Genomic DNA, 144,179 nt, shown 5'->3' with positions numbered 1-144,179 from the left:
AACCTATAAAAAGACCTTTTACCATGTCATTTTTACCGTTTCACTGTTGAGGTTGAAAAAGGAGCTTTTGACAAGAAACTTCCCGTGGTTGCTGCGGAAAATCTGACCGTCGGAATCGAACGCCGTCTCATCCAGGTATTTTACACATCCTACTCTGCATTTCTATCCGTTTAGAATCAATTTTTAGGTCTTAGTTTCATTTTTTGGGGGGGTTTTGGTTTTGGAATGCGCCTCTCGGCGGACGCAGGTGCCCTTCGGGTGACCTGCGTCCCCCGACTTTTTCTCATACGGGAAAACGGTCGGAAGACGCAGCCCGCCTTCAGGCCAGCTGCGTCCGGGCGCCCTGTGCTACAAAGCCGGGGTGCGTCTTCCGAGAAACGCGCATTTCAAAACCCCAACTCTCTCAAAAAACCACCAAAAATTCCCAAATCAATTTCTAATTGCTATTTTTGATATGCAGGGCATTAATCATGTTAGACTGGAGAGAAAGAGAGCATGTAGAGGAAGATGAAGCTGCAATAAATCATCAACCTTCCCTGGATGCCCTAAGAGCATGCGGATTATACAAATATTGGACCATACCGGGCATGAGGGGCCAGGTAAGATTCTTGGAATGGCTGGTTGAGCGATGGAACGTTCAAGAACAATGCTTTTACATAGGAGGGCACCAGCTCGAGATAGAGCCCTCGGATGTATACTTTCTCACTGGCTTGCCAAACAGAGGTGAGCAACTCAGTCTTGCGGGGACTAGGCCGGGTGGCCAATCCCTTGATAGTCTCCGCGAGGATTGGTGCACACGTGGGGCTCACCATTCAAAAGGCATAGAGATAAAACACATCACTCTACCGGAACTCAAAGTCATAGCGTTCACGGTTACCAGAATTTGCGGCGCGGCCGCTTTACACATTGCTTCCGGATCCCAAATGCGGATGGCAATTGACTGTTACCAAGGCACCATTTTCAACTGGTGTGAAGCTGTGTCGGCTCATATGAAGAGCCAACTGACCAAGGCAAAGAACGGACGACTAAAGACTTTTGGATATGGGCCTATAGTCGTGAGCTTTGCCTTGGAGAGAGTTCCAATGTTGATCCCTCAGCAACTCACTGTTGATATCTTGGGTCCTCGGGAGCCAAAGCTGATACGATGGGTTGCGGTGATGGCCCGGCATCCTGACGAGGGCGCGGCAGTGGTTCGATTCTCAGATAGTTATTTTGACTGGTTAGAGGGCCAGCTTTTTGTGATACAGGACTTTCCGTATGCCGGAATGGATTTCAGAGGTGATCCGGACATGGTTCTTCCACAGGGAGAACAATGGGACGACAGAGGTACTTTTATTTTCACAAGTTTTCTAATTATGTATTTTTTGTATTTTTTATATATATCGTCTCAAAACTAATAGTAAAACTTTTTCAAAATGCAGATGTTGGTCCACAGCGTCCAGCCAACCTCCGGCCTTATGATAGACTACATCCAGCTGCACCGGTACCGGCCCCACAGGATGCGACAGCAGAAGTACTAGCTGAGTTGGAGCATGATCTAGAGCGTCTCACGGCAGATATACCTGAGACTACTATGGACGACATTCCTATCAGGCTTCAGCGCTTCGTAGTCGCGGTCCCTGGACCGTTTAGGAGATTTTTGCGTAAGGTAGCCCGCGCAGTGGTGTCGTACAGAGAGCACCACCAGTGATTGACTAGTCACTTTTGTAGTCACATGTGACATTTTTGACTTTTTGTACTATCATTTTGCCGATCATAAGGTGTTTTCAACCTATGATCGAAGACGATGTATATATTTTTTGACACACTTCTATCTATATATATCACTATTACCGGCTTATCTTGTTTAACATGTATGATGAAATGTTTTTAAATTTACTTGCATGATTATTATAAATGTCTGTCCAACACTCGAGAAGCAATTGCATCTGCTAATGTATTCAAAGACCTTGGAATATGTTGATATTCAATGTAATCAAATTCACGTTCCAAGAGACGCACTCTCAAAAACAACCTTAATAACACAGGATTTCTAATGGCATAAACTCTATTAAGCTGTAATACAACAAGTTCAGAATCTAACCTCACTATCAAACGTCGAATTCCAAATGAAATAGATTCGGATAATAATTCAACCACTGCACTGTATTCTGCAATGTTATTCGTTGTTTGACCGAGGCTTACCCCATGCATAGAAACTAACTCGTCAGAGGGCGAATAGATAACCCAAGCTGCGGAAGAGATATTCCGTGTATTACGACAAGCACCATCAGCAAATCCAATGTATGTTTGGAGAGGCGTCGACATCTACAATATCAAGAGTAAAACCAAGATAAGCCAGAATAATGACGAAAAACCACACTCGCTAAGCTAAGCACACTGACTAAACTAACACACTTGCTAGCTAGAAAGGAAATCTAACCTATCTAAAAATTTCTCCATACCCATCATTTTAAGCATAATACCTCTTTAGGTAAAGTCCATTTCTGGGTTTACCCAAAGAGTCCCCATCAAAATCAACTAACTCATAAGCCCCTTTTGCTAGCTTTCGCTTTACAATGTAGGGCCCATGCCACATGGGAACGAATTTTCCGGCACCTAGCTTATCGTTAGCTTGATCATATAATAGTACTAGGTCTCCTTCCGAAAAACTTCGAGGGGTTACATTTTTATCGTACTGAGCTTTCATTCGTTTCGCGTGAGTCTCGATAGCTAAAGTAGCGTCACGTCGAGTCTCATCTAATTTAGCCAAGTATAATAACCGTTTCTCCTCTTCGGAAGTAGCTGGAAGTAATTCGACAGCCATTTGAAGTGATGGGATTTCGCATTCAATAGGTAACACAGCTTCTAAGCCATAAACTAGCTGGAAAGGGGTGAAACCTGTTGAATTTTTCACTGAAGTTCGATATGCCCATAGCGCCGAAAATAACATGTTATGCCAATTCGTTCGATGGATACCAATGATCCGTCGAATCATGATGACTAGAACTTTGTTGATTGACTCAACCAAACCGTTGGCTTGCGGATAATAAGGAGTAGAGCTATCGTGGCGCAAACCAAGCTGGCTTGTAAGCTCAGTCATCATGACGTTTCGAAAATGGCTCCCATGGTCAGTAATGATTGCTTGTGGGACACCAAACCTAGTTATGATATGATTGAATACGAAAACTGCAGCTGTCTTGCCGCTTGCGTCGAATGTAGGCATCGCCTCGGCCCATTTTGTAAAATAATCAACCGCGAGGATGATATACGCATGCCCCCCGGCCGAGTGAGGGTTACAAGTAATAAAGTCAATGCCCCATTTGGCGAATGGACCAGCGGCAATTATAGGGTGGAGAGGAGCAGGTGGAGCGCGCATCTTTCGATCAAACACTTGACAGTTGTGGCATTTTCTGACGGCAAGGATACAATCTTTAAACATAGACGGCCAGAAATAGCCAGCGCGCAACACCTTCTGAGCTGTGGCATACCCAGACATATGACCGCCACATGCTCCAGAGTGACAATCATTCAAAACTCTCTCAGCCTCTTCGTGAGTTAAACAACGTCGAAAAACTAAGTCTGCCCCCGGCGATAAAGTGTATCTCCAATAATTCTGTATTGCTGGGATCGAAACCGAATTTTTCGACGGTCTTCCTTGGAAGCTTCAGGCCGAAAGGTTTGGGTTTGGAGATAGATGATTATATCCCCATACCACGGATCTAAAGTGCTAATAAGAAACAAAGATTCGTCCGCAATGGACTCCTCTGCCACAGTCTCTGTGTCAGCACTCGGGAAATCACACATCAATTCCGCAAAAACTAAAGATTTCTTAGACTTGGACTTCTCGAACTCCAAGTCGAACTCTTGCAGGATAACAATCCATTTAGAGTACTTGCCCCCTAGCAGTTGTTTTGTCAAAATATAAATCATAGGGTTGCAATCCGAAATAACTGTAGTTTTGCGGAGAAGAATGTAGTGACGAAAACGCTGGACAGCTTGAACGGCTGCCAGGGCCAATTTCTCCACATGCGAATATTTTAACTCAGTGGGATTTAAGGTTCTACTAAGATAATATATCACATGCTCTGCTTTGAATTCATCTTCTTGAACTAACACCATTCCAATGGTGGAATGCGAAGCTGCGAGGTATAAGAAGTAGTCCTGGTTGTAGTTGGGAGGATGCAATAACGGTGCATGGGTCAACGCGTGTTTTAAGTGCATCAAAAGATTGTTGGGCAATCTCGTCCCAAAAGAATTGTGCGTTCTGTTTCAACAACCGTGTAAAACCTTTAGTGACCTCGGCGTAGTTTGGGATGAATCGGCGTAAAAAGTTCGCTTTCCCTTGCAAACTTTGGAGTTGGCGCAAACTCGAAGGAGGAGGCAATTTGATGATAGCCTCGACTTTCGAGGGATCGACGCGAATGCCGGCTTTTGAAACAACAAATCCCAGCAATCGACCTGTTTCTATACAGAAAACACACTTGTGGGGATTCAACCGAATTCGATAATGCCTACACCTCATAAAGATTGCTCGTAGGTGGACAAGGTGATCAGCTCGATGTAAAGAATGAGCAGGCAAATCATCGAGATAGGGTTGCACAATGTGCTTGATGTCATGAAATGCATAAGACATCGCCCGTTGAAAAGTGGCCCCGGCATTCTTAAGCCCAAAAGGTAATTTGCAATAAGCAAATGTCCCCCATGGACAAATGAATGCCGTTTTTGGTTGGTCGGCAGGTAGAATATTGATTTGATTATAGCCGAGAAACCATCCATGAAGGAAAACATCTCACTTCCGGCACAATCATCAATAATTTGATCGATATAAGGCGTAGGATAGTTGTCTTTTGGACAAGCTCGATTGATATCCCTATAGTCGATACAGATTCTTATTGTTCCTTGTTTTTTATTGACGGGAACAATATTCGATACCCAATCCGTTAACGGGATCGGATAAATGAAACCTGCTTTCAACAGCTTTTCGACTTCTGCTTTAATCGCAGCCGCTTTTCGAGGGTGAATCTGACGCAACCGTTGCCGAATGGGTTTAGCATCCGGGTAGGTTTTGATTTCATGAACAACAATGGCAGGATCGATTCCTGGCATTTCCTCGTAAGACCAGGCAAACACGTCGCGGAATTCTTGGAATAGGGCCTTGTAAGTTTGGATTTCTTCTTCAGTACATGCGGCACCTATATGAATGTTCTCCTCGATTCCGGGCTTCACTGAAATATCAATGGGAATAGTACGAGAAATATTCCCTAAATTCAGCTCTGAATCAGAATGTTTCGTTGGATCCTGAGCGTCTTTGACATATTCAGCGGTAAAGATAGATGAAAAATCTTTTTCAAATGCATCATCCTTAGGTAAAAACGAAGATCTGTGATGGAGATCTTCCCATGGTAGATCATCTACACTTAGGATTTCGCGAAGTTGTTCGTCAGATGACACTTCTTCGGGAAACGTTATCCGTTCTAAGGGTGAGGTGAAAAGTGACTCTTCACTGACCACATTCATTTGGTCGGATTCGGTTGAATGGAAATCGGTAAAAGACATAAGAGCTTCATAAGCAATCTCATACGGACTCAACGGCATAACATCACCGAGTGAGTCTAGCTCAGAGTCAGATGGAACATACCAAGGATCATCATAAATAATGTTTTCTGACGTGATCATATGAATTGTTGCAAACGAAGGGTCTGCGCTGAGTGGAGGGAGAGGAAAAGTTCCCAGTAAACCGGAATCCTTAACTAAACCTACACCAATGTCCCTATAAGGGATTGTCGTTTTACCAACATGCTGGATACTTTCTGAAGAGGCTGGGTCGGATGAAAAGTATGTCAGCTGATCAATAGTCACGATCTTACCGTTATGTGGAAACTTAATGACTCTGAAGACCGATGAAACGACCGCTGTCATAGCATATGACCAACTTCGACCCAAAAGAAGGTTGTAGTCTAGAGGGGCATCAACCACTTCCACATCCAGACTAACGGTTTTACCTTCGACCCCTATAGGCAATTCTTGTAGAATACCAAACGGACGGAACCCACGGCCATCAAAGGCCTTAAGGATGGTGGGGGATTGGTTCAACGAAGGAGAACCAAGCGATCTCCAACATTGAATCGACATAATACACGTAGAAGCTCCCTCATCAATCACAGTCCGATGAATAGGCCTGTTTTTGACTATCACTGGAATTTGGAAAGCCATTTGATGGGGGAGACGCGGTGTACTATTTTCTAGATCAAAGATCATTAGGTTCGGGTCCTGAACATCGACAGCTCCGATAGCCGACAAAAGCAATTTTCGTTGCGCTGGACATGATTGCAGCACTTCGAGTGCCGACATTGCTGAAGGTGAAACAGCTAAGTCTTCAACAATGTTGTAATTCTGGGCTGCTCTCGCATGTGGATTGAAAGCAGACCTTCGAAGTACACCCTTGGCGGGCGGCTTAATCACTAAGTCTGGGTTAGGTTTTTCGATCTGTAGTGGATCGGAACCAGGAGCTGAGGTTGATGGGTTAGAGTGAGAAGATTCTGCTTCCTTACCATCAACAGGAGCCTTACTACCATAATCTTGCGATCGAGTCGCAATCCTGACATGAGACATCATCAAAATGGGTTCTTCACTGGCATTCGAAGAAGAACCTATCATCTTATTCTCCTGCTCTGGAAATGGATTTTTTAACACAGCAGGAGTGGGAGAACCTTTGACTATTTTCACTACCTCGGCCCGATGAGGGCAGTCTCTCGTAAAATGATCTTCTTCACAAATGAGACAAGGATATCGAGGTTTGCGCTTTTCGTCATTGGTTTCCGACTTTTCCGTTTTCTCCTTTGGAGCCTTGTCTGCTTTAGCCTTCTTCTTTCCTTTCTTCTTTCCACCGTTTTTTGGTTTGGCCGTAGATGACTCTACAGCGTGAATGTCGGCGGTAAGTTCAGGAGAAGACTCTCCTGTCGGAGAATCAGGCAAAGTGATAATTGGAGTATTGAAGCCTTGGAAGACTTCTTCTTACTCTTCGTAGTCACGATACCAATCATACCATCAGCGGCATGAGATCCCGAAGGAGCAGCAGCGATTTGGTTTGACTTTGGAAGATCCGGAATTTTCTCGTGTAACGTACCCGACTGAGTGTAAACTAAGTCAAGGTATTGTGCCTGAGCAATGACTTGCTCCTCAGTAACTACTCCGGCCTTAGCTACATCTTCAGTAATTCTTGGTAATAATGATTTGACAAACCATTCAGCTAAGATTTGGTCCGGGATAAAAACTTTCACTAATCTCCTTCGACGTCTCCACTCATGAATGTGATCAGAAATGTACGTGGATGTCGATTGTTTTAGCGAAGTTAATAATTCTGTACCATTATCGTATCTGACTGGTAACTGAAAATGAGTTAAGAACGAGGTAGCTAACTGGCTAAAGTTGTAAAAAGAGGCCCGTGGTAACTCAATGTACCACTTGGCTGCGAGACCAATGAGTGTACGCTGGAAAAGACGTAAGCGGATGGAATCATCTGAGATGGAATTTGATGCACACCAGAGGTGGTAAGTCATCACGTGATTAGACGGATCCTCTCCAGACTTACCTTCGAACTTGGGTATATCGCTGGGCAACTTATTTGGCATTGGCGGCCAGAACTGAAGATATTGAATTGGATCGTTCGTTAGGCGCGTCAAGTCGGGTAAATCTAAAGTCGCAATAAACGGTAACTGCCGGTTAGGATCTCTAAAACTCTGAGTCACAATACCAGCCCCAGGAGGAGGATATCCAGGATAACTAGGAACAGGAGTCGCATTTGGGATATTATATCCTCCTGGAAAACCAGGATTAACCGGACCGTACTGGGGTTGCTGAGGTTGTTGATAAGTGTACCCAGGATACGGTTGATACTGGTAAACCGGTTGTTGGGCAGCTTGCCCAGGTTGATACTGTCCCTGGTACGGAGGTTGAACAAATTGAGGTTGAGTAGTAACAACCGTACTTGTACCAGGTTGGCCTGCAGGCATCTGGACTGTGGTTTGAACCGTAGGTCCAGACAACGGTACAGATGTCTGAGGAGTGGTTACAGGGACAGTAGAAACCGGAGCTGCCGATACTCCAGAAGTAAGCATGGTAGATGAAGCGGTAGTTGCTGCAGCCGTGTGAGGTGGAGTACCAGGTGCAATTGGCGGCTGAGTAACTACGGAAGTTACAGGGGTCTGAACACTTGACTGGACAGGTTGCGGTTGCTGGGGTGGACCAGGAACTACAGGTTGTCCTGCTTGAGGTACCGACTGTATACTTGGTTGCGACATCTGTTGACCCTGTGACGGATCCCATGTTAACATTCCAGGGTATTGACTCGTAACAGGTTGAGGATACTGAGATCCATAGCCGTATTGAGGATAGGGTTGATAACTGTAAGGTGCAGTCCCATATGATTGCCCTTGAGGTGGTTGATAACCTTGACCAGGGTATTGACCCGTAGGTTGATAACCTTGAGGTAAATACGAATACTGGGGTTGACCTTGACCTTGAGGTTGGTATCCTTGAGGTTGATACCCTTGGGGTTGATACCCTTGGGGTTGCCATCCTTGAGGTTGCCATCCTTGAGGTTGATATTGATACTGAGGTTGACTTTGGGGTACATATTGAGGCTGGGGTTGATACCCTTGGGTTGATACCCTTGAGGTTGCCCCCCAGTCACGAATGAAGTACCTTGAGGTTGCCCCCCAGGCATTAACGAAGGTTGCCCCCCAGGCGGTAATTGGCCACCTTGAGGTTGGTTAATGGGAGTTGAACCTGACATCATATAAACGTCACCTATACTCAATGGTACATTACCACTGTTTCCAACTAATAACCCATGATCAATGGGTTGAGGAGATGCTCCCGCAAAGGTACCAGAAAGTGATTGATACCCAGTAGGAACAGAAGGACCGCCATGTAAAAATGATTCAGGACTTTGTGAAAACACAGATGACTGACCAGACATATTTACAGGAGAATGAATTCCTCTAGGTGGAAAAGGAGTACGAGGTGTAGAAAAACCTACTGAGTTGTCTAAAAAATTGGTTAATGCAAGGTACCAAGATTCACTTCTAGGAGGACTGTAAAAGATGGATTCACGCTCCCTTAGATCAAGGGTAATTAGATCTTCAGAATCAGAAACGCCTATTTCTTCCTCTGGAACAAGTTCTTCTATAGCAATTAATCCAACAGGAAGATTTTCGGTGATAATTCTTTCTATTCTTGGTGAATCAGGAACACTAGGAGTTGGAGTAACAGGTTCGGAAATTTCAGGTTCTTCGCCTGTTTCACTGGCAGATGAAAAACTACCAGCAAGCTCGGAAACTGTAACAGCTTCGGGATTGTAACCTGTTTCTAAACTTTGGTAATCTGGATGGACTACCAAGGAAGATTCTCCTTCTTCAGGTGAACCTACTCTACTGTCACTAGGAGGAGTTACAAGGACCTTTAACCCTTCTAAATTACCTGGGTCGTCTCGAGGAGGGGATCCCCTAAGTCTACGGGATCTTCTCAACAATTCGGCCACAGAAACAACTTCAGGAGACTGGCCCGCAATTCGACGGGACCGTCTCGGTAATTCCGCCACAATTAAAGATTTTTAACTACAACACACGAAAACAAAGTAAAAATTTCAAATCAAACCACCTAAAGTCTTCTAAAGAACCAAACAAATTTGAAGCACACGCCTAAATAATCTAGAGCGTCAAACCACACACAAACAGTAGTCTTCCGGACCAAAAGCGCTAGTTGGTGATTAGGTCCAACCTCGCAGGATTCAGTACAGAAATGGCGGGTGGAACAGTTACGCCGACAACCTGCTTAATGAATAGACTGGACCAAGTTCCTCCACTTTAACCGTCTCGAAGTGAAGCGAACCCCCCAGAAAATCCAAGTGAGTATAGCCGACGTCTGCTCCAGGTACAGTGGGACCTTCCCTCCACCGTCACCTTGGGTAGAATCCTAGATATTATGGCCACTAAGGTTACCAATCACAACAATTACACCTGGGGGAACAGTCTAAACTCCGACAGCACGCAAGGGCAGAGTAACAAGCTCAATCCCCTTACCGGCTCCTTGACAACAATCCAAGGTTTACCGATAAGTGACCCCTGGCTCCTCGACAATGGTTAATCCGAGGTTTACCGTTTGTAATACGTACTGTCTGGCGTCGTTCCCAACGAGGGAGGAATGATCCCCTCACTGGTTCGGACACGAGCTCGTGCTTCTCCTTTAAGAGGAGCTTTCCCAGAATGTAACTGAAACAATTGGATTTGTTCTACTCAAGATAGACTATCTGTTTGGTTTTGTAGTCTTGGAGAGTTAAGTACTCACCTACTCCAAGACCCTAGCCTAAGCTATGTTGGTGTTTCAGAGCCCTAGAAAAATAAAAATTACTAGATTGATTTTAATTTAAGCGTTACTTTTAAGGTTGTTTCTTAAGTCAAAAGGTGATGGAAGTGAAACCAGTGGTGTGTTGACTCGACTCGAAACCACTACAAAATGCACCTAGAATGATTTACCCACTACTTTACTTTTTCGATGAATTGCTTAACTAAAAAGTTGAGAGAATGCAATCTTTATAAAAGCAACTTCTTAATTGAAGACAATCAAAGAAACAATTCGTTTGTCTTTTCCAAGCATAAAAACATAACCTCTCTTTACATGCACGAAAAAACTCTTTTCTTCTTTCAAAAACAAAAAGCTACTTGAAACAAGACTTTTTAAAGAAGATGTTTTTGTATTTTTCTTTTAATAAAGCAAATAAATCTAATATAACCAAAAATCAATCTTAACAACTATTAAAATCTATGAAAATCCACTCATAAGCAAACTAAAGGCAAATTTATTCTAAGCAATTTAACGAGGCCAAAACTAACAATGATTATTCTAAGGTGTTTTACTTGATCACAATCAAATCAAGGACTAGCTTATTGCAGAACCAAAAACTAGCCAAAACAAAACTCTAATCTTTTTGTTCTTTTTGTAAAATGGAAATCAATACTTTATAAACAAGCAATTCGAAATTTGACCCAAAACAACTCAAATGGCAAGTTGCTCACACAAGGAGACTTTACGACAGGCCCGACTTCTAAGAAGGTTGACTAACCAGAGAGATCTAAGGCTGGACAACTTTCTACTATCAAAGTCACTACAAAACCTATCCAAAAATCAAACCCTAGGTCTAAACTTCGTTGAAAACCACTAAAACACTCAAAGCTCACAAAACAAGTTCAGGTGAAAATTCTTGACAGGGTACTAAAGGATCTGGGCAGAAAATACTAAGGAAAATCAAAATCTAAAAGCAATTTAAAGCAAAAATGGAATTTTCTTAAATTTACAGGAAGACGCAGGCCACCCGTTATCACAGGTGCGGGCCCGCTCTGTGCAAACGGCAACAGCGCGTCCAAAGACGCACTGTGCAGTACTCAGAGGGTGCGTCCTTCTGGAAAAATGAAGAAAAACCAAATCTAACTAAATCTAAAGCTAAGCCACCCAAATACTAATTCTCACAGTAAAAAACCAGAAAATAAAAATGATTTTCTCAAAGCAAAGTTCATATAAAGGAAAAGACTCTCTCATTAATGGATTCCCCAGTGGAGTCGCCAATTTGTCACACGGAATTGGTCAAGGGTGCGGACACAGCTGACCTTCCTAGAAGTCTAAGACATTCTAATGACAAACAAGACAAAATGGAGTGATCTTTCTCTAAATACACCTTTTACAACATGAAAACTACAAGTGTTTAGGCTTACCTTATTCCAAAACGCTGTTGTTGAAGTCCGTTCTTGACGATCTGGATGAGCTCCTCCTTCAAGTCAATTCCTGCAACCACAAACAATCAAACAATTACCAAGCACTTGCATTTCATATAATAAAACATATATTCAACATGCAGACCAAGGAACACATGAAATAACTCATTAACACAAGCTATTGAGAAAAATAAACCAGTTTGTATTAATAACGAAACAAAGAAACTCTTACAACCTGGCCTTGGTGTTGTGCAAGTTCCTCCCAGGGTCCATCAAGGGTTTTCCTCTACTTTGACAAAGCTCACCCACTTCCAAGTAGAATCAAGCAAAGACAATCTCTCCTCACAAAGGTTCTAATGGAAGACCTAAATCCTGCAGCATTTACCCAAAGAAAATGTATAGCTCCAACCTCCTCTCCCTCTGGCTCAATGTCTTTATTTATAGTGCTGTAAAGAGGTTATTCAGGTCCACTATCAATGGGATCATCCCCCTCTTTGGGTGGGATAGCTCCCTTATTGATGGGATAAGTTCCCCTTAATAGAGATACATGAACCAACTGGAGGCGCATCCATTTCATCAAACCGACCTCTAGAATGTTCTAGAAGTAACCACAAGTAACTTTTTCAAGATAAAACTCGCGCATTTTGCCTTTTACAGAGGGACGCACCTGTCCCTTAACATACAGAGCGTCCATGGACGCAGATTTTGTGAACATGGTCAGCGTCCCCGCAGGTAAGGCTAGAGAGAACCTGCGACCCCAGAGATAAACATAGTTTTTACAAGACTTTCTCTCTTCTTTGAGTTTGAGATGGATAACAGAGGCATGAGACTTGCCTAAGAGGGTAGCATGACTGTTGATTTGAGCCATACTAACTGTAAGTAGTCAAGGTGACATTTTTTAGTGTAACACCTTTGTAACCTCGACGTATTTAGGAATGAATCGTCGTAAAAAGTTTGCTTTCCCCTGCAAACTTTGGAGTTGGCGAAGACTCGAAGGAGGAGGCAATTTGATGATAGTTTCTACCTTCGAGGGATCGACGTGGATGTCGGCTTTCGAAACTACAAATCCCAGAAATCGACCCACTTCTATACAGAAGACACATTTGTGTGGGTTCAACCGAATATGATAATGCCTACACCTCATGAAGATTGCTCGTAAATGGACAAGGTGGTCAGCTCGATGTAATGAATGAGCGGGAAAATCATCGAGATACGGTTGCACAATGTGTTTGATGTCATGAAACGCATAAGACATCGCCCTTTGAAAAGTTGCTCCGGCATTCTTAAGCCCAAAAGGTAATTTGCAATAAGCAAATGTCCCCCATGGACAAATGAAAGCCGTTTTTGGTTGATCGGCAGGTAGAATATTGATTTGATTGTAACCGGAAATATGATCGGAAATATAAGTGGAAGTCGATTGTTTTAATGAAGTTAGTAACTCCGTACCATTATCATATCTGACCGACAACTGAAAATGAGTTAAAAATGAGGTAGCTAACTGGCTAAAATTATAAAAAGAGGCCCGTGGTAACTCAATGTACCACTTGGCCGCGAGACCAATGAGAGTACGCTGGAAAAGACGTAAGCGGATCGAATCATCCAAGATGGAGTTAGAGGCACACCAGAGGTGGTAAGTCATCACATGATTCGACGGGTCCTCTCCAGACTTACCTTCGAACTTGGGAATGTCACCGGGCAACTTATTTAGCATTGGCGGCCAAAACGGAAGATAATTTATTGGATCGTTCGTTAGGCGCGACAAGTCTGGTAAATCCAAAGTTGAGATAAACGGTAACTGCCAATTAGGATCCCTAAAACTCTGGGTCACGAGACCAGTCCCAGGAGGAGGATATCCAGAATAACTAGGAATAGGAATCGCGTTCAGGATATTGTATCCTGCTGGAAAACCAGGATTAGCCAGACCGTACTGGGGTTGTTGTGATTGTTGATAAGTGTACCCAGGATACGGTTGATACTGGTAAACTGGCTGCTGTACAGCAGGACCGAATTGGTACTGTCCCTGGTACGGTTGATAAGTGAATTGTGGTCGACTAGTGACAACCGTACTTAAACCAGGTTGTCCTACAGGCATCTGAATCGTAGTTTGAATCGTGGATCCAGACGATGGTAAAAATGTCTGAGGAGTAGATACAGAGACAATAGAAACCGGAGCTGTCGATACTCCAGAAGTAAGTGGGGTAGATTGAACAGATGTTGCGGTAGTTGCAGCAGTCGTTTGAGATGGAGTACTAGGTGCAATAGGCCCAGAATGAGAAACTACCAAAGGTACAGAATTTTGAATATTAGACTGGACTGGTTGCTGGGGTGAACCAGAAACTAGGGGTTGTCCAGCTTGAGATGACAACTGTACACTTGGCTGCAATACCTGTTGAATTTGCGATGGATCCCACACAATGTTCATTCCGGGGTATTGACCCATAACAGGTTGAGGATATTGAGATCCATAACCGGATTTAGGGTAGGATTGATAATTGAAAGGTACATTTCCCGTACCTTGAACATAAGATTGACCTTGGGGTGGCTGGAAACCTTGACTCGAGTACTGAACTTGGGGTAGATACCCTTGAGGTAGGTACTAATACTGGGGTTGACCTTGAGGTATAAATTGATACTGAGGTTGACCTTGGGGTACATATTGAGGCTGGGGTTGACCTTGAGGAATGTACTGTACCACGGGTACATACTTTCCTTGAGGTTGCCCCCCAGACACAATTTGTGTACCTTGAGGTTGCCCCCTAGGCGTTAATTGAGGCTGCCCCCCAGGCGGTAACTGGCCACCTTGAGGTTGAGAACTGGGAATTGAACCTTACATCATGTAAATTTCTCCTACACTCAATGGTTTATTACCATTGTTTCCAGTTAATAACCCATGTTCAATGGGTTGAGGAGATGCTCCCGCAAAAGTACCAGAAAGTGACTGATACCCAGAGGGAACAGAAGGACCGCCGTACAAAAAAGATTCAGGCGATTGAGTAAACATGGACGAATGACCAGACATATTTACAGGAGTATAAAGACCTCCAGGTGGATAAGGAGCACGAAGTGGAGAAAAACTTAACCCTGAGTTGTCCAAATAATTAGTTAAAGAAAGATACCAAGTAGTACTTCTAGGTGGACTGTAAAAAATGGATTCACGCTCCCTTAAATCAATAGTAGGTTGATTTTCAGGGATAGGGACGCCTATTTCTTCTTCTGGAGCAAGTTCTTCAATAGCTATCAAACCAGAAGGAAGATTTTCGGTGATGACTCAATCTACCCTAGGTGAATCAGGAGCACTAGAAGTTGGAGAGACTAACCCCGATGTTGGAGTAACAGGTTCAGATATCTCAGGTTCTTCGCCTATATCACTAGTAGATGAAAAACTACCAGCAAGTTCGGAAACTGAAATAGCTTCAGGATTATAACCTGTTTCTAGAGTTTGGTAATCAGGATGAACTACCAACGAAGACTCTCCTTCTTCAGGTGAACCTGCTTTATTGCCACTAGGAGTTACAAGGACTTTCAAACCTTCGTAATGACCCGGGACGTCTTCAGGAGGTTGGCCCCAAAGTCTACGGGACTTCCTCAACAAATTGGCCACGGTTACAACCTCAGGAGACTGGCCCCGAAGTCTACGGGACTGTCTCGGTAATTCAACCACAGTTAAAACTTTTAACTACTGCACACACAAACAAAGTAAAATCTCAAAGAAAACCGCCTAAAGTCTCTAAAGAACCAAACAAATTCGAATCACACGCTTAAAGAATCTAGGGCGTCAAACCATACACAAACAGTAACCTTCCGGACCGAAAACACTAGTTGGTGATGAAATCCAACATCGCAGAATTCAGTACAGAAGTGGCGGGTGGAACAGTTACCCTGGCAACCTACTTAATGAATAGACTGGCACAAGTTCCTCCACTTTAACCGTCTCGAGTGAAGTGAACCCCCCAGAAAATCCAAGTGAGTCTAGCCGACGTCTGCTCCAGGTACAATGGGATCTTCCCTCCACCGTCACCTTGGGTAGAATCCTAAAGATAATGGTCACTAAGGTCACCAACAACAACAAATATACCTGGGGGAACAGTCTACGATCCGATAGCACGCAAGGGCAGAGTAACAAGCTCAATCCCCTTGCCGGCTCCTTGACAATAATCCAAGGTTTACCGACAAGTGACCCTAGGCTCCTCGACAATGGTCAATCCGAGGTTTACCGTTTGTAGTACGTGCATATCTGGCGTCGTTCCCAATGAAGGAGGATTGATCCCCTCACTGGTTCGGACACGATCTCGTGCTTCTCCTTTAAGAGGAGCTTTCCCAGAGCATAAATGTAACAGTTGGATTTATCCTACCACAAGATAAGCTACTTGTTTGGTTTTGCTGTCTTGGAGAGTTAATTACTCTCCTACTCCAAGACACTAGCCTGATCTATGTTGGTGTTTCAGAGCCCTAGTAAATAAAAAGTTACTAAGTTAATTTTACTTTAAGCGTTAATTTTTATGGCTTTTCTTTAGGACAAAAGGTAGTGGAGATGAAACCGATGGTGTGTAGACTCGACTTAAATCCACTAAAAAGATGCACCTAGGATGATTTAAACTATCTTTCCTTTTCAATGAATTCCGTGGCTAAGAGAGTTGGAGAATACAAAATTTATAAAGATGACTTTCTTGGCAATGAAAATCAAAGAAACAATCTCTTTATCTTTTCCAGAGCACACAACACATGACCACTAATTATTTGCACGAAAACTTCCTTTCTCTTTTCAAAGACTTCAAACGCTACTAAAACAAACCTTCCTCAAAAGAGTTTTTTGTATTTTTCCTATTTTAACAAAGCATGTAAAACTAGTTAACAAAAATCAATTTTAAAATCTAATGAAAATCTAAGAGAAATTTACCTAAAAGAAAATCTAATAGAAATTTACCTAAAAGCAAACCTAATGAGGTAAAAGCCTACAAAATATAATTCCAGGATATTTTACTCAGTTATAATTCAACCAAGGACTAATTCATGCAGAATCATAAACTAGTCAAAAACAAAAAATAAAAATCTTTTGTTCTTTTTCTTAAGAATGAAATTCACAGCTTATCCAACAAGCCTTCTCAAAATTCCGCAAAGAGACAACACAAAGGTAGGTTTCTCACAAAGGTGGATTTTATGAAAGGTACGACTCCTAAGAAGACTGAAAATACCAGGGATATCCAATGTTTTTACAACTTCTAAAGCCAAAGTCACTACAAGACCAATACAAAAATCAAACCTAGGGCTAGAACTTCTATGAACTTCACTAAAACCCTTGATGCTAATGAAACAAGCTTAGATGAAGACTTCTGACAGGTAACCAGTGGATCTGGGCAGCAAAAACAAATTATAAACAAAATCTAATGGGTAAAAAGGAAAAAATGGAAAATTTCTAGACTTTTGACAAGGTACGCAGGCAGCCTGTTTGCACAAGTGCGACCACACTCTGTGTACAAAGCCGAAGTGCGTACAGGTACGCACTGTGCTTAACATAGAGGGTGCGTACTGCTCTCAAAACCAAGAAAAATAAAAACTAACTCAACCCTAAGCTATTCCACCCAAATTCACAGTCAATAAGTCAAAAACCAGAAAGAAATCGACTTTTCTCAAATCAAAGTATCAATCAAAAGAGAAATCAATCAAATCCATGGTCCCCAGTATGGTCGCCATTTTGTCATGCGGAAAGAGTCAATTTTGCGGACAAAACCGACCTCCCTAGAAGCTAAGGCTTTCTAGTGACAAACAAAACAATCAAGCACTATCTTTCCCTAAATATGCGTTTAAAATACGAGCAACCAGGTGTTTAAAGCATACCTTTAGTCCAACGCTGTTTGTAGCAGCCAAGCCTCTCCGATCCAGATGAGCTCCTCCTTCTCCTTGAAGCCTGCATTCACTAACAAGCAAACGATTACATAGCACCTGAATAACTCATATAATAAAACATATTCATCATAAAGACCAAGGAGTATATGAAACAAATTGTATATAACAACTTGTTGAGAAAAATGAACTTAATTGTATTAATTGGAAACAAAAGAAACCATTACAACCAGTGCCTTGGTGTTGTGCAGGTCCCTCCCAGGGTCCAACAAGAGTTCTCCTTTACTTTGATCAGCTCACCCACTTCCAAATGAAGCTAAGAAAGGATTGGAATCTCTCCTCTCAAGCTCTAAAAGGGAGTCCTAATTTTAGTAGCATCTACCCTTAGGAATGTTCAGCTTTCAACCTCCCCTCCCTCTGGCCCAATGCCTGTATTTATAATGCTTTGGAGGAAGTTAATCAGGTCCACCATCAATGGGATAAGCCCCTCTTTCAATGGGATAGCTCCCCTCTTGATGGGATAAGTTCCTCTTTCTTTGGGATGCATGAACCATCTGGAGGCGCTCAATACATGTCAAACCATCTTCTAGAATGCTCTAGAATAGACCACAAGTAACTTTTTTGAAGTAAAACTTGCGCCTTTTGACCTTTACAGGAGTACGCACCCACCCCTTTACAGACAGAGTGTACAAGTATGCAGGTATTATGAACTTGAGGTGCATACACGCAGGTAAGGGTAAGAGAAACTGCGTAACCAGAGTTATATTGACTTTTAAGGACTTTCTCTCTTTCTTGGAGTTTGACATGAGGAACAGAGGTATAAGACTTGCCAAGGAGGACAGTATGACAGTTGATGGAGCCATACTGACTGCAAATAGTCATGGTGACAAATTTTGGTGTAACAAGGTTTTCCCGCCTCTATGCCTATCACATCTGGTTGCTCATGCACTTCACCAGGGTGCGGATTATGGGCCTCCCATTTTTCATCTATGGGAACATAGAGAGGATGAAGAAGTTCATGCAGCACAAGACCCCTCGACAGCAGCTCAATAGCGTTTATCACTTTTCTCTTATCCAGATTTTGGTGGACCATCAGTTGGGATTGCAGGGTATTGCCTGGGAGGACTTCATCTCCCATGATTTCTTCAGCGCTCCACCAGTGGTATCAGAGGTAGAACATGAGGTGGGGGGCCCTTCACATTAGTTTGAGTGCCATGAGACTGCCATCGTGCCAGTATACATCACATACCAGAAGGGCAGTCGACCCTTATTTGCAGCAGAAAAGTGAGTGTTATCTCCACCCGAGGTGGAAGGGGCCTCGCTTCCGACATCAGCACCATAGGAGCAGGGTAAGGGCAAGGAGCCAGTGCAGGAGGAAGGGCCATCAGGTGAGCAAGAGACCGAGTTTGTTCTCCTCCAGGATGATGATACAGATGCAGAACCTATGAATGCTGAGCTGGGAGAGATCATTCAGGAGCAGCAATCAGTGATTGAGAACTTATCCTTGGACTTGGAGAGGGCCAAGTGGAATGTGCAGTATCTGGAACAGACAAACAAGCATCTTGAGGATCGACTAGCTGAGATAGAGTTGCAAATGATCAAGGAAAACCGGCAACACATCCTGGCAGCACAAGGCAGACCTATGGAGCAAAGAGACGAGGAACGGTAGTATGTGTTAGAGAAAGTGAACGTTCACTTGGAACAGTGGTTGGATAAAGCTAAAAGGGAGAAAGATATGCTGAGGTGCATGACTCACCACTAGCAGGCCCGAAACATGAGTTCCAAAGCAAGAATCAGGAGCCTAAAGGCAAGATTGAGCAAAGCGACAAAAGAGGCAAAGAAGGCAAAGGAGCAAGATTGGCTTCGAATATTGGCTGAGGCTTCCTTGGCATAGCATAGCACTTCATAGAGAACTTCCAGCCCAAATTTCAAAAAATTTGGGCAAATTTTGGTCACTTGGCAAAGTTTTGGACAAAAAAAAAGAAATTCCTCCCTGTGCGCCGCGCCACTGGCGCGACGCTAAAATTATAGGGCTCTAATCGAGGAAAGGCTTGCATATTTGGATTCAACATTGAAAATTACGACTACTGGTGTCCGGGCAAGAAATTTTGACAAGATCTGGGTCTCCTAAAGGTCACAAAACACCTAAAAATGGCCTCTCTGCCACTTTTTTGACACACAGAAAGTAGTCTTGGGAGAATGAAGATTTGGAGGGGCAAATGAGCACCAAATTTCGAAATTCCAATGGGGTTAGAAAGTAGACAGGACAGGCTTTCTAACAAGCCCACTTGGGGACATTTTGGACACCTAAAAGTGCCCAAAAAGAGGCTCCAAAGTGGCGCGATGCACAAAGAATTTGGCGCGGCGCACAGGGGAAAAAACTGCCAATTTGCTCCTGTTTCGCGAAATTTCGAGTCGCGACTTCTCCAAGTGGGCCTGATCATCTACAATTCAGTTTTTTGGCACCAAAGGTGGAGTTTAAAGAGTTTTCTCTCCAGATGGGCATCTATCCAATTTTCAAAGGAATGCAAAGGGTCACCTCGGCCAAATGTAATGCTTGTGAGCGTTGCACCTGTAGCTGATGGTTAGCTCTCCATCTCCATTTCGTAATGATTTGAGTAACTTCCCAACCCCTGGGTGTTCTATCTCTTCCTCACACATTCTATATATTGTATGCAAGTTATTTTCTAAGGGTTGGGTGGCTTGTAACTTCTGGGAGACTGTGGGAAAGAAAATCTGTTTCTCCACTGTGTAAATTTGACATAGAATTAATGAAAGGCAGTGGCTCTGTTTCATGAGATTCTTGTGGTTGTGAGTGTAGAAAATGTGTTCTTATGTTCCATATGTATCTTGTTATGTTTCATAATTCAATTCATGTTTCATTTCAGTGAAATTTTCTAAGTGAGATTAGGTAGAATTCAATTTATATTGCTCTGCCTGTGGGAAAATTTCATGTACAGTGTTATTCTTCTGTTGAAAAGGATTCATGCGACTATGCCCTTTTCACTCTCTTCAGCAATCTTTCCATTCCGTGTTACCTTAAACCGAAATTGCTGCATTTTCCGCCTACCTTGCCTCACGGAATAATCTGTGCCTTTGTATTAAATTCTCTGTTCTTTGCTGAGCGCCAGTCCCATAACATCCCAGAAGCTCGGTCATTCATAAAAATCGTTTCTTGTATCCACTTTCACTTACTAGCCTAAGGTAAATATTTCATTGTAAGTCATCTCAGACCATTTTCGATTATCTATTCACTGAGCGTGTCTTGGAGAGAGCCCTCTCCTGCTATGGTAGGGCTAGCTACCAGACTGAGCGTGGTTTGTGGTTACCCTAATTTTTGCCTTCCTCCAACCTATGGCAGATTTAGGTGCTAACATAGTGGCGACCATACTGGAAAAAGTTGAAAATCAAATCCCCTTGTTTCGTAATAATTCTAGGCTTCTGGATGATGAGCTTAGGATTGGAAAGGCTGAGTAAGTTGGTTGTGTCTCGTAATTCCTCTCAATAGCACACTGGCTTCGAGGCGATATACCAGAGCCAATCCAGACTCGGATCCTCCTCATATTTACAAAAACCCCAATTTGATCCCAAGACTCCTTCGTTAAGAAAGCACCACAACTCCCGTGTTCAAATCCCATTCATGTCTCGACATTTTTGAGTATCTTGAAGAGCTTGAGTTTGACGAACGATTTGAAATATCTTTGTTTGAGTCTAAATCCGAAAGGGCTGTTGACTATACTTTCCCCAATCCATAATTTCTTGTAGACCTTGAAACAGAAAGAGCCAATAGATTAATTGATAATTACATTGCAACACAGCCCCAAACTCCAATTGCAAGCCCCTTGCAAACTGTGCAAACTCCTCCAACACCCCCAAGGCCAAATCCATCGAGAATCATGGTTGCCTGTTTCGCACCCCTTGTTCTGCCCCAAGTCCTAGATGACATGCCAAATGATTATCAAAGTGAAATCCCGTTTTTTGATGGCACTCCTAACAGCATTACTGCTCAGCAGCATGTAGACAAAATGGCAGACTTTTATGAACTTCATGAGATCGATGTAGAGAACGTGGCAATGAGGCTCTTTGTATAGACATTTGCAGGTGATGTGAGGAAGTGGTTCAGAGGTTTGATGGCTGCAAGTATCACTACCTTAGCAGAGCTACAAAGACAATTTTTGAACTGGTGGAAAGTGAAAAAGAATCCCCTTCAAATTCTGGCCGAGTATGAACAAATCAAACGAAATGCCGGCGAATTGGTCCAAGATTATTGTGCTAGATTTAATGCAGTCTACAACGAAATTCCAGACCATCTAAAGCCACCTATGGGACTAGCGATGATGAAGTTTCCAGATGGTTTTGATGCTGACATGGCCTACCAATTAAGAGAGAGAGAACCGGCTACAATGGAAGACATGCAGAAAATTGCGGTCAGCGTTGAGGAAAATCTGCTGTCCAAAAGAGCTAGAGCGAAAGCAGAGAAGAAAACCACGGTGAAAGAAGAATCTTATTCAATGGATCAACTTCTCAAAAAGGTAGAGCATATGCTTGAAAGGGTAAAACTTGACAAGCCAGAGCCACAAGTTAGGAATCCTAACTTTCGTGGCCAACAACAACCACAATATAGAATAAGACAAAGAGATCAGCGGACTCAAGAGTAGACAGCACAACAGCCGGTACAAACACCTTTGCAGCAGAATTTTGTGCATGGACCAGAGTCAGATGAGGATGGGAATGTAATAGGTGAGGAAAACCATCTCTTTACTCCAGATGAGCTACCTACTTACATCATCGAAGAGGAAGAATGTGTAGTAAATTTAGCTACACACCAAGACACTGATTTTATTCTATCTAGTGACACCGTGTTGGAGGAAGAATTAGAAGAATATCAAAGGGGGTATATGAATGCTTTGTCCGCACAATAGTAGCGATATTCCCTTAGAAACAGAGATGTGCCGGCCAAACCAATTTAGAAAAAGAAGGAGGGGGAAACAACAAAAAATGATTCATCAGCTACGCAAAGAAAAGGAAAGGAAGCGGTTGGTCCGGAGAGCAGCAAATCAAAATCAGCAGAACAATCACAACAACCAGCCACATCAAAAGAAAAGGAAAGGAAAGAGATCCCAGTCGAAGAGGTAGCAAAAACTCCCGTTTTCAGCCTAGAGAATGAGATTTCCAAGTTAAAGGTATCCATCCCTTTGACTGAAATAATGAAGAACAACAGTTATGGAGGACAGATTTCTAAAATGTTGAATTTGGACCCAATGTCCGACATGGTAAATGTAGAAGATGATCAGCCTGAAATGATTTTTGGACCAGAAACGAATGGTGAGTCTCCTGATAGTGATGTGCCACCCTTATATATCAGTTTACGATTGCATGATTCTGTGTTACACAATGCCATGTTCGATTCTGGAGCTTCTCACAATCTCATGCCCAAGGCTATCATGGATAAGCTTGGTCTGGACATCACCCGGCAATATCATGATCTCTATTCATTCGATTCCAGTAGAGTAAGATGTATAGGACTCATCAAAGACTTGGTTGTGAGTTTGGATCAGCTTCCCATGAAAAATGTTTTGATGGATGTGGTGGTAGCAGATATTCCTCCAAGGTTTGGCATGCTTCTTTCCAGGTCTTGGGTAGCGAAATTGAAAGGGACACTACAGCTGGATTTCTCCTATGCAACAATCCTGGTGTTTGGACAAATGAGGAAGTTATACCGGGAACAAAAGATGAAATATATGATCACAAGCAAGGAGAAACCGATAAATCATCCTATTAACTATGTACATACAGATTTAGAGTCTTTTGTTTTGTTTTCAGATAGTTTAAATGAGATAGATAGTTAGATAGTAGAAGCAGACGACATTCTGGAAATAACAGAAAATTTCAGAGAAATCTTGAAGAAAGAAGGACAAGAAAAGCAGCAAAAGATTGGGCAATCAGCTGAAAACGATGGACAACAAGCAGACAAGGCACGATAAATAGATTTCCAGCACTTAAAAGAGGAGGAAGAAGGCTTGTGGACCATGGATTTTGATGGAGCAGTAGGGAGTGATGGTGTTGGTATTGGTATTTGGGTATGTAGTCCTTTCTCCGCCCCAAACAAAGTGCCTAGCAGCGTGAGAGTTTGCTCTTACAAGTTGGCCTTTGAATGTTCCAATAATGAAGTTGAATATGAAGCTCTGATTGCTGGCCTGAAGATTCTTAGAAAGATGAATGCAAAGAGGATTTCGGTATATGGTGACTCCGAGTTGGTGATAAAATAGGTCAGAGGTGAGTATCAAGCAAAACATCCTAGGATGCGGGCCTATCATAATGCAGTTTTAGACATCTTGAAGCTATTTTCAGAATACACCTTGACATGTGTGCCACGTATACAAAATAGTATTGCTGATGCTCTTGCCAAGGCAGCGAGCAGCTTGAAGATCACCATGAACTCTAGCAATAAATTTGAAATCCATGTCAATCATCGTCCAACCATTCCAGACAATTAGCGACATTGGAAAGTGTTCCAAGATGATGAGGAGATTAAGGATTTTCTGCTCAACAAAGGCAAGTTCAAGGAAACCTTAATTGATGTAGAAAACGATGAGGGAAAAGGGAATGGTACGGATGAAGTACAGATCAATCAGATGGATGTATTACAGCTGAAGAATAACATCATTCCTAAAGGCTTGATACCCCTAGAGGAACTATTCGATCAGGATGATGTAGCCCGCAAGCCAACATTGCAGCCAACAGAGAAAGGTGTAGAAGAAGTCAACATCGGTACAGCTGCCAATCCAAAGTTCATAAAATTGTCCAAAGCATTACCGCCAAAGATCAAGGACAAATAAATCAGTTTGATGGCTTCATTTGTAGATGTATTTGCTTGGGATTATTCTGATTTAAAGACCTATGATACAAATATTATTCAACACACAATACCTATCAAGCCCAATCAAAAGCCATTTAGACAAAAGCTGAGAAGGATAAATCCAAAGTTGCTGCTATCTATCGAAAAGGAGGTAAATAGGTTGTACAAGTCAGGTATCATTGTGCCCATCAGATTTTCAAATTAGATATCTAACTTAGTGCTTGTACGCAAGAAGACCAGTGAGATCTGCCTATGCATCGATTTCATAAATCTAAATAAGGTCTCATTAAAGGACAACTATCCGCTACCCAAGATGGACCATATACTTCAGCGAGTAGTGGGGGCATCTCGTATGTCACTGCTTGATGGTTATTCCGGATATAACCAAATTTCTATCCATGAAGATGATAGGGACAAAACAACATTCACCACTCCATGGGGAACCTTTCACTATGCCAAAATGCCATTCGGTTTAAAGAATGCAAGTGCCACATTTCAGCGGGCAATGGATTTGGTGTTTGCGAATGAGAAGGATGTGTTTTTGGTGGTGTACTTGGATGATTTGATGGTGTTTTCAAAGTCTGATGAAGAACACATGCATAACCTAAAAATTGTCTTTCAAAAATGCAGGAAATATGGTCTATCGCTGAATCCTAAGAAGAGCTTGTTGCCATGGAGGAAGGCAAATTACTTGGGCACATCATTTCAAAGGATGGCATTTGTATAGACCCGGTGCGTGTGCAAGCAATTCAGCAAATCGATCTGCCAAGAACAAAAAGGAAATACAATCATTCAATGGTAAGATGAATTTTCTGCGCCATTTTGTGCCTAATCTTGCAGAACACTTGAAAGAAATGACCAACATGCTTAAGAAGGACAGCCAGGTGAAATGGACGGATGAGGCGGTAAAATCTTTCAACTTGGTCAAATTGGCCCTTTCTTCAGCTGCAGTCCTAGTCAGCCCGGACTACACTCAAGATTTCATATTGTTTTCATTTGCTTCTGAGCACACTATGACAGTGGTATTATTGTAGAAGAGAGGCAATCATGAAAGACCCATTGCATTCTTCAGCAGGGCTATAAGGGATGCAGCTTTGAAGTACAACATCATTGAGAAGCAAGCCCTGGCATTGGTGAAGGCATTGAAGGATTTCCGGGTATATATCCTACACTCTCACATTCTGACCTATGTTCCTAATACTGCTGTAAAAGATGTTTTAGTGCAGACCGATCCGGAAGGGGGAAGAGGCAAATGGATTGCAGCCTTGTTGGAATATGATGTGGAGATAAAGCCTACAAAGCTGGTCAAAGGGTAGGGGTTGGCAAAGCTGATGGCCGAATCGAACTTGCATGCATTGGACATAAATATGATCACTGCCATGTCCGATGAGAATGAGGAAGGAATGTCAATTCAGGTATCTGAAATGTTTGCTTTGTCCCCATGGTATTCAGATATAATATATGTGTTGAAAAATCTATCACCACCGCCCGACATGACTAGAAACAAAGCGAGAACACTCAAATTGAAGGCTGCCAAGTTTTGTATTTTGAATTCCGCACTGTATTGGAAAGATCCCGGTGGCATTTTGTTAAATTGTTTGGTGGAAGAGGAGGCAAAGAAAGTCATGGAGGATTTCCACGGAGGAGAGTGTGGAGGTCATCTTTTTTGGAAATCAACAGCGAACAAAATTTTGAGAGCAGGGTACTACTGGCCTACTTTGTTTGCTGATGTGCATAAGATGGTCAAGCACTGTCATAAGTGTTAAATTTCTGAAGGAAAATAGAAATTACAGCCTTTACCACTTAAGCTTATCGAAGTGAGTGCTCCATTCCAGCAGTGGGGGTTGGATTTCATTGGGGAAATTCATCCCGCCTCTTCCAGACAGCATAGGTGGATCCTTACAACGACAGACTATTTCACAAAATGGATTGAGACAACCCCTACCAGACAAGCGATGGACACGGTAACCATTTCATTTCTCGAAAATAACATCTTGTCTCGCTTTGGTTGTCCAAACAAATTAATCACTGATAATGCAGCAACTTTCAAATCGAAAAGGATGGTAGAATTTTGTCATAAATATCACATAATTTTGGGTCATTCAACTGCCTATCATCCACAAGGCAATGGATTGGTAGAATCTTCGAATAAATCTTTGGTCAACATCATCAAGAAGCTGCTGGAAATAAATAAGAAGAGCTAGAACAAGAGGTTGGTCCATGCGCTTTGGGCAGATCGGATCAGTCAGAAAAAGTCTATTGGTATGTCACCATTTGAGCTTGTTTATGGAGTAGACACAGTATTCCCCGATTCTCTTACTGCCCCGGTGGTCAAACTTCTTCAGGAGGCCGGCAGTGAGGAAGATCCCATGCAGAGAAGGCTGAATCAAATGATCCACTTGCAGCAAACAAGAGAAGAAGTTTTCAAAAACACATCCAAGTTGCAGGAGAAGATAAAGAAAATCTATGACAGAAAAGCAAAAGCGGATAAATTTTAGTTGGATGATGTGGTGCTGAAGTGGGATGCAAGGAATGAAGAGAAAGGCAAGCACGGAAAGTTCGAAAATCTGTGGAAAGGTCCTTTCAAGATCGTAGCATATAGGGGTTAGAATGCCTTTCTTCTGAAGGAAATGAACGGGGAAGATTGTCCTGGAGGGCCGATCAATGGTCGGCTGCTCAAGCAGTATCATTGTTGATCTATTAACACTGCTTCCACTGCCATTGTAAATACCATTTTTATTTCAGTTTGGGTTCAGTCTGTAAAGTCAGTTTTTGAGTTATTTCAATGTCAAGTTTGAGTCAATTTCTTGGTTATTCCAGTTTTATAAATAAGTCAGAGTCCTGTGCTGTTTATCAAAATGATGACTCCATAGCCCAATGGACAAAAGGAAATGTCTAGCTCCTCCAGAGATCTGTTTTTCTTGGCACCTCCAAGGAGCTACCATCCCCCATTGGAGCCAATGTTAGAGTCGGTCTGGTTAGCACTCCATCAGAGATCAAAACTCTTTGTGCATTTCAATTTTAGGTGTCCCGCTCCATTCACTCAGCTACATTTCGCTAGGGACATGCCATGATCTGACGGAGAAAGTCATGCTAGTCATTTTCCCTCATTTCTGGCCCCTGCTGGTTCAGGTCTTGGTCCATAATCACCGAAGCTCATGACAGTCAAGGTCTGGTCCTTTACAGGAAAAAGTCATTTTTTATGCTTGGGTCTAGGAAATCATCAATTTGGTCTTTGAAAACATGTCCAGAACAAGCCATGCAAGCCAGAGGGAGACCTTATACAGCTATGGTTCAGAAAACTTCATCATCACCTGAAGAGACATCGACTCTTCTTCAAAACTCTGTTTTGAAGAAAAGTCAAACAAGGCCATTTATGAAAAAAGTTTCCAAAAATGCACAAGTTGATTTTTCAGATGCAGTCATGGTTTCTATGGCCAAATGCCCAGTCACATAGCCCCCGCAAAGAAATGCCGAAAATCCGATCATGAGAGCCAAAATTTCAAAGAAAAAATGAAAATCAGGGTGTTTTAAAGTCAATGAAAAAGGTGCAAAACACAAACATTAGAAAGTGGGTTTTCAAGGAAGAAAAAATCAAACCCATCTCTCCCAAGCCTATATATACTTGTTTTGGCCCAAAGCAAAGCCATTTGTGCTCTTGCAAGCTTGGGAGAGACATTGCTAAGGTAAGAGAGCGAAGTTTGAGGAATTTGAGTGAGTGAGAGCCGGTTTCAAGGAGCGCGACGCATACACCAGGGAGCGCGGCGCACACAGAGGGTGCGGCACACTGACAACTAGCCCACAGTGGAAAAATTGCAAAGGTGCGACGCACACCCAGCGCACGGCGCACTAGGCTTGGCACGCGACGCACACAGCTAGGGGAATAAAAATTTGCCAAAACTACTTCAAATCTCGGTGGAGGCTAGCAAACAAGAGGTAGGCCCAGTTGAAACCTCTTCTCCGTCAATTTTCTCTATGCTTTGGGGTTTGTAAGATGTTTAATGGTACCCAAAAGCACAATGGCCATCCATGGAAAAATCACCAAAGAAAGCGATAAATGGGGTTGCAAGTTTGCGATGATGCCACCAAGGTTCTGCTCCCCTCCCCTTGTCCCCTCACTCCTCATCGTTCCTACCTCCATTCCATCATGTTTCCTAAGGAAAACACTGAAAAACCACCACTAAAACCCTCCCCCTTGTTTTTCAAGCAAATTTGGGTGAATTGACAGTGCGCGGTGCACACACGAGGTGGCGCGGCGCACTCAGGGCACGCGACGCACTGGGAGCCCGGCCACAGTGTAAATATAAAACTAGCGCGACACATACCCGACGCGCGGCGCACTGGGCAGAGCGCGTGACGCACAAACATATAAGCCCAAAAATTTACTAAATTGCCCAAAATTTTTGTGAATAACCCTCAAAATTGGAGAGGTAGCCCAACTACCTTCACCATTGGCATTTAACTTGAAGAGGAATGTGATTTCGATGACCATGAATCAAATGCAATTTTAAAAAAAAAAGTAAAACAAAGATGAAACAAAGAAGGTCAAGAAGCTAGGGTTTTGCTACAGTGACATTATTGCTAAAGTATGCTCCTACCCTACCTCTATCAACTAATTCCCCTGTAGCAGTTTCCCCTAATAATCACCCTAGCTCCATTGTAATCATATCCATTTGTTCCCTTTATTCCTATGGCTCAAAATATCCAAACCCTACCCCATAAACACCATACCCAAAACTCTCCCAAATCCCTGATAAATTTCTCGTTTTAAACCCCTATTCCCCTTTTCATCATTCCCCTCCTAACACTCCCTGTTTTATTGTCCCCTTGGTGACAGATTTTCAGAGCATCTACCAGTTCCATTGGATTCAGAGGGCAACATAAAACTCAGGGTACAAGCAGCAGTAATGGCATCAGAAGTTTCATCAGATTATGAGGGGGAGACCCACAGTGACACATCTTTAGGAGAGAGGGCCCATATAAGACATCACCGGAGCAGCAGACATCTTAGAGATGAGCCAAACACCCTCACTGAGCTGCAGGCATGCCCACTTGCCATGTCTTGTTTCCAGCACTTGGCATGTTATGAATTTTTTCAAAGGGTGGCGAATGTCAGAGTCCATCATGAGTTGGCCCACCTTTTTGCACTTCATCTACAGGGAGGTTGATCTATCTTGGCTGGGGTCACTTTCACCTTGACACCCGAGACCATATCAGCGACAACCGGAATACCAAACATTGGGGAACAGTGGCATAAGAAAAAGAAGGTGGAGAGGCATCATTATGAGCCTTATATCAAGAACAGCTATTTGAGCCAGCTCACCAGAGTTTTTCCATTCAGATTTTTGAGGGATGAGTATGCCCCGCTCATGGAATTGATCATGAAGTATTTTAGTTGTGAGGGAAGGTTTTCCCGCCTCTATGCCTATCACATTCAGTTGCTCATGCACTTCACTAGGGTGCAGATGATGAGCCTCCCATTTTTCATCTGTGGGAACATAGAGAGGATGAAGAAGTTCATGCAGCACAAGACCCCTCGACAGCAGCTCAACAACATTTATCACTTTGCTCTTATCCGGATTTTGGTGGACCATCAGTTGGGATTGTAGGGTATTGCCTAGGAGGACTTCATCTCCCGTGATTTCTTCAATGCTCCACCAGTGGTATCAGAGGTAGAGCATGAGGTGGGGGGCCCTTCACATCAATTTGAGCACCATGAGACTGCCACCCTGCCAGTATACATCACATACTAGAAGGGCAGTCGACCCTTATTTGCAGCAGCAAAGCGAGTGTTATCTCCACCCGGGGTGGAAGGGGCCTCGCTTCCGACATCAGCACCACAGGAGCAGGGTAAGGGCAAGGAGCCAGTGCAGGAGGAAGGGCCATTAGGTGAGCAAGAGACCGAGTTTGTTCTCCTCCAGGATGATGAGACAGATGCAAAACCTACGAATGCTGAGCTGGGAGAGATCATTCAGGAGCAGCAATCAGTGATTGAGAACTTATCCCTGGACTTGGAGAGGTCCAAGTGGAACGTGAAGTATCTGGAATAGAGGAACAAGCAACTTGAGGATTGGCTAGCTGAGATAGAGTTGCAAATGATCAAGGAAAACCGACAACACATCCTGGCAGCACAAGGTAGACCTATGGAGCAAAGAGACGAGGACCGGGAGTATGTGTTAGAGAAAGTGAACATTCACTTGGAGCAGTGGTTGGATAAAGTTAATAGGGAGAAAGATATGCTGAGGTGCATGACTCACCACTACCAGGCCCGAAACATGAGTTCCAAAGCAAGAATCGGGAGCCTAAAGGCAAGATTGAGCAAAGCGACAAAAGAGGCAAAGAAGGCAAAGGAGCAAGATCGGATTCGAATCTTGGCTGAGGCTTACTTGGCACAACATAGCACTTCATAGAGAACTTCCAGCCCAAATTTCAAAAAATTTGGGCAAATTTTGGTCACTTGGCAAATTTTTGGACAAAAAACATGAAATTCCTCCCTATGCGCCGCGCCATTGGCGCGACGCTAAAATTATAGGGCTCCAATCAAGGAATGGCTTGCATATTTGGATTCAGCATTGAAAATTATGACTACTGGTGTCCGGGCAAGAAATTTTGACAAGATCTGGGTCTCCTAAAGGTCAAAAAACACCTAAAAATGGCCTCTCTACCACTTTTTTGACACACAGAAAGCAGTCTTGGGAGAACGAATATTTTGAGGGGAAAATGAGCACCAAATTTGGAAATTATAGTGGGGTTAGAAAGTAGACAGGACATGCTTTCCAACAAGCCCACTTGGGCACATTTTGGACACCTGCAAGTGCCCCAAAACAGGCTCCAAATTGGCGTGACGCACAGAGAATTTGGCGCAGCGCACAGGGGAAAAAACTGTCAATTTGCTCCCGTTTCGTGAAATTTCGGGTCGTGACTTCTCCAAGTGGGCCCGGTCATCTACACTTCAATTTTTTGGCACCAAAGGCGGCATTTAAAGAGTTTTCTCTCCAGATGGGCATCTATCCAAGTGGCAAAGGAATGCAAAGGGTCACCTCAGCCAAATGTCATGCTTGTGAGCGCTACACCTGTAGCTGATGGTTGGCTCTCCATCTCCATTTCGTAATGATTTGAGTAACCTCCCAACCCCTGGGCATTCTATCCCTTCCTCACACATTCTATATATTGTATGCAAGTTATTTGCTAAGGGTTGGCTGGCTTGTAACTTCTGGGAGACTGTGGGAAATAAACTTTGTTTCTGCATTGTGTAAATTTGACAGAGAATTAATGAAAGGCAGCGACTCTGTTTCATGAGATTCTTGTGGTTGTGAGTATAGAAAATGCATTCTTATGTTCCATATGTATCTTGTTATGTTTCATAATTCAATTCATGTTTCATTTCAGTGAAATTTTCTAAGTGAGACTAGGTAGAATTCAATTTATATTTCTCTGCTTGTGGGAAAATTTCATGTACAGTGTTATTCTTCTGTTGAAAAGGATTCATGCGAATATTCCCTTTTCACTCTCTTCAGCAATCTTTCCATTCCACGTTACCTTAAACCGAAATTGTTGCATTTTCCGCCTACCTTGCCTCACGGAATAATCTGTGCCTTTGTATTAAATTCTCTGTTCTTTGCTGAGCACCAGTCCCATAACATCCCATAAGCTCGGTCATTCATAAAAATCGTTTCTTGTATCCGCTTTCACTTACTAGCCTAAGGTAAATATTTCATTGTAAGTCATCTCAGACCATTTTCGATTATCTATTCACTGAGCGTGACTCGGAGAGAGCCCTCTCCTGCTCTGGTAGGGCTAGCTACCAGACTGAGCGTGGTTTGTAGTTACCCTAATTTTTGCCTTCCTCCAGCCTAAGGCAGATTTAGGTGCTAACAGCTCCATTCCATAAACCTTAGTCCACTTTGCCAAATGATCATGTGGATCATTTCTCACATCATACTTCTCAGTAAACCGTACCTTGGGGTGACCAAATTGCATCCTCATCATCTTCCTATAGTCATGCCATTCTTCAAAACTTCCTTTATGTGTACTCCACCTCTGTGTAGGCGTACAACGCAGTGCAAAAACCAGCGTTTGGAAGTGATGCTTCTCAGGAATTTCCCTTTCAAATGCATCCAGAAATTTATCTACATCAGTTAAACCATCATAATAAGGAAAACTTCTTACCTCGGATGATACACAACACTACGATTTAGTTACCATATTACATCGCAGCGTAGATACTTCGTGTAACCTATTCGGCCAGTGCTCCAATTCTTCATCTAAATCTGATGTATAGGAGCTTTCGCGGTCCCATGCAATTCATCCATTGGCTGTCCAATTAACCCAATCTTGGTCTCACACTGTTATCTTATAAATCTAGTCCAAATCATCATCACTTTCCTCATAGTTGCGAACCGGTTTAGTATAGCGCGGTCCTTCTGTGGGGTCGAACGGTACTACCACAAGGAGCGTTTTTCTTTCAAACGAAATTATCCACTTCTTCAAATCGGTGACCCCATTCATGTCGATAGCCTAATCAATTCCAAGGAATGCAGGATATGGATTGTTGTCATCAACAATATCTATTACTTCAAAGTCAACCAACACGCTTTCACCTTCTATATCTACGGTTACCCCATGCAATATCCCCATGGGGATAATCTTCTGTTGATTTTCCATTCTTAATTGAATCGGAGGCCACTGTAGTGCAGACCTCCCCATATTTTCCCAAGCCTTTTTAGGAAAAACATTCACATCCGACCCCAGATACAAAATAACTTGATCCATCTCATATTCTCCTATTTGCGTGGTGAGCCTCATCTCGCGTCCTGTTCTTGTATTATGTCTGCCAATCTTTCTGACCGCGCGGTTCCCATCAGAAGCATTATGCCTACCAACACATTTATTTATCAAATCTTGTAATCCTTTCACAGCCCTACTGTCGTGCAACAATTTCATGCAATTCTCCAAGAAAGTAGTAAGCATTGAAGGGTCAACTTCTTCGGATAGCTTATCCTGACTTCCTAAGGTAAAGGCTTCAACGAAGCTTTTCTTTGCTTCCATGAACATTTCCTTTGCATGCTCCATATCAAACCCAACTTCTTTTTCTGGGGCCTTATGGACCCATCCACCTTCTTCAGGTTGTTTCCCCTTATCATCACCAGTCATCATACCACTTCGTAGCACGATATTGACTTTGGGATCTTCTTCGTGAGGCTTTGCCCTCATCATTTGCAGGTTCAGGGTAGGCTGCTGAGGCTGCACCTTCTTCTCCTACATTTTAGCCATAAATATAGGGAATTATTCTATCGTGTGGTCAAACTGAGTACAATACTTGCATGACGGGCATGGCTAGCTCGTACACTCCTGCGTGTAGTGCCCTGGCACTCCACGATTATAGCAAATAACTTGTCCTCGACCTCTTCCAGGTCCTCCTCCTCCTCAGTCTCGTCTGCGTCCCGAATATCCTCCACACACTCCCTCAGCACCTTGATCCAAAGGTCGAGTTTCTGTTTGCATTGGATATGTGGGCGTTCTTTCCATCATCAATTCGTAGCTACAGTAGTTACATTCATCATGGCCCACAGATTTACATAAATTGCAGAATAGTTGTTACGGTGTCTGCATAATTTTTTGTAGCAAGTGGCAATTGTATTTTACATGTTTTCCTGCTACCTGACAGACAACGCACCACAACACAGGCCCTGTACTTGGTCCAACTTGATCTTCCTGCCTTAGTGGAATTGGCCCTCCTCCTGCCATATAATTTGCGAAAACATGGCAGTGATCCATATCATGCCCCTGGCTTTTACACTTGAGGCACCAAACTTCTTCATGCACTTCTCAGGGCTGAGTCGCTTTTTCCTTCTTCAAGCTCTGAAACTCCAAGCAGAGATTCTGCAAATTTGCATGAATCTGTTGAAATCCCAACATCACATCTTGGATAGGTGTCTCATGTAATCTCATTGCGATCTCCATGGCTTCCTCCTATGTTCCTATCTTCTGTTGTGACAGAGCAATCCTTAAGTGAGGCAAGAGTGCTACTATAAACCAGTCGCAATGTTGATTGTCTGTGAGATTCATATTGGCTTTGTGGATTCTACACTTCAACCTCTGATCCAGCTCCTAGGGTGTTTCACCGATCCTCATTGCGATTTCCTTGAACCCCACTACGAATTGTGTTTCAGACTTAGGCCTTCCAAATTCCTTGTTCAGCACAGTTTGGGTGTCTGCTAATGATGCCAACAGATTATCAGTGCAGTACTTAATGTACCACGTCAACGCGTGATCTTGTAGAGTAGTAACCAACTACACTTTCTTCATATGATAATCTGTAATATTCTATGTTGTCCGCACGACCTTCACAACAAACCAAAACTGGTCTAGGTCCTCATTCCCCAAGCCATTGAAAACGGAAAATTCATCATATTCGACATGACGAATGATGGTGGAGGTGGTGGCAGTGTGGGTGAAGGTGTATGCTCTAGAGGTGAAGATGGACGTGGTGTGGGTGGATGCAGCATTCATGGAAAACCTTGTCTTATCAATTGTACAATGCTTCATGGTGAGGCCTGTACTGCTCCCTCGTCGTCGCTCGAAGGAGGTTCTATCAGTGGGCTATATTCAAGCCTTGTTCTCTCCAGATTTCTAAAGAATCATCCACTTCGTATAGATCCAAACATCAAGGCAGTGGCATAACCTGCTTTTCACACAAGAGAATTTTAATCCAAGTATTCAAAGATCTCAGATACTTACCTCGCGGTCCCTTGAAAACGTGTCGCTTTGCTTCGCTGTAACTGACTGAGGTATCGACCGCGAATTCTATCACGAATCCTCCTAGGACCCGGTCAAGCCAATGATCGACAGTGCGCGCTAGATTATCTTTAGAAGCTTCCAACCTCTTCACTAGCTCCGGGGTCCACACTATTGGACCATCAAGCCTCCACCTTCCTTGGTCATCTACCAATTTAGTGATCCACTCATATAGTTCGATCAGGAAGGCGCAGAAGAAGATATCATGTATTTCTATGTATAAGTATTTGTCCAACCACTTTTCTTTCATCAGGCGTGGCTTTTTGTTTTCATGTGCCGCGAATTCGTGGATCTTTCTATCCAATCAATCCTCAATTTCTTTCTTGGTCGGATTCCAATGATGCGACATCACACATCTCTATATGCAGATCCAGGTCCCAACAATAGAACCATTTGTTGGCTTAGTGGTTCCTGACCCAGGTTAAGAGTTAGTTGCGCCAAACAAATCCCTCACTACTGGCCCTTTCGACATCAATCCGTAGATCTTGGACTAAAGTCTCACCCAAAGCAATATGGGGGGATGCTGGAACCAAGTTTCCGCACCTAGAGATCAGTGTAATGTCATTTCATGCCCTAACTCTACCTTCGTGCAAATCGATAAGCCTTTAATTCTTATCGATGTAACTTCTTTAATCAGTATCTAGACCTCTGCGAATGTCTATGACTTTCTTTTGTAGACCTTGAATCGGCGAATCCACTGTTTACGTGCATCAAAGATTACTTATAACTGAGTAATTACTCAAATCAGCTTAAGTGTTCGATAACTTCAACATAAAACTAGATAATATTCGCGTAAACAGTTAACAGTAATTGTGTTCATATACCAGTATAAGTCGTGTAAAATCATGAATCAATACATCATTATTTCATAAACCCATTGTAACATAAGGCACATTCATATAAACAGAAGTAAAGAGATAAACACAAGTATTTCTACAACAATCTTCTTTACTAACACTCAGTTCTGCTTATAGACTCAAGACTTCCCTGCGCACTTAGCTACAGGGGTTTTTGCACTCAATTGCAGACTCTACTCTAGGCCTCTGTGCACACAGCTACAAAGCCTTTCTTCCTACTCTTCTTCGCTAACTTTTTAGACTTCTCCCATAGACCATACTTCATTACCTTTTTTTTAGACATCCTAAGACACACCTATTTATACAATCCCATGGTCCGCAGACCATGGGTAGATCTTCAAAAGCTGACTCAACTTACATAAATGAAGGGTAAAACCATTTATGACTCTTTAATTATCTACGTGCTCCGCCACCACAACTTTTGGAGACTTTACATCTTTATACAACAAAACTTGGGCTTTTGCCCCAAAATTGACCCTAGGGGACCCCATCCCAACAATGATTAACTATGATAATTAATCTATTGAAATCACACAACTCACACTACCAAAATAGATTTTTATAATTAACTAAATCAGAGCAATTCTAAGTATAGAATGCAACTACGTACATAACACGGCTTGAGTCAAGAACGCGGCCTGAGTTCAGAATGTGGTTGAGTACATAATGCAGTTGAGTACATAATGAAATTGAGTACAAAATGCGACCGAGTGAAGAATGTGGTCGGGTACAAAATGCGGTTGAGTACAGAATACAACCGAGTGCAAAATGCAGCCGAGTATAGAATACGATCGAGTGCTTACTCCACAACCTGCAAAGTGAAACCAATAGCAATGCACTCACTGCCCTCTACTCAAATTGCTGCCCTCTACTCAGATCTACAAAACATAAATGAATCTAGAATACAAATTGAAGTGCTGGAATTCTGAAAACTATTTAGCAAACAACTTGGAAATGAAATATAAATCTATTGACTAAAACAAAACACACTTCCTAAAATTATCAAGAAGCAATTTCATAATCTAAAATGTAGAAATAAATTGACAAAACAATTAAATCTAATTCAAACCATTTGCAAGAAATTAAATATAAAAAGGAAATAAACACACTTACATAATCTATGTTAACCCTACAAACATGATGGGTTCAGGCGGCCTTTCCTGTCCATGTGTTGCGGGTCTAAACTCAATTCATAAAATGGACACCAAAGCTACAACAACTTCATTATCCTTTATTCATCCAAAAACAAAGTTTTAATATAGAACAACCAACAAATGTAATTGCGCTTCCTTTCCTATGTAACTCTCTGTGATATCCCTTGTAACTCTCTAGCTTTGAATGACTAAAATATATACTATGCTTTTACAATTTTAGATCCCAAACTCAAGGATTTGATCTTAGAAAAATGCTAACAAAATTACAAAAATACATTTCAAATGATGTTTTTGGAATTGGTTATGGCAAATTTGTCTTGGGAAATCTCATGTTCCATGCAATTCATGATTGCAATGCATGATTGAGATACAGAATATCTGATTGCAACTCCATATAGCTTGAAAAAGAAACAAAATAAATTTTCAACCCAAAATATATGGAATTGTGGCTGATCCAAAATCGTCAAACCCAACGAATTTGTACTTAACTCAGAATTTCGACATCGATTATGTACTTAACTTTCACTAGAATATTCCCATGGACATAACTTCTTCTAAATGATGATTTTTTCCAAACGATTTATGGGGTTACCTGAATGAGTGTGTTATGAACAAAACCCGTGTGTTTGAATTTCAAGATTATTCTTCATTTGATCACAAATTGAGATTTTAATATACAACTATTTTGTACTTAACCTGTAGAAACTAGTTTAATTGACTTATGAAAATTTCGGCAATGAATCCCTACTGTAAATAAAATTGGAAAAACCATCATTAGTTAATCATGAAAAAATCATCTCTAATAAATGAAAAGTCAAGAAAAATAATGGTAATCAACCACGAAGTGTAGAATATGAATTAACGACAAAGTGTGGAATTAGAGTGTGAAATGAGTTAAAAACATAGGAATTTAGGGTATGAATAATGGTATTTGTATGGTGGAAAAATGGGCATATTTGAGACTCAACAAGCCTCAGGAATTTGTGGAGTAGCCGTAAATGAAGGATTAGAGAGGAGGAAAATTGGTGACATACAGTCAAGCAAAACCATCTATGGAAGGTAGAAAAACAACTAGGGAAGCTAATATATTGGTGCAGGATGCGAGGGAGAATGTGGGAGCTCCTTAAAATTTGCACAGGCAAAGGAGGTCACTTGAGAGGTATTGATGAGCCCCAATTTTTGGTAACAATTTGGCTCATTTGGCCTACTAACCTTGCTCAACCCTTCATCTTTTATCACTTATGCATTCATTTCTTGGTATATTCGTGTTATTTGTAGGAAGAAGGGCAGGAATTATATCTATGTGGCTAATACATGATGATTTCAGGTTTTTTGGCATTAAAGGGAGAAAAGACCACGCAGAAGGAGACAAAGAGACAGCAAAGGTGGCATTGCAGGTTTATAGGGAGGTTGTCTACAGCCTTAAATAACCTCCCTCATGATCTCCACCCTAACTCCGAGCTCCAACAGCTCTCCCCACCGAGCTTAAAGGCAGCCAACGGGTTCTACAGGAACAATAGTTTACAGCAGTTTAACTTTCAGTTGGATAGCCAAGCTCCACGTATTGAGGCAACCAGCTGGATCCTCATCATGTATAAATATTAAGGCCGTGGCCTTTGATAGGGGTTTTTGAACTTTTGAACTACTGTTGCAATTTCTAAGCACGAGCTACAGCTCGGTTTTTGCTCTTTGTAAGCCAGTTTTGGCATGTCATTAGACTCATGATTATTCAATAAAGACAGGCAGCTTTTGATTCAATTCTGAGTTTTTAAGGGAGCTATAGCTCTCAGGTTAGGGCCCAACCTGAGAGCAATAGACCTCCTCTTCCTTGTATTGTTACTTGTCTTTCCTTTCAGCACTTTATTCCTCTGTTTTGACATGCATTTAGAAATTACAGTCTGCTGATTTGATTTCTTTTATGTGATTGAGTAGGATTAGGTTACAGTTCAAGTGCTTTTAGTTGTTTAGATTAGAGTAGGAGGATCAGCATTCATTAGAGCTCCAAGAAAAGGCTGACAGTGCACTCACTGCCATCTCTGTTTAGAGATTGGGGGTGTAGACCGTACCAGCCACCAAAAAAACACAGGCATACACTTTCATTCAAGCTGCAACACAGTCATTTCAATTGTAGATCCATCCATGCATTCTGATCTTGAGCAGTATTCCTTCATTCCAACTCCATGCACGATTTTTCTCTGAAGTATACATTGCTATTCGTTGATTTAATAACACAGTTAGGATAGGTTGATGAATTCTTGGCTTTGTGCAAATTTGTTTCCTTTACACTGCATTGCATCACTCTGTTACCTTCTTCTTCTTCTCAACCACGCCTAAATTCACCTACCCAACCTCTGTTCAGCTCGTTTGCCTTCCAACACTTTTACTGTTCACGTAGCTCCATCTTTTCGGACTTTTCATTGCTTCCACTCTTCTATCCACCAACCAACTGTACCCACTCTTTCCTCATCTCATATCTCTATCCCTGAGCCATCATAAGCTCCCTTTCCATCCTACCTATCCACCCATACAACTCCTCCACTCCTCCATCACCCAACACTCCAACCACAGAACATCCTGTAGAAGGTAGCAGACTTCCTGTAGAAATCCCAAGCTTCCTGTAGGATCCCCTGCAGACATCCTGTAGAAACCTATAACCTCGGTTGCTGAGCACCTGAACATTGTGGACTTTTGTGGAATGATGTTTTGGATCCTCTGGAACCTTTCCTAGCCCTCCTGACCTTTCCCAAGCTTTCTTTCCCTTCGAACTATCCCTGCACAGTCAAACCCTAATAAGAAACAAAATCATAATAACTCCAACCACTAAAGCAAAAATACAAAAACAATGTTCTTTTCAGTAGAAGTAGCTTAAATTCATGCATCTCATATCACTAGAAGTAATGGCATCATTTCTAGAAGTTTGCACTCCCACCATTGCATCATAGAGATTAGACTAGTCAGATTAGGGTTTACTAGGGTTTCCCTGTTTTGTTGGCTTTCAGTTCATTATTGCAAAGTAGGTTAATTTCCTTTGAGATAGCCTTCGTCCATCATTTAGAAAGCTTCTTCTGAGAACATATAGAAGTTTGCTTGAGCCCTAGCGGACTTGTGCCAGCTGACCAAGTGACAGCTGCGACAAGAGCTAGTACTTGTGCATACAGCACCGTCGCTTCCAAGTTTGTTACGAACTACCGGGTTGATAAAATTAGAGATAGGAAGCTCCAGGGGTTGTAGCATTATTGCTACAATACTGGAGCCCACCATCTTTTTGGCGCCATTGCCGGGGAAGCGTCAGAGTATTAGTAATTGTTGCTTTTCTTCTATTTTCTTACTCTTGCCTTCTGCTAAGTAGTTTATTTCATTTCCATTCTGCAAAAGTAGCATAGACATTTCCTGCTTTCATAGATTAGCATTTCCTGCTTTCATAGATTAGCATTTCAATTCTGCAATTGCATTTCTGCAAGCGTAGATTAGCATTTCATTTCTGCAAGCGTAGATTAGTGTTTCAATTCTGCAAGCGTAGACTAGCATTTCCATTCTTGCAATTTCATTTGAGCAAAGTAGATTAGTTCTTTCCTGCTTTCAATTTAATTCTGCATCTTTATAGTTAGTTGTAGATCAATCTGTTTCAGTTTTGCAGGTACCACAGAAAAAACACAAAAGCAATCAAAAAAGTCTTTCCATTTCATGCCTCGTAGGAATCGAGATAGAACAGCCAAATTCTTACCCAACACCCCCACCACATCACTGAGTCACCCTTCTCTCTTCTTCGGTGACAGTGATCCAGAAGAACCTATAGGTGAAACTCCTGAGATATACGAAGATCCTATAACAGAAGAAGAATTAGAGACCATCCCATCTGAAGCTATGGCTGACAATAGAAGAGAAGATGAGAGAATAGAAGGTGCCTTCCCCATCCGAGAGACCAATGGAGAGATGAAAATGAAGAACATTAGCCCCTCCGCTTTACCTCACTTCCATGGACTGACTACTGAAGATCCTGATACCTTCCTGTTTGAGTTTGCTGTCCTTTGTAGAACCTATGACTATACTGAAGATGAGCAGAAGCTGAAACTTTTCCCTTCAACTCTTAAGGATGCAGCATTACGCTGGTTCATGGGCTTACCTGGGAATAGTATCACTACTTGGGTTCAGATGCAGCAAGCTTTCAATACCAAGTACCGGGACTACTGTAGGTCCAAGGAAACCAAGGGAGAAATCTTTCGGATGACCATGGGAAGTGATGAGTCCTTAGAGGATTATGAGGAGAGGTTCCAACTTAGCTATAAGCGGGCCAGGTGCACACTTGACCCTGAATCCCTCAAGTTGGTCCTGCTCCGAGGAGTCCCTGAAGACCTCTTGGACACCCTTCACATGTTAGCTGGGGGGGACATTTACCAACTGCCTTATGAGGACATCAAGACTGTTTTTAGAAACCACTCCAGGGCAGCTCGGAAACGAGGTAGAGGAAACCTCCTCTCAACTGGTGTCCCTTTCTCCAAACATGAGTTTGCAAATCAATTGGAAGATCTTAAGAGTGAGGTGAGACAGACCATTGCCATGCAGCTGGACACATTCAGGATCCAGCAGAAGAAGGAAGAAGCTGAGAGAGCCTTGGCTATCTTCTGCCCTAGATGTACCAGGAGACACCCTAAGAACGAATGTCCATTGCATTCGGTTGAAGTGTGTTTCGTTTGTGAGGAGGACCATCCCACAAACCAATGTCCAAACTTACCTGGATTTAAAGCCATGTACGAAGGGACAGAAGCTCCCACTGAACCTCTCTATTACCTCAACCAAAGGAGGCCACAAGGACCTAGACCTTACCAGCAGGGGATGCAAGGGGCACCTCAAGCTTATTACAACCCCAACCAATCGACTCCTATGCCTTCCTGGGGTCCCCCTGCTCATCCTTCCTGGTCTATGCCTCCTCCATGGTCTTATCCACCTCAGTACCCTACTCAACCCACTACTCATTCTTATCATTCACATACCCAGCCACAGCCTCAGTGGAATGCACCTCAGTCGGGGTGGAGGCCCCAATACAACACTCCTCCTTCCATTTTGCCTCCACCACCAGTTCAACCTCAACCATTACCTCCTGCTCCTCCAAGGCAACCTCAAATACCTGCTCAACCGAACCCGAACCCCAACAATAGACAGGCCCAGCAGGTATACACTGGGGAAACATCATGCCCTACTTATGCTGTGGAGATCCAGGAGATCAATCTTCGATCTGGAAAGACTCTTTCGGATCGCCAACCTCCTCCCCCAGAGGATGAGGAAGATAAACAGGAAAGTGAACCAAAGGCTATTCCACCCTTTCTTGAGAGACTAACAGCCACCACACAACCCAACCCAGAGGAGGATGAGCTTCTGGGTGAGCTCAAGCAGTTGTGTGTAAAAATACCACTTCTCCAAGCCATCAAGGATGTGCCAATATACAACAAACTGGTTAAGGAAAAGTGTTTCAAACACCCAGGCAGGCGAAAGAGAGATGCTTCAACCATCAATGTCTTAGGACAACTGTCTGACCTTATGTTAGGACAAGTCATCTGCCCAAAGTATCTAGATCCTGGGAGTCCTGTAGTAGATGTCCACATCAATGGCATCATCATACCTCACACTTTGATTGATTTGGGGGCCGCCATTAATGTGATGACCAGGGATACCATGCTCAAACTCAATCTTCAGGGTTCCTTGAGGAAGACCTCGACAGTTCTGCAACTTGCAGATCGCTCCACTGTGACTCCCGGAGGGATTGTGGAGGATGTCTTGGTCTCTGTCGACTCTTGGGAATACCCTGCAGATTTCTTGGTTCTGCAACCCAAGGCAAAGCTTACTGGATATCCTCTTATTTTGGGAAGGCCTTGGTTAGCCACTGCAGATGCTTACATAAGTTGTCGTGCAGGAAACATGACCATCAAAAATGGTCCTATGTCCAAGCAGCTAGTCCTATATCCTCCTGCCCAACCTTCCTTAGAGCATGACTTATCACTTTGGTTGGAGGAAGGAGAAGAGGATGAAGTGTACTCAGCACCTTTGTGCACCCTAGATACCACTAGAAGAGACCCCCCAACCGAGGATGACTTGATTGAGACCTTGATCCAGAATCCACCTTCCAGTGCACTATCCTTAGAGAAATTGGTGGAGGATGCCCAAGCCAGCACCTTAGTGGATCTTTGTACGACCAACCCTGTCACTCCCAGAGTCAAGAATGTGGAGTTCGGCCCTGAGAGAACGTTAAAGATCAGCTCCTCCCTATCTCCTTCCCAGGAAAAGGAGCTGTGTAGCCTGTTGGCCAGTCACCTAGATGCTTTTGCTTGGAGCTATAAGGAGATGAAAGGAGTCCATCCCTCGGTCTGTACCCACCACATATACATCAAAGAGGGTTGTAAACCGGTTAGGCAACCTCAGAGGAGAATGAATCCAGCCCTTAAGGACATTGTCAAGGAAGAATTGCAAAAACTGTTGGATGCCGGATTCATTTACCCCATCTCAGATAGTGAATGGGTGTCTCCTCTGGTGTTGGTTCCCAAGAAGAATGGGAAGTGGAGAATCTGTGTGGACTACCGAGAACTGAACAAAGCTACCAAGAAAGACCATTTCCCTCTACCTTTCATAGATCAAGTGTTGGATGGACTGGCAGGAAAGAAGTTCTTCTCTTTCCTGGATGGGTTTAGCGGGTACAACCAGATTCAAATCAGCCCGGAAGACCAAGATAAGACCACCTTCACTTGTCCTTGGGGTACCTTTGCCTACCGAGTTCTTCCCTTTGGGCTATGCAATGCTCCTGCTACCTTCCAGAGAGCTGTCTTAAGCATCTTCTCGGAGCTGGTCCATGATGCAGTGGAAATCTATATGGATGACTTCACTCCTTATGGGGCCAACTTCCAGGAAGCATTGTCCAATCTGGGAAAAGTCCTAACCAAATGTATTGAGATGAACCTGTCCCTTAGTCCTGAAAAGTGTGAATTCCTGATGACTGAAGGGACCGTGCTAGGCCATACCATTTCTTGCCAAGGGTTACAGGTGGATCCTAACAAAATTGCTCTCATCAAGAAGGTTCCACCTCCTCAAAAGGTAAGGGATGTTCGGAGTTTCTTAGGATTAGCAGGGTATTACAGGAGATTCATTAAGGACTTCAGCAAGCTAGCCTCGCCATTGTTTGGCCTGTTGGCAAGAGATGTGGAGTTTAAGTGGACTGATGATTATCAGAGGGCTTTGAATGAATTAAAGGACAAGTTGGTGTCAGCCCCAATCCTGAGAGGTCCAAACTGGGCCCTACCTTTCCACATCCACACTGATGCCTCGAACAAAGCCATAGGTGCAGCTTTAGGACAAGTCGAACAAAAACTTCCATATGCCATTTACTTTGTTAGTAAAAACTTGTCCAAAGCTGAGCTGAATTACACTGTAACTGAGAAAGAGTTTTTGGCTGTGGTCCATGCACTGAACAAGTTCCGACACTATATCACTGGCTATCAAACATTTGTACATACAGACCATGCTGCGATTAGATATTTAATGAATAAACCAGATGTGAATGCTCGTATTATTAGATGGTTACTTTTGTTGCAGCAGTTTGATTTGACCATTGTTGACAAACCAGGTAAAGAAAATGTTGTTGCTGACTTTTTATCTAGATTGGATTTGTCTGCAGATGAGGATGGAACAGTGGATGACCAGATGCCCGATGAACATCTGTTTGCTATCTCAGCACTCTCTCCATGGTTTGCTGATATAGCAAACTATCTTGTTTCAGCACAGTTCCCTCTGCACCTATCTTCAAGAGAGAAGAGCAGAATCATCAGAAAAAGTGCCTCATTTACTTGGATCGGGGGCAATCTGTTCAAGCTTGGCCCCGATCAGATCTTAAGGCGTTGTGTAAGGGAGGAGGAAGTCTTTGATATCCTCCTCACCTGTCATGATGGGCCTTGTGGAGGACATTTTGCAGCAAAGAGAACTGCCTTCAAGATCCTGCAGGCAGGCTACTATTGGCCCACACTTCATCAAGATGTCAGAAGATATATCAGCCAATGTGACCAATTCCAAAGAATGGGGAAACCGACTCAAAGGGATGAGATTCCTCTCCAACCTCAAGTGACTCTTGAGCCATTTGAGAAGTGGGGTATGGACTTTGTGGGTCCAATCAACCCTCCTTCGAGGCAAAGGTCCTACATCATTGTGTGTACTGACTACCTGACAAAGTGGGCAGAGACCAAAGCAATCAAAGCAGCAACAGAAGAAAAGGTGGCTGAGTTCTTAAGAGAAAACATCTTCTACAAGTTTGGCTACCCAAGAGAGCTAGTCACCGATCAAGGGAGCCAGTTCACATCCAACTTAGTTGAAGACTTACTAGCTCACCACAAGATCAAGCATAGGACTTCCACCCCCTATCACCCTCAAGCAAATGGGCAGGTGGAAGTCACCAATAGAGCATTAGAGGGGATCTTGACTAAGGTGGTGAGCAGCAGCAGAAAGGACTGGGCAGATCGCCTGGTTGAGGCCACATGGGCTTACAACACCACCTGGAAGACCACCACCGGCTTCACACCTTATGAGCTGGTCTATGGGAAGAAAGCTTTGCTGTCCATTGAGTTCGAGTACAACACTTTGAGGATGACAGCTCAGCTAGATCTAGATCTCAGCCATGCACAACAAGAAAGGTTATTGCAGCTGAATGGACTGGATGAGCACCGAATGCAGGCCCTCCTGCACTAGGAAGTAGTTCAACTTCAGAGAAAGGTGTGGCATGACCAACATCTCCATGACAAGCAATTCCAGCCGGGAGATTGGGCTTTGTTGTATGACTCCAGATACAAAGATTTCAAGGGAAAGCTGAGAACCAGATGGCTAGGACCATATGCAGTGGAAAAATGTCATGACAATGGATCTGTTCTTATTCGGACCATTGATGAGGAAGCCATCCCCATGCTTGTCAATGGGCATCGATTGAAGATCTACAGGAAGCCTCTCTCAAGACAAGAGTTCGTCAAAACTATGGAGAAATCAGTGTTGGTCATAGAGAAGGGTTCTGCCTCTCCTTTGGGCATACCCTGAAAGATCTAAAAAAGAAAAAAAGAAAAAAAAAAAGAAAAAATAATAAAGATCCTTGGGTGAAAACCTTTCTGAGGCGCCCAAGGTAGGTGGTAGGGGTGAAAACCTCATTGAGGCACCCCTATTGTCTTTCAAAAAAAAAAAAAAAAAAGAGAGATTGGGAATAGATCCTTGAGTGAAAACCTCTTTGAGGCGCTTAGGGCAGATGGCAAGGGTGAAAACATCATTGAGGCGCCCCTGTTATCTTTCAAAAAAAAGAGAAAAAAGAAAAAAGAAAAAAGAAAAAACAATAAGAAAAAAACAAGATCAGCAAATTCATAATGTAAAATTGCATGCAAGTTGCAGGTGTTCTATGGAGGAGAGGAAGCCTCTCAACTCAAAGCCAAGGATCCTTATCATGCTGTCAGGAGACCTCACCAGCACCTCCTCCAAGAATACTCATTTTCTCCAAGGTATGTGCAATTTTATCACAGCTTCAGTCTTCTACAGGAAGACACAGATTTTCTACAGGAAGATGCAGATTTTCTACAGGAAGGTGCAGACTCTCTACAGGAAACACAACCTTTCTACAGGAAGCTCTGTATTTCTACAGGAAACTTCCTGTAGAAGCCCAGGACGATCCAGAATCCATGTTATGAGAAGATCTAACGACTAAGGATCGGTTTGGACGCATGCAAGCCATTGTTATCTCCCTTGCACATTGTTGTCACCTCGTCCTGCCATCCTTGTCGACATGCAACAAAGTTACCTGCACCAGCAAAGCAGATCGATGAGTTCTCAAGAAAAAGCAATTTTTAAATGAAAAAAATCTGAGATCTCATACCATATCCATCCCAGTCATCCAGAAGCCCTGGGAGCATGATCGGGAGGCCAGATCCTTCGTCGTGCAGCATGCACCCAAGGAGGAAGAACTGTTACAAGACATCCCGCGGGAGTCCTGTAACAGTTAAGCCCGCTAGAGTGTATACTATTCACAGCGCTAGCCATATGCAATGAACGCGGATGCATGCAGCCAAGCATCAACTCCATCGTCGGCAGCCTGTAAACGTGAACCTCCGGGCCTGTGCAAATTCACCAGCAGCAGATAGATCCATTCATCATCGTCCAAAACCCGAAAAATCGTGTTGCAGCCGTGCAGGTAAGTGTCTCGACCCTCTCTTCCGTCAGATCGCATGAATTTTACTTTGAATTGTTTGCAAAGTGTAAAGTGAATGGGTTGAGCGGCTGTATGGCCAGTTGACTGGACACGTCAACCGGTTAATGGTCCAGTCAGATATTTGGGTGGCGGCCGTGACAAAAGGAATGATCAGCACACACGTGAGAACAATCCCCGTCGGAAAAAACGGATTTAGCAGAAGAAACGGCGGCGGATCTGCTGGAGGGATGATGCGGTAGTAAGTGAACGCGCAGTCAAATGATGGAACGACGTCATCCAATGGTCCGGCGGGGACAGATCACCCCCGCGCCACGGATTCCGCCGATTCAAATCTAATCGGCTAGATTGGCCGCATGCATTTAACATTCGCCGTTTGAACCTCGAGTGAACATTCAGATCTCTCTGTAGTTCGAAACTCCGAGCCTTTGGCTATCAGAACGGCTGAGAAGCACCACCGAGAGCGCAGACCAACTGCAGTCTTCTCCAGGAATCACGCGTTGCTCCTACAGGAAAACTGCTCCTACAGGAAAGCTGTTTCTACAGGAAGGCGGGTTCCTCACGTAAAAAGGTGGCAGATAAAAAAGGTAACCCTGAACTCTCCATGCAATTGGTTTTTAAAGGTGGCAGGATCGTCGTCTACAGTCTAGTCATAGAAAGTTGTTGCAAGTGTTGTCTGTTGTGCATAGACTGTCGTTCTACAGGATGTCAGCGAATTAAACTGTGTCAAGGTCCTCAGGGATAAGTTTTGTGGATTATTTGCACGACGGAAGCGTAATTCTACGCTCTGTCCCAATAAGCTAAACTTCTTCCACATTCGCCACCTCTAGCAACAATTTTTATCATGCCGGGTGGGTTTATTAAACGGGAACCCACTGATTCATCAAAATTAAGAGAAAACCAGGAGGTAGTGGAGCTTTTCACATGGGCACAATGGATATCCTTTTGTGACAAGTTGCAGGGTTATGACGACGAAGTGGCAGAGGAATTTTTACAAGCCTTGAGGCTGAAGTCCAAAACACTGGCCACTGTGAACTTCAGGGGCCTAAGCCTCAAGCTCACCCCGCAATATATCAGTTGAATTACTGAACTTCCGATGGGTTTGCCATGGGATAAGGAAGAAAGGAAGTTGAGCCAGCAGGCAAAGAAAGAATTCTTTCCACCTGAGGAGGAATTCACGGAGGACAAAAATGGGGAGCGTAGAACCAGCTTGCTGCCACCATGGAATGAAGTTAGCCTACAAATCATGAAGTATATAACCTGTGAAGGCCGTTTCAGCATCGTGTACGGGTATCACTTTAGGTTGCTCACTGAATTGAGACACCAGATTGATCTTCCTGTAGAAAACAAACTGAGCATTCCTTATTTCCTGCTACAGTCTCTAATTGAGTGTGCCACAAAGTTAAAAGAAGGCATACCAGATCAGGTAGCCCACCATGGATTGATCAAACTTCTTGTGGAGGATGCGCTTCATTCATATAAGGTTCCCCTCTCATGGGAAGCATTCAGAAATTTGACAAGAGATGGGGACATAAGGATGTTGATTGAAGAAAATGGTTCCTCCAGCAGTGAGGAAAAAGAAGCAGTGGCCGTGGAAAAGAAAGAAACAGGCCAGAAGGCCCCGACCACAGTGCAGAAGAAAAAGCAAGAGAAGAAACAAAAGAAAAAGGATGCTGAGGAAAAAGGTGACACCCCCATCTTGTCAGCAAGAGAGAAGAGGTTGCAGAGTAGAACGGACAAAGCTGAGAAGGTCCACATTAGCACAAGTACCTCATCAGCACCCGCAACCAAACCAAAAAGCAAAACCCATGCAGCAAAGCAAGCCAAGGTGGCGACACCTGTGTCTACAGGAAAGCAGAAACAGGCTTCTACAGGAAGCCCGAAAATTACCAAAACAGGGTCTTCTACAGGAAGCCCGAAATTGGCTAAAACAGGGTCTTCTACAGGAAGCCCTGGAAAGGAGAAACCCAAGGAGAAGAAAGCTGATATTCGTGAAAGGGAGGCAACAGCTGTGCTGGCTGCCCTCAGCACGCCACCTAAGCCAAAAGAAAAGAGAAAGAGGGAGACCCCTCTATACTCTGAAGTTCGAAGAAGTTCGAGAATAAAGACGGGCAAGCCACAGCGCCCATCCAGCAGCCAAGTCACTACAGGGGATGCCCCTACTTCGCCCAGTGAGAGGTCCCCCTCGAAAATATCGGTCACCTACGAGAAGGGGAGCCCAAAAGCAACTACTTGGAAAAGAAGGATAGACCAATCGGCTTCAAAAGCCCGGCTCCAGGTCAAGGAAACAGAGAAGAGGGAAGGAGCGACACCCTCATCGCCACCAAGGGCAGAACAGGCAGAGCCACCAAGGGTAGGAAAGAAAGAGCGGATTCCGGAGCCTAGTTCTCGGCCAAGGACAAGAAGCTAGGGCAAAATTGCTCAAGGATGAGCAAATATTTTAGCTGGGGGGTGATGATGAGCCCCAATTTTTGGTAACAATTTGGGCTCATTTGGCCTACTGACCTTGCTCAACCCTTCATCTTTTATCACTTATGCATTCATTTCTTGGTATATTCGTGTTATTTGTAGGAAGAAGGGCAGGCATTATATCTATGTGGCTAATACATGATGATTTCAGGATTTTTGGCATTAAAGGGAGCAAAGACCACGCAGAAGGAGACAAAGAGACAGCAAAGGTGGCATTGCAGGTTTATAGGGAGGTTGTCTACAGCCTTAAATAACCTCCCTCGTGATCTCCACCCTAACTCCGAGCTCCAACAGCTCTCCCCACCGAGCTTAAAGGCAGCCAACAGGTTCTACAGGAACAACAGTTTACAGCAGTTTAACTTTCAGTTGGACAGCCAAGCTCCACGTATTGAGGCAGCCAGCTGGATCCTCATCATGTATAAATATTAAGGCCCTGGCCTTTGATAGGGGCTTTTGAACTTTTGAACTACTGTTGCAATTTCTAAGCACGAGCTACAACTCGGTTTTTGCTCTTTGTAAGCCAGTTTTGGCATGTCATTAGACTCATGATTATTCAATAAAGATAGACAGCTTTTGATTCAATTCTGAGTTTTTAAGGGAGCTATAGCTCTCAGGTTAGGGCCCAACCTGAGAGCAATAGACCTCCTCTTCCTTGTATTGTTACTTGTCTTTCCTTTCAACACTTTATTCCTCTGTTTTGACATGCATTTAGAAATTACAGTCTGCTGATTTGATTTCTTTTATGTGATTGAGTAGGATTAGGTTATAGTTCAAGTGCTTTTAGTTGTTTAGATTAGAGTAGGAGGATCAACATTCATTAGAGCTCCAAGAAAAGGCTGACAGTGCACTCACTGCCATCTCTGTTTAGAGATTGGGGGTGTAGACCGTACCAGCCACCAAAAAAACGCAGGCATACACTTTCATTCAAGCTGCAACACAGTCATTTCAATCGTAGATCCATCCATGCATTCTGATCTTGAGCAGTATTCCTTCATTCCAACTCCATGCATGATTTTTCTCTGAAGTATACATTGCTATTCGTTGATTTAATAACACAGTTAGGATAGGTTGATGAATTCTTGGCTTTGTGCAGATTTGTTTCCTTTACACTGCGTTGCATCACTCTGTTACCTTCTTCTTCTTCTCAACCATGCCTAAAGTCACCTACCCAACCTCTGTTCAGCTCGTTTGCCTTCCAACACTTTTACTGTTCACGTAGCTCCATCTTTTCGGACTTTTCATTGCTTCCACTCTTCTATCCACCAACCAACTGTACCCACTCTTTCCTCATCTCATATCTCTGTCCCTGAGCCATCATAAGCTCCCTTTCCATCCTACCTATCCACCCATACAACTCCTCCACTCCTCCATCACCCAACACTCCAACCACAGAACATCCTGTAGAAGGTAGCAGACTTCCTGTAGAAATCCCAAGCTTCCTGTAGGATCCCCTGCAGACATCCTGTAGAAACCTATAACCTCGGTTGCTGAGCACCTGAACATTGTGGACTTCTGTGGAATGATGTTTTGGATCCTCTGGAACCTTTCCTAGCCCTCCTGACCTTTCCCAAGCTTTCTTTCCCTTCGAACTATCCCTGCACAGTCAAACCCTAATAAGAAACAAAATCATAATAACTCCAACCACTAAAGCAAAAATACAAAAACAATGTTCTTTTCAGTAGAAGTAGCTTAAATTCATGCATCTCATATCACTAGAAGTAATGGCATCATTTCTAGAAGTTTGCACTCCCACCATTGCATCATAGAGATTAGACTAGTCAGATTAGGGTTTACTAGGGTTTCCCTGTTTTGTTGACTTTCAGTTCATTATTGCAAAGTAGGTTAATTTCCTTTGAGATAGCCTTCGTCCATCATTTAGAAAGCTTCTTCTGAGAACATATAGAAGTTGGCTTGAGCCCTAGCGGACTTGTGCCAGCTGACCAAGTGACAGCTGCGACAAGAGCTAGTACTTGTGCATACAGCACCGTCGCTTCCAAGTTTGTTACGAACTACCGGGTTGATAAAATTAGAGATAGGAAGTTCCAGGGGTTGTAGCATTATTGCTACAATACTGGAGCCCACCATCTTTTTTGCGCCGTTGCCGGGGAAGCGTCAGAGTATTAGTAATTGTTGCTTTTCTTCTATTTTCTTACTCTTGCCTTCTGCTAAGTAGTTTATTTCATTTCCATTCTGCAAAAGTAGCATAGACATTTCCTGCTTTCATAGATTAGCATTTCCTGCTTTCATAGATTAGCATTTCCTGCTTTCATAGATTAGCATTTCAATTCTGCAATTTCATTTCTGCAAGCATAGATTAGCATTTCATTTCTGCAAGCGTAGATTAGTGTTTCAATTCTGCAAGCGTAGACTAGCATTTCCATTTCTGCAATTTCATTTGAGCAAAGTAGATTAGTTCTTTCCTGCTTTCAATTTAATTCTGCATCTTTATAGTTAGTTGTAGATCAATCTGTTTCAGTTTTGCAGGTACCACAGAAAAAATACAAAAGCAATCAAAAAAGTCTTTCCATTTCATGCCTCGTAGGAATCGAGATAGAACAGCCAAATTCTTACCCAACACCCCCACCACATCACTGAGTCACCCTTCTCTCTTCTTCGGTGACAGTGATCCAGAAGAACCTATAGGTGAACCTCCTGAGATATACGAAGATCTTATAACAGAAGAAGAATTAGAGACCATCCCATCTGAAGCTATGGCTGACAATAGAAGAGAAGATGAGAGAATAGAAGGTGCCTTCCCCATCCGAGAGACCAATGGAGAGATGAAAATGAAGAACATTAGCCCCTCCGCTTTACCTCACTTCCATGGACTGACTACTGAAGATCCTGATACCTTCCTGTTTGAGTTTGCTGTCCTTTGTAGAACCTATGACTATACTGAAGATGAGCAGAAGCTGAAACTTTTCCCTTCAACTCTTAAGGATGCAGCATTACGCTGGTTCATGGGCTTACCTGGGAATAGTATCACTACTTGGGTTCAGATGCAGCAAGCTTTCAATACCAAGTACCGGGACTACTGTAGGTCCAAGGAAACCAAGGGAGAAATCTTTCGGATGACCATGGGAAGTGATGAGTCCTTAGAGGATTATGAGGAGAGGTTCCAACTTAGCTATAAGCGGGCCAGGTGCACACTTGACCCTGAATCCCTCAAGTTGGTCCTGCTCCGAGGAGTCCCTGAAGACCTCTTGGACACCCTTCACATGTTAGCTGGGGGGACATTTACCAACTGCCTTATGAGGACATCAAGACTGTGTTTAGAAACCACTCCAGGGCAGCTTGGAAACGAGGTAGAGGAAACCTCCTCTCAACTGGTGTCCCTTTCTCCAAACATGAGTTTGCAAATCAATTGGAAGATCTTAAGAGTGAGGTGAGACAGACCATTGCCATGCAGCTGGACACATTCAGGATCCAGCAGAAGAAGGAAGAAGCTGAGAGAGCCTTGGCTATCTTCTGCCCTAGATGTACCAGGAGACACCCTAAGAACGAATGTCCATTGCATTCGGTTGAAGTGTGTTTCGTTTGTGAGGAGGACCATCCCACAAACCAATGTCCAACCTTACCTGGATTTAAAGCCATGTACCAAGGGACATAAGCTCCCACTGAACCTCTCTATTACCTCAACCAAAGGAGGCCACAAGGACCTAGACCTTACCAGCAGGGGATGCAAGGGGCACCTCAAGCTTATTACAGCCCCAACCAATCGACTCCTATGCCTTCCTGGGGTCCCCCTGCTCATCCTTCCTGGTCTATGCCTCCTCCATGGTCTTATCCACCTCAGTACCCTACTCAACCCACTACTCATTCTTATCATTCACATACCCAGCCACAGCCTCAGTGGAATGCACCTCAGTCGGGGTGGAGGCCCCAATACAACACTCCTCCTTCCATTTTGCCTCCACCACCAGTTCAACCTCAACCATTACCTCCTGCTCCTCCAAGGCAACCTCAAATACCTGCTCAACCGAACCCGAACCCCAACAATAGACAGGCCCAGCAGGTATACACTGGGGAAACATCATGCCCTACTTATGCTGTGGAGATCCAGGAGATCAATCTTCGATCTGGAAAGACTCTTCCGGATCGCCAACCTCCTCCCCCAGAGGATGAGGAAGATAAACAGGAAAGTGAACCGAAGGCTATTCCACCCTTTCTTGAGAGACTAACAGCCACCACACAACCCAACCCAGAGGAGGATGAGCTTCTGGGTGAGCTCAAGCAGTTGTGTGTAAAAATACCACTTCTCCAAGCCATCAAGGATGTGCCAATATACAACAAACTGGTTAAGGAAAAGTGTTTCAAACACCCAGGCAGGCGAAAGAGAGATGCTTCAACCATCAATGTCTTAGGACAACTGTCTGACCTTATGTTAGGACAAGTCATCTGCCCAAAGTATCTAGATCCTGGGAGTCCTGTAGTAGATGTCCACATCAATGGCATCATCATACCTCACACTTTGATTGATTTGGGGGCCGCCATTAATGTGATGACCAGGGACACCATGCTCAAACTCAATCTTCAGGGTTCCTTGAGGAAGACCTCGACAGTTCTGCAACTTGCAGATCGCTCCACTGTGACTCCCAAAGGGATTGTGGAGGATGTCTTGGTCTCTGTCGACTCTTGGGAATACCCTGCAGATTTCTTGGTTCTGCAACCCAAGGCAAAGCTTACTAGATATCCTCTTATTTTGGGAAGGCCTTGGTTAGCCACTGCAGATGCTTACATAAGTTGTCATGCAGGAAACATGACCATCAAAAATGGTCCTATGTCCAAGCAGCTAGTCCTATATCCTCCTGCCCAACCTTCCTTAGAGCATGACTTACCACTTTGGTTGGAGGAAGGAGAAGAGGATGAAGTGTACTCAGCACCTTTGTGCACCCTAGATACCACTAGAAGAGACCCCCCAACCGAGGATGACTTGATTGAGACCTTGATCCAGAATCCACCTTCCAGTGCACTATCCTTAGAGAAATTGGTGGAGGATGCCCAAGCCAGCACCTTAGTGGATCTTTGTACAACCAACCCTGTCACTCCCAGAGTCAAGAATGTGGAGTTCGGCCCTGAGAGAACGTTAAAGATCAGCTCCTCCCTATCTCCTTCCCAGGAAAAGGAGCTGTGTAGCCTGTTGGCCAGTCACCTAGATGCTTTTGCTTGGAGCTATAAGGAGATGAAAGGAGTCCATCCCTCGGTCTGTACCCATCACATATACATCAAAGAGGGTTGTAAACCGGTTAGGCAACCTCAGAGGAGAATGAATCCAACCCTTAAGGACATTGTCAAGGAAGAATTGCAAAAACTGTTGGATGCCGGATTCATTTACCCCATCTCAGATAGTGAATGGGTGTCTCCTCTGGTGTTGGTTCCCAAGAAGAATGGGAAGTGGAGAATCTGTGTGGACTACCGAGAACTGAACAAAGCTACCAAGAAAGACCATTTCCCTCTACCTTTCATAGATCAAGTGTTGGATGGACTGGCAGGAAAGAAGTTCTTCTCTTTCCTGGATGGGTTTAGCGGGTACAACCAGATTCAAATCAGCCTGGAAGACCAAGATAAGACCACCTTCACTTGTCCTTGGGGTACCTTTGCCTACCGAGTTCTTCCCTTTGGGCTATGCAATGCTCCTGCTACCTTCCAGAGAGCTGTCTTAAGCATCTTCTCGGAGCTGGTCCATGATGCAGTGGAAATCTATATGGATGACTTCACTCCTTATGGGGCCAACTTCCAGGAAGCATTGTCCAATCTGGGAAAAGTCCTAACCAAATGTATTGAGATGAACCTGTCCCTTAGTCCTGAAAAGTGTGAATTCCTGATGACTGAAGGGACCGTGCTAGGCCATACCATTTCTTGCCAAGGGTTACAGGTGGATCCTAACAAAATTTCTCTCATAAAGAAGGTTCCACCTCCTCAAAAGGTAAGGGATGTTCGGAGTTTCTTAGGATTAGCAGGGTATTACAGGAGATTCATTAAGGACTTCAGCAAGCTAGCCTCGCCATTGTTTGGCCTGTTGGCAAAAGATGTGGAGTTTAAGTGGACTGATGATTGTCAGAGGGCTTTGAATGAATTAAAGGACAAGTTGGTGTCAGCCCCAATCCTGAGAGGTCCAAACTGGGCCCTACCTTTCCACATCCACACTGATGCCTCGAACAAAGCCATAGGTGCAGCTTTAGGACAAGTCGAACAAAAACTTCCATATGCCATTTACTTTGTTAGTAAAAACTTGTCCAAAGCTGAGCTGAATTACACTGTAACTGAGAAAGAGTTTTTGGCTGTGGTCCATGCACTGAACAAGTTCCGACACTATATCACTGGCTATCAAACATTTGTACATACAGACCATGCTGCGATTAGATATTTAATGAATAAACCAGATGTGAATGCTCGTATTATTAGATGGTTACTTTTGTTGCAGCAGTTTGATTTGACCATTGTTGACAAACCAGGTAAAGAAAATGTTGTTGCTGACTTTTTATCTAGATTGGATTTGTCTGCAGATGAGGATGGAACAGTGGATGACCAGATGCCCGATGAACATCTGTTTGCTATCTCAGCACTCTCTCCATGGTTTGCTGATATAGCAAACTATCTTGTTTCAGCACAGTTCCCTCCGCACCTATCTTCAAGAGAGAAGAGCAGAATCATCAGAAAAAGTTCCTCATTTACTTGGATCGGGGGCAATCTGTTCAAGCTTGGCCTCGATCAGATCTTAAGGCGTTGTGTAAGGGAGGAGGAAGTCTTTGATATCCTCCTCACCTGTCATGATGGGCCTTGTGGAGGACATTTTGCAGCAAAGAGAACTGCCTTCAAGATCCTGCAGGCAGGCTACTATTGGCCCACACTTCATCAAGATGTCAGAAGATATATCAGCCAATGTGACCAATGCCAAAGAATGGGGAAACCGACTCAAAGGGATGAGATGCCTCTCCAACCTCAAGTGACTCTTGAGCCATTTGAGAAGTGGGGTATGGACTTTGTGGGTCCAATCAACCCTCCTTCGAGGCAAAGGTCCTACATCATTGTGTGTACTGACTACCTGACAAAGTGGGCAGAGACCAAAGCAATCAAAGCAGCAACAGAAGAAAAGGTGGCCGAGTTCTTAAGAGAAAACATCTTCTACAAGTTTGGCTACCCAAGAGAGCTAGTCACCGATCAAGGGAGCCAGTTCACATCCAACTTAGTTGAAGACTTACTAGCTCACCACAAGATCAAGCATAGGACTTCCACCCCCTATCACCCTCAAGCAAATGGGCAGGTGGAAGTCACCAATAGAGCATTAGAGGGGATCTTGACTAAGGTGGTGAGCAGCAGCAGAAAGGACTGGGCAGATCGCCTGGTTGAGGCCACATGGGCTTACAACACCACCTGGAAGACCACCACCGGCTTCACACCTTATGAGCTGGTCTATGGGAAGAAAGCTTTGCTGTCCATTGAGTTCGAGTACAACACTTTGAGGATGGCAGCTCAGCTAGATCTAGATCTCAGCCATGCACAACAAGAAAGGTTATTGCAGCTGAATGGACTGGATGAGCACCGAATGCAGGCCCTCCTGCACTCGGAAGTAGTTCAACTTCAGAGAAAGGTGTGGCATGACCAACATCTCCATGACAAGCAATTCCAGCCGGGAGATTGGGCTTTGTTGTATGACTCCAGATACAAAGATTTCAAGGGAAAGCTGAGAACCAGATGGCTAGGACCATATGCAGTGGAAAAATGTCATGACAATGGATCTGTTCTTATTCGGACCATTTATGAGGAAGCCATCCCCATGCTTGTCAATGGGCATCGATTGAAGATCTACAGGAAGCCTCTCTCAAGACAAGAGTTCGTCAAAACTATGGAGAAATCAGTGTTGGTCATAGAGAAGGGTTCTGCCTCTCCTTTGGGCATACCCTGAAAGATCTAAAAAAAAAAAAGAAAAAAAAAAAGAAAAAATAATAAAGATCCTTGGGTGAAAACCTTTCTGAGGCGCCCAAGGCAGGTGGTAGGGGTGAAAACCTCATTGAGGCACCCCTATTGTCTTTCAAAAAAAAAAAAAAAAAAAAAGAGATTGGGAATAGATCCTTGAGTGAAAACCTCTTTGAGGCGCTCAGGGCAGATGGCAAGGGTGAAAACCTCATTGAGGCGCCCCTGTTATCTTTCAAAAAAAAGAGAAAAAACAAAAAACAAAAAAGAAAAAACAATAAGAAAAAAACAAGATCAGCAAATTCATAATGTAAAATTGCATGCAAGTTGCAGGTGTTCTATGGAGGAGAGGAAGCCTCTCAACTCAAAGCCAAGGATCCTTATCATGCTGTCAGGAGACCTCACCAGCACCTCCTCCAAGAATACTCATTTTCTCCAAGGTATGTGCAATTTTATCACAGCTTCAGTCTTCTACAGGAAGGCGCAGATTTTCTACAGGAAGATGCAGATTTTCTACAGGAAGGTGCAGACTCTCTACAGGAAACGCAACCTTTCTACAGGAAGCTCTGTATTTCTACAGGAAACTTCCTGTAGAAGCCCAGGACGATCCAGAATCCATGTTATGAGAAGATCTAACGACTAAGGATCAGTTTGGACGCATGCAAGCCATTGTTATCTCCCTTGCACATTGTTGTCACCTCGTCCTGCCATCCTTGTCGACATGCAACAAAGTTACCTACACCAGCAAAGCAGATCGATGAGTTCTCAAGAAAAAGCAATTTTTAAATGAAAAAACTCTGAGATCTCATACCATATCCAGCCCAGTCATCCAGAAGCCCTGGGAGCGTGATCGGGAGGCCAGATCCTTCGTCGTGCAGCATGCACCCAAGGAGGAAGAACTGTTACAAGACATCCCGCGGGAGTCCTGTAACAGTTAAGCCCGCTAGAGTGTATACTATTCACAGCGCTGGCCATATGCAATGAACGTGGACGCATGCAGCCAAGCATCAACTCCATCGTTGGCAGCCTATAAACGTGAACCTCCGGGCCTGTGCAAATTCACCAGCAGCAGATAGATCCATTCATCATCGTCCAAAACCCGAAAAATCGTGTTGCAGCCGCGCAGGTAAGTGTCTCGACCCTCTCTTCCGTCAGATCACATGAATTTTACTTTGAATTGTTTGCAAAGTGTAAAGTGAATGGGTTGAGCGGCTGTATGGCCAGTTGACTGGCCACGTCGACCGATTAATGGTCCAGTCAGATGTTTGGGTGGCGGCCGTGACAAAAGGAATGATCAGCACACACGTGAGAACAATCCCCGTCGGAAAAAACGGATTTAGCAGAAGAAACGACGGCGGATCTGCTGGAGGGATGATGTGGTAGTAAGTGAACACGCAGTCAAATGATGGAACGACGTCATCCAACGGTCCGGCGGGGACAGCTCACCCCCGCGCCACGGATTCCGCCGATTCAAATCTAATCGGCTAGATTGGCCGCATGCATTTAACATTCGCCGTTTGAACCTCGAGTGAACATTCAGATCTCTCTGCAGTTCGAAACTCCGAGCCTTTGGCTATCAGAACGGCTGAGAAGCACCACCGAGAGCGCAGACCAACTGCAGTCTTCTCCAGGAATCACGCGCTGCTCCTACAGGAAAACTGCTCCTACAGGAAAGCTGTTTCTACAGGAAGGCGGGTTCCTCACGTAAAAAGGTGGCAGATAAAAAAGGTAACCCTGAACTCTCCATGCAATTGGTCTTTAAAGGTGGCAAGATCGTCGTCTACAGTCTAGTCATATAAAGTTGTTGCAAGTGTTGTCTGCTGTGCATAGACTGTCGTTCTACAGGATGTCAGTGAATTAAACTGTGTCAAGGTCCTCAGGGATAAGTTTTGTGGATTATTTGCACGACGGAAGCGTAATTCTACGGTCTGTCCCAATAAGCTAAACTTCTTCCGCATTCGCCACCTCTAGCAACAGTTTTTATCATGCCGGGTGGGTTTATTAGACGGGAACCCACTGATTCATCAAAATTAAGAGAAAACCAGGAGGTAGTGGAGCTTTTCACACGGGCACAATGGATATCCTTTTGTGACAAGTTGCAGGGTTATGACGACGAAGTGGCAGAAGAATTTTTACAAGCCTTGAGGCTGAAGTCCAAAACACTGGCCACTGTGAACTTCAGGGGCCTAAGCCTCAAGCTCACCCCGCAATATATCAGTCGAATTACTGAACTTCCGATGGGTTTGCCATGGGATAAGGAAGAAAGGAAGTTGAGCCAGCAGGCAAAGAAAGAATTCTTTCCACCTGAGGAGGAATTCACGGAGGACAAAAATGGGGTGCGTAGAACCAGCTTGCTGCCACCATGGAATGAAGTTAGCCTACAAATCATGAAGTATATAACCTGTGAAGGCCGTTTCAGCATCGTGTACGGGTATCACTTTAGGTTGCTCACTGAATTGAGACACCAGATTGATCTTCCTGTAGAAAACAAACTGAGCATTCCTTATTTCCTGCTACAGTCTCTAATTGAGTGTGCCACAAAGTTAAAAGAAGGCATACCAGATCAGGTAGCCCACCATGGATTGATCAAACTTCTTGTGGAGGATGCGCTTCATTCATATAAGGTTCCCCTCTCATGGGAAGCATTCAGAAATTTGACAAGAGATGGGGACATAATGATGTTGATTGAAGAAAATGGTTCCTCCAGCAGTGAGGAAAAAGAAGCAGTGGCCGCGGAAAAGAAAGAAACAGGCCAGAAGGCCCCGACCACAGTGCAGAAGAAAAAGCAAGAGAAGAAACAAAAGAAAAAGGATGCTGAGGAAAAAGGTGACACCCCCATCTTGTCAGCAAGAGAGAAGAGGTTGCAGAGCAGAACGGACAAAGCTGAGAGGTCCACATCAGCACAAGTACCTCATCAGCACTCGCAACCAAACCAAAAAGCAAAACCCATGTAGCAAAGCAAGCTAAGGTGGCGACACCTGTGTCTACAGGAAAGCAGAAACAGGCTTCTACAGGAAGCCCGAAAATTACCAAAACAGGGTCTTCTACAGGAAGCCAAAAATTGGCTAAAACAGGGTCTTCTACAGGAAGCCCTGGAAAGGAGAAACCCAAGGAGAAGAAAGCTGATATTCGTGAAAGGGAGGCAACAGCTGTGCTGGCTGCCCTCAGCACGCCACCTAAGCCAAACGAAAAGAGAAAGAGGGAGACCCCTCTATACTCTGAAGTTCGAAGAAGTTCGAGAATAAAGACGGGCAAGCCACAACGCCCATCCAGCAGCCAAGTCACTACAGGGGATGCCCCTACTTCACCCAGTGAGAGGTCCCCCTCGAAAATATCGGTCACCTACGAGAAGGGGAGCCCAAAAGCAACTACTTGGAAAAGAAGGATAGACCAATCGGCTTCAAAAGCCCGGCTCCAGGTCAAGGAAACAGAGAAGAGGGAAGGAGCGGCACCCTCATCGCCACCAAGGGCAGAACAGGCAGAGCCACCAAGGGTAGGAAAGAAAGAGCGGATTCCGGAGCCTAGTTCTCGGCCAAGGACAAGAAGCTAGGGCAAAATTGCTCAAGGATGAGCAAATATTTTAGCTGGGGGGTGATGATGAGCCCCAATTTTTGGTAACAATTTGGGCTCATTTGGCCTACTGACCTTGCTCAACCCTTCATCTTTTATCACTTATGCATTCATTTCTTGGTATATTCGTGTTATTTGTAGGAAGAAGGGCAGGCATTATATCTATGTGGCTAATACATGATGATTTCAGGTTTTTTGGCATTAAAGGGAGCAAAGACCATGCAGAAGGAGACAAAGAGACAGCAAAGGTGGCATTGCAGGTTTATAGGGAGGTTGTCTACAACCTTAAATAACCTCCCTTGTGATCTCCACCCTAACTCCGAGCTCCAACAGCTCTCCCCACCGAGCTTAAAGGCAGCCAACGGGTTCTACAGGAACAATAGTTTACAGCAGTTTAACTTTCAGTTGGACAGCCAAGCTCCACGTATTGAGGCAGCCAGCTGGATTCTCATCATGTATAAATATTAAGGCCCTGGCCTTTGATAGGGGCTTTTGAACTACTGTTGCAATTTCTAAGCACGAGCTACAACTCAGTTTTTGCTCTTTGTAAGCCAGTTTTGGCATGTCATTAGACTCATGATTATTCAATAAAGATAGACAGCTTTTGATTCAATTCTGAGTTTTTAAGGGAGCTATAGCTCTCAGGTTAGGGCCCAACCTGAGAGCAATAGACCTCCTCTTCCTTGTATTGTTACTTGTCTTTCCTTTCAGCACTTTATTCCTCTGTTTTGACATGCATTTAGAAATTACAGTCTGCTGATTTGATTTCTTTTATGTGATTGAGTAGGATTAGGTTACAGTTCAAGTGCTTTTAGTTGTTTAGATTAGAGTAGGAGGATCAACATTCATTAGAGCTCCAAGAAAAGGCTGACAATGCACTCACTGCCATCTCTGTTTAGAGATTGGGGGTGTAGACCGTACTAGCCACCAAAAAAACGCAGGCATACACTTTCATTCAAGCTGCAACACAGTCATTTCAATCGTAGATCCATCCATGCATTCTGATCTTGAGCAGTATTCCTTCATTCCAACTCCATGCACGATTTTTCTCTGAAGTATACATTGCTATTCGTTGATTTAATAACACAGTTAGGATAGGTTGATGAATTCTTGGCTTTGTGCAGATTTGTTTCCTTTACACTGCGTTGCATCACTCTGTTACCTTCTTCTTCTTCTCAACCACGCCTAAAATCACCTACCCAACCTCTGTTCAGCTCGTTTGCCTTCCAACACTTTTACTGTTCACGTAGCTCCATCTTTTCGGACTTTTCATTGCTTCCACTCTTCTATCCACCAACCAACTATACCCACTCTTTCCTCATCTCATATCTCTGTCCCTGAGCCATCATAAGCTCCCTTTCCATCCTACCTATCCACCCATACAACTCCTCCACTCCTCCATCACCCAACACTCCAACCACAGAACATCCTGTAGAAGGTAGCAGACTTCCTGTAGAAATCGCAAGCTTCCTGTAGGATCCCCTGCAGACATCCTGTAGAAACCTGTAACCTCGGTTGCTGAGCACCTGAACGTTGTGGACTTCTGTGGAATGATGTTTTGGATCCTCTGGAACCTTTCCTAGCCCTCCTGACCTTTCCCAAGCTTTCTTTCCCTTCGAACTATCCCTGCACAATCAAACCCTAATAAGAAACAAAATCATAATAACTCCAACCACTAAAGCAAAAATACAAAAACAATGTTCTTTTCAGTAGAAGTAGCTTAAATTCATGCATCTCATATCACTAGAAGTAATGGCATCATTTCTAGAAGTTTGCACTCCCACCATTGCATCATAGAGATTAGACTATTCAGATTAGGGTTTACTAGGGTTTCCCTGTTTTGTTGGCTTTCAGTTCATTATTGCAAAGTAGGTTAATTTCCTTTGAGATAGCCTTCGTCCATCATTTAGAAAGCTTCTTCTGAGAACATATAGAAGTTGGCTTGAGCCCTAGCGGACTTGTGCCAGCTGACCAAGTGACAGCTGCGACAAGAGCTAGTACTTGTGCATACAGCACCGTCGCTTCCAAGTTTGTTACGAACTACAGGGTTGATAAAATTAGAGATAGGAAGCTCCAGGGGTTGTAGCATTATTGCTACAATACTGGAGCCCACCAGGTATATTGGCTACATGGCTCTAATGACTAAGCTTCTAGAGACCGAGCCATCCTCTTTTGAGGAAGAAGTTGAGAAACCGTTTGGGTTGATGCAATGGTGGAAGAATAAGAATCCATCATGAAGAACACTGTTTGGGAAGTAGTCCCAAGACTGACAGATAAATCAATTGTGGGTTCAAGATGGATCTTCAATATTAAGCAAGCAACAAATGGAAGCATAGAGAAGTATAAGGTCAGAATTGTGGCCAAAGGATTCTCTCAAGTTGAGGGAATTGATTATGAGGAAACATTTTCTCCTGTAGCAAGGTATTCATCCATTAGATCAATTCTTGCACTGGTAGCATAGATGGGGTGGAAGATCCACCAAATGGATGCAAAAACAACATTTCTCAAAGATGTTATTGAGGATGAAGTGTACATAGAGCAGCCAAAATGTTTTGAGACATTTGATCAGGAGTCTCATGTGTGTAGACTCAAGAGAGCATTGTACGATCTCAAACATGCACCTCGAGCTTGGTACACCAGGATTGATAATTATCTCACTAGATTGGGCTTCACCAAAAGTGAAGCAGATGCGAACCTCTATCATATTTTGGTAGAAGAAAAATTGATTATCATTTTTTTATATGGCAAAGGAGGTCACCTGAGAGGTATATTGGCTACATGACTCTAATGACTAAGCTTCTAGAGACCGAGCCATCCTCCTTTGAGGAAGAAGTTGAGAAACCCTTTGGGTTGATGCAACGGTGGAAGAATAAGAATCCATCATGAAGAACACTGTTTTGGAAGTAGTCCCAAGACTGACAGATAAATCAATTGTGGGTTTGAGATGGATCTTCAATATTAAGCAAGCAACAAATGGAAGCATAGAGAAGTATAAGGTCAGAATTGTGGCCAAAGGATTCTCTCAAGTTGAGGGAATTGATTACGAGGAAAAATTTTCTCCTGTTGCAAGGTATTCATCCATTAGATCAATTCTTGCACTGGTAGCATAGATGGGGTGGAAGATCCACCAGATGGATGCAAAAACAACATTTCTCAAAGATGTTATTGATGATGAAGTGTACATAGAGCAGCCGAAATGTTTTGAGACATTTGATCAGGAGTCTCATGTGTGTAGACTCAAGAGAGCATTGTATGATCTCAAACATGCACCTCGAGCTTGGTACACTAGGATTGATAATTATCTCAATAGATTGGGCTTCACCAAAAGTGAAGCAGATGCGAACCTCTATCATATTTTGGTAGAAGACAATTTGATAATCATTTTTTTTATATGTTTATGATTTAATATTGACAGGTGATGAGGAGTTGATCAACTCGTGCAAGGAGTACCTTGTACATGAATTTGAGATGAAGGACATGGGTCTTATGCACTACTTCCTCGGTTTAGAAGTATGGAGAATTGTTTGTGTCTTAAGGAAAGTATGCCACCAAGATACTATAGATATTTCACATGAATAGTTGTAAGCCCATGGAGACACCTCTAGTGACCAATTGGAGGAAGGAGAATGCCAATTCAGGTGAAGAGGTTGATGTTACCATTTACCGATAGCTAGTGGGTTCACTGATGTATCTTGTGAACAGATGGCTAGATATGTGCTATGGAGTCAACCAGCTGAGCCAAGATACGGTTAGGCTAACCAAATTGTATTGGAAGGAAACAAAACATGTTTTATGGTACCTCAAAGGCATTACCCAATATGGGTTATGGTACAAACAAATAGAGGGAGTGAAGCTGCGTGGCTTCATAGATGAATATTGGGAAGGGAGTCCATTTGAATGGAAGAATAGAATAGGTGGAATTTTCAATGTTAGGTCCATAGTGGTTTCTTGGTACAACAGGAAGTAGAGATATGTGGTGCTTAGCTAGAAATAAGTAAAATACATGGCTGCAAGTCAAGCAACATGTGAGGCAATCTGGATGAGAAAGATACTTGTGGGGCTATTTGGTCAGGTGATGGATCCAACTACGATCTATTGTGATAATAAGAGTTCCATTAAGCTCTCAGAGAATTTGGTCTTTCACGATCTATCCAAGAATATAGATATATGGTATCATCATTTACGAGACTATGTGCAGATGCAGATAATGTTGCTACAATACATTCCGACAAAGGAACAAAATTATGACATCTTGATAAAGAATTTATCAAGAGGGAAGTTTGAATTCCACAGGTGCATGATAGGGGTGGTTGATAATCCCTTTCTTTCTAAGAGGGAGTGTTGAGAAGTGTAGCAAAAAAGTCTCAATTTGACTTTGCCTTGGTCAAATTGAGAAAATTTGAAATTCCACATTAGTAGACAACTTGGAGGAAGTTAACTTGTGTGACATGGTTCTTGTCACTCAATTAGCTCAGTAAATTCGAGTTAGAGGTCCTAGATTTTAGTTAAGCATGTGTGATTTCTAAATGTTAGTAATCCAGGCCAGTCATTTCCAGTTGTGTTCAGTTAAACTAGTTCTAACAGTTAATGCAACTAATGGAAGGTCAATTGTGTAGTGGGACAACAATCTAACTCAATGGTCATCTAGTTAACTGAGAAATCAACTCACAATAGCTAGATCATGCAAGGAATTCAAGTTCCTCAGCTATGGTGGAGATTCCAAGTCAGTGTAACAAGCAATTGTAAACTAGTTTGAGTGTATAGGTGTTGCATGTAGTCAGATGATCAACCTTTGAGAATTACGCAATCAATTGAAGGAAAATTCCTAAAATATAGGGGCTATTTTCTTTGTATTTGCACAAGGAATAGGGTTTCAAGCAGAGGAAGAAATTGACTATGTGCATGTCAGAGATTCTCATTGAGCAGAGAGATAGGTTATTCACTTGAAGGTTGTACTCAGAGTGGGAAAGCAATTGTAATACATTCTCTATTAATTTGATTAATGCAAAGAGGCTTGAGGGGTTTTTCCGAGTTGGGTTCCCCTAGAAAAATAATGTGCATGTGTGGTTTTTCTTATTGCATGTTTGCGAATGTTTTTCTAAATTTTGAATTAAGTTCTGTAGAGTAGTAGAGTGGAATTGTGTTCTTGATTTTAGATTAAACTTCTTGAGTAGTTTCAATTCTATCACCATATTTCTACAAATTCTTCATCGAATGGTCTAACACTCTACAGTATGTGCATTTACAATAAGGATTAGGTCAATCCCATGCGAGGTTTCCTTGCTGTCCACAATTATAATAAACAATCGCTCCCCAACCTCGTATAAATCCGCCTCTTGCTCGGGTTAGCCCTCCTAAAACTATAGGTACCAATCCTTGTACTCAACCAGGATGCTTGTATTGTCTGGTCTTATACTCTAGTTGATTGAAACCAATTGAAGCTGTTTCAATTCCTTCAGGTCCCTATACCCAAAATGAATCCAAGGTGTACTCACGCATCAACTCTAATGCGCAATAATGGTGGATATCATGCCCCACTGATTTACAAAAATCAGAAAATATAATGCGGGTCGTGGTTTCATTCTTCTGCATCATCAAAAAGTTTTATGGAGTGTACCCCCATACTCGGCACACTTCACACCACCAACCTCTTTCCTGCGCAAGAAAATACACTCCGTTGGTTTCCATGTAGTCTGTCAACAACTTACACTTGTTTCTATGGTGGCCCTTTGTATGAAAGATGGTGCACCATACTTCCTCCCGCTTTTGTTTCCCTTTGGTAAAATCTTGGAGTTGTAGAGTCAGCAAAACCAACTGTGACTATAATTGAGCCATACCATTGATTCCTCCACTTGATGTTGGCAAAGCTTCTAGCTTCAGTGCAAGCCCAAATGCCTCTGATTTTGAATCGATTCGCTACTGTAACAACTATATCCTGACATGAGGCAATAGCTTAGCGATGAACCATTCCTTGTGCTACCCGTCCAAAATTTTGAACATCAACTTGTCCTTCAATATCTTAAAACGCTAGTCAAAATTCCACATAGATTCATATGAACCTTACTTGATCTCCTTTATCTCATTAATGCATTGAGATTCAAACTCTAGCTTTTGAAACTCTCTGATCAAATCCTGCTTAATATCATTCAATGTTATATTCTGCCTAGTTTGGGTCGTTTTCTTAAATTTCATATACCATGTTAATGCACTGTCTTTGAAATTTTCTTCCGACTGTGCAATCTACATCGCCTTGTCTTGGAATTTCTTGGCTGTCCAGACAACCTCAAAAACAAATAAATGTTGTTCTGGGTCCTCATTCCCAACATCATGGACAATAGGCATTCTTAACTCTATGTTTGCAATTGAACTCTGTGCAATACTTCTTGATGAAGTACTTCCAATTGCACCTTATGAACCACTCGAATTTGCTACAATGGTATGTACACCAAACTGAGCTTGAGCACCCTGGGACACTCCTCCTAATGCTTAGCCAATTTCGCTACTACTAATACCTCCACCTCCTTGATTGTAATTACCCTCTACACTATTCGTGACAATATGCAGAGTACTTATGTCTAGATTTGTAAAAGTGCACGAGGTCATGGGTTTGACAATGGGCATGGTTTGATTTTGTTGTTCATGATCCAGGGACTCTGTGTTGCATGGATTTAGCGTGTGGGGTGCCAAATTGTGTTCATTTGTAACTTTGATCACTTGCGCTGCTCCTTACCCTTCCTTGGCCTTTTCTCGACCCTCTCCATAGGAGTCTCCTCTCGGTAGGCATCAATGCTGATCGAACTCCTCATTGAAACCTATATCAAATTCTCAAGGTGCCACTCTTAAAACTCTCTAACTCTATACTATATCCTCACCTTCATCTATGCAATCCTATACTCGTTCAGCCTCCACCAAAATCTTCCCACATTTTATCCTTTCTCTCCTATCAAACTACCTCCTATTTCTCCCCCATTTCCCCTAATGCACGAATAGTTTAGCTGCTGATGCTATATGACTCCATGGTTAGAACTCAGTCATCTCACAGTAAAATCTTAATAAATAATGGTAGTGACCATATAAATCTACCTTGTGGTCCTTTTAGAAACTTTCTCTGCACTACATTATAAGATATTGTTGCTTCTATTGCAAATTCGACAACATAATCTTCCAACACACTTTCAAACCAAAAATACATAACACATGAAACTTTGTTACTTACCACTTGTAATTGTTGTACCTCCTATGGAGTCCATTGCCTCGATCTATCATGGCAGTAGGTTGGATTATTATCCTTCAACCGCTACACCCACTCCGTCGAAGTATTTAGAAATTATCCAAATAAGGTTTCATGAAGTTCAGTAAAGATGTACTTCTGCAATCATTTCTTCATGCTTTATCTTTTATCGATGATCTCTTTTTCCACAAAGTCATGATCCTTCCACTTAAACTACCGAGCAATATCTTCCTTGGTGGGTTTCATGGATTCCACATATATACCACAAACAATCCCATCATACAACACTCCTTGGTCCCAAAAACATAAAAATTTATTGGTCTGCGAGATTCTATCATACTTGAGATTCGCTATGCAGTTGGCCAATAAACCCGCTCAACATTGGTTCTTTCGACATCACCCATAGAGTAGATGAAGTCCCACTGAGATGCTAATGGGGCACTGCTGGAACTAGGTTTCCGAAATCAGATGGGATTGTTGGAACCCTGAAACACTATAATATTGATTTACAATGCAAGACTCAGACACCTATTAGATAGACACTTGGCAATCATACTGGGACTGCATGCTTCACAGGTCTTAAATGGCTCTTTCACTCACTATTTAGTGCACATATCATGATCATATGTAAAACTATGGCTGAGGTACATTATTCATTTCATCATACTTTTCGACCTCAACAAGAAGGAGTATCATTCACCACTAGAATGCTATAACATATTGAGCTATTACCAAACCATCAATTTTCTCAGCCATTCAAGACATTCAACTCGATACAATATTATTAATAAAATGATAAAAGAACACACCATGTTAACAAAAACATACACATGCATTTATCGGTATAAAAGAGGCATCCCATCATTCTTTTATTACTTTATCACAAAATAAACATACGTGTGAGGGGATACAACATGGACCTTTCTCAAAGTACAATATGATAACCAGTATAGTTAAAGACCATACATACTCGACTATAGGATATTTCCTTTACACTTTATGCTGCATAGCAGCTACATAAACAAACAGTAGCATCTAGAACCACTAAAACATACAAAGAAACAATTGTAGAAATCCTCTCTTCTTCATGGTCTAAGTGTACAACCCTTAGTTTTTCTCGAACATGTCCTTACTTCTCGATATACTTGAACCTACTTCTCCACTCTTCCAGCTGCCCTCCCTGCTGGCTAGTTGTTGGGATATTTTCTGACATCTCTTCCCTAGTTGTCCCACACCACTTTAACCGTCTGCTGGAAATAACTCATGCCTGATCATCCCGCTTTATTGAATTCCTCCCTTCTGCAAATATCTTCAACATCTTCTGCCGCAACATCCCTCTACTCCTTTCCACCATCCTAATTTATCTTCACATGTTCCCACTTGCTGGATGTTGCTATCTCCTTTTTGTGCGGTGTCTCCCTATGCCACTTTCCTTCCTTCTACACCAATCTCTACTATTGCGCACCGACTGCTTCTCTACCTTACCACTCTCTTTTCTGTGTAGTCACATGCCATAACATTTAACCAAAAATTTGAAAAAAAATTCAGCCTCCAACAGACCCCCTTCTTATTCAGGTACTACCTGTAACCTTATATATTAGTTTCTAGTTTCATTTTTTTAACTTAGTTTCTTTACATTGTTGCAACCAGTTAGCTTGATAAATTACTCTATTTTGCTGCAACTCATTAATTTGATAAACTACTCAATTTTATTGCAACTTGCTAATTTGATAAGTTACATAGTTTTTGTACGTTGTTGCAAATCACTAAAGATAAATAACATGGTTCCTTTATGTTATTGATTAATCAAACAAGTAGTTTTATTTACCTATATATCTACAACTCATAAACTTGAATAGGTAACTTACTCTGTTTTCTGAAGATTGTCTTTTATTACTTTGTTTTCCATATTTGCGGTACTGCCTTTAATATATTTAGTTGGATTGGATTTTTTATATGCAGTTTACTAGCATTTTACCATTGGATATGTATCTTTTTTCCAAGGATCAATATTACCATAAACATTTAGCAAGTCACCACTTTACTGCTTGTGTGATTTATTTCTTCCTGTGTGATTTTCTTTCTACCTGTGTGGATTTTTCTAACTATAACAAAGTAACCTATCAAATGAGAATTGTAACCTCAAAACGAGAACTCTAGCAAAAAAACCACAAAAGAAACACGAAAAAACAGTTCAAAAACGAAAAGTGTGTATGCTGGAATGACATTTATTTTTAATTAATTAATTATTGATTATTTATTTATTTATTTATTTTATTTATTTTTTCCGGGTAAATTTTCAACATTTTTTAAAAATGGCAGTGAAAGCCATTTTTTTTAATGAAAAAACACCATGAAAATGAAAAGTGTTGATGTTGGAATAACATTTTTTTTCTTTGTAAATTTTCAACATTTTTTAGCAATGACATTAAAGATAAAATATCATGACATCGAAAACCTTAAAAATCCAATGATTTTGAGGCATGACATCAAAGATAAAATATCATCTCTTTGAAAAGCCTTAATATTCCAACAATTTTCAGCCATGGTGTTAAAGATGAAATACCCATAACTGTTTTCAACCATAGAATTAAAGATAAAATGTCATGACTCAGAAAAACCATAAATTTTTGACAAATTTTCAATCATGGAATTAAAACCAAATATCATGACTACATACAACCTTAAGTATTCAACATATTTCAACCATGACATTATGGAAAAATTATATGACTAAAAAAACTTTAAAAATGAATACCTGAATGAAAAAGTCTTCATATCAAGAATAATCTATCTTTTAAATGCTAAAATATAGTTATTTTAAAATCTTAGTCTAAGACAACTTGACACATTGTAACAAAAAATTTAAAATCAACCGTCAAATTGACATACAATGTAGGTGAACTCGACACATTACATTGTAAATTAAAAAATCAACCATGAAATTTATACATTGTGGGGGTGAAGTTGATCCATTATAATGAAAACTTTAAAATCAACTATCAAATCAACACATAATGGGGTTGGGTTGCTAGTAGAGGATTGACACGGACCTTGTAAAACAAAATAAAATAAAACAAAATAATAAATAAAAATGAAAAATGCAAACAAAACAAAAATTAAAACATTCAAAAAATTAAAACTAAAAACAACAAAAAACCAAAAAGCTTGAAAAAATAATAAGAAGTCAATAAAAAAATATATATTAAAACATAAAAAATAAAAATGACACCAAAAGAAAAAAAAGGCAAATATAAACAAGTGTAATATGCAACGTTTTTGCTTAGTACCTACTTCTTATGTAAAAAATAATAAATAGCAATTATTGAATGCTCGAGCAAGTTCATATATCTAATAATTCAAAAACATTTGAATACGAAAAAGGGAAGTAACTGAAATAATTAATGGACTAGATAACCTTGGAGCACAGTAGAGATAGGTGCATAGATAATTTTGAATGAAACATTAGCCCAACATCATCATTTGTTACAAAAGTTACGAGTTTATTGAAATGTGTTTGTGCACATTTTATTCCATCTTTAGCTTATAGGACCAAATAAGGAGGATAAATTACAATGTCTAGTATCCTTATATTAAATAATGTATATATACGATAAAAAATAAATAAATAATTAAAAAAAAGCTAATTATTGTAACGAGTTATTTATTTAACTTTAACTTTATACTCATCCTAATTCAGCCGAAAATAAATAATCTATGGTATAATTTCTATGCTAGGAAAATCAAGTTAATGTGAAGTATCTTATGCTGTCTTAATCGGGTCGCAAATAATTCATATGTAATAAAATATCTAATATAAAAATTTACAATGTCTAGTCTATTAAAATAAAATATTAAGTTACACAAAATGTGAGTGCGATAGGCTCCTAAAAGATATGTTATATTTATTTATATTTATGATTAAAATTGTGAAGACAAAAGAGAGAAAGTTATTTATTGTAGTGTTAACTTAAATTTTATTTTTATATTACATCACAATTTAAAATTGAATTGTGAACATATATAATATAGGTAAGGTTTATCAATGAAAATGATTGAACCCATTCAATAATAAAAAATAGCAAGGGAAAAATATGAAGAAAATTAGTAAGGAAAAAATAAGTTTAATATGTAGCGTGTAATCTAATGAGGCGGAGGAGTTGCCCGGAAAGTTATGGAAATTCCGGTCATATTTAGAGCTAATTTGGTAAGGATTTTTGTAAATCCAAGTTATAGTTGTTAAACTTCAAAATTTTAGGTGTCTTAGACGTTTTTGATGGTGCTGAATCCATTTCCACCATCAAAAACATGATTCAAACACTGCATCTACAATATTTTTTGAATTTTTTTCCCTGGCCACTTTTAGCTGTCTGGGCAATTCCTCCGTCTCGTTAGATGACTCCAATATGTAGTGTTGTTGCTTTCTTTTTAAATCCATCAGTTTCCATTGTTAGTAAAAGCCTAAAACGTAATGGAAATTATTCTTTTTTGGATTAGAAAATATTAATTATGGAAAAATCCATACAATTTGGGAAAAAATTCGATAAGGTTTTTTATTTTTATTTTTTAAAACATTTTTTAATTCTGAAAATTTGATTTTAAACTGCATAAAATTAGTCATCCACCAAACAAAAATTAGAAATTCAAATTTTAAAAATTTTAAAAATAATTTTCAATTTCTAAAAGAATAAGTTTAATATTTTATTTTACCAAAACTTTAATAAAATTTAGAAATTGTTTCTAAAAATTTATAAATTAATTAAAATTCAAAATAAATGAAAAACAAGAAAATATTCCCTAAAAAGCATAATTTAAGATAAAAATTTAAAAAATTAATACAAAAAACAAAACAATAAAAAAACAAATAAATAAAATCTAATTGGATATTAAAAAGAAAAAGGAAAATATAAAAAATATTAAAATAAATTAAAAAATAAATAAAACATTAAAATTAAATTAAAATTAAAAAAAAAAAATTAAATAAGAAAATATTAAAAAAATAGTAATATTATTATTTTTTATTAAAATAAAAAATAAGAAAAAATCAATAAAAAAGGAAGAAGAGAAGATTGAAAAAAATAAATAAAAAGAAATCAAAATAATAAAAAATAAAAATAAAAATTCAATAAAATAATTATAAAAAAACAAAAAATTCAAAGGCCCTACTTGAGGCCTTTCGGGGGCTGGTCGATTTGGATGGGCCATGGGCTAGGGAAAAGAGGAGTCACACACATTTCTCCTTGCTCTTGCTCGCGACCCTTTGGGCGACAAAGCTGGGGCTGGCCGATTCCGGGAATTGACCAAACCCTTTCAAATTTATTTATTTATTTTTAATTTCAATTTTAATGTGATTTTTTTTAATTGTATATTTTTCTTTAATTTTTTGTAGTTGTTATTTTTACTAAAATTTTTATTTGAATCTTTTTCTTCTTCTTCCCTTTTTTTTTTTCCTTTCTTCTGGAAAAACACTTTAAATGTCATAATCTTTGGATATAAAATTCATAAAACTTTCATAAAATGTGCTATTTTTCCCAAATTTTTTTGTTCAAAATTTCATAAAAATATTTTATTTAACATGTCATTTTTAGCAAAAACAAGCCCAAAATACGTATTTTTTTAATTATATCTATATGCAAAATGTGTATTTTTTGTCAAGTGTTTAGAATTAATATTTTTTGTGACAATTATTTTGTGTATAAAAAATCTTAACCTCAAAATATTAATTTTATTATTATTATTTTTTGAACTTTGCAAAAAAATTAAAAAAATCAATATAAAAAAACATTGCAAAGAAAAATAAAAAACACAAGTTTGGAAAACCCTTAAAAAACAAACATCTTAGGACGAAAAACAAGAAGAGGAATAAGACAACTTGAAAAATAGTTAAATAATCAACATTTCAAAAAAATTTGTTCATACCGAGGACATAAGAAAATTTAAAGTGTCAAAAATATGCTAAAAAAATGTTGATGCTTTTCAAATTTCGCATGAAAATCAACAAAATTTTAAAAAAATGATCCATGCTTAATCGATCAAAAATTTTGAAGTATCAAAAATAAGCCCCAAAAAATGGGGTTGATGATGCATCAACAATTTTTAATTTGACATGAAAATCACTAACATTTAAAAAAATGTGCATACTCAGTACATAAGAAAATTTAAAGTCCAAAAAATATGCTAAAAATAAAGTGTACTGTGAATCAACATGGTTCAAAATCGAATGATTTTTTTATACCTATAGAAAGTGAGAACTTGGTTCAGTACCCTTTGATAGGTTACCATGTTCTATATTTGGGTTTACATAATTAAGCTTCCTAGGACTACTAGGTATAAGTGTGTTATTTCAATTCCTCAAGTGTGATCTTTAATTTCTTGCAATTGTGGTTTGCTTTCCTTTGTGACTCATAAAAGACATTAACATTTTTCTCTAAGACATATCTAGACTACTACAATCTCATTGACATTTAAAAATAGTGTACTAGCATATATATTACATGACAATTCACAAATTACATATGAACACTAAATTGATAATTAAATGCATAATTCTTCATTAACCTACTAAACAATTAGAAGGTAATTGAAGAACCTATCAATTTTGGTGCCACTACTGGGGAACTATGAACAATCCAATTTTTGTTTTTCTCTTTGATTTAGTTAATAAATTTTATTTAAAGTAATTAATGTGATGTGTTTCCTTCAAATATTTCTTTTCAATAGTTTTTTTTAAGGGAGAATGTCTTTTTAGTTTTACATGCACAGAGCTAGAGACTAGTAAGGTAGATTCATTACTTCCACCCAAAACCCCATAAGACTAACATTGCAGGACACCCTTAAGAAGAGAAGGGACACATTTAGCCAAACTATTTAACTCCTATAGCAAGATCCCTTTCCAAGAAGAAACCTAAACTCTTTGTTTAAGGACCAAAAATTGTACAAGTTTCATCCTCTGCACCAACATAGATTTTGTTTCTTGAAGGTTTATTAAAAGAGAAAATCCTACTTCGAAGAGTTGATCTTCTTGAACTCTCCAAAGCACTTGCAAAACATGAGGACATTTCTTAAGAAAAAATGGAACATAAGATTATCAAGGAAGAAACATCCACCTTTAGATTCCCTATTTTTGAGTAAGATGAAGATACCAAGATGAAAAGTATCTCTTAGTGATCCTTGCCTAGTTTCCATGGATTATCAAACGAGGATCCTGAGATCTTTCTCTTTGAATTTGATGTTCTTTGTAGAAGTTATGATTGCATGAAATATGCCCAAAAATTGAGTCTTTTCGCTATTATACTCAAGAACGTAGCATTGCATTGATTCATAATCCTTAGTAGTAATAACATTCGTACCTGTGAATAGATGAACTATATTTTTTTAGAAAAAAACCAAGATTATTGTAAAGATAAAGAAAAGAGGGAGGAAGTATTCATAATGACACAAAATGAAAATGAGAGCCTTGAAGAATACATTGAAATAATTAATTACAATCCACAAAGGGAAAGACAAGGAGGTTTAGCACGTAACACACTATGTCTTATTGTTACAAGGAATCCATGATGATTGTATTGAGATTTTAAACTTGATGGGTGGAGGAGACATCAGAGATACTCTAAAGGTACTTCAAATATTGGAAAAGGATTGAGAGACATATTAACAAGAGTTAGCAAGACTGCTAGTAATGGGATTATCAGAGTTGAGATTGGAAATATATTAGAATAATTTAAAATGGATATACTTGGTTCATTTAGTTCCTAATTGGACACATTACACATGTATAAGAAGAATGGATAAGCATAACTAAATTTGGAAATATTTTTTCAAAAGTGTAGAAGAAAGAACATGTTGAAGAAATGCACATTGGATCACATTGAGGTATGTGCAATATGTAGTGAGGACCATGCTACAAGAAAGTAACATTCCCTGCCTAAGTTGTATATTAGGAAGGAAAATAATAGAAGAAGTTATGTTTCATTTCTCAAAAGCGTACATGGTAATCAAAGCCTCAAGGCATGATTCAAGACCAATTACAAAATTATAATTCATATTGGACTAACCCTTCAATGGAATATTCTTCTCTGCCATGGTTATTTCCTACATAGCCTTAGATGGATCCCCCACCTAACCATCCTTGGAAACATGGATGGAAGGATCCATCACTCAAAGGTCCTCAACAAACCTTACTGCAACCTCCCATGCCACTTCTTCCTTCTCCACCAATGCAATTGTCCACATCTACTCTTCCTTGACATCAACTTCCTGGACAACCCATTCCTAACCCAAAAAATGGTAAGGTAGTTTAACCAACACATGCCGTTGGGATTGAAACTTAGCTCACCTAATCCATCTCTTCCCTAGAATGTAATTTCATCCACCCTAGATCATTGAAGACCTTAAATAATTAACTCCTCCTATGCACATTGAAGACGGTAATGAGGAAGTTTTGAATGAAGAATCGAAACTGGTTCAATCTATTGAGACCTCTGATGAGCCTAGGTATTGCAACAATAATCCTGCAATCCCAGGTGTTGGATGGATAAATCGATCTTGCGGACAAGGTCGATCTCCCTAGTATGAGAAGATAGTCTAGCAACAAACGGACAAACAAACCTATCTTTCTCTAGACATATGCGATTTATAAGTAAATACTACAAAGGTGTTAAGATCCTACCTTAGATCCAATGCTTGTTCGTAGTAGTCATCCTCCAATCGTTCGAAAGAGTTACCTTTAAAGACCTGCGATCACAAACAAGCAAACATTAAATAGCACCTGCATAGCAAATATTATAGATCATGTCTATTATGGTGATCAAGGAATCCATAAAATAAACCATCAATTAACAACTTATTGAGAAAAACAAATTTATTTGTATTAACTTTGAAGTAGAAGAACGTTACAACCTTTTCAACCTTGATGTTGAACAAGCTCTTCCTGGGGTCTGAAACATGAATTTCCTTTACTTTGACAAGCCTTGCACTCTTCCAAATGAGATCTTAGAGGTATGTAAACTCTCCTCATAAAATCCCAACTAAAGAAGACTAAGTTCTAGCAGCATTTCACCTAAAAAATATTCAGCTTCTAACCTCCTAAGTAACCAGCCCAATGCTTCATTTTATAGTGTAGAAGAGGAGGTTACAGGTCCACCTATGAAGGGATAGAATCCTCCTTCAAAGGGATAAGCTCCTCACATCAAGGGGTTAGCTCCTTAAGGTATGGGATACATGAACCTTAAAAGAGCGAACTTACCACCTCAAGATTCCTTCCAGAAGCTTCTAGAAATGACTGAAAGTGAGTTTTTCAAAATATACTCGTGCCTTTTTAACTTTTACAGGGGTCTACACCTTTAACAAAAAGATAGAGTGGTCAGGTGCGTAGGATACATGACCATTAGGTGCGGGACCACAGGTAATACAAAGAGAAAGTGCGGAACCAGAGTTTTAAAGACTTTGAAGGATTTTCTCTTATTTTCAAGGCTTGATATGAGGAACTGATGCTTTAGACTTATAGAGGGGGAAAGTATGAGTGGTAATGAACTCACACAGATAGCAGAATGTCAAGGTGACAATTTTTAGTGCAACAGATTGCCCCCTAAAGTGCGAAGTCTGTAATAGATGAAGATAGAGTCTGTCATTTATGAAGAGTGAAGTACTTTATCATTTCAAGGATCATCCTGTGGACACCCCAGTCGAAACCTATAAAAACATTCAATGCAAAATATATATATGTAGACATATCATCGCTGAGGTAGGCATTCCCATACTCAGATCAAAACTGACTAGAAAACTAACTAAACTATTCTGATACAGGAATTATTTTGTAATACATCAAGAGTATAGACATGTGTAGACACAATATGGACGCAACTATATGTTTATGAATAGTCCACTGTATAATGAATAACAAACTTCCTCGCAGCCTGGATGATAGAAACTAGATCCAGGGTCTTGATTCCCGCTTCCCGAATTAGTACGATTCTATCCATGTGAATGAATGTGTCGAAGTCGAACATGGTAGAAACCACTTGATTACCAGTCAATGATGTAAACTGTTAACAAGTGTGAGAGAAACCACCAGTAATGTAAATGGCTCTCAAAGTACTCAGTACAATCCATGAAATGTGAATAAATGAGCTGAAGTCGAACATGTCATAGAATCATTCAATCGAAGGTCAATGATGCAACCTATCGTCGAAGGCGAGAAAACTGCCATTAGGGCATGCAGTTTTCAAGGTACTGATGATTTCTAGATCAAATTCCTAGATAATGAGCTGAAGTCGATAGAAAGCGATCCATCATAGGCAAGCCCACAACACGAAATCATAGATCAAGTTTTGAAGAAATATATTGGCAAGGACTGACTTAGGGATGGTCAAAATGGATGACAAGTATCTTACAGATGAATGGTTTGTTTGAACTGATCTCTTGAACACATAACGACACTGTAGATGGTTTGGTGACAATTGACCCAAAGATAATACCTAGAAATCAGCTGAAGACTTTCAATGTGGTTTGATTAACTGTTATGCAAAGGATTTTCCCAACCCAGGTGAACAAAAAGTGTCGTGTTCAAGAGTGATTGACGGCTTTTTTACAAAACAAAGTGTAACAAACAGGTTCATTTTTCTCTCTTTTCCCCCACCATTTCTGGCAAGTACCTCTTTATTTTGACAAGCTTGAGGAGGATAACATTTGCTTGTTTATAAGCTCATCCTTCAGATGAGTCCAACTTAGTTTAAAATTTGAGTCCTAAGAAGGAGTGGTTCGTTCTTGTTTAAAATTGAACAGGTCCTTTACAGTTAAATTTTAAAGAGTCCAGTATAGGAAAAACTCGGTGTTTTTCAATTTTAGGGAGTCAGAAGAAAAACTTAAGAAAACTCCATGGGGGTACTTTTTCGTAAAATAATCCCTTAGGTCCGAAAAAGGATAAAATAATACAGGAGGGATGACATTTCCAATACTTTAATGAGTTGAAAAGACAAGTGCTCGACAATCTTTTCATATTTAATGAGTTTGAAAAGGGTTTAAAGAGGACCCTATTGACCGTAATTAGTCAACGTATACCTTTTTTGTAAATAGTCCATTTCAGTCCGTAAAAGGGGTAAACTTATACTGAAGGGACGATTATTCATTTATTTTAACAAGTTCGAACAATCAAGTGCTCGGCAATCTTTTCAATTTTCGAGAGTCTGAAAAGAGCTTAAAGAGGACTCCAATGTTTCGCTTTTTCATAAATTTTTGAAAGAGTCCGACAAAGTGATAAAAGTATGCTCTTTGTTGAAAAATGATCAATTTCCCTGAAAAATCCAATATTTTGCACAAAATCCCAAAACATTACACATACCTGTTTAAGATAAATAAAAATGATTTAAAAATTTACCTTTTTAAAGTGAAAAATAAATAAATTAAAAATTCATTTATTCACAAAAACTTATAAAAAGGGCTTTTCTAACTTCATTTTTACCATTTGAGTTCAGAGTGAGAGCTTTTGGGTAAAAAATTTCATGTGAAGATTCTGGAAAATCCGTCTGTCGGAATCGAAAACCGTCAGCTCCAGGTAATCCACGTCCTCCTTAACTTGCATTTCATCCATTTACATTTCGTTTTTAGGCTTTAAATTTGATTCTTAAAGGAAAATTAGGTTTAAAAAATCGCTCGCGGGGGTCCGCAGGTGCAACATGCGGGACCTGCGGACCTCGACTTTTTTCTATAAAGAAAAAGGTCGTGGGTCTGCACCTATTGCTAACAACTCATGTGGACCTACCCAATGTTTGTAAGCAGCGGGTGCGGACCCCACAGAATGAATTTTAAAACTTAAATTTCTCCAAATTTTCCCAAATTTTTCAAACAAGCTTGTTCTAATATGTCTTTTTATGCATTGTAGGACATTCAAAATGCTTATTTGGCAAGAATGCGAGCATGAGGATGTATATTATGCCGCATTGAATAATATGCCCACATTGCAGGCATTGAGAGCATGAATATTGTATAAGTTATGGACCATACAGGGCATGAGGGCCCAAGTAGACCTCCGGACATGGCTGGTAGACAGATGGAACACGCAGGACCAGTGCTTTGTGATTGGTAGCCACCGGCTCAAAATCGAGCTGAAGGACATATACTTGTTGACTGGTTTGTCCAAGAGGGGTGAACAATTATCTCTTTTCCGGACTAGGCCAGGTGGCCAGTCTGTCACTAGTCTCCAATTGGAGTTTTGCGATAACCAAGTAGACCCCAAGGATAAACGGATTGATATGAAAACTATTAGCCGTCCTGAGCTTAAAATTAATGCATTCACTGTTACCAGACTATGCGGGAGTGCAGCATTGCATGTGGCTATTAGATCCCAGATGCAGATGGCTGTAGACTGTTTTCGAGGCACCATATACAACTGGTGTGAGTCTGTGTTGGCAAATGTGAAAGGCCAACTAACCAGAGCAAAGAATGGACAACTGAAAAACTTTGGATATGGATTTATCGTAGTCAGATTTGCTCTAGAGAGGATCCCCATGTTAGCCTCGCAGCATATTCCTGTTGATGCTGGTCTTCCTCGAGAGCTTAGAATGGTTCGTTGGGTTGCTTTGATGGCCCGTCACCCTGAGGAGGGGACAAAGGTTGTTTGATTTCTGCCTGAATATTTTCGTTGGTTGAAAAACCAAATTTTTGTGATTTAGGACTTTCCATATGCTGGGATGGATTATCACGGTGACCCAGACATGATTCTTCCACCAGGAGAGCAATGGGATGATTCAGGTAAAAATGATTTTCAACATTTTCTAAGGTTTTTTTTTATTTTTTTTATTTTAAATCATCCAAAACTAACAATCAAAAGTTTAAATGCAGATGTGGGTCCATGATGACCAGCCATTCTCCAGCCTTACGAGAGGAGACAACCAGCTGCAGCAGCACCAAACCCACAGGATCAATCAACAGAGATCCTAACCGACTTAGAGCATCATCTAGAGCACTTGACACTAGATATTCCAGAGACTGATATAGATGATATTCCACTTAGGTTACAGAGATATGTGATTGGGGTCCCAGGACCTTTTAGGAGGTTCCTATGTAGGGTGGCCTGAGCAGTGGCTTCTTATTGTGATCATTGCCAGCGATGGGATGATCGATTTTGTAGACTCACGGCATTTTTGTCTTTCTGTATTATCATTTTTGCCGATCATAAGGTGTTTTTCAACCTATGATCGAAGACAATGTATATTTTGAAACACACTTCAATGCTATGATATATCATTATTACCGACTATCTCGTGTAACATATTATCGAATGTTATTAAATTTACTGTTTTCATTATTGCAAATGTCTATTTATCATACTAGAAGCAACTGCATCTGTTAATGTATTTAAATGTCTTGGAATATGTTGATATTCAATGTAATCAAATTCACGTTCCAAGAGACGAACTCTCAAAATAAACTTAATAACACTATATTTCTAATGGCATAAACCTTGTTAAGATGTAATACAACGAGTTCAGAATCCATCCTAACAATCAAACTCCGAATCCCAAATGAGATGGATTCAGATAATAACTCAATCACTGCACTATACTCTACAATGTTATTCATTGTTTGACCGAGGCTTACCCCATGCATAGACACTAACTCATCAAAGGGTGAATAGATAACCCAAGCTGCGGAAGAAATGTTTCGTGTACTATGACAAGCACCATCAACAAAACCAATGTATGTTTGAAGAGATGTTGACATCTGCAATATCAAGAGTAAAATCAAGATAAGTAGGAATAATGATAAGAGAACTCTCTAAACTAGGCACACTTTTCTAATCTAAAACACACCAGCTGTAAAGAAACTAATCTAACAAAAAATCTCCACACAGAATTTAAGCATAATATCTCTTCAGATAAAGTCCATTTCTGGGTTTACCCAAAGAGACACCATCAAAATCTATCAATTCATAAGCCCCTTTTGCCAGCGTTCGCTTAACAATGTAAGGACCATGCCACATAGGTACAAATTTTCTAGCCCCTAGGTTATCGTTCGCCTGATTATATACTAAAACTAGGTCTCCTTTTGAAAAATTACGAGGTGTAACACTTCTGTCATACTGAGCTTTTATTCGTTTCGTGTGAGTCTCGTTTGCTATTACAGTAGTATGTCAATTCTCATCTAGCTGAGCTAAGTACAAAAAACATTTCTCTTCTTCAGAAGTAGCTGGGAGTAATTCTATGGCTAATTGTAATGACAAAATTTTGCATTCAATAGGTAATATTGCTTCCAAACCATAGATCAATTGGAAAGGAGTGAAACCAGTCGATGTTTTTACTGAGGTCCGATATGACCAAAGTGTTGAAAAATAACATGGTATGCCAATTCGACTTATGAATACCAATGATTCTTTTGAGCATAGTGACTAAAACTTTATTGATAGCTTCAACTAGACCATTAGCCTGCGGGTAATATGGAGTAAAACTATCATGGCGCAGGCCAAGTTGATCTGTTAGTTCAGTCATCATGATATTTCGAAAGCGACTTCCATGATCAGTAATAATATCTTGAGGAACACCGAATCTAGAAATTATATGATTGAATACGAAAGTTGCAGGAGTCTTGCCGTCTACCGAAAATGTAGGTATCACCTCGGCCCACTTAGTAAAATAATCTACCGCTAGGATAATATGCGCATGCCCCCTGGCCGAGTGAGGGTTACATGTAATAAAGTCAATACCCCACTTTGTGAAAGGACCGACAACAATTATAGGGTGAAGATCAATTTCGGTTGAACAGGAATCAGAAAATGACTGTACAGCCTGATATGCAATTTCAAAGGGACTCAGAGGCATCGCGCCACCAAATGAATCCACCTCAGTATCGGAAGGTATGATCCAAGGATAATTAAAAATATAGTATTCGATGAAATCATATGAATAGTTGCAATAGAAGGTGATACGTTAGGAGGAGGGAAGGAAAACGTTCCTAGTAAACCAGAATCTTTAATCAAACCTACGCCAACATCCTTGTAAGGGATAGTTGTTTTACCGATGTGCTAAATAGTATTTGTAGAGGCTGGTTTGGATGAGAAATAAGTCAGCTGGTCTATCGTAACGATTTTTCCGTTATGAAGAAACTTGATAAGCAGAAAAACCGATGAAACAATAGTAGTCATAGCATAAGACCAACTGTGACCCAGGAGAAGGTTGTAATCTAGAGGGGTATTAACCACTTCCACATCTAGATTTATGGTTTTTCCTTCAACCCCTATAGGTAAATCCTGCAAAATACCAAAAGGATGGAACTCTCGGCCATCAAAAGCCTTTAGAATTGTCAGAGACTGATTGAGTGTGGGAGAACCAAGCGATTTCCAACACTAGATCGACATAATACACGTAGAAGCCCCTTCATCAATCACAGTCCGAAAGTAAGGTCTGCTTTTGACTAAAACTGGAATTTGGAAAGCCATTTGATGAGGTAGGTAGGGTGTACTATTCTCTAAATCGAATATTATTAGGTTCGAATCCTGAATATCGACAGCTCCTATAGCGTTGTGCTAGGCATGATTGTATCACTTCCAAAGCCAAAATTTCTGAAGGGGAAATAGCTAAGTCTTCGACAATGTTGTAATTCTGAGCAGCTCTCGCATGTGGATTGAAAGCTAATTTTTGAAGTACACCTTTAGTAGGTGGTTTGATTACTAAGTCAGGGTTGGGATTCTCAATTTGTAGTGGACCGGAACCAGGAGGAGGTGTAGTTGATGTGTTTGAATTAGAATATTTTTCTTCTTTACCACCAACAGGATTTTTACTACCATAATCTTGAGATCGCGTCGCAATCCTGACATGAGACATCATCATAATGGGTTCTTCTGAGGCATTCGAGGAAGAACCAATCATCTTACTATCTTGAGTAGGAAAAGGATCCTTCAAGACAGCAGGCATTTGAGAACCTTTAATGAATTTCAAAACCTCTGTTCGATGTGGGCAATCTTTAGTAAAATGATCCTCGTTGCAAATGAAACAAGGATAATGAGTTTTTCGTTTTTCGTCAGTAGATTCATTCTTATTTGTTTTATCTTTTGAATTTTGTTTGTTTTTCTTCTTCCCTTTCTTTATACTATCGGATTTTGATTTGACCATAGATGATTCTACGACATGGATGGTGGCAGAAGTTTCAGCGGAAGAATCTCCTATCGGGGATTCAGGTAAAGTTATTATAGGGGAAGAATTCTTTGAATATTTCTTCTCACTTTTAGTACTAACTGAACCAATCATACCATCAGCGGCATGAGACCCTGAAGGAGCTACAGTTATTTGACCGTGTTTTGCAAGATCAGGGATTTTTTCATGTAAAGTACCTGACTGCGTATAGACAAGGTCAAGGTACTGAGCCTGAGCAATGACTTGCTCTTCAGTGACAACTTCACCCTTAGCTACATATTCAGTGATTTTGGGTAACAATGATTTAATGAACCATTCCGCTAAAATTTGATCCGGAAAGAAAACTTTCACTAAACGCCTTCTACATCGCCATTCATGAATATGATCAGAAATATATGTGGACGTGGATTGTTTCAGTGAAGTTAACAGTTCTATGCCATTGTCGTATCTGACAGGAAATTGAGAATGAGTTAAGAAAGCAGTGGCTAACTGATTGAAATTATTAAAAGAGGCTCGTGGTAACTCAATGTACCATTTGGCAACAAGACCAATAAGAGTTCATTGAAAAAGGCACAATCGAATTGAATCATCAATGATAGAATTAGATGCACACCAGAGGTGATAAGTCATAATGTGATTTGAAGGATCCTCTCCTGACTTACCATCGAATTTCGAGATATCACTAGGCAACTTACTAGGCATTCGAAGCCAATATGGAAGATAGTAAATCGGATTGTTCGTAAGGTGCAACAAATTAGGTAAATCAAAAGTTGCAATAAATGGTAACTGACAGTTAGGGTCACGAAAACCTTAAGTAATGAGACCAGTTCCAGGAGGAGGATATCTAGGATAACCTAGAATCAGATTTTCATTAGGAATGTTATAACCTCCTAGAAAACCAGGATTAACCGGACCAAACTAGGGTTGTTGAGGCTATTGATAAGTATAGCCAAGATACGGTTGATACTAATAAACCGGATTTTGTTTAGTAGGAACTAATTGATACTATTCCTGGTACGGTTGATATGTGAATTGTGGTTGACTTGTGGCAATCGTACTTGTACTAGCTTGTCTTGCAGGCATCTGGATCGAAGTTTGAACTGTAGGTACTGACTGTGGCACAGAGACTTGAGGAATTTGCACTGATGCAGGGATAGTAGAAACCGGAGCTGCAGATACTCCAGAAACAGGTGTTGTAGGTTGAATAGAAGTTGTAGTAGTTGCAGCAGTTTGAGGTGGAGTACGAGGTGAGCTAGGCCTAGGCTGCTGAACTTGCAGGGACTTGAAGAGTAGGTTGGATAGGTTGTTGGGTTGGACCAGAAACCAAAGGCTGTCCAGGTTGATTAGGTAACTGCACATTAGGTTGCAAAGTCTGTTGAGTTTGAGATGAATCCCACACCATGTTCATTCCAGAGTATGGACCCATAAAAGGTTGTGCATATGGAGGACCATAACCTGGTTGAATGTAGGGCTGATAATCAAGCGGTACATTTCCAACTCCTTGAAAAAATGGTTGACCAGAAGGCAGTTGGAAACCTTGAGTTGTGTACTGACCTTGAGGTTGTTAACCCTGAGGCACGTACTGAAACTGGGGTTGACCTTGAGGTATGTACTGAAATTGGGGTTGACCTTGGGGTATGTACTGAGTCTGAGGTTGACCTTGGGGTATGTACTATCCTGAAGGTTGAAAAAATTGAGGAAGCCCTTCAGGAGGTAACTAACTACCTTGGGGTTGCCCCCAAGGTGGTAACTGACTACCTTGGGGTTGCCCCCCAGGTGGTAACTGACTACCTTGAGGTTGCCCCCCAGGCGGTAACTGACTACCTTGAGGTTGAGGATTTGGAATACTACCAGACATCATAAGGATTTGTTTTGCATTCAACGTTTGAGTTCCATTACTTACAGATGATAACACTTGTTTAATCGGTCGAGGAGTTGCTCCTGAAAAAAGTACCAGAGAGTGACTGGTACCTCGAAGGAATAGAAGGACTGCCGGATAAAAATGTTTTTGGTGATTGGGAAAACATAGATGACTGTCTTAACATAATCGATGAAGGATAATAACCTCTTGGTGTAGGATGAAAAGGAATTCGAGGTGGTAAAAAACTAAGACCCGGGTTTTCTAAAAAATTTGTCAATGATAAATACCAAGCGTCACTCCTAAAAGGACTATAGAATACTGATTCACGCTCCCTAAGATTTAAAATCTGTTGGCTTTCAGGAAGAGTTACGTCTTTGTCTAGACTAACAAGTTCTTCAATAGAAATGAGGCCAGAAGGAAGATTTTGAGTAATGATATTTCTTACCCTAGGTGAACCAGGACCACTAGAAGTTGGAGAAGCAAATCCTGAAGTTGAAGTAACAATAGGTTCAGTGTTAGGCTCAGAAATTTCAAGTTCTTCAGCTAATTCACTAGAAGGAGAAATACTACTAGTAACTTTGGAAAATGAAATTGGCTCTTGAATATACTCTGTTGTTTGTATTTGATAATCAGGATGAACAATTAAAGATGACTCTCCGGCTTCTGGTGATCCAATTCTACTGTCACTAGGTGATACGAGAGCTCGTAGCCCTTCAAGCTGGCTTGGTGTATACTCAAGAGATTTCCCTTGAAGTCTACGAGATTCTCTTGGTAATTCAACCACGATTAAATATTAATTAATCACACGCAAACAAAGAAAATTTCAATAAAAACACCTAAAGTCTCTAAAGAAACAAACAGTTGATTCACACACCTAAAAAATCTAAGAGTTCAAACCACACACAAAAAGTAACTTCACGTACTAAAAACACTAGTTGGTGATGAAATCCAACTTAGTAGAAGTTTAATACAGAAAGGGCGGTTGGAATAGTTACCCCGACAACCTGCTTAATGAAACAGCTTGGCACAAGTTTCTTCACAAAACCATCTCTAGCGAAGAGAACCCCTCAGAGAGCCCAAGTGATTCAAGTTGACGTCTGCTCCAGGTACAGTGAGATCCTTCCTTCACCGTCACCTTAGGAAATAATCTTAAGTTTATGGACACTAAGGTTACCAACAGTAAAAAAAATAAAACTGGAGGAACAATCTACGATCCTATCTACACGCAAGGGTAGAGTAACAAAGCTCAATCCCCTTGAAGGCTCCTCGACATGGTCAATCCGAGGTTTACCAACAAGTGACCCCAGGTTCCTCAACAATGGTTAATCCGAGGTTTACCGTTTATAATACGTGCAAATCTTCTATCTTTCCCAATGAAACAGAATTGATTGTCTCAAAGGTTCGGACATGATCTCGTGATTGACTCCTTTAAGAGAAGCTTCCCAGAATGTATCAATTACAATTGGATTTATTTCCTACCATAAGATGTATCTACTTGTTTGTTTTAACTATCTTGGAGAGTTAATTATTGCCTACTCCAAGATACTAGCCTAAGCTATATTGGTGATAAGAGCCCTAGAAATAGAAAAGATTACTATATCAATTTTAATTAAGCGTTACTTTTATGGGTTGTTCTTTAAGTCAATAGGTATGGAAATGGAACTTTGATGGTGTGAAGAATCGACTCCAAAAACACTAAAAAATGCACCTAAAATGATAAGCAATTCGTTTTTCTTTCAATGAAATTCTAGCTAAAAGAAAGAGTTTGAGAATGCAATTCTTTATGAAACAATTCTTTCTTTCAACATGGAAATGGAAAGAAAATATTTTCGTATTTTCAATAAGAACTCAAAACGAGACAAATAATTAATGCTCACAATAAATCCCTTTTCTATTTCAAAACTCGAAACTACAAGAAAAAAAAACAATGTTCCTTTCAAAAGAGATCTACAAGTTCTAGAAAAACACTCAAAACTACAAAAACTAATTTTGAGATCTAAAAAGTTTAAAAATCTAATTGAATAAAAGCTTCAATTCTTTTTTGAGGATGTTTTGCTTAGTTTTTCAGTAAACTAAGTATTCATTTGCATAGAATAACAAACTAATCAAAAAACATCCAGATATGTTTTATTTTGTAAAAATGAAATTCAGAGCTTATGTTCAAAGATTTGCAACGAGAAAACTAAATCTATTTCTCACAAAGGATAGATTTCACAACCAAGTCAGACTCATCAAGAAGACAAAAAGACACCAGGGTGATCTAAGGTTTCTCAAGCTTATGATCTTTGAGTCACTACAGAGACAAAGTGAAAACCACTCCAAGCATGCAAAACTTCTATAAAATCATTCAAAACAAAAATACTATCAGAACTCACTCACAAGAGATTTTTGACAGGAAAAATTCAGATTTAGGTAGACACTTAAAAATCCTAAATCAAAGCTAAACCTAACTGGAATAATATATCTTAGGTTTTTCAAAAAATATTAACAGGGTCTGCAGGCTCCAGAAGTAACAGGTGCGGTTCTGCTCTGTGTACTAAAGGAAAAGTGCGGAGATGCCCGCTCTGTCTGTAAAGAGAATGTGAGGTCCCCTTAAAAATTCGAAAAAAAAAAATACTTCCAGATTTAAAAACTACCCAATCCAATATACATCAATAAAAAACTAGAAAACAAAACAATTTTCTCAAGTCAAAACAAAGGAAAACCAAAAATCAAATTCATTCCCCAGTGGAGTCGCCAATTTGTTGGCCAGATAAATCAATCTTGTGGACAAGGCTGATCTCCCTAGTATTAGAAGATAGTCTAGCAACAAACGGACAAACAAACCTATCTTTCTCTAGACATATGCAATTATAAGTAAATACTACAAAGGTGTTAAGATCCTACCTTAGATCTAAGGCTTGTTTGTAGTAGTCATCCTCCAATCGTTCGAAAGAGTTACCTTTAAAGACCTGTAATCACAAACAAGCAAACATTAAATAGCACCTGCATAGCAAATATTATAAATCATGTCTATTATGGTGATCAAGGAATCCATAAAATAAACCATCAATTAACAACTTATTGATAAAAACAAATTTATTTGTATTAACTTTGAAGTAGAAGAACCTTATAACCTTTTTAGCCTTGATGTTGAACAAGCTCTTCCTAGGGTCTGAAACAAGAATTTCTTTTACTTTGACAAGCCTTGCACTCTTCCAAATGAGATCTTAGAGGTATGTAATCTCTCCTCATAAAATGCCAACTAAAGAAGACTAAGTTCCAACAACATTTCACCTAAAAAATATTCAGCTTCTAACCTCCTAGGTAACCAGCCCAATGCTTCATTTTATAGTGTAGAAGAGGAGGTTACAGGTCCACCTATGAAGGAATAGAATCCTCCTTCAAAAGGATAAGCTCCTCACATCAAGGGGTTAGCTCCTTAAGGTATGGGATACATGAACCTTAAAAGAGCGAACTTGCCACCTCAAGATTCCTTCCAGAAGCTTCTAGAAATGATTGAAAGTGAGTTTTTCAAAATATACTTGCACCTTTTTAACTTTTACAGGGGTCCGCACCTTTAACACAAAGGTAGAGCGATCAGTTGTGCAGGAGACATGACCATTAGGTGTGGGACCATAGGTAATACAAAGAGACAGTGCGAAACCAGAGTTTTAAAGACTTTGAAGGCTTTTCTCTTATTTTCAAGGCTTGATATGAGGAATTGATGCTTTAGACTTGCAGAGGGGGAAAGTATGAGTGGTAATGAACTCACATAGATAGCAAAATGTCAAGGTGACAATTTTTAGTGCAACACCAGGGCTACTACCTTTACTTATCAACCTGGGGTTCGTACAAACTTGGAGGTGACAGTGCTATATGCACAAGTAAAAGTGAAGATACTACTTGTTGTCACTGCTCATCTGGAAAGAGACCCCAGGGGTTCCGAGCCAGACTTCTATAGGGTCAGAAGAAGCTTAACTCTTTGATGGAAGAAGAGTAAATCTATCCTAAGGGAGAACTACTTCTACTGTAGTATTGAAGAAAACAACATGAAATTCTAAATCACACCATAACCTAACTAACCAATTAAACAACTATGCTAAGCAGAATTGCTAAAACAATCACTAACCTAAGGCTAAGTATCTAAGTTGTAGAAGTAAAGAGCATCAGAACTAGACTAAGGTGTAAGCAAAAAACTAAACTAACTTGGCTTTTAAGCGGAAGAGTAGTCAGAGAACGAAATTAGTGAAAGGAGGACGTGAGGGAGCAACAATGCATAAGAACTGTTAGATCAGTTAGGTGGAAGGAAAATGAATGGTGAAGATTGGATCGCAGGAGGTTACGTAGATAGATGGGCGAACATGGTTACTAACAAGATGAACGATGGAGATCTTATCGCGAAGGCTTAGGTGAGTGGATGGACGAATGAGGTTAATAGGAGATGAATGGCCGAGATCTAATTGTGCGGGTGAAGTCAAGAGATGGACGGATGAGGCTAACAGGAGCAATGAATGGATAAGATCTTATCACGTGGGTGAAGTCAAGAGATGGATGATAGGGATCATATTGTGGGGAAAAGAAATGTGCGGAAATGAGGGAGCGGGTTTCTATGGCTGTAAGTAGTTTCTCACGCGCCCTTCAGGCTGTAAGTAGTATTTGGAAATTTCACACGATTAGCCTTACTGCGCGACACGTAGCACGAGAAAACCACTTTTCTCACATTCTCTTGGGCAGATAATGTTCGTGCACTAATCCATGCGAGATTGTGGGATAGACGTTGGATCAAGTGGGGCTAATCAATGGTGTAGGTCTGCCAAGCTAGTTGGCGATCGAGTGAAGTGACAACCATTAGATCAGGTAAGGCAGATCGATGGTGGGGGTTTAAAGTGCCTAAAGGTGTGGAGGTGGCGTGATAGCCATCAGATCAAGTGAGGCAAATCGATGGTGGGGAATTAAAGTTCATATAATAAGTGGTGGACTCCACGTGAGGCAAAAGTTGGAGAAAATAGTGAATCGGGTGGTGATTGGACGGTGAGGAAGTGATGCATGAGGAACGTGCTGGGGGTGGTTTCAAATGAAAATGATAGAGAAAACCAGTGTGGGTGAATAAATAATTGCATTAAAAAATGAACTCCATAGCTCAGGTGAGAACCAGAAACCTGTGTTTTTGGCGTTGTTGAAGGGTCCCTTCCTCAAGTCATGGTTCCAGAGGAGTAGATGAGCCTGAGACACCTGCACACAACCTGATAGTGATCTTTTTCCTCTAGCTAACCTTCTAATTAAAAAAAACAAATGGAATTAAACTAAAACAAATGCATCTAGTGAAGAAAATGAAGAGGAAAACCATGAATAATCTATGCTATGTTGCTGTAATGAAAGTGCAACTACTTAAGAAAATAAATAGTGAAAACCATAAGGCTACTTAAGCAAATGATCAGAAAACCATGAAACTATGTAAGAAAATAAACAAAATATAACTCTATGATACCATATAAGTACAATAAAGAGGAGCTGTGGCTGCTTGGGTCGGGCCCTAACCCAAGATATTCAACCCTCGAAGTTAACTCAGAGCTAGCTTAAACAAAACTCATTCTTATTATAAAAACCATGGTTTACAGAGAAAACTGTCACAAGTCTTTACAGCTTAGAAATAAAACAAAGTTTTACAATAGAAGTTTGAATCCTACTAAGGTCCTAAGCCTCTCTATTTATACATTTGAAGTCTCTAACGACTTCCTTCCCATTAGGGAGGCTTGGCCTCTAACTCAAGAAAAACTGGTTTCTGTCATTTTCACTTGCTTGACTATCTTCTAGTCTTCAAAGTGATTGTTGTTTGCACTCCGAGCTGGTGGAGGAATATTAGAATGGAGGGGTAGTAAATGAGGAGGATTTACCTCCTATAATTACTCTCCCTTGTCCCGTTCTAGTTTTACCAAGGTCTTTGCCATAGTTCCTTGCTTTTATCCCTTATACCTGCATTTTTCCTTGCTTTTATCCTTTATTCCTGCATTACATGCACATTAGAACACAAAGCAAAATATCCAACTCTAACTCATCTCATAAACAAAATATAATCAAAAGTATGTAATAAGTTGTGAGAATAGTTGGTTTGACTAAGCTAGGAGGTGAATTAAGGACAATTAAGGCCCATATAATTACTCAATGATGAAGCTCATCATCACTCCCCTACTGAAAGTGTTGCTCATCCTCTGAGCAACTTAGTCAATGTCCATATCCTTCATGGCTCTGGTAGCCTCTCTGACATCCCATGCTTCTGCTGTGGTCTCTTCTTCTTGTTTATAGAAGCCTTCTTTCCTTTCTACTTCTTCCCACTACCTCTTTTCCTTGGCTTATTTCCTCCTTTCTAGCATCCCTAGGAGTAGTAGTGGACTGAGTTTTAGGCCTATCCAATTGACCTTCAACCTTTGTATTGATTGCTTATACATAGGTGTCATGTTGAGTGCCTCTCTCAACCTTTGAGGGGAGTGATTTTCCCTGATCTTAAAGCTGTGTGGCAGTGTGTTCCATCTCCTTTAGAAGGTCTGCATATTATCATTTCTTAGTAGTCTAAACATATCCTCAAAATGTGAAATTTCTTGCTCTTGGGCAACAAGATATCTAGGTACCAATTAAGGATCATTTGCAATTAGATAATGGGTGATGATTAGGGCCATGGGATTTGATTGTTCAGCTCTGATGAAAAAGTGGTTCATTTTTCTCTCTGGCCAATATTCTTTTCATCTCTGCAACCCTTGACTTCACATGGTTCATCCATGATGCCAAAGACATTGATTGTAGGTCTCCTAGCTCTACATTAGCATCCCAAATATTCATGTCTGCGAGGGCCATTTTGTGCAAGTAAAACTTAGCCATTTTGGCCCTATCTTCTAGTGCACTTTGATCACAAAGATCAATAAACCGTCTACAGTCCTAAAATGGCATGGTGCTCCTTTTTGCTTGTGTTTTAATATGAATTTGCAGCCATTGTTCTCTGAGGTAAGGAGTATAGGATTTAGCTAGCATCCTACACTGGATGGCCTGCAAGGAGAGGCTGGCCATACATGCTAGCTGGTTTTCCTTTTCCTGCAATTTTCCTCTTTGCTTTTCTTATCTTCTTCCTTTTGTTGTTCTTTCTCATCTCCATCAATTTCTTCCTATATTTTAGCATCATCCTCCTTCCCTTCTGCTTCATCATGTTCCTCTGTATTAGTTTCTTCTTCATCCATCTCATCCCCATCTAGCTCTGTATCTTATTCTTCTTGTTTTGCCTTCTCCTCACTGACAGAAGGAATAACATCATAGGTGAGGGTTTTGATTTCATCCTCTGCTGGTAAGTCTATGAAGACTGACCATTTTATAGGGATCCTGAGGTTTTGGAGGGTGTCCTTAATGAGGATCCTGCTCAACCCATGGTTAGTGAACTATTGGGAATTCCCTTTCTTTACTTTGCTACTGGAGTCTCTGAGTGATTACATCAAGAAATAAGGTATGTTGAGCCTTTGGTGAACTGGTGTTTCTACCCCAAATCTTAATTCTTCAAGCATTATCAAATGGTTGCCATAACAATACTGTATCTATGGACTCTTGCATTCTTTTTTGACTTATTAAAGAATTTCCTTTTTGCCACCTTTTCACTTATAAACCAACTACCTCTTAGCCTTTACAACTTTTGATCAAATGATGCATAGGAGTGAGTGAGTGGAATACTTACCTATGGTCTTGATGCCGTGTTGCAGTTGTCAAAGATCAGAGGTGCTGCTGATGATCATTCTTCTTCCTCCTCTACTGCCTGCTAATGGTTTATTAGCATTTGCAGGTGTCTGTGACTGAGGATTTGATGCTGTTGCTGCTATGGAACTTTTGGATTTGATGCTTCTGCTATTGTGGAGCTCTTGGATTTGATGCTGCTGCTGCTGTGGAGCTCCTGGATTACTACTTGGCAATGTTTGGTGTCTCCTTTAGAATTTCTTGATCATGTTGCTAGCTGGTGCTATGAGGATGTTGTAATGAATGGACAGAGGGAGTAGGAGTGTATATGGATGTAGGGATGATGGTAATGGATGAGGTTATTGGTTAGATCATGTCTAGTATAAAATTTAAGGACCTAGCCAATCTACCATTCAGGGGATCCCGTAGAAAACACAATCTTTACCTGAATTGGAGCAATGAAGTGAAAAACAACGGAATTGGTGGAGGGATGTATGGTAAGGAGTGGAGGAGATGAATATATGTGAGGCAGGGTTCCCTTTGGATCTTCTCTTTTCTCCTTGTTTGTATTTCTCACCCACCTGCAAATAACCATTATGTTTTTTTTTCTTTTTTATTACATTAAAAAAAACACCTAGGCTGCCTCAAAGAGGTTTTCACCCTAGATATCTGCCCTGGGTGCCTTAAGGAAGGTCTTCACCCAGGGATATTCTTACTCTTTTTCATTTTTATCATCCTTGGGCCACCTCATGAGGTTTTCAAACCAAAGATGGGACTCAGGCGCCTCATGGAGGTTTTCACTTGAATCCTTATTCTTTTGTTTTTTTTCCTTTTTTAGTGACCTGATGAGGGAGTGTAGAAATTTTGAATAATATGACACATATTCACAGAGATTATCCTGATTATACACTTATAAGTGGAACATGCATAATAAATAACCTCCTCTACATTGATCATCAAGTTACAGAAGCAGAAACATTCACAGGTGCACATAGAATCATCAATCACACATATCAACATAGTATTTTCTCGGGGAAAGCATCTCGCTAAAAACCCCAACTATCTATATATTATAGTGATTGAATCATGTAACAATACATAGTACAATACTCCTCACAAGTACTCAGTACTATCTCCACATGCTACACACAATAACAGCTCAGATTTGATCTCCAAATCTCCTCCGCTGCTTGCCTGCCTCCACAGCTCAATACCTGCTCAAGAATTGATGAGAATGGCTTACCAAACTCGTATTTGACCTGAAAATAATCACTCACACTCTATTGGACGTGAGCACAGGCTACAATTCTTGATATTGGCCAATTCATTGGCATACTCAATCCCTCTGATTGTGCAAATCATCATGCACAACTATAGTCACAACTGATAGCAATCTGATCCTCTAACACCTGTCCCTGCTGAACTGAACATGCACTGACATGCAACTGAGTTAACTAATGTATTCTATAGTTGCATTATGAGTTAATAACTTGTGAATTAATTAATAACTAATTCACCCAACTCATCTCTAGTCTATTGATCAGTTAGACTAAATACAACTAGTTTAACAAAGCTAAACTGAACACAACTCCATCAACTACACCTCCAGTCCACTAAACTCAACTCACTTGAGTTCTAACTGAAGTCCTGCATGCAAATATTAGTCATCCCATAGGTAACCACGTATTTCCTTCTGGGATCTGCATGTACCACATCCGTAGCTCATCCTGAAGTGCTCCAAGAGAATAAGATCAAGTTTATATTCCAAATATTATTATGAGACAATAATATTTGACTTTTCTATTTTTGACAGCCAGTCTAAAAATAGACTTTGATCACTCACACTGTGATCACTCACACTGTGGTCACCCACACTGTGGTCACCCACACTATGGTCACCCACACTGTGGTCACCCACATTGTGGTCACCCACACTGTGATCACCCACATTGTGATAAAAAATAGAACTTGCGCCATAATTTGCCTGCGGGCCCACTTAGTGAAGGTGAATCTTTTCACTAAGCTCCATCATCTTGTTGCATTCTCACCAAGCATTTCTTGTTGCACACTTTTCAAAACTCCCTCTCAACAAGAAAGGCTTCCTCTCAAACCCGATCCTATAACTCTGGAATGTTCTCCATGCAACACATCTGGCCGGTCCACTTGCTCTATCATCAAAGTCTTTGACTGCTATTGCCTCTGTCGACTGAAGACCCTGCATCTCTATGCTCTTCAGTGTCTGACTACTATAGCCTCTGTCACTTTGATCTCTGATTGCATCCGTGCTGCTGCTGGTTCTATCTCCCAGCATTGCATCTGCACTGCACCTCCCAACTGACCTCCCTATTGGGCTAGAAACATCCTCTGATGCTGAAGCTCTACCTGTTGCTGACAAGTGCTCCATCTCTGACATCTGCGCTACTGCAACATCTCCATGCATCTCGCACCATTTCACACCTCTCTGTGCCACCTAGCATTGTGAAAAACACTTGTGCCTCTCGCATTGCTGCAGCCTGCTAGCTATGCACTGTCCTGGGATTCCCTGCACTGTTGCTCTCTCTGCCGCTCCATCCGCATCTATCTCTACCCAATCAGTCAGTTCCTGCTACTACACATCTGGGGCTCCCGTAGCAAGGTCTCATCCAAGAAGTTGGGTACCTCAAGGATCCTGCCCCTCCTCCTTGGGACAATCAATCTGCATCACCCCACCTCCTACCTGGAGGTATGGCTGCATGCGATCCCTCAGCCCACCTGGCTCAAAGTTTCCCCCTACTGGAGGTCTCTGGATGAGTAGATGTCTCTACTCGATCTCCTCTCAGCTTCCCTTGTTGTGGCTCCTCCACAACCTCCTGAAGCTGCTGCACCAATCATGGCTCCTCCACAATCGTCTGAGACTTCTTCTGGCTTTGCATGTTGAGTGGTAATATACGCTCCCTCTCAACCACCAAGTCTCCATCAGTTGCCTCGCTGCTCAAGGCTTTGCATGCATCTTGAACCTTAAGAGCATACAGGTTCTTGACCCGTGAACCAATCTGCTTCACCTGTCTGGTGATGATGTGTCTAAGGAAAACCTTTCCCTTACTGAAGACTACATCATAGCCTTTGTCTTCCAGCATCGCGATCGACACCAAGTTTCTCTTCAGTCCTGCTACATACTTGACATCGGTCAAGGTAAGGCGAGCTCCATGCTCCCTCTGAAAAATAACCGTGCCTACACCTAAGACACTATACTTCTCATCATTACCCATCCCTATGAGTATCTGGAGATCTTTCTCCTCCAAAGTACTGAACAAAATTTTGTCACCGGTCATGTGGAAAGAAGCTCCACTGTCAAGAAACCAACCACTTCCCTTCATGGATGAAACCATGCATGCGAAGAGTGTGAAATCCAACTCAAACTGTGAAGCAAGTGCCTCACCTTCAGATCCTTCCCCGGATCCCTTCTTGGACTTCTTCTTTGGGCAATTAGTAGCATAATGACCCAACTCATGACAACGAAAGCATCTCACCTTTGCCTTGTCAACCTTCTTCCCATCATTGGAAGAACTGGATTCGAAAAGAGAAACCTTCTCCTTCCCCTTCTTCACCTTACTTGCTAAGGCACAGTTCTCCTCATCATGCATAGATGAAGAACTGTCTCTGGTGTGCCGTCTAATCTCCTCCTGCACAAGATCCGACCAAAGTCTCTCCCATCCTGGCAGTTTCTCCCTTCCATTCACCGAGTCCTGGTAGCTATGCCAACTCTTAGGAAGGTCAAGGAGTCCTAGACTCACCATCCTCATCTGACAGTCACCCCCACACTTCCTAGCTCATCTCGGCATTGGATGAACTTCGTGAGTTACCTGGGCATACTGTCTCCATTCTCACACTGAATGTTTCTGAGGTTTTCTCTTGCTTTGGAATTAAATTTGAATTCCACCAACTCAAAACTCAACCACTTCCGATCTAGAATTCGTGAGAACAAAGTATTTCTTGTACAGAGATTGACTGTCTGGGCATTCACCGGATATCTCACCTTCCAAAAGAAGGATGAATCCAGAGGCTACCTGGCCCGATTATAGACTTAGCTTGAAGAAATAAAATGTAAACACTTTCTGAATAATAGATCCGATGATCAATCCTCGCTTGATATTCTGTAAAAATCTCTTCTACAAATCAAGCAGCTCCGATACCATGTAGAAATTTTGAATAATATGACACATATTCACAGAGATTATCCTGATAATACACTGATAAGTGGAACATGCATAATACATAACCTCCTCTACATTGATCATCAATTTACAGAAGCAGAAACATTCACAGGTGCACATAAAAGCATCAATCGCACATATCAACTCAATATTTTCCCGGGGAAAGCATCTCGCTAAAAACCCCAACTATCTGTATATTATAGTGATTGAATCATGTAACAATACATAGTACAATACTCCTCACAAGTAATCAGTACTATCTCCACATGCTACACACAATAACAGCTCAGATTTGATCTCCAAATCTCCTCCGCTGCTTGCCTGCCTCCACAGCTCAATACCTGCTCAAGAATTGATGAGAATGGCTTACCAAACTCGTATTTGACCTGAAAATAATCACTCAAACTCTATTGGATGTGAGAACAGGCTACAATTCTTGATATTGGCCAATTCATTGGCATACTCAATCCCTCTGATTGTGCAAATCATCATGCACAACTATAGTCACAACTGATAGCAATCTGATCCTCTAACACCTGTCCCTGCTGAACTGAACATGCACTGACATGCAACTGAGTTAACTAATGTATTCTATAGTTGCATTATGAGTTAATAACTTGTGAATTAATTAATAACTAATTCACCCAACTCATCTCTAGTCTATTGATCAGTTAGACTAAATACAACTAGTTTAACAAAGCTAAACTGAACACAACTCCATCAACTGCACCTCCAGTCCACTAAACTCAACTCACTTGAGTTCTAACTGAAGTCCTGCATGCAAATATTAGTCATCCCATAGATAACCACGTATTTCCTTCTGGGATCTGCATGTACCACATCCGTAGCTCATCCTGAAGTGCTCCAATAGAATAAGATCAAGTTTATAGTCCAAATATTATTATGAGACAATAATATTTGACTTTTCTATTTTTGACAGCCAGTCTAAAAATAGACTTTGATCACTCACACTATGATCACTCACACTGTGGTCACCCACACTGTGGTCACCCACACTGTGGTCACCCACACTATGATCAGCCACACTGTGATCATCCACACTGTGATCAAAAATAGAACTTGCGCCATACTTTGCCTGCGGGCCCACTTAGTGAAGGCGACTCTTTTCACTAAGCTCCATCATCTTGTTGCATTCTCAACAAGCATTTCTTGTTGCACACTTTTCAACAGGGAGGAACTAGAACTTGCTTTACCATCATCATTATCTTATTGATACTTTCAATGAAATCTTGTTTTGATAAAGGCCTCTTGTACATTTTCAATCTGTGTCCATTAACTAGCAATGGAATGGCTTCTTCATCAATAGTTCTGATTTGCACTGAACCATTGTCATGGCATCTTTCCACCACATAAGGTCCAAGCCATCTTGTCCTTAGCTTGCCCTTGAAGTCTTTATACCTTGAATCATATAACAATGCCCAGTCTCCCTCTTGAAATTGCTTCTCCTTAATGTGCTTGTCATGCAAAATCTTCCTCTGAAGCTGAACTATCTCTATATGTAGGAGGGCCTGCATTCTGAATTCATCCAAGCCATTCAAATGTAACAATCTTTCTTTCTATGCATGACTGAGATCCAAATCTAGTTGGGATGCCATCTTCAATGTGTTATATTCAAACTCAATGGACAACAAAAGCTTTTTTCCCATAGACCAGCTCATAGGGTGTAAATCCAGTGGTGGTATTCCATGTTGTATTATAGCCCAGGTGGCCTCAACTAGTCTCTCTGCCCAATCCTTCCTGCTGCTACTCACTACCTTGGTTAAGATGTTCTCTAGTGTCTTGTTGGTCACTTCCACTTTCCCATTAGCTTGTGGATGATAAGGAGTGGAGGTCCTATGCTTGATTTTGTGATGGCTGAGCAGTTCTTTAATCATGCTGGAGGTAAACTGGCTGCCTTGGTCTATGACTAGCTCTCTAGGGTACCCAAATTTGTAGAAAATATTCTCCCTTAGGAACTCAACCACCTTCTCTTTTGTTGCTGCCTTAATTTCCTTGGTTTCAGCCCACTTAGTCAAATAATCAATGCACACATTGATGTGCTGTTTTTGCTTTGAACGAGGGTTAATAGGTCCAATGAAGTCCATGCCCCACTTGTCAAATGGCTCGAAAGTCACTTGAGGCTGTAGGGGAATTTCATCTCTTGGAATATTCTTTCCTGTCCTCTAGCACCGATCACACTGACTAATATACTTTTTCACATCCTGATGAAGAGTAGGCCAATAATAGCTTGCTTGCAACACTTTGAATGTTGTCCTCTTTGCTGCAAAGTGACCTCCACAAGGCCCATCATGACAGGTCAGAAGGATGTCAAAGACTTCCTCTTCCCTTACAAACCTTCTCAAGATTTGATCTGGGCCAAGTTTGAACAGATTTCCCCCAATCCAGGTTAAGGGGGTGCTCTTTTTGACTATCTTTCTCTTTTCTTTGGAGGGAAAGTTTGGTGGAAACTGTGCTGATACCAAATAGTTTGCTATATTAGTAAACCATGGGGAGAGAACTGAAATAGAAAACAAATTCTCATCTGGTAACTGGTCATCCACCATTCCTTCTTCACCTGCAGGCAGATTCATCCTATATAGAAAGTCAGCAACAAAATTTTCCTTACCAGGTTTATCAACAATAGTTAGATCAAACTGCTAAAATAAAAGCAACCATCTTATAATTATAGCATTCACATTTGGTTTGTTCATTAAATATTTGATTGCAACATGATTAGTATGCACAAATGCTTGATAGCCTGTAATGTAATGCCTAAATTTGTTTAATGCATGCACAACAGCCATGAGTTCTTTTTCGGTCACAGTATAGTTTAGCTCAGCCTTTGATAGGTTCTTACTGACAAAATAGATGGCATAGGGCAATTTCTCCTCTTCCTAACCGAAGGCTGCTCCTATGGCTTTGTGTGAGGCATCAACATGAATATGAAAAGGGAGGGCCCAGTTTGGGCCTCTAAGGATTGGTGCAGTGGTTAACTTACCCTTTATAATGTCTAAGGCCTCTTGGCAACTCTTTGACCATATAAACTCAGAATCTTTGGCCAACAATCGAAACAAAGGAGAGGCCAACTTGCTAAAGTCCTTTATGAACCTTCGATAGTATCCAGCTAACCCTAAGAAACTCTTGACATCTCTCTACTTTTGTGGAGGTGGGACCCTTTGGATGATTGCTATTTTGTTTGGGTCCATCTGCAGTCCTTGCTGAGATATTAAATGACCTAGCACAGTCCCTTCAATAATTAATAATTCACATTTTTTTGGACTGAGAGACAGATTCATTTCAATTCATTTGTGTAATACTTTGCCTAGGTTAGTTAAAGCTTCTTGGAAATCACAGCCATAAGGTGTAAAATCATCCATATAGATTTCCATAGCATCATGTACTCATTCAACAAAAATACTCAAGATTGCTCTCTGGAAAGTGGCAAGAGCATTGCATAGGCCAAAAGGAAGGACCCTATAGGAAAAAGTACCCCAAGGACAGGTGAATGTGTCTTATCCTGGTCTTCTGGGCAGATTTGGATTTGGTTGTACCCACTGAATCCATCTAGGAATGAACAAAACTTCTTCCCTGTGCGGCCATCTAGCACTTGGTCAATGAAGGGTAGGGGAAAATGATCCTTATTTGTGGATTTGTTTAACTCCCTATAATCAAAAAAAATCCTCCATTTAACATTTTTCTTGGGAACCAACACTAAAGGAGAGACCCATTCACTATCTGAGATAGAGTAAATGAATCCTGCATCTAGAAATTTTTCCAATTCTTCTTTGACTATGAATTTAAGAGGTGGATTCATCCTCCTTTGTGGTTGCCTGATTGGCTTGCAACCTTCTTTGATGTATATGTGGTGAGTACACATTGAGGGGTGTATTCCCTTCATTTCCTTATAACTCCAAGCAAAGGATTCTAGGCGTTCTCTCAACATGTTGCATAACTTTTCCTTTTCTAAAGCAGAAAGAGATGGATTAATTTTCAAAGTTTTCTCTGGGCCAAATTATATGGTTTTGACACGATGTGGGTTGGAATTGGCCAAACATAAGTCAATTGGATGATTGCTCTGGGTTTCCCTTACTTCCTCCTCTAATGGTAATGAACTAGGAGTTGGACTTTGGAGCAGGTGTTCAATTAAGTCATCCTCATCTTGCTGTTCTCCTCCTATGGTTACTTCCAAAACATAAAGTTGGGCAGAATAAACCTCATTTTCTTCCTCCTTCTCTAACCATAAAGGTAAATCATGCTCTAGGGTAGGTTGAGCAGGAGGGTCTAAGACTAACTGTTTGGACATATGCCCATTCTTGATGGTCATATTCCCAGCTCTGTAGCTAATGTAAGCATCAGTTGTGGTCAACCATGACCTCCCAAGGATGAGAGGGTAACCAGTAAGCTTAGCCTTAGGCTGGAGAACTAGTAATTTGCAAGGTACTCCGAGGAGTCAATGGAGACCATATCATCCTCCACAATTCCCTCAGGGGTGACTGTGGAATGGTTTGCAAGTTGTAAAACTGTTGTGGTCTTCCTCAATGACCCTTGGAGGTTGAGCTTGAGCATGGCGTCCTTGGTCATCACATTAATGTCAGCCCCAAGATCAACCAGAGTGTGTGGGACAATGGTGCCATTGATGTGCACATCTACTATAGGGCTCCAGGTGTTATAGACATTTTTGGGCACTGCAACCCCAATCATAAATGTCCATAAACCAAGGGCTCCTAAGTCCCTAAAAGTGTTGTTCCAACCCCTAAAAGAACAAGGTCAACTAATTACAGCATCTCCCAGAAGTTGTCCATGAAAAACTACTCAGAATTGGTCAAAACTGGACCATCTCACCTTCTCCATGGTCAAAGTGCGTTGCATCCCACCTAAATGCACACGGGAGGTGCAATGCATACTGAAAAGCCCTTCTATGGGGTGCGATGGGTGAGAGTGGACAAATGGCAGGGTCAATCTGCGAGGTGGAGGATCATGGAATCTTCCAGAAAATTCTCATGTGACACTTGCCTCTCTGCATTCGCCCAGGGATGAGTAAGAGATCATCAATCTCCAAGTGGAATCAAGAAATATCAGAGAGGACACTAATAAAATCTCAAAAGCTGACTCACCCCCCTTGCAAATATCTATATATGGATCCCTCATCCCAGAGATCCAGAGGCTGGAATTTTGTATCTTGTAAGGAAGTGCTGCTGGTTTCTTGGTGTAACATCATAGTGTTGGGTGATCTAAGCTTTTCATGAGGTGAAGAAGGGCTTTCTTGCTGAGAGGATGACGCTGGGTCAAAACAATTGGTTGTAATCCTCTTTGCTATTCTTGCTTATTAATAAAGCTCTTCAAGTTTTCCTCCACATTCTTGTATGATTGATGATATATGCATTTGTGTGGTCAATATATATCTAGTCCTATATTGTTTATGATTGTAGATCTCTGTTCTTGGATAGTGTTATGCTGCTTTGATTCCACAGGTGCTCTTTGAAGCTGGGTAGACGAGGAAGCGAGTGGCAAAGACCTATCAGAAGGGAGTGGAATCAAGCAAGGAACCAAGTGCAAGACAGAGGTTGGTCTCCTCTTTTCCCCTCTTATCTACTTCTCATAAAGGAAAACGAAAGTGGTTTTAGTTTGTTTGTTTCTAAGGTAGCTACCAGCCTTAGTGGGACTAGCAGCTTTGCATAGACACTAGATTTCTCGATAACACTAGGGTCCAAATATTTTGGACATATTACCTGCCCCAACATTAATTCAGACAACTGCCCAATGACATTAATGGTAGGGGCATCCCTTTTTCTTCTTCCTGGATGCTTGAAGCACTTCTCCTTAATCAACTTATTGTAAATAGGAACATCTTTGATTGCATGGAGAAGGGGGATCTTTACACATAGAATTTTCAATTCTACCAGAACTTCAGTTTCTTTTGGGGTAGGCTGGAGTGGTTGGGCTAATCTCTCAGGAAAGGGTGGATTTACTTTAAGTTTTCTTTCCTCTCTTTCTTCCTCAACCTCCCCATGTGGAGAGGGAGGTTGGTTATCAGGGAGAATTCTCCTAAATCTTAGGTTGATCTCTTGAATTTCTACAACATAAGCTGGGTATGATGTCTCTCCATTGTATGCTTGTTGATCTGCTTATTGTTTGGGTTCTGATTTGGCTGGGTAGGCATCTAGGGTTGCTTGGGTGGAGCAGAGTGTAGGAGTTGTGGTTGGGTAGGCAGTGAGGCAATAGGGCTGGAAGATTGTTAAATTGGGGCCTCCACCCCTAGAGTGGGGTATTCCACTGATGTTGTGGTTGAACATAAGGTTGAAATGACTGGCTGGTTGGCTGGGAATGATACTGAGATGCATAGGACCAAGGAGGGGGTGTAGATCAAGAAGGATGAGCAGGGGGTCCCCAATAAGGTATAGCTGTGGTTTGGTTGGGGTTGTAATATGCATGGGATGACCCTTGCATACCCTACTGGTATGGTCTAGGCCCAGGAGGTCTCCTTTGGTTGATGTAGAAAAGCTGATCAGTGACCCCTTCAGCTCCTTGATATACAACTTTGAGTCCAGGTAAAGAAGGGAACTTGTCTGTGGAGTGTTTTTCTTCAAAGACTGAGAAAATATTAATACAATTCAAGGCAAATTCGTTCCTAGGATGCCTCCTAGTGCATCTAGGACAAAATATGGCCAAGGCTCTCTCTGCTTCCTCTTGCTTCCTTTTGATGTTCATGGTGTCCAATTGCAAGGAAAGGGTTTGAAACATATCACTTTTGAAATCTTCCGACATATTTCCAATTTCACCCTTGATGGATAAGTTAGAGGATGATGTACTGGCCATAGGTTGATTACCCCTACCCTTTTTCTTGGCTGACCTAGAATGGTTTCTAAAGGTAATCTTAATATCCTCATAGGGTAATTGGTATACATCTCCTCCTGCTATCATATGTAAGGTATCCAAAAGATCCTCCCTTACTCCTCTAAGCATGACCAGCTTTAGTGACTCAGGGTCAAGTGTGCACCTAGCCCTTTTGTAACTGAGCTAGAATATTTCTTCATATCCTTATAAGGATTCATCCTGGCCTATGGTCATCCTGAAAATCTCTTCTTTAGTATCCTTTGACCTACAATAGTCCCTATATTTGTTGTTAAAATTCTATTGCATCTGAGCCCAAGTTGTGATGCTATCTCTAGGTAAACCCATGAACCAGCGCAATGCTACATCCTTGAGGGTGGATGGAAATAGTTTTAACTTTTTCTCATCATCTGTATAGTCATAGGTTCGGCATATAAAAACAAACTCAAATAGGAAAGTGTTAGGGTCCTCTGTGGTCAGGCCATGGAAATGAGGTAGAGCAGAAGGGCTTATATTCTTCATCTTAGTGTCCCCATTGGTATCCCTAATGGGGAAGGCACCCTCAATTCTCTCTCTATTTCCTCTGTCTTTTCAGATTTTAGCCATTGGTTCAGTAGGAATGGGTTCTTCCTCTTCTTCTTCCCTTGTAGGTTCCTCAAATAGGTAAGGTTGCTCACTTAAAGGGTCTTCCAATTCATCATCACTGAAGAAGAGAGAAGGTTGATTGTTGGCTGCAGTGGGGGTATTTGACAAGAATTTCCATGAATTGTCCCTATTCCTATGAGGCATGAAAGGAAATGTTTTGGGTTGGTTTTTGTAATATTTTCTTTAAAGCTAGAAATTACTTGCAGAATAGAAAGGAAAGCAGCTAATGACAAATGAAAGAAAGGAAGCTACTAGATTACTATTGTAGAAATAAACCAATGGAAGAAAATTGAAGACTAGAAGTAGAAGAAACAAAGTTGGAGACTAGAAAATAGAAGAAAGCAGTAATTACTTATACTTAGACACCTCCCCGACAACGGCGCCAAAAAATGATGAGCCTAGGTATTGCAACAATAATGCTGCAATTCCCAGGGCTACGAACTTTACTTATCAACCCGAGGTTCGTACAAACTTGGAGGTGACAGTGCTATATGCACAAGTAAAAGTGAAGATACTGCTTGTTGTCATTGCTCATCTGGAAAGAGATCCTAGGGGTTCTAAGCTAGACTTCTATAGGGTTAGAAGAAGATTAACTCTTTGATGGAAGAAGAGAAAATCTATCCTAAGGGAGAACTACTTCTACTGTAGTAGTGAAGAAAACAACATGAAATTCTAAATCACACCATAACCTAACTAACCAATTAAACAACTGTGCTAAGCAGAATTACTAAAACAATCACTAACCTAAGGCTAAGTATCTAAGTTGCAGAAGTAAAGAGCATCAAAACTAGACTAAGGTGTAAGCAAAGAACTAAACTAACTTGGCTTTCAAGTGGAAGAGAAGTTGGAGGACGAAATTAGTGAAAGGAGGACGTGAGGGAGCAACAATGCATAAGAACCGTTGGATTAGTCAGGTGGAAGGAAAATGAACGACGAAGATTGGAACGCAGGAGGTTACGTAGATAGATGGGCGAACATGGTTAACTAACAGGATGAATGGTGGAGATCTTATCGCGAAGGCTTAGGTGAGTGGATGGACAAATGAGGTTAACAGGAGATGAATGGCCGAGATCTAATCACGTGGGTGAAGTCAAGAGATGGACGGACGAGGCTAACAGGAGCGATGAATGGTTAAGATCTTATCACGTGGGTGAAGTCAAGAGATGGACGTCATAGATCATATAGCAGGGAAAAGAAACGTGAGGAAATGAGGGAGCGGGTTTCTAAGGTAGTAAGTAGTTTCTCATGCGACCTTCAGGCTATAAGCAGTATTTGGAAATTTCATGTGATTAGCCTTACTGCACAACATGTAGCATAAGAAAACCACTTTTCTCACATGATCTCGGGCAAATAATGTTCGTGCACTAATTCGTGCGAGATTGTGCGATAACCGTTGGATCAGGTGGGGCTGATCAACGGTGTAGCTCGGCCAAGCTAGTTGGTGATTGGGTGAAGCGACAACCGTCAAATCAGGCAAGGCAGATCGATGGTGGGGGTTTAAAGCACCTAAAGGTGTGGAGGTGATGCGATAGCCATCTGATCAAGTGAGGCAGATCGACAGTGGGGACTTAAAGCTCATAAAGTAAGTGGTGGACTCCACGTGAGCCAGCAGTTGTAGAAAATAATGAATCGGGCAGTGATTGTGAAGGTTTGTTGGTGATCAGACGACGAGGAAGCGATGCATGAGGAATGTGCTGGAGGCGGTTTCAAATGAAAATGGCAGAGAAAACCAGTGTGGGTGAACAAATGACTGCATTAAACAATGAACTCCATAGCTCAGGCGAGAACCAGAAACCTGTGTTTTTGGGGTTGCTGAAGGGTCCCTTCCTCAAATCATGGTCCCAGAGGGAGGAGATGAGGCTGAGACACCTGCACACAACCTGATGGTGATCTTTTTCCTCTAGCTAACCTGCTAATTAAGAAACAAAAATGGAAGTAAATTACAAAAAATGCATCTACTGAAGCAAATGAACAGGAAAACCATGAATAATCTACGCTATGTTGTTATAATGAAAGTGCAACTAGTTAAGCAAATAAATAGTGAAAACCATGAGGCTACTTATGCAAATGATCAGAAAACCATGAAACTACTTAAGCAAATAAACAAAACAAAACTCCATGCTAGCATATAAGTACAGTAAAGAGGAGCTGTGGTTACTTGGGTTGGGTCCTAACCCAAGAGCTTCAACCCTCGAAGTTAACTCAGAGTTGGCTTAAATAGAACTCATTCTTATTATAAAAACCATGGATTATAGAGAAAACTGTCACAAGTCTTTGCAGCTCAGGAACAAAACAAAGTTTTACAATAGAAGTCCAAATCCTACTGAGGTCCTAAGCCTCTCTATTTATACATTTTAAGTCTCTAACGACTTCCTTACCATTAGGGAGGCTTGGCCTCTAACTCAAGAAAAACTGGTTTCTGTCCTTTTCACTTGCTCGGCTGTATTCTAGTCTTCAAAGTGATGGCTATTTGCACTCCAAGCTGGTGGAGGAATATTCAAATGCAGGGGTAGTAAATGAGGAGGATTTACCTCCTATAATTACTCTCCCTTGTCCCATTCTAGTTTTACCAAGGTCTTTTCCATAGTTCCTTGCTTTTATCCTTTATACCTACATTTTTCCTTGCTTTTATCCTTTATTCCTGCATTACATGCACATTAGACCACAAAGAAAAATATCCAACTCTAACTCATCTCATAAACAAAATATAATCAAAAGTATGCAATACGTTGTGAGAATAGTTGGCTTGACTAATCTAGGAGGTGAATTAAGGACAATTAAGGCCCATATAATTACTCAATGATGAGGCTCATCAAGCTCAATCAAAAATAAATATTATCCATAAACCTAAGTTCCTCCTTACCCTAAATCTAGAGAAACCTACCACCGAGCCTGAATTTAATTTCTTTAGTGAACGCAAGAATGTGAGTGTTCACATATTGTTGTTTCAAGTAATAAAAGAAATTCTTATTTACTCAAAAGTGGTAAGGTAATTATATGTAAGAAGACCAGGTAGAAGAAGGGAATACCCCTATAATATAAATGTCATGGGAAAATGATCAAACATTATGATGGGGGGGAGTCCTTGCTATGAAACATGGATCCTAGTAGCCTTGTTGTCAATGTACAAATTAACTACACAGTTATACCCAATACAATGATTGACCTTAGTTCTATTATCAATCTAATGACTTGTGAGACATTGGAAGCCCTAGGACTTTATGATCGTAGGAAAACCCCCGTAGTCTTACAAATTTCTAATCGTCCTACCATTAAACTAGAAGGAATCTTAATACTTCTTTGCATTCATGGGAGTATCCTATTGAATTCATGGTTCTATAGCCTAATTCCTCCTTGGGGGGATATTCTGTAATATTGGGAAGGCCATGGCTAGCCACTACAGATGCATACATTGATTGCAAATACGGTAACATGAAAATATCTCAAGGAATTCCACTACAAAAATTACCCTATATCCTCCCAATAAGCCTATCATTAATCATAAAATTCCATTTTGGAAATATGGAGAGGAAAGTGATAAGGAAGAAGTTACTCATTAAGTACTCGCTATAGACCAATATATTTCCCTTAGAGACAAAACTAAGGACACAAAAAATGGTGAATTTATAGCCTCCTCCTCAAACTCACAGTTTCTCACCCACATAATGGACCCTAAAGTTTAGGCTTCTCTCACCACCACATATACATCACTTGTAAAAAATGAGTCATTTTCCAAAGAAGAACAAGGTTCAACTGTGGAAACCATAGAAATTAGCCCTAAGAAACCTTGAATATCAATCAAAGTCTAATAGAAAACCAAAAGGAACAACTAATCAACGATCTACAAAAGCCTAATTATGATTTTCCTAGGACTATACTGACATGAATGGGTTCCATCTTTACTTGTGTACACACCAAATCTATATACATTGGCAGGAAGAACTACTTCTCTTTCCTCTATGGTTTTAGTGAATACAGCCAAATTCATATCGCTTCGGAAGACCAACACAAGATCATATTCACTTTTCCTTGGGGAAAAATTTCCTAACGTGTTCTATTGCTTGGAATCATTAATTCTCCCACAACTTTTAAATGAGCTATATTTGGTATATTATCTAACCTAATACATGATTGAGTGGAAATTTATATGGGCAAATTTATGACTTATGGTAATAAATTTGATACAGCGTTAAATTATCTAGAGAAAGTATTGTTAGGTGTAAGGAATGCCATGTAGTCCTTAGTAATGAGAAGTTCTTTAATGATTTTAATAGAAGGTATAGTGCTAGGGCATCTTATTTCTTCAAAGGGAATCAAAGTGGATTTGGTAGAAATTAAGGTAATATTAGAATTTCCTTTTCCATGGACTCATAAAGAGGTATGTATTTTTCTTGGACATGTTGATTATTATTGAGGCTTGATTGAAGAATTTTCACGAATATCTCATCCCTTGTTTTTATTACTAAGTAAAAATGCTGAATTTGCATGGAGAGGTAGCTTTCGACATGCTTTTGGAGAACTAAAATCCAGACTATCTAACACTCATATCTTGAGAGGGCCTAATTGGTTCCTCCCTAACGGCGACCTTCGGTGCAAAAATAATGTCATGCATGCGACAAAAGTGAGATGCAAAAAAAAAATGAAATGGTGCTTCTACAAGCTAACATACATCAAAACGTCATCAAGCACTCATTGAAATCAAGCAGACAACGCTTACACAAACCGAAACACAAAAAGGGACAGAAATGCAACACAAGACATGAGAAGCAGACTTACCTTGAAACAACTAAGCTAAAAGTGCCGAAGACTCCTGGATGTGATGTGGGATGTCAGGGTTGCAAGATCAATGTGAGGAATGAGCTTTGTAGCGTTCGGTTCACATGTTTTGATAAGATCGAGGTTATGACGTGCATGCCACAAATCTACGAAAAACGACACTTGGCAAGAGGTTTCTAAAACGATCTTTGCATGTAACTTCTAGATGCTAAAAATAGGTCCTTAAATCAAGGGATGCCTTTTTCATGCTGCCATTTTCTATTTCGGGAAAAGAAGCCCATGCATGCAAATTAGTTTTGCTCGGTCCCAGAGGGAACCGGTCAACCTGAAGGTACATGCATCAGTTTACGAGCTTGGGATGGAGATTTTTTCAGTTTCTCAGCTAAGATGGGATGGCTATCCCTGAGGGATTGTGAAATTTCTGGGTTCAGCAGATGTCTGTCTCCCAGAATTAAACAATTTCTTGGCTGAGCTGCAGTACCGAGCCAGATTGTGTGGTTTTCTCAAGGAATCCTGTCTGATTGTTCTACACAATTTTGGAGCTCAGCAGGTTGCCCAAAAGTTTTACGCAATTTCTAGGCTAAGCAGAGCTGGCTTCTTGTCAGGCATTGTGCAATTTATGGGCAAATTTATGACTTATGGTAATAAATTTGATGCGGCATTAAATTATCTAGAGAAAGTATTGTTAGGTGTAAGGAATTCCATGTAGTCCTTAGTAATGAGAAGTTCTTTAATGATTTTAATAGAAGGTATAGTGCTAGGGCATCTTATTTCTTCAAAGGGAATCAAAGTGGATTTGGTAGAAATTAAGGTAATATTAGAATTTCCTTTTCCATGGACTCATAAAGAGGTATGTATTTTTCTTGGACATGTTGATTATTATTGAGGCTTCATTGAAGACTTTTCACGAGTATCTCATCCCTTGTTTTTATTACTAAGTAAAAATGTTGAATTTGCATGGACAGGTAGATTTCGACATGCTTTTGAAGAACTAAAATCCAGACTATCTAACACTCATATCTTGAGAGGGCCTAATTGGTTCCTCCCTAACGGTGACCTTCGGTGCAAAAATAGTGTCATGCATGCGACAATAGTGAGATGCAAAAAAAAATGAAATGGTGCTTCTACAAGCTAACATACATCAAAACGTCATCAAGCACTCATTGAAATCAAGCAGACAACACTTACACAAAGTGAAACACAAAAAGCGACAGAAACGCAGCACAAGACGTGAGAAGAAGACTTACCATGAAACAACTAAGCTAAAAGTGCCGAAGACTCTTGGATGTGATGTGGGATGTCAGGGTTGCAAGATCAATGTGAGGAATGAGCTCTGCAACATTCGGTTCACATGTTTTGATAAGATCGAGGTTATGATGTTCATGCCACAAATCTAGGAAAAAGTGACACTTCGTAAGAGGTTTCTAAAATGATCTTTGCATGTAACTTCTAGATGCTAAAAATAGGTCCTTGAATCCAGGGATGCCTTTTTCATGCTGCCATTTTCTATTTCGGGAAAAGAAGCCCATGCATGAAAATTAGTTTTGCTCGGTCCCAGAGGGAACTGGTCAACCTGAAGGTACATGCATCGGCCTACGAGCTTGAGATGGAAATTTTTGCAGTTTCTCGACTAGGATGGGCTGGCTATCCCTGACGGATTGTGAACTTTCTGGGTTCAGCAGGTGACTGTCTCCCAGAATTGCACAATTTCTTGGCTGAGTTGCAGTACCGGTCCAGATTGCGTAGTTTTCTCAAGGAATCATGTCTGATTGTTCTGTGCAATTTTGGAGCTCAGCAGGTTGCCCAAAAGTTTTGCGCAATTTCTAGGTTAAGCAGAGTTGGCTTCTTGTCAAGAATTATGCAATTTATTTGCAAATTTATGACTTATGGTAATAAATTTGATGCGGCATTAAATTATCTAGAGAGGTATTGTTAGGTGTAAGGAATGCCATGTAGTCCTTAGTGATGAGAAGTTCTTTAATGATTTTAATAGAAGGTATAGTGCTAGGGCATTTTATTTCTTCAGAGGGCATCGAAGTGGATTTGGTAGAAATTAAGGTAATATTAGAATTTCCTTTTCCATGGACTCATAAAGAGGTATGTATTTTTCTTGGACATGTTGATTATTATTGAGGCTTCATTGAAGATTTTTCATGAATATCTCATCCCTTGTTTTTATTACTAAGTAAAAATGTTGAATTTGCATGGATAGGTAGCTTTCGACATGCTTTTGAAGAACTAAAATCCAGACTATCTAACACTCATATCTTGAGAGGGCCTAATTGGTTCCTCCCTAACGGCGACCTTCGGTGCAAAAACAGTGTCATGCATGCGACAACAGTGAGATGCAAAAAAAAATGAAATGGTGCTTCTACAAGCTAACATACATCAAAACGTCATCAAGCGCTCATTGAAATCAAGCAGACAACGCTTACACAAAGCGAAACACAAAAATCAACAAAAACTTAGCACAAGACATGAGAAGCAGACTTACCCTAAAACAACTAAGCTAAAAGTGTCGAAGACTCCTGTATGTGATGTGGGATGTCAGGGTTGCAAGATAAATGTGAGGAATGATCTCTGTAGCGTTTGGTTCACATGTTTTGATAAGATCGAGGTTATGACATGCATGCCACAAATTTAGGAAAAACGACACTTGGCAAGAGGTTTCTAAAATGATCTTTGCATGTAACTTCTAGATGCTAAGAATAGGTCCTTGAATCCAGGGATGCCTTTTTCATGCTGCCATTTTCTATTTCGGGAAAAGAATCCCATGCATGCAAATTAGTTTTGCTCGGTTACAGAGGGAACCGGTCAACCTGAAGGTACATGCATAAGTTTGCGAGCTTGGGATGGAAATTTTTGCAGTTTCTCAGCTAAGATTGGCTGGATATCCCTGAGGGATTGTGAAATTTCTCGGTTCAGCAGGTGTCTGTCTCCCAGAATTGCACAATTTCTTGGCTGAGCTGCAGTACCGGGCGAGATTGTGCAGTTTTCTCAAGGAATGTTGTCTGATTGTTCTGCACAATTTTGGAGCTCAGCAGGTTGCCTAAAAGTTTTGCGCAATTTCTAGGCTAAGTAGAGCTGGCTTGTTGTCAGGCATTGTGCAATTTATGGGGAAATTTATGACTTATGGTAATAAATTTGATGCGGCATTAAATTATCTAGAGAAAGTATTGTTAGGTGTAAGGAATGCCATGTAGTCCTTAGTAATGAGAAGTCCTTTAATGATTTTAATAGAAGGTATAGTGCTAGGGCATCTTATTTCTTCAAAGGGCATCGAAGTGGATTTGGTAGAAATTAAGGTAATATTAGAATTTCCTTTTCCATGGACTCATAAGGAGGTATGTATTTTTCTTGGACATGTTGATTATTATTGAGGCTTCATTGAAGATTTTTCAAGAATATCTCATCCCTTGTTTTTATTACTAAGTAAAAATGTTGAATTTGCATGGATAGGTAGTTTTTGACATGCTTTTGAAGAACTAAAATCCAAACTATCTAACACTCATATCTTCAGAGGGCGTAATTGGTTCCTCCCTAACGGCGACCTTCGGTGCAAAAATAGTGTCATGCATGCGACAAGAGTGAGATGCAAAAAAAAATGAAATAGTGCTTCTACAAGCTAACATACATCAAAACGTCATCAAGCGCTCATTGAAATCAAGCAAATAATGCTTACACAAAGTGAAACACAAAAATCGACAGAAATGAAGCACAAGACATGAGAAGCAGACTTAACATGAAACAACTAAGCTAAAAGTGCCGAAGACTCTTGGATGTGATGTGGGATGTCAGGGTTGCAAGATCAATGTGAGGAATGAGCTCTGCAGTGTTCGGTTCACATGTTTTGATAAGATCGAGGTTATGATGTGCATGCCACAAATCTAGGAAAAAACGACACTTGGCAAGAGGTTTCTAAAATGATCTTTGAATGTAACTTCTAGATGCTAAAAATAGGTCCTTAAATCCAGGGATTCCTTTTTCATGCTGCCATTTTCTATTTCGGGAAAAGAAGCCCATGCATGAAAATTAGTTTTGCTCGGTCCCAGAGGGAACCGGTCAACCTGAAGGTACATGCATCGGTCTGTGAGCTTGGGATGGAAATTTTTGGAGTTTCTCGGCTAAGATGGGCTGGCTATCCCTGAGGGATTGTGAAATTTCCGGGTTCAGCAGGTGACTGTCTCCCAGAATTGCACAATTTCTTGGCTGAGTTGCAGTACCGGGCCATATTGCGTAGTTTTCTCAAGGAATCCTGTCTGATTGTTCTGTGCAATTTTGGAGCTCAGCAGGTTGCCCAAAAGTTTTGTGCAATTTCTAGGCTAAGTAGAGCTGGCTTCTTGTCAAGCAATGTGCAATTTATGGGCAAATTTATGACTTATGGTAATAAATTTGATGCGGCATTAAATTATTTAGAGAAAGTATTGTTAGGTGTAAGGAATGCCATGTAGTCCTTAGTAATGAGAAGTTCTTTAACGATTTTAATAGAAGGTATAGTGCTAGGTCATCTTATTTCTTCAAAGGGAATCAAAGTGGATTTGGTAGAAATTAAGGTAATATTAGAATTTCCTTTTCCATGGACTCATAAAGAGGTATGTATTTTTCTTGGACATGTTGATTATTACTGAGGCTTCATTGAAGATTTTTCATGAATATCTCATCCCTTGTTTTTATTACTAAGTAAAAATGTTGAATTTTCATGGACAGGTAGCTTTCGATATGCTTTTGAAGAACTAAAATCCAGAATATCTAACACTCATATCTTGAGAGGGCCTAATTGGTTCCTCCCTAACGGCGACCTTCGGTGCAAAAATAGTGTCATGCATATGACAAAAGTGAGATGCAAAAAAAAATGAAATGGTGCTTCTACAAGCTAACATACATGAAAATGTCATCAAGCGCTCATTGAATTCAAGCAGACAATGTTTACACAAAGCAAAACACAAAAGCGACAGAAACGCAGCACAAGACATGCGAAGCAGACTTACCATGAAACAACTAAGCTAAAAGTTCCGAAGACTCTTGGATGTGATGTGGGATGTCAGTGTTGCAAGATCAATGTGAGGAATGAGCTCTGCAGCGTTCGGTTCACATGTTTTGATAAGATTGAGGTTATGATGTGCATGCCACAAATCTAGGAAAAAACGACTCTTGGCAAGAGGTTTCTAAAATGATCTTTGCATGTAACTTCTAGATGCTAAAAATAGGTCCTTGAATCCAGGGATGTCTTTTCATGCTGCCATTTTCTATATCGGGAAAAGAAGCCCATGCATGAAAATTAGTTTTGCTCGGTCCGAGAGGGAACTGGTCAACCTGAAGGTACATGCATCGGTCTGCGAGCTTGGCATGGAATTTTTTGCAGTTTCTCGGCTAAGATGGGCTGGCTATCCCTGAGGGATTGTGAAATTTTCGAGTTCAGCAGGTGACTGTCTCCCAGAATTACACAATTTCTTGGCCGAGTTGCAGTACCGGGCCAGATTGCGTAGTTTTCTCAAGGAATCCTGTCTGATTGTTCTGTGCAATTTTGGTGCTCAGTAGGTTGCCCAAAGGTTTTGCGCAATTTCTAGGCTAAGCAGAGATGGATTCTTGTCAGGCATTGTGCAATTTATGGGCAAATTTATGACTTATGGTAATAAATTTGATACGACATTAAATTATCTAGAGAAAGTATTGTTAGGTGTAAGGACTGCCATGTAGTCCTTAGTGATGAGAAGTTATTTAATGATTTTAATAGAAGGTATAGTGCTAGGGCATCTTATTTCTTCAAAGGGCATCAAAGTGGATTTGGTAGAAATTAAGGTAATATTAGAATTTCTTTTTCCATGGACTCATAAAGAGGTATGTATTTTTCTTGGACACGTTGATTATTATTGAGGCTTCATTGTAGATTTTTCACGAATATCTCATCCCTTGTTTTTATTACTAAGTAAAAATGTTGAATTTGCATGGACAGGTAGCTTTCGACATGCTTTTGAAGAACTAAAATCTAGACTATCTAACACTCATATCTTGAGAGGGCCTAATTGGTTCCTCCCTAACGGCGACCTTCGGTGCAAAAATAGTGTCATGCATGCGACAAAAGTGAGATGCAAAAAAAAAATGAAATGGTGCTTCTACAAGCTAACATACATCAAAATTTCATCAAGCTCTCATTGAAATCAAGTAGACAACGCTTACACAAAGCGAAACAAAAAAGCGACAGAAACGCAGTGCAAGACATGAGAAGCAGACTTACCCTGAAACAACTAAGCTAAAAGTGTCGAAGACTACTGGGTGTGATGTGGGATGTCAGGGTTGCAAGATAAATGTGAGGAATGAGCTCTGTACCGTTCGGTCCACATGTTTTGATAAGATCGAGGTTATGACGTTCATGCCACAAATCTAGGAAAAAACGACACTTGGCAAGAGGTTTCTAAAATGATCTTTGCATGTAACTTCTAGATGCTAAAAATAAAGGTTTCTAAAATGATCTTTACATGTAACGTCTAGATGCTAAAAATAGGTCCTTGAATCCAGGGATGCCTTTTTCATGCTGCCATTTTCTATTTCAGGAAAAGCGGCCCATGCATGCAAATTAGTTTTGCTTGGTCCCAGAGGGAACCGGTCAACCTGAAGGTACATGCATCGGTCTGCAAGCTTGGGATGGAAATTTTTTCATTTTCTCGGCTATGATGGGCTGGATATCCTTGAGGGATTTTCAAATTTCTGGGTTTGGCAAGTGACTGTCTCGCAGAATTGCGAAATTTCTTGGCTGAGCTGCAGTATTAGGCCAGATTGCACAGTTTTCTCAAGGAATCTTGTCTAATTGTTCTGTTCAATTTTGGAGCTCAGCAGGTTTCCCAAATGTTTTGCGCAATTTCTAGGTTAAGCAGAGCTGGCTTCTTATCAGGCATTGTGCAATTTATGGGCAAATTTATGACTTATGGTAATAAATTTGATGCGGCACTAAATTATCTAGAGAAAGTATTGTTAGGTGTAAGGAATGCCATGTAGTCCTTAGTAATGAGAAGTTCTTTAATGATTTTAATAGAAGGTATAGTGCTAGGGCATCTTATTTCTTCAAAGGGCATCAAAGTGGATTTGGTAGAAATTAAGGTAATATTGGAATTTCCTTTTCCATGGACTCATAAAGAGGTATGTATTTTTCTTGGACATGTTGATTATTATTGAGGCTTCATTGAAGATTTTTCACGAATATCTCATCCCTTGTTTTTATTACTAAGTAAAAATTTTGAATTTGCATGGACAAGTAGCTTTCGACATGCTTTTGAAGAACTAAAATCCAGACTATCTAACACTCATATCTTGAGTGGGCCTAATTGGTTCCTCCCTAACGGCGACCTTCGGTGCAAAAATAGTGTCATGCATGCAACAATAGTGAGATGAAAAAAAAAATGAAATGGTTCTTCTACAAGCTAACATACATCAAAATGTCATCAAGCACTCATTGAAATCAGGCAGACAACGCTTACACAAAGTGAAACACAAAAATCCACAGAAATGCAGCACAAGACATGAGAAGTAGACTTACCATGAAACAACTAAGCTAAAGTGCCGAAGACTCCTGGATGTGATGTGGCATGTCAGGGTTGCAAGATCAATGTGAGGAATGAGCTTTGCAGCGTTCGGTTCACATGTTTTGATAAGATCGAGGTTATGATGTGCATTCCACAAATCTAGGAAAAAATGACACTTGATAAGAGGTTTCTAAAATGATCTTTGCATGTAACTTCTAGATGCTAAAAATAGGTTCTTGAATCCAGGGATGCCTTTTTCATGCTGCCATTTTCTATTCTGGGAAAAGAAGCCTATGCATGAAAATTAGTCTTGCTCGATCCTAGAGGGAACTGGTCAATCTGAAGTTACATGCATCAGTCTGTGAGCTTGGGATGGAAATTTTTGCAGTTTCTCAGCTAAGATGGGCTGGCTATCCCTGAGGGATTGTGAAATTTTTGGGTTTAGCAGGTGACTGTCTTCCAGAATTGTACAATTTCTTGGCTGAGCTGCAGTATCGGGCCAGATTGTGTAGTTTTCTCAAGGAATCCTGTCTGATTGTTCTACACAATTTTGGAGCTCAGCAGGTTGCCCAAAAGTTTTGCACAATTTCTAGGCTAAGCAGAGTTGGCTTCTTGTTAGGCATTGTGCAATTTATGGGAAAATTTATGACTTATGTTAATAAATTTGATGCGGCATTAAATTTTCTAGAGAAAGTATTGTTAGGTGTAAGGAATGCCATGCAGTCCTTAGTAATGAGAAGTTATTTAATGATTTTAATAGAAGGTATAGTGCTAGGGCATCTTATTTCTTCAAAGGGCATCAAAGTGGATTTGGTAGAAATTAAGGTAATATTAGAATTTCCTTTTCCATGGACTCACAAAGAGGTATGTATTTTTCTTGGACACGTTGATTATTATTGAGGCTTCATTGTAGATTTTTCACGAATATCTCATCCCTTGTTTTTATTACTAAGTAAAAATGTTGAATTTGCATGGACAGGTAGATTTCGACATGCTTTTGAAGAACTAAAATCCAGACTATCTAACACTCATATCTTGAGAGGGCCTAATTGGTTCCTCCCTAACGGCGACCTTCGGTGCAAAAATAGTGTCATGCATGCCACAATAGTGAGATGCAAAAAAAAATGAAATGGTGCTTCTACAAGCTAACATACATCAAAACGTCATCAAGCGCGCATTGAAATCAAGCAGACAACGCTTACACAAAGTGAAACACAAAAAGCGACAGAAATGCAACACAAGTGAGAAGCAGAATTACCATGAAACAACTAAGCTAAAAGTGTCGAAGACTCTTGGATGTGATGTGCGATGTCAGGGTTGTAGGATCAATGTGAGGAATGAGCTCTGCAGCATTCGGTTCACATGTTTTGATAAGATCGAGGTTGTGATGTGCATGCCACAAATCTAGGAAAAAACGACACTTGGCAAGAGGTTTCTAAAATGATCTTTGCATGTAACTTCTAGATGCTAAAAATAGGTCCTTGAATCTAGGGATGCCTTTTTCATGCTGCCATTTTCTATTTCGGGAAAAGAAACCCATGCATGATAATTAGTTTTGCTCGGTCCTAGAGGGAACTGGTCAACCTGAAGGTACATGCATCGTTCTGCAAGCTTGGGATGGAAATTTTTGCAGTTTCTCGACTAAGATGGGATGGCTATCCCTGACGGATTGTGAACTTTCTGGGTTCAACAGGTGACTATCTCCCAGAATTGCAGAATTTCTTGGCTGAGTTGCAGTACCGGGCCAGATTGCGTAGTTTTCTCAAGGAATCCTGTCTGATTGTTCTGTGCAATTTTGGAGCTCAGCAGGTTGCCCAAAAGTTTTGCGCAATTTCTAGGCTAAGCAGAGCTGGCTTCTTGTCAAGCATTGTGCAATTTATGGGCAAATTTATGACTTATGGTAATAAATTTGATGCGGCATTAAATTATCTAGAGAAAGTATTGTTAGGTGTAAGGAATGCCATGTAGTCCTTAGTGATGAGAAGTTCTATAATGATTTTATTAGAAGGTATAGTGCTAGGGCATTTTATTTCTTTAAAGGGCATCGCAGTGGATTTGGTAGAAATTAAGGTAATATTAGAATTTCCTTTTCCATGGACTCATAAAGAGGTATGTATTTTTCTTGGACATGTTGATTATTATTGAGGATTCATTGAAGAATTTTCATGAATATCTCATCCCTTGTTTTTATTACTAAGTAAAAATGTTGAATTTGCATGGACAGGTAGCTTTCGACATGCTTTTGAATAACTAAAATCCAGACTATCTAACACTCATATCTTGAGAGGGCCTAATTGGCTCCTCCCTAACGGCGACCTTCGGTGCAAAAATAGTGTCATGCATGCGACAAAAGTGAGATGCAAAAAAAATGAAATGGTGCTTCTACAAGCTAACATACATCAAAACGTCATCAAGCACTCATTGAAATCAATCAGACAACGCTTACACAAAGCAAAACATAAAAAGCGACAGAAACGCAGCACAAGACATGAGAAGTAGACTTACCATGAAACAACTAAGCTAAAAGTGCCGAAGACTCCTGGATGTGATGTGGGATGTCAGGGTTGCAAGATCAATGTGAGGAATGAGATTTGTAGTGTTCGGTTCACATGTTTTGATAAGATCGAGGTTATGACGTGCATGCCACAAATCTAGGAGAAAACGACACTTGGCAAGAGGTTTCTAAAATGATCTTTGCATGTAACTTCTAGATGCTAAAAATAGGTCCTTGAATCTAGGGATGCCTTTTTCATGCTGCCATTTTCTATTTCGGGAAAAGAAGCCCATGCATGCAAATTAGTTTTGCTCGGTCCCAGAGGGAACCGGTCAACCTGTAGGTACATGCATCGGTTTGCGAGCATGGGATGGAAATTTTTGTAGTTTCTCAGCTAAGATAGGTTGGCTATCCCTGAGGGATTGTGAAATTTCTGAGTTCAGCAGGTGTCTGTCTCCCAGAATTGCACAATTTCTTGGCTGAGCTGCAATATCGGGCCAGATTGTGTAGTTTTCTCAAGGAATCCTGTCTGATTGTTCTGCACAATTTTGGAGCTCAGCAGGTTGCACAAAAGTTTTGCACAATTTCTAGGCTAAGAAGAGTTGGCTTCTTGTCAGGCATTGTGCAATTTATGGGCAAATTTATGACTTATGGTAATAAATTTGATGCGGCATTAAATTATCTAGAGAAAGTATTGTTAGGTGTAAGGAATGCCATGTAGTCCTTAGTAATGAGAAGTTCTTTAATGATTTTAATAGAAGGTATAGTGCTAGGGCATTATTTCTTCAAAGGGCATCAAAGTGGATTTGGTAGAAATTAAGGTAATATTAGAATTTCCTTTTACATGGACTCATAAAGAGGTATGTATTTTTCTTGGACATGTTGATTATTATTAAGGCTTCATTGAATATTTCTCACGAATATCTCATCCCTTGTTTTTATTACTAAGTAAAAATGTTGAATTTGCATGGACAGGTAGCTTTCGACATGCTTTTGAAGAACTAAAATCCAGACTATATAACACTCATATCTTGAGCGGGCCTAATTGGTTCCTCCCTAATGGCGACCTTTGGTGCAAAAATAGTGTCATGCATGCAACAATAGTGAGATGAAAAAAAAAATGAAATGGTGCTTCTACAAGCTAACATACATCAAAACGTCATCAAGCGCTCATTGAAATCAAGCAGACAATGCTTACACAAAGTGAAACACAAAAAGCGACAGAAACGCAGCACAAGACATGAGAAGTAGACTTACCATGAAACAACTAAGTTAAAAGTGCCGAAGACTCTTGGATGTGATGTGGGATGTCAGGGTTGCAAGATCAATGTGAGGAATTAGCTCTGCAGCGTTTGGTTCACATGTTTTGATAAGATTGAGGTTTTGATGTGTATGCCACAAATCTAGGAAAAAGCGACACTTGGCAAGAGGTTTCTAAAATGATCTTTGCATGTAACTTCTAGATGCTAAAAATAGGTCCTTGAATCCAGGGATTCCTTTTTCATGCTACCATTTTCTATTTCGGGAAAAGAACCCATGCATGAAAATTAGTTTTGCTCGATCCGAGAGGGAACCGGTCAACCTAAAGGTACATGCATCGGTCTGCGAGCTTGGGATGGAAATTTTTGCAGTTTCTCGGCTAAGATGGGCTCGCTATCCCTGAGGGATTGTGAAATTTCTGGGTTCAGCATGTGACTGTCTCCCAGAATTACACAATTTCTTGGCTGAGTTGCAGTACCGAGCCAGATTGCGTAGTTTTCTCAAGGAATCCTATCTGATTTTTCTGTGCAATTTCGGAGCTCAGCAGGTTTCCCAAAGGTTTTGCGCAATTTCTAGGCTAAGCATAGCTGGTCTCTTGTCAGGCATTATGCAATTTATGGGCAAATTTATGACTTATGGTAATAAATTTGATGTGCCATTAAATTATCTACAGAAAGTATTGTTAGGTGTAAGGAATGCCATGTAGTCCTTAGAGATGAGAAGTTCTTTAATGATTTTAATAGAAGGTATAGTGCTAGGGCATATTATTTCTTCAAAGGGCATCAAAGTGGATTTGGTAGAAATTAAGGTAATATTAGAATTTCCTTTTCCATGGACTCATAAAGAGGTATGTATTTTTCTTGGACATGTTGATTATTATTGAGGCTTCATTGAAGATTTTTCATGAATATCTCATCCCTTGTTTTTATTACTAAGTAAAAATGTTGAATTTGCTTGGACAGGTAGCTTTCGACATGCTTTTGAAGAACTAAAATCCAGACTATCTAACACTCATATCTTGAGAGGGCCTAATTGGTTCCTCCCTAACGGCGACCTTCGGTGCAAAAATATTGTCATGCATGCGACAAAAGTGAGATGCAAAAAAAATGAAATGGTGCTTCTACAAGCTAACATACATCAAAATGTCATCAATGAAATCAAGCAGACAACACTTACACAAAGTGAAACACAAAAGGCGACAGAAATGTAGAACAAGACATGAGAAGCAGACTTACCCAGAAACAACTTAGCTAAAAGTGCCGAAGACTCCTAGATGTGATGTGGGATGTCAGGGTTAGAAGATCAATGTGAGGAATGAGCTCTGTAGCATTCGGTTCACATGTTTTGATAAGATCGAGGTTATGACGTGCATGCCACAGTTCTAGGAAAAAGTGATACTTGGCAAGAGGTTTCTAAAATGATCTTTGCATGTAACTTCTAGATGCTAAAAATAAAGGTTTCTAAAATGATCTTTGCATGTAACGTCTAGATGCTAAAAATAGGTCCTTGAATCCAGGGATGCCATTTTCATGCTGCCATTTTCTATTTCAGGAAAGGCGGCCCATGCATGCAAATTAGTTTTGCTCAGTCTCAGAGGGAATCGGTCAACCTGAAGGTACATGCATCGGTCTGCGAGCTTGGAATGGAAATTTTTCATTTTCTCAGCTAAGATGGGTTGGCTATCCCTGAGGGATTGTGAAATTTCTGGGTTCAGCAAGTGACTGTCTCCCAGAATTGCACAATTTCCTGGCTGAGCTGCAGTATCGGGCCAGATTGCGTAGTTTTCTCAAGGAATCATGTCTGATTGTTTTGCGCAATTTTGGAGCTCAGCAGGTTGCCCAAAAGTTTTGCGCAATTTCTAGTCTAAGCAAAGTTGGCTTCTTGTCAGGCATTGTGCAATTTATGGGCAAATTTATGACTTATGGTAATAAATTTGATGCGGCATTAAATTATCTAGAGAAAGTATTGTTAGGCTTAAGGAATGCCATGTAGTCCTTAGTAATGAGAAGTTCTTTAATGATTTTAATAGAAGGTATAGTGCTAGGGCATCTTATTTCTTCAAAGGGCATCAAAGTGGATTTGGTAGAAATTAAGGTAATATTGAAATTTCCTTTTCCGTGGACTCATAAAGAGGTATGTATTTTTCTTGGACATGTTGATTATTATTGAGGCTTCATTGAAGATTTTTCACGAATATCTCATCCCTTGTTTTTATTACTAAGTAAAAATTTTGAATTTGCATGGACAGGTAGCTTTCGACATGCTTTTGAAGAACTAAAATCCAGACTATCTAACACTCATTGAGAGGGCCTAATTGGTTCCTCCCTAACGGCGACCTTCGGTGAAAAAATAGTGTCATGCATGCAACAATAGTGAGATGCAAAAAAAAAATGAAATGATGCTTCTACAAGCTAACATACATCAAAACGTCATCAAGCGCTCATTGAAATCAAGCAGACAACGCTTACACAAAGTGAAATACAAAAATCGACAGAAATGCAGCACAAGACATGAGAAGTAGACTTACCATGAAACAACTAAGCTAAAAGTGCCGAAGACTCGTAGATGTGATTGGGATGTCAGGGTTGCAAGATTAATGTGAGGAATGAGCTCTGCAGTGTTCGGTTCACATGTTTTAATAAGATCGAGGTTATGATGTGCATGCCACAAATCTAGGAAAAAAACGACACTTGGCAAGAGGTTTCTAAAATGATCTTTGCATGTAACTTCTAGATGCTAAAAATAGGTCCTTGAATCTAGGGATGCCTTTTTCATGCTGCCATTTTCTATTTCGGGAAAAGAAGCCTATGCATGAAAATTAGTTTTGCTCGATCCCAGAGGGAACTGGTCAACCTGAAGGTACATGCATCGGTCTGTGAGCTTGGGATGGAAATTTTTGCAGTTTCTCAGCTAAGATGGGCTGGCTATCCCTGAGGGATTGTGAAATTTCTGGGTTCAGCAGGTGACTGTCTCCCAGAATTGTACAATTTCTTGGCTGAGTTGCAGTACCGGGCCAGATTGTGAAGTTTTCTCAAGGAATCTTGTCTGATTGTTTTGCGCAATTTTGGAGCTCAGTAGGTTGCCCAAAATTTTTGCGCAATTTATAGCTAAGCAGAGCTGGCTTCTTGTCAGGCATTGTGAAATTTATGGGAAAATTTATGACTTATGGTAATAAATTTGATGCGGCATTAAATTATCTAGAGAAAGTATTGTTAGGTGTAAGGAATGCCATGTAGTCCTTAGTAATGAGAAGTTCTTTAATGATTTTAATAGAAGGTATAGTGCTAGGGCATCTTATTTCTTCAAAGGGCATCAAAATGGATTTGGTAGAAATTAAGGTAATATTAGAATTTCCTTTTCCATGGACTCATAAAGAGGTATGTATTTTTCTTGGACATGTTGATTATTATTGAGGCTTCATTGAAGATTTTTCACGAATATCTCATCCCTTATTTTTATTACTAAGTAAAAATGTTGAATTTGCATGGACAGGTAGCTTTCGACATGCTTTTGAAGAACTAAAATCCAGACTATCTAACACTCATATCTTGAGAGGGCCTAATTGGTTCCTCCCTAACGGCGACCTTCGGTGCAAAAATAGTGTCATGCATGCGACAAAAGTGAGATGCAAAAAAAAAAATGAAATGGTGCTTCTACAAGCTAACATACATCAAAACTTCATCAAGCGCTCATTGAAATCAAATAGACAATGATTACACAAAGAAAAACACAAAAAGCGACCGAAATGCAGCACAAGACATGAGAAGCAGAATTACCCTGAAACAACTAAGCTAAAAGTGCCGAAGACTCCTGGATGTGATGTGGGATGTTAGGGTTGCAAGATCAATGTGAGGAATGAGCTCTGTAGCGTTTGGTTCACATGTTTTGATAAGATCGACATTATGACGTGCATGCCACAAATCTAGGAAAAAACGACACTTGACAAGAGGTTTCTAAAATGATCTTTGCATGTAACTTCTAGATTCTAAAAATAGGTTCTTGAATCCAGGGATGCCTTTTTCGTGCTGCCATTTTCTATTTCAGGAAAAGAATCCCATGCATGTAAATTAGTTTTGCTTGGTCCTAGAGGGAACCGGTCAACCTGAAGGTACATGCATCGGTCTGCGAGCTTGGGATAGAAATTTTTGTAGTTTCTTGGCTAAGATGGGCTGGCTATCCCTGAGGGATTATGAAATTTCTGGGTTCAGCAGGTGACTGTCTCCCAAAATTGCACAATTTCTTGGCTGAGCTGCAGTACCAGGCCAGATTGTGCAGTTTTCTCAAGGAATCCTGTCTGATTGTTCTATGCAATTTTGGATCTCAGCAGGTTGCCCAAAAGTTTTGCGCAATTTCTAGGCTAAGCAGAGCTGGCTTCTTGTCAGGCATTGTGCAATTTATGGGCAAATTTATGACTTATGGTAATAAATTTGATGCGGCATTAAATTATCTAGAGAAAGTATTGTTAGGTGTAAGGAATGCCATGTAGTCCTTAGTAATGAGAAGTTCTTTAATGATTTTAATAGAAGGTATAGTGCTAGGGCATCTTATTTCTTCAAAGGGCATCAAAGTGGATTTGGTAGAAATCAAGGTAGTATTAGAATTTCCTTTTCCATGGACTCATGACGAGGTATGTATTTTTCTTGGACATGTTGATTATTATTGAGGCTTCATTGAAGATTTTTCATGAATATCTCATCCCTTGTTTTTATTACTAAGTAAAAATGTTGAATTTGCATGGATAGGTAGATTTCGACATGCTTTTGAAGAACTAAAATCCAGACTATCTAACACTAATATCTTGAGAGGGCCTAATTGGTTCCTCCCTAACGGCGACCTTCGGTGCAAAAACAATGTCATGCATGCGACAACAGTGAGATGCAAAAAAAAATGAAATGGTGCTTCTACAAGCTAACATACATCAAAACGTCATCAAGCGCTCATTGAAATCAAGCAGACAACGCTTACACAAAGCGAAACATAAAAAGCGACAGAAACACAACACAAGACATGAGAAGCAGACTTACCCTGAAACAACTAAGCTAAAAGTGCCGAAGACTCCAGGATGTAATGTGGGATGTCAGGGTTGCAAGATCAATGTGAGGAATGAGCTCTGCAGCATTCGGTTCACATGTTTTGATAAGATCGCGGTTATGACGTGCATGCCACAAATCTAGGAAAAAACGACACTTGGCAAGAGGTTTCTAAAATGATCTTTGCATGTAACTTCTAGATGCTAAGAATAGGTCCTTCAATCCAGGGATGCCTTTTTCATGCTGCCATTTTCTATTTCGGGAAAAGAAGCCCATGCATGCAAATTAGTTTTGCTCGGTCCCAGAGGGATCCGGTCAACTTGAAGGTACATGCATCGGTTTGCGAGCTTGGGATGGAAATTTCTGCAGTTTCTTGGCTAAGATGGGATGGCTATCCCTGAGGGATTGTGATATTTCTGGGTTCAGTAGGTGACTGTCTCCCATAATTTCACAATTTCTTGGCTAAGCTGCAGTACAGGGCCAGATTACGCAGTTTTCTCAAGGAATCCCGTTTGATTGTTCTGTGCAATTTTGGAGCTCAATAGGTTTCCCAAAAGTTTTGTGCAATTTCTAGACTAAGCAGAGCTAGCTTCTTGTCAGGCATTGTGTAATTTCTGGGCTGAGCAGGTCACTTCCTCCCAAAATTGTGCAATTTCTGGGCGGAGGCCCAGTGCTGGGTCAGATTGTGACTTTTTTGAAGGAGGTCTGCCTTACTGCTCTGCGCAATTATGAAGCCCAACAGGATGTCCAATTGATTTGTGCAATTTCTGGAGGGAAGGCTGGTTCCCCTCCAGAATTGCACAATTTTCTGGGGGATTCTCTCAGCTAGTAAATAGTATAAGTCTGGAATGCTGATTTGTGGGAGGGAGACAAACAAACTAACATGCACAGGCTGGCGAGATGCTAAAAAACCAATGAAGCTTATGTACTTGACAGTGCAAGACATGATGCTAAGGATGGTTTGTATGGAGGCTCCAAAACAAAGCTAAGGAAAAATTTTGGAGGGCGGTTGTAGCTGCTACAACACTTGGCGACACACTGGTAGAACTTTAGCTCTCTGAATGGACCTTGTTCGTGAAAAGCAAGTCTAACACCTCTGGAAGTATTGTTCAGTTCTCTGTTCATCTTAGTTTCCACACTTGCTTGATTGTAATATGTAACATCTGTCAAGCTCTTGGTCGGTTGGCACACATTCCAAGCCAAGCCAACACAATTGTTTCGATTGGGGTGAGGGGTATATTGGTGCACAAGCTTTATGGTCATTAGAGTTTTAGTTTCATTTCTGGTGTTACTGCGTCGCAAGTAGGCCTGGATAGTACCCCAGTGGAGTCACGCAAGAACACAAGCATAGCTCCGCTGCCAGCGAACTTGGTCAGTACCTCGGTAGAGTTACTTGCATCACATCTCTGCACGGAATCCTTTCTCTTCTTTCGCCTTATTCATTTTTCATTTTTTCAAAATTTTTCATATTTTCATTTTCATAACTTTGCATAACACTTATTCATTTTAGAGGTAGAAGAGGGATCCTGACTTATTGAGAGTAGAAGAGGTTGTTCCTTCACATAAGTAATTTATATATACCTCTGACATGCTTTTTAAGGTTTTCCCCCTCACCTTACTCTACTTGACTGAGCTGACAAGGATTAACCCAAAAAAAACTGACTAGAGTAGTAGGTGATACTAGTTAGTGCACAAGTGTTGTGTTTTCACCAATATTCACTTTGAACAATACGTATTTTCTATTGATAACTGCACAAGTCCTCTTGTGCTTTACCCAGCTTGTTTCAAGAGTCACACACAGTTTCATGCGAAACTATCCTACAAACATAAGCAAGCAGTCAAACAACAAACAAAGCAAAAGCAGAAGTGAATGCGTAATAAAAGAGAGTAAGTAAAAAAGCAAGCAAACAAACACACATACAACATAAGAAGCAAACACGCATGCAAGAAAACAAACTAGAAAAACACTACTCCTACTCCTAAGCTAACGGTGCATGGGTTTGCTTATGTAAAGTGATACTTCCAATATAACCATCGGCGCATTGTTCGACCCATGTTGGTGAAGGCATGGTTCGCAAACATCAAAGCTATGTGAACAAACAAACATGAAAGATATAATAGTGAAGTCAAACACACTTCGAGTTTAAATGTGTCCACAAAACATAAGTGAGTGAAAGTGCATGACATGCAATCTGTGGACTTACCATGGTGTTGTGCGACATTGCGTGTAGTTGTTAAGCATACACATACTCTTGATTGTGACATGCAAGCAAATGAAAGAAATAAAGACAACTTGCATTGTGCACGTGTGCTTGCTATGTAAGATTCCTCCAATGCATGAGTGATGGGATCATGTAGTTCAAGTGGAGGAAGCATAATCTGTGTGTGAGATTGATCTTCAATGCATACAGATGAGTGATGAGGAGCCTTGGGTGTTTGAACAATTTCCTGATTGGAAGTGAAACCAACCTTAGGACAGCGAGGGCTTGACATAACCATCATCTTAGGTTGAAGTGCCTCGACAGTCTAGGGGGTTTCGACTTCATCGACAGATAGATCACCGTAGACCAGTTCCTTAGATGGATTAACAATGATTGAATCAACATCGTGATCAGATGGAGAAGTAGAGAGATCATGATAACCAAGATCAGAAAATTTAGGATGTTTGTCTACATCCTCATGATTTGATGAATCACATAGAGGGGTAGATGAGAAGAAATAATGTTCACCCTCTGTGTTTTTGGAACAAGCAGATGAAGAATAAAGTGAATTTTCAATGAGTAATTTCTCCTCTCCGTTTTCGGATGATGGACTGACATCCAATATTTTTTGTGAATGATCAACAATGGGTGCATCCGTAGATGGATATACACATGCGAAATCAGGGATGGAAAAATCACCAAATATGTTAGGAAAACACAGAGGAGGCTCGAAAAAAAGGGAGTCATCCTTTGCCAAGGATTGATTTTCAAGCTCCTAGTCATACTCTTCATGAATGATAGCACAAGTTGGTTGTGCAACACCAACTCTGTAAATGGATTGATCCTTGTTCACAATAGATGTAGAGTTCGGAACAGAAGAACACAAGACAGTGAAATCTGGAGGATCATCAGAATATGAAGACGGAGGTTAAGGTATGAAATATATGTGACAACCCATTGGATTCATAACCAAATCTGCACGAAACATGAGAGAAGTGGTGTTGGGAGGATGTGATGGCTGAATGGATGTGTGTGCTTATCCCACATCACTCTGCAGTGGTGGAGCTGTTTGACAACGACCGTGTAGTTGAAAATAATTAATATTATTTTGTATTAATGGAAAAATGGTTACATAAGTTGTAACGTATCTCCTTAGTTTAGGATTTGTTCCTAGAGTTTAGGAGTTTGGTTGCAACTTCCTGAGTTCTAGTAATGTACTTAATGATGTAATTGCTCATTTGATGTAAGTAGAGTGTACAGAGAGAGTTCTCTTTGTTTGAGTGCAGTCTCTAGGTGCAGTACTCACCTGTGAGCTATAACTCCTTCTTTTTCAATTCAAGTCTGATTTTTATCTTGGTATCAAAGCACAGAGTAGGGATAGCCTTAATTTTTTTTTTTAGGTTGCATCATTCATTACAGAACTGTAGTGGCAGTGGAGTGTACAGAAGCATTCGTAGAATCAGGTGGACTGCAGTAACACCTGAAGACAGGTCTCAGATGACTGATCATCTCTGACCGGAAAATAAGGTTGGCGCGGTTTCGTCGCAAATAGTCACACCATTTTTGAGCGGAAGAAAGGGTTGGCGCTGTTTATTAAGCCATTTGGCGTGGTTTTGAGAGGGATAATCGCGCCAGCGCACCAGAAAGTGCTATTGGCGTAGAAAATCAAGCCTTAGTCATGCCAATTTTGTAAGACGCATCGATTTTGTTTTCGGCACGGGTATTTCATTGTCGAGAAGCGCCAGCCTTTTTCTCTTTGGAAAATCTGCAATTTTTGCAGATCGGCCTTGCCCGGTGGTGGCACTTTGAAATTTCTGATCTATTCGGTGGTAGTAGATCGGATTTGCCCGGTGGTGCCGCATTAGAGTTCCTGATCTATTCGGTGGCAACAGATCGGATTTGCCCGGTGGTGGCGCATTGGAGTTCCTGATCTGTTCGGTGGCAGCAGATCGAACTTGCTGGTGGTGGTGCATTGGAGTTCCTGATCTGTTCGGTGGTAGCAGATCGAACTTGCCCGGTGGTGGTGCATTGGAGTTCCTAATCTGTTCGGTGGCAGCAGATCAGACTTACTCGGTGGTGGCGCATTAGAGTTCCTGATCTGTTCGGTGGCAGCAGATCGAACTTGCCTGGTGGTGGCTCATTGAAGACTTATTCATCAGAGGATCAGAAATTTTATCAGTCCAATATGAATAACAGTGATGAGTACTCTCTTAAGCCAGAAAAGACGTGGTCTATTATCAGGCCAGTAGATTATTTGCTCAGGGAGCAGTGACTGCTGTTTATTTTGATAGGAATCGCCATCGCATCGACTTTCTTTATCCTTCAGCCTGGTTTTTTGGCTTCTAATGTTAATGAAAATGGAAGGTTTGTGCCCGACAAACCTCATCGGGTTGTTTATGAGACTCCTGTTTCTCAGTTTGCTCAGTATCATTCGGGTTCGATGGTGAATTTGGGGGCTAAAGTGCCCCTAGGTTTGAAGAGAAAGTCCCTGCGAGTTTTCGTGATGGGTGGAGCTGTGAAGACTATCAAAATCAATGATGTGGGAATCTTGAACATATCCAGACTTGCCAAGTGTGTTGGGGCACGTTTTCTGCTTATAGTTACTAGTGAGGTTTATGGAGATCCTCTTGAACATCCTCAAACTGAAGCTTACTGGGGCAATGCTAATCCCATCGGAGTCCGCAGTTGCTATGATGAGGGTAAGAGAATAGCCGAAACTCTGACTATGGGAGCAAATCTTGAGGTGTAGATTGCTTGAATTTTCAATACATACGGTCCGCGAATGTGCCTTGATGATGGTCGGGTTGTAAGTAATTTTGTTGCTCAGGCTTTGCGCAAGGAGCCTTTGAAGGTCTATGGAAATGGGAAACAGACACGGAGCTTCCAGTTTGTTTCTGATCTGGTTGAAGGTCTTATGCGACTTATGGAGGGCGAACATGTTGGTCCTTTCAATCCTGGGGAATTTACAATGTTAGAACTAGAACAGGTTGAAGAAGGAAAGGATGACTCTAACAGTGATTGGGACATTCCATTGCTAATGGAAGAAAACAGTGAGGAAGATGAAGAGCAGGAGCAGAAACAAGAAGAAGAAGTAACAGGAAATGTAATCAATAATGCAAGCCCAGAAAAGGCTGAAATAGACAGATTTGAGGTAAGTCCCCTACCAAGGAGATCAAGTAGGAATACTCGATTACCTTCTAAATTGAAAGACTATGCATTAATGTCAAAGATTTTAAACATTGTAGAACCTGCAAATTATGAGGAAGCAAGTAAATCTGATGCATGGAGGGCTGCAATGTATGAGGAAATAGAATCAATAAATAGAAACCATACTTGGGATTTGGTTGAATTTCCTGAAGGTAAAACCCCCATAGGATGAAAATGGCTGTATAAATCAAAAATAAATGTAGATGGGAGTATAGAGAAACTTAAAGCTATACTGGTAGCAAAGGGTTACTCACAGAAAGAGGGAATAGATTTCGATGACAACTTTGCTCTTGTAGCCAAATTAAACATCATTAGAATGCTAATTTCCTTAGCAACAAAACACAAATGGCAGCTACACCAGCTAGATGTTAAGTCTGCATTTCTAAATGATGACTTGAAGGAAGAAATTTATTTAGTACAGCTTGAAGGTTTTATGAAAAAGGGGCAGGAACATCTTGTGTGTAAATTGAAAAAGGCGCTTTATGGTTTAAAATAGGCACCCAGGTCGTGGTATGAGAAAATTGACTCATTTTTTGTACAACATGGCTTTCATAGGAGCTTGAATGATCCAAATATTTATACCAAGTTTAATAAACAGAGGCAAATTATTTTGATTTCTTTGTATGTAGATGATATGATCATAACAGGATAACAATATGATCAAAGAAATCAGATGTCACAAGTGTATGAGATGGAAAGACTCTGGACAAACCTTTCTTACTCAAGCGAAGTAAGCCAGAAGCTTGCTGGAAAGGTTCAGAATGGAGCAGTGCAGATTAGCAGCAACACTATTACAACAGAACTTAAAATTGAGCAGTGACGATGATACTAAAGAGGTGGATGCTACTATGTACAGGCAGCTAGTTGGAAGTTTGATATATCTGACACTTCTAATGTTATCCTAGCAGGTCTTTCAGATTCCGATTGGGCAGGTAACTTGGATGATCGAATACCTATCACAGGTTACGCATTCAGCATTGGATCCGGGGACATAGCATGGAGCAACAAAAAGCAGAGCACTGTAGCTCTGCATCATCGAGAGAAATAACAGTCAAAAGAGATATGTATTGAATATTGTAAAACTTGTGATAACATGGTTGATATTTTTACTAAGCCTCTTGGGCGTGTAAAGTTTGAATTTTTTAGAGGGATGTTAGGAGTTCAGGATAATCCTTTCTCCATTAAGGGGGGGAGTTGAAAATAATTAATATTATTTTTTATTAATGGAGAAATGGTTACACAAGTTGTAACGTATCTCCTTAGTTTAGGATTTGTTCCTAGAGTTTAGGAGTTTGGTTGCAACTTCCTGAGTTCTAGTAATGTACTTAATGATGTAATTTCTCATTTGATGTAAGTAGAGTGTACGGAGAGAGTTCTCTTTGTTTGAGTGCAGTCTCCAGGTGCAGTACTCACCTGTGAGCTGTAACTCTTTCTTTTTCAATTCAAGTCTGATTTTTATCTCGTGTCCATCTGTGATTGCGTAACTTCGTCACTGAAGTATTCTGAGTGGGGTTTGAGCTTGAAATTCTTCTTGGGATTGGAAGATTTGATAAGGAAATATTCAAATCTATCCATGAGATACTAAAATTTCATTTGACTTTTCGGGGCTTCAAACATGAATAGACAGAAGCGCTCCGAAAACTCCATAGGTGATTCATGCGACACCTTCCGTTGTTTTAACACTTTTTTATCAAGTACTTTAGGATCAAAATGATGGAAACCATATTCGATTAGATCGCTGAATTGATTGAATGAGTGCACAAAGTTATGAGGTGGTGTGCCAAACCATTGCAATGGGTGGTCGTAAAGTGTGTGTGTGAGCAATGAACATACATTTGTTTCATTAAAATCTTCCATGCCCTCCATGAGCGCATGGAAGTCATCTAAGTGCTCAGGCTAGGCCACTTTCCCTTCACTGTCATATGTGATTTGTGACAAGTGATCCAAGAACTCCCTCTCGATGTGAAATATATATCCGTTGGACTGACATTTTAGAGGGCGAACTATAACAAACTCCATGATAGATGTGCAAAGACTCAAAACAGATGATGAGGACTCAGTTTGTCATCCGACCCTCCTTCTAGTGCTAGAAATGTTGACAGTGCTGGACCTACCAACATGTTAAGGGATCTCCCTAGTAAGAAGTCCCAACTAGACCTCAAACCATTTGGTGTAGGAGTCCTAGCAATGGGACGTACGATATCGCTTTGACTGCGGTTGCGTGCAAAGGCAAGTAAGATGTCCTTGTTGGTAGCAAGGGTGTGACTCAAGTCCTGTTATTTTACTCAAGTTTCAAGCAGGAGCACTCATTGGATGAAAACTTTAATTTTTCATCCAACGAGTACCCATGTTGCATACTTTCGATGGACCATACTACACGAAATATGTGAAATATATGAAAACATGTGATTGCAATCACAGTTTTTCATGTATTTCACATTTTTGATATAGTAGGATCCATTGAAAGCATGCAACAAGGGTATTCATTGGATGAAAAACTAAATTATGCATCCAATGAGTGCTCCCGCTCAAATTTTGAGTAAAATTGTAGGAGATAAGTTGAAAATACAAGTTTGAAAAGTAGTTTTTTTTTTTAATTTTTAATTATTTATTTTATTTATCTTTTTACGTTTTTACTCCAAAAATGGTGAATCTACCCCCATGGTTGACATCATCATGTTGAATCCTACTGTTTTTTTTTTTTAAAGTTGATTTTCATTGTACATTTTTGTTTTGAGGCCCAATTTTCACCTCAAAATGTCTCTAATGGACCCTGTCACAATATGGAATAGAGGACTGTCTACATAAAAGATTGCCAACAAAACCAATAAACATATGGATTGACGTGGAACCATTGGAAAATGTTTGAAGTGGTAATGGTATTTCTTGGTTTGGAGTCAATGCTCTCATAACAAAACAATTGGAAATACATAGTTTTGTGAGCACCATCGAGACATTTGAGTTGGTAAGACGTGTGCACTATACTCTTGAGGTCGCAAGTTTGACCCCTGTTAGGTGACAGGTCAATCCATATTTTATTTAAAAAAATATAATTTCTATTTTGGTACATCGATAACACACCGATAGTGTACAATTTGTAGTACCGATTCTATATTTTGGGGATTCTATCTAGCACACTCGAAAAGGGGAAAATTGCAACATATTTAATTTAATATATGTTTCTTATATGGTTAATTTGAGTTTTTGAAGTCATTATTGGTCCAAATTTGGTTCCAGAAGAAGCATGAAAAGAAAGGCTCAATGGTGGATGCTTTTGAAGGTTTCAAACCTTGACTAACATATATTTTATGATCAGAATCTCGTTTTATATATTTTGAGGGTTCATGAGCTAATTGTCATGGTTTTGGAAGTAGGACTAGAACTAGGTCCAAGAAAAAGTTTGAGTACCTCGAGTGATAAATACGTTGGCGAAAAGTATGGAAAGAAACATGACATACAACTATAGAGATTGATATGACTATACTTGCAATGGTAGCAATATTATGACATGATAGTGATTGTTGCAATGACAATATTTGCAGGTTGTAGTGGCAGTGATAACAGTGACGATATGTGCAAGTTGAGATGATGATGTCAAAATTTACAAATTGTGATGGTGACAACAATGATTATAGGTTGCGAATATTTCTCTTTATAAACAAATTAATATTTATGTTGACATTGGATCCACCTGAAATATGCACACTTATTAAAAAATTTGGTGTCAAGGGTATTTGCAGTATAGTTTAGGTGCTCTGCTTAATAATGAATTGCAAATGGACATAACTTCTCATCTGAAAGGATTTTTTTCGATAATATATACCATTGGAAAGGTATTGATGAAACCTACACAACCATTCTATTCAAAGGATAATTTGGACATCATGATTGAACGAAAAATAAATTAAAGCACCATCATCTTCATGTGATGACTTCTTGTAATAGGTACAATTGTTAGAGTGCTCCATAGTGAGTCCCACTACTTCATTATGCATCATGAATGATATTTCTGCCATCTCATACATCCCCTTTGAAATCAATTACATCTTCTTGTCATCAATGACAACACTATGTACAACAAAGGGTACATCTTTCCTTTTTCATAGTGATTGAAAATAATGGAACTAATTTTCACTGACGTCAACAAGAATGCATGCATCAATCACCATAACACTCTATTGCCACCATTATCCTATAATGTGATCTGCACCATAGGCCCATGACTACCCTACCTTATTTAAAAATTGTCACCCCTAGTGTACTATTCATTCAAACTTACAACTCATAGATTTTATAAATTCTAAGCATGAACAATGGAAGGTTCATTAAAGAAAATAAATCCCACAGAAACCATCCTGTTACTTGTCTATGAAAAAAATTGGGTAAATTTTTAGGTTGCAAGTTTGATAGGATATGCTAAACAATTGTAGGAGTATAATGATGCTACTGACCTAGAATTTGCATTGAATTTCCAACATGACAAGTATGTGGTAGGATGAAAAGTGGTCTAAGTTGATGAAGACACCATATCCATAGTGTATAGGATACCACAAATTAGAGAAGGGCGATGATGTGGGAGGAAGACTAAGCTTGAATTGATGAAGTAGTTTCTTGATCCAGGAGAGGATTTGGTGTTAGAAATTAACTAATGGAGAAATGAAAGGCACAAAATATTTCGGAAACAAAAAACACAAAAACACATAAAAAAAGAGAGACACAGATATATGTGGTTCACTGAATTTGGGCTACATCCATGGAGAAAAATTAGTCATTTCTTTTATATTATCCAAGAAAATGAAGATATACAACCCACAACAGATCTGATGTAATTTACTCTTTGCTCTCACACAATCTCCTCTCTCTTTCTTGCTTAGAATAATAATACACAACCACAATACAATTCCCTCATATAAACTGAGGGTTTCTTCTAGGGGGAAAAATATCTAAATTAGCATAACGTCTACCATTAGATCATCCACATAATGAATGATCCATATTGACTATGAAATTACAATATTTTACAAGGAATTTTCATCTATTTTTAGCTTCGGGGACATTGCCCTCGAACCCCCATCGGGGACCCTCTAGCCCCTAAACCCCCCAGTCGAGGGGACTTATCCCCCTTGGACCCCCACGATGGGGACAAGTCCACCCCCCCCAACGTGAAGGGGTGTACAGTATTCCTAGGTTATACATCCAACTGAAACAAGACCTATGAAGCAAGAAGATAATCAGGCTCCACACCCAACAATCTCCCACTTGGAGACTGATTATAACAACTCCATTACTGCTTCACTTGATGGAAAATGCTTCCACTTTGGACCTAGATATTTCTCATCTTCATCATCATACTTGAATACTAATTGAAACTAAGAAGAATCTTAGTTTATCCCTGGTTACAAATTTTGTTAGCATATCTATAGGATTCTGGCTAGTGTGTATCTTTTCCAACTTCAACTTTCCATCTTCCAACACTGATCGTATGAAATGGTACTTGAGCTATATATGCTTAGTATTGGAATGAAATGCCTAGTTCTTTGCAAGATGAATGGAACTATGGATATCATTGTATAATTTTCCCATCTCCTGCTTCTAGCTTAATTAATCCATAAACCTTTGTAACCAAGTCATTTCTTTACTAGCCTCTATAGAAACAACCTACTCTACTTCCTTTGTTGACAATGCAACAATGTTTTGCAATTTTGAAACCCAAATGACAGCTATTCCACCTACAATAAACACATAACCTATGGTGCTCCTCCTATTATCTCTATCACCTACCATATTTGCATCAACATATCCCTATAGATAAATGTTTGAACCACCAAAGCATAATTCTTTATTTGTGGCATCTCTCAAATACCTGAGAATTCACTTCACTTCCATCCAATTCTATTTTCTTGGGTTGTTCATATACCTGCTTACAACTCCCACTACATGTGCAATATCATGACTTGCGTAGACCATTGCATACATTAATCTTCCAAATGATGATGCATATGAAACTTTACACATATAATCCATCTCTTCCCGAGTCTTTGGACACGTCTCCTTACATAGTTTGTAATACTTAGTTTGAAATGGATAGCCAAAGGTGTACTAACTGGTTTTGCATTTTTCATATTAAATCTTTCTAACACATTTTCTATGTACTCACTCTGAGACAATGTTAATTTGTGATTTTTCCTGTCTTTAATTATTCTCATACCAAGGATTTGTTTTGCAACACCTAAATCATTCATTGAAAATGAATTTTCCAATTTTCCTTTAAGCACATTTATTTCCTGCATGTTAGACCCTACAACAAGCATGTCATCTACATACAATAACGATATAATATAGCTGCCATCATTTTGTTTCTTAAGATAAACATAATGGTCATAATGACATCTAATATAACCTTGTTCAGACATAAACCTGTAAAATTTTACAGACCATTGCCTTGGAGCCTGTTTTAGGCCATACTCTTCCCTTTGACCTCATACCCTTGTGGCTGCGGCATATATGTTTATTCCTCCAAATCCCCATGGAGAAAGGTTGTCTTTACATTCTACCACCATTAGAATTAAAACAGTTATGATTGAAGTCATTTTAACAACAGGAAACAATTTTTCATCAAAGTATATACATTTCTTTTTTGCAAACCCCTTCACCACAAGTCTAGCCTTATACCTATGTTTACCTCCATCTTCTTCCTTCAACCTGTAAACCCATTTATTGTTGAAATAAGGAATTTCTGGGGGGGGGGTGGGGAGGGGGTGAATCAGTAATTAAGAAACTCTTTTCTTTTTTTTTTATTATGATTTTAGTCCCTTCTTATATTCTTTAACTTGTGAGAGAATTGATTCACAAAAACAGTGATACAACTGTTGGGATGGGGTCCCCTGGGTCAGTTTTGGGGTTAAAATAACCCAAGTTTTGATGTGATTTTGGTAAATGATGTAAAGTATCCACGATTTGTGGATGCGGAGCATGTAGAGGATTAGGAGTCAAAGGGGTTCTAGTCCCTTGTTTATGAAAAATTGAGTCAATTTTGAGATCCACCCATAGTCCGCAAACCATGGGATTGTATGTAAAAGGCTATAAATAGGTATGTCTTAGAGAGTCTAAGGCATGATCGATGTGGATAACGAATGAAGTCTTAAAAGGGATAGCACAGAGAAGTGGGTCCGATAGGAGAGAAAGTCTCTGCAACTGAGTGCACAGAGGCCTAGGTAGAGTCCACAACTGAGTGCGTAGATCCCTACAGCTGAGTGCACAAGGAAGTTTTGAGTTCGTAAAGTTGAACTGAAGATTAATAAAGAAAGTTACCGAAGAAATCCTTGGTTATCTGGTTAAATCTGTTTATTTTTGCTTATGATATATGTTGTGGATGAATACTGTGTTTATGAAATATTGGTCCAATGATGCGCGATTCTATTGAATAACTGTTAAATGATGTATGCAAGCATGTTTATGTAATTTCGTAAAGACTTTGACGAATTATCTAATGTTCAATAATAACCGAAGTAGATATGCGTGAATACTAATTTATGATTGTTTTCTAGTGTGCATAAGTGGATAAATCAACTAATAAAGGTATGCAAAATCCAATCGTAGACCTTCACGAAGGTCTGAAGACTGTTCGAATAGAGTTGTAGTACCGAGCCCTAGGGGCTTATAGATATGCACGAAGGCAGATCTAGGGCGCTAAAATGCATCACACTGATCGCTCGATGAGGAAGCTTGGTTCCAACATCCCCCATACTGCTTCGGGTGAGACTGCAGCCTGCGCTACGCAGGTTGTTGCCGAAAGGGCTAGTAGTGTAGGGTTTTGTTGGTTGGTGCAACTAACTTTGAACCCAGGTTAGGACCTCCTAAGCCAAAAAATGGTTCCGTTGCCAGGACCGGGATCTGCTTGAAAGAGATGTGAGATGTCGCATTACTGAAACTCGACGAAGAAAGAAATTGAAAAATGGTTGGATAGAAAAATTCATGAATTTGTGGCGCAGGAATACAAGAATCCGCACCTATCAAAGGAGGAGTGGTTGAACAAGTACCTGTACAAGGAGATACACGAGATCTTCTTCTGCACTTTTCCCATCAAATTGTACGAGTAGTTAGCCAAATTGACGACCAACCAAGGAAGGTGGAAGCTTGATAATCCTAAAGTTTGGACTCTTGAATTAGTGTGATGATTAGAAGCCTAAGAAAACTAGATCACGTGGGCTGTTGATCACTAGCTCGATCAAATTATAGGAGAATTTGTTACAGAATTCGCGGTTGATACTTCGGTCAACTACAGCGAAGAGGAGTGGAGATTTTTCAAGGGACCCCGAGGTAAGTATTTAAGATCTTTGAATACTTGGATTAAAATGCTGTTGTGTGAAAAATAGTTTATGCCATTACCTTGATGTTCAGATCTACATGAATTGGATGATTCTTTAGAGATCGAGAAAGAGTAGAACAAGAGTATAGTCCTCTGATTGGACCTCTTGTAAGTGATGATGAAGGGGTAGAACAAACTCCACCATGAAGCGTTGTTTAGTTGATAACACAGGGTTTCTCGCAAACACATCAGCCATCCACTCCACCTCCACCTCCACCTCCACCTCCACGGCATACACCATCACCCACACCTCCACCTCCACCGTCACCATCTGCCATGGAGAATACAATGAAATTACCATTTTTCAAAGGCATAGGGAGCGAAGACACATAACAGTTTTTGTTTGTTGCGGATGTTGTGTGGACTGTGCAACATATTACTGATGATAATATAAAGAAAGCACAATTGGTTACTACTTTGTAGGATTGCGCGTTGACTTGGTATATCAAGTTTTGTTCTGATCATCCTCTTGCATCGCTAACATATATTAAGGCTGCTTTAAATAAGGAGTTTAGTAAGCCCAATTCTGACTCACAGTTAGTAGTTGGATTTAAGGAAATCATGATGAGGGTCGATGATATGCCATGGGAATTAGATCAAAGGTTGAAATATGTGATTCAAGAAGCTAACATGCAACTCATAGATGGTCAACATCACAAATGGTTTATAACTTCGCTTCTGCCCCACCTGAGGATTGCTTTGTCGCAACAGCAGATAGGAACTCAGGTGGAAGCCTTAGAGATTGTGATGAGATTGCATGCGGCACCCATTCAGGATGCGACTTTTGGGGTACAACAGATTCACTCCTAGTTACAGAGCCTCTGCTTGGAATTATAGTGTTAGAAGAAAGAGAAGGAGACTAAACCAGAGGTGCATGCAGAGGTCTAGTGTGTGAAGTGTAAGAGCCAGGGGCACGATAAAGATCATTGTCCTGTATTCACAAATTATATTACAGCAGGGGGACCAATCCCCCTGAAGTCAGAAGCCCCAGCAGGGCCAAGCATGGGGCTGCGTTAGGGTGTGCTATTTGTTAAGTTGCTGGAAAACATGTAACGGATAAGTGTCATTTGCTTCAAAAGTTCGTTCAGACACCCCAATAGTTGTTCCGTGACTTCTGTAAATTTGTGGGCCATGATGAGCACCACTGTTGCAGCGATGAGCTGATGATGGATAGAACACCTACATACTGGATGAGGATATCAGGGACGAGGCCGAGGCCGCAGAGGAGGAGTACCTAGTAGAGGTCACGAAAAGGTTATTTTCTACAATTGTGGAACACTAGGGCACTACGCATGTGAGTGTCAGAATCAGACATGCCCATCATATCAATGCTGCATCTAGTTTGACCATACTATAGAAGAATGCCTGGTGCTGATAACTAAGATGTAGGAAACGAAAGCGTAGCCTCAACAACCTAAGAAGAACTTACAGATGATGAGAGATGAGCCCCGCGAAGAGGATCAGAGTGTGATTATAATGTTGAGGAGCGGAATAAAAATTGGTGATGATAAAGGTAAACAACTTAAGAATATGGATGGGTTCGCAAGGCCCCAGGAAAGGAAGTTGGTTTTGATCTGGAGCGCGCTAAGGAAAATTTTATGGAATCCAAGAAGAGCTTCATTGAGGCCTCCACCTCAGGAAGCTAGAACAAAGTGTAAGAAACCAACACACCTATAGAGGTTGATACCTTTGTGCTTACCATGTTCTTGGAGACTTGCATGAAACTTCTGTGCGACAACAAATCTGTGAAAGGCTTGCAGGAGTTAATAAACAAATGTGCCAGTAAAGAGGACGCCCTTGATGGACACTACATAGTTAGGAAAATTGGAAAACATAAGGTGAGAACAGGGCGTGAGATGAGGCTCACCAGGTAGATAGGGGAGTATGAGATGGACCAAGTCATCTTGGATCTGGGGTCCAATGCAAACATTTTGTCAAAACAAACATGGGAGAGAATGGAAAGACTTGTGCTGCAATGGTCTCTAATTTAGCTCAAAATGGCGAACCAATAGAAGATCATCCCTATGGGACTACTATATGGAGTGACTGTTGATATCGAAGGTGCGAGTGCGATGGCTGACTTTGAAGTGATAGAGATCATTGATGACAGTAATCCATACCCTGCACTCCTGGGAATTGTTTGGGCCATTTATATGAATGGGCTCATCAAATTGAAGAAGATGACAATGTCATTTCAAAGGAAATCGCTTTGGGTTGTAGTGTCGTTGGACCTTGCAGAAGGAGTGTGCTACACTGAACCAGTCCGTGACTATGAAGAAACTGATGATGAACTGGATCAGATCTAAAAAATAATAGCACAAGACTAGGACTGGATCAATCCGATGGCAGATGGAAAAATTTCATGGGATTGAGAGAGTTCTTGCACCTCTGATTCATATGAAGAGTTGGAGCATTGGCAGAATCGACTACATGAAGTATCTACACTGTGCTGCAACATGATGACTAAATCGCTGCACTGCATTTCATCGGAGGTAAGTAACTTACCTTATTATGATGGTTTAACTGACGTGGATAAGTTTTTGGATGCGTTTGAATGTGAAGTCCCTGAGCATCACTGCTTCCAAGCATAATATTTGGCACTGTGCGCTACACTGACACGATGGTGGGGTACGTACAAGGATAGCTTTAATGGATGGCGGGACTACAGAAGAATGATGAGGTTATGATTTGGATGTCTTAATACTAGATTGACTGAAAAATGTGATGGGAGGGATGATCTGCATGATCACCTAGCGAAATGGAGTAAATCTTATCGAATGAAGCCGCAGTCGGAGTGGGTACACTTATTTTGCCATACTTTGGACACATTCCCCATGAATTGGTATTTGGAAATAGAGCTTTGCCATGACACTGTAGAGTGGGATATATTGAGGGAAGGGTTCTTATTGACCTTTAGTTTTGAAGATGGCTTCACGAGCATTGATGAGGCTCTGTAGGAGATTAAGGCAGTTATCTTCATAATGCCACAAGAACCATTGGAGTGGGTCCATCTAGATTGGAGCACCCAGTTGTGCCATGTGTTGGAATGCTATAATGTGACCCTTAAAGAGGAGGATGAGGATCCAAGAAACATTAATATCCCAGAAGCATAAGGGAATCGTGAAGTCGAGGGCCCGCAAATAGAGAACCCAGACATCACCGTGCCATTGAAGACAAAACAATTAAACATTGGTATTGAACTAGAACCAAAGTTTGAAAATATTTGGGATTATTGGGACGGTGCCAGGATCTTTTTCCTACCAAGTTTTCAGACCTGAAGGGAATAATAGGCGACATGGGCATCATGAATATTATGCTGAAGCCAGACGCG

Source organism: Pinus tabuliformis, chromosome 7, assembly GCF_031772625.1.
Source record: "Pinus tabuliformis cultivar Carrire ecotype Pingquan chromosome 7, CPIR1, whole genome shotgun sequence".
In the NCBI taxonomy this organism is placed as follows: Eukaryota; Viridiplantae; Streptophyta; class Pinopsida; order Pinales; family Pinaceae; genus Pinus; species Pinus tabuliformis.
Note: the sequence above shows the minus strand (reverse complement) of the source record.